This window comes from Ischnura elegans, chromosome X (assembly GCF_921293095.1).
Source record: "Ischnura elegans chromosome X, ioIscEleg1.1, whole genome shotgun sequence".
Lineage (NCBI taxonomy): Eukaryota > Metazoa > Arthropoda > Insecta > Odonata > Coenagrionidae > Ischnura > Ischnura elegans.
In genome coordinates, this window is record NC_060259.1 from 41,445,528 (window position 1) to 41,552,016 (window position 106,489).

The 106,489-nt window shown below is 38.5% G+C and overlaps 2 protein-coding genes across 3 annotated transcripts; both read right to left on the bottom strand.

Moving 5' to 3' along the window:
* Positions 1-17,641: 17,641 nt before the first annotated feature.
* Positions 17,642-61,901, bottom strand: LOC124171749. The gene is made up of 8 exons (XM_046551031.1): positions 61,702-61,901; positions 61,487-61,555; positions 54,884-54,988; positions 32,310-33,076; positions 31,632-31,934; positions 27,559-28,483; positions 25,210-25,331; positions 17,642-21,331 (listed from the first exon to the last, which is right to left on the bottom strand). Exons 1-8 carry the CDS (start codon positions 61,778-61,780, stop codon positions 21,194-21,196), a joined length of 2,508 nt encoding a protein of 835 aa, XP_046406987.1. The 5' UTR covers positions 61,781-61,901; the 3' UTR covers positions 17,642-21,193.
* Positions 61,902-65,479: 3,578 nt separating this feature from the next.
* Positions 65,480-103,546, bottom strand: LOC124170731 (transketolase). Of its 2 annotated transcripts, none has more exons than XM_046549628.1 (11): positions 103,329-103,546; positions 84,478-84,623; positions 84,206-84,395; positions 83,856-84,090; positions 83,408-83,551; positions 82,142-82,393; positions 81,649-81,786; positions 78,287-78,413; positions 76,639-76,778; positions 75,724-75,955; positions 65,480-65,770 (listed from the first exon to the last, which is right to left on the bottom strand). In XM_046549628.1, exons 1-11 carry the CDS (start codon positions 103,436-103,438, stop codon positions 65,595-65,597), a joined length of 1,890 nt encoding a protein of 629 aa, XP_046405584.1. In that variant the 5' UTR covers positions 103,439-103,546; the 3' UTR covers positions 65,480-65,594. The 2 variants fall into 2 exon arrangements, with proteins under 2 accessions (XP_046405584.1, XP_046405585.1); XM_046549629.1 differs by lacking the exon at positions 103,329-103,546 and adding an exon at positions 84,886-85,012.
* Between the last annotated feature and the right edge of the window lie 2,943 nt (positions 103,547-106,489).

Genomic DNA, 106,489 nt, shown 5'->3' on the forward strand with positions numbered 1-106,489 from the left:
ATATTCCTATGCATCGGAATATTACAAAAATAAATTAATGTCAACCGTTTGTTGGATATGAAAGTGGGTTCGCATTTGAGCAGGCGATTCAAATGTAGTCGTGGATGAGTAGCGAGGGATGGGATTAGGATTGTTGGAGACATTCGCCACGATTTCTGTCGGGAAGAGGATGCTTGTCTAACAATAAAAAAATTGTAGAACTGACTCAACATAAAGCTCAAAACAATGAACATCACTAGGTGAACCCTAGATTTCGCGATGTGATCCCCTCATTAGAAAGGAATCAAAAATTTAAAAATGAATTATTTTAATAAAAGTCTCGGACTTGAGAGGAGTATCCCCACGGGTCTAACAGGGGTACCCCTTTCCAATATGTATCGAAGCGCAGCTTTAGTCAAGGAAAATAGGATGCTAACTTTGGAGAAGTGCCTCTATTTTTTTATTGCCTAATTTTCTCGGGTTTCCAACCGAGTCAAGGTGTGCATGTTGTAGGCCGACGTTTCGTTGGGAGACTTTTCCAATATCTTCAGAGCTGATGATGGCGACGTCAGTATGCGGCCGCATTTTTACCCTCTGATTTTCTCGCTTTTTCCAACGACCACAGCACCGTTGTCCTCGTCCTTTTTCTCAAACTTGTCAACGAACACTAGATATTGTGTTTGCAGGCACATTTTACCCTTGTTCACTCTTTCACTCACACTTTCTTACTCTCTTGACATCAAAACCTCGGGTTGGGGGAGAGAGGCGATAGGTTTGTGTGGATAAGAGGGGTTACGACACAGATTGTGACGGACCGAGACCGTCACAATATATTCATGAAGAAATCGGAGGGTCTGGATTCGATTTCCAGTCAGACCACATTTTTACCCTCTGATTCTGGCTTTTACCATCTTTAAAACCATTACCATTTTTCATCTTTCAGTTTTCGTCGTCCTTTTTCTGAAATTTGTTCCTATCCCTTTCTTTCTTATGCATGCATTCAAGTTTACCAATTAAGGCATTGTGTGAAAGAACTATATATATAGTGGAATTTCAGAGAGGTAAAAGTATGGGACTTTTGATGGAGGCTGGTAAATTCCTCAGAAATTCAAAAAAGGAAAAGAGAAATCAGAAAAGTATTATCTGAGAGCAGTTCATAAAAATCACCAGATACTGCATAGCATATGACTTTCTTAATCGATTACAGCGGGCATGACGTTATTGATACCAGTTCTTTTTGGGAGCGTGGTGGCCTGCTTGAGCGCTGGGATACCGATCTGAAATCATGGACGTAACTAGGGAGGTCTCAGGGTGGAGGCCTGAAATACTGACAAGGGTGTGAATTATTGGTTTCACTGAAGAAAACTTCATCTCCAAAAAGAAAGAAAAAACTCAAGGAAAACAAATCACGAAAATACGCTTATTTTTATGCTTTGTTTCGTTGATTCGAAGTGAAACAACTTAGCACGGAAAACCTCCAACCCCGCCCATAAAAATGGCTGGTAGGTTGACATAGAAGGAGAGAACAATGTTTTGCCACCGTTGGAAAATAAATATTTACGCAACAAAATTGATGCAATCGTAGCCACGATACGTACAAAAAATTTATCAAATATACTAGAGCGAATTCCAAAGAATCCACGGAATGACGTGCATGTTATAATTAAACTCAATAGTCTTCTATAATTTTATCAATGAATACCAAACATTCCGAAGAAAACGAAAACTACGACTATGTTTGTATATGAGGAAATGAATTACTATATATTCTATACACTTCGGTGATATTTTTGCATATCACTTATTAGTTAGTAGATTACTAGGCAATGAGTGGTATTCACAATTCCACAAAAGTATTCCCCTAGTTTACACCCTCAGCGAACTCAACATTGGCTGCCTCCCACTCCGCACAAAATCATTATGCTCCCTTATCGATAGCTAACTGGCTTTTCCAGCACTCCTTCCACATAACATATGCACAGCCCAGGAGACTAATCAGAAGCGATATTCCGTTAGCTACAAACTAATGATTTATTTGTTCGAATTAGAAACGCATTGCAACGCGTGCATTCGTTGTTTTAACTCCATGCATCGACAAAGCCGAGAGATAAATTGATAAAATTGTGTATCGGGAAAAAGACTTCAGCCCTCCACCCTTCCTATGTGTATGCTACGAGTGTTTTATGGCTGTTATCGCTCCTCGCTTTCCATTTTATTCCGCCGACTCAATTCCCACCTTGAAAACTTCAAAATTTCATTTTATTCAGCAGTCTTTGATGCTTTCAAGGTGATCATTCAACCACGCACGTAGCCAGAAATTTTCTTCGCGTGGTGCTCGGTAAGTAAGCGGGTTACCTATACCTGTTTATTTTTGTCAACTCGCATGCACCGGAAATTATACATTTCATTGAGTTAGCGATATATTTAGTTTGCGAAGGGATGAAAGTAAAATTCTTAGTTAGTTATTGGAAGACAAAATCAAATGTAACAATATCGAAAAATGGAGCTTCAAAGATGCCCCTCGGCTACCGGTCTCCTCAATCGGTATATCGCGGGTAGTCGCCACAAAGGGAAGTAATTTTGGGGGGCTGAAGCCCCCCTGGCTACGTGCCTGCATTCAACTGAGCCTCGATGGTATCCGCTATTTTTTCGCAGCGAACGTGATTCAACTTGGAAAAATCACCAACGTTCTCTGTGGCAGTTAAAAGGGAGACATGTAGCGACCGCACCCACACCGAATTCCTTGAAAAATAAAAATGGCTTTCATTTATAAGGTTTACCAACGCAAGAAGCTATCCTCCAGTCACCGTGAAAAGTAGTGAGAGAATTTAATCCGTCCATAGAATTTCTTTGCGAGAGCTAATGATCGCTTGTTTTATCGTTTATTTATTTCTTACATTTTTGTGTCATGGGATAAACTTAATACTTTTCAGGACTGACATAAAGGTTTCGAAGCTCTTTTTTCCGATATTTTAATTACACGGGCCAGATTTAAGCTGCCGAATCATTTCACCTCTGCCTAATTTGTAATTATTATGCATCTGCATGACACCCTACGTGCCCCTTGAAGTGAAAGTTAATCTCTCAAGATTATCGACCGATTGTGAACAAGGTGACCAGGTATTCTAAGCATTCGCTGTACTTCCATGGGGCGTACGTTTCAGACTAGATATCTGCGTCCGTAAACCTGTAATATCCCACTTTCTTGTCCAGTTGCCCCGCCAAAATATCCATTGCATATTCCCCTCAAAAATTATGATTTTTTTTATATTTTAAAGTATTTTTCCCCTAAACAATTTTCTCGTATCGCAATTTGCGCCGCATAACCCTGTAGACACTCCCATTACAGCCTCATTACTATCACTGAAATTCCCGAAGTATTACCTATATAACTTGTTAAATATAGGATGAATCATCTTTTTCCGCTGAGGCATTATCATCCACAAATAATATGGCAGGAATATTATTATATCGTCACCTATCCTCACACCCATTCCGCGAACCTCTCTTATCCAATTTATTTACTCACTTCTTGGTATACTTTGAGCTAAGAGATAAGGTTAAGCACCGGCGAAGCTCCTCCGCTCATGGAGACTCTTAAGAATTATTTTTACCCTCTTAAACCCATAAACTTTCTTGCTCAGGCAATTTTTCATGAGGTTTATCTAAAATTGGGAAGCACTATTGTCCGCACGGAACTCAATATCCAATTTTCAGGAGCTCTTGTCGTATACTAAATACAGATCGACGGTATTTGGGTAGCATATGCTCAATAATTTAATTGTTTGAAATATTCTTTGAAATATAGTAGAATTACTACTGCACAATTTAGTCTTTGCCACGAAATCCATATTCGTTCACTCCGAAGATGATAGGAAAATAGTCTTTCAACGAAAAAATACTTGCGCAATACTTGGCAAATGGAAGGAAATCCAGGTGGCAGCACTAAGTTAGGTGTCATGGCCGAATAGGGAGGATCGCCCACTTTAGTACGTTTGTTTGTGTGGAACGATAACCTGCGAATACCCGAGTTTTATGTTCTTATTGAAAGCGTCATTGTTCTTATTGACAATTGCATCTGGAAGGGAATCCAGGTGACAGCACTAAATTAGGTGTCATGGCCGAATATTGAGGATCGGATGCATTAGTACGCTTGTTCGTGTGAAACGTTAGCCGGCCAGCACTATACCGTTTAGCCGAATATCAATGGGATTATGATGAAAAACTTATAAGGAAAAGTTCATGAGCAACAAAATGTGCGGTGTTTATGATTGCACCGACCAGTGTGAGACAAAAGCTATCTCTCTACATAGATTCCGCAACACCCCTAATTTGGGAAAGAAGTGGGAGCACGTCATGAGAATGGGCAAGAGTGAGCTAGCATGCTAGTTTTATTTAAGAAAAAAACAAGAATGGGTCATAGAGAAACATATGAAGGCATGACACCTTCATTGTATCATTTAATGCCTACTTAAAAATTGTTCGCGTAAGTATGGAGGTGTCAGAGGATGAGATGCAGACGGAAAGAAGGTTGAACAAACTTGCAATAACTATCAATGAATTTTCAGATATCCAATAAGCCAGGAAAGTTATGGTTGGGGAAATGATTCGAATCGCGACAACTGAGAATTATATGAATATTCCCGGCCGACTACCCACCAATTGCCGGGACTAAGTCTGCTTGAGACAAGTAATTTCTCCCAAAGTCGCACAAACCTTTCGCAGGCGATCCCCCCCACGATCGCCGGGACATCTTCCGCCCGGGGGCGGGTCAAAACCGGGTCGGCCCTTAAAACATCTGTCTCTTTCTCATTCAATAACTAGGCCCTGCTCTTCCGAATACGATGCGGTGCGAAACCCCGACGTTTCTAAGGCCTGCGTGCTTCGTTGGGTTAAAGGATTTCTCGAGTCGCTTAGCCCAAATGGCCAAAATTCCGGGGCCGAGGCACGGAGACCCTCGCGCGACCCGTCTCGCCACTTCCCCATCGATCCTCGCTAGCCGGTGAGAGTCGAGTGACTCCACATAGCAGTCAAAACGCCAATGCAAGGGGAATTCCACGCACGACCACACCGACGTCGAATTCCCTTAAGAAGAATAGATTATTGAGAACGGATGGCTTATGTGAGTAGATGCCTATCATATTGTTTGATGATTTTAATAATGATATATCTCTTGTAATGATGGTGGATAAAATCGTCAAACAATACACACGAAAACGGAAAAAGAAGCGTCAATTTTCTTCTGAAAAGCTTTTATCTCGTGTGACATGCCATTAATAACGCTTGTTTGTATGCTAAAGCCCATTGCAAGAACCAAATACTCCAACAGTGCTTCAACCATGACAGGTTACAGCATTCCACCTCATAGCCCTCAACGAGGGACCTCTTGATGTCTCTATTGAACTCCAAAACGTCAGATGTGGAGAAAATTACTTCATCCATTATTCACAACTGAGATTTACCATATACATCAGTATTCGCTTCACAAAATTGCTGAAAACACATCCGTTTCGCACACCGCTAGGCTGTAGCATTAGTAAACAAACCGGCCGATCCTCCATGTCTCATTTCTGAAATTGGCCACCAGATGTCAGCTACTTTGATTCCTGTTGCCAGCGAGGACTCTCTGGTATAGGGGAGACTGGGGTAATGGCGGTCACTATGATTTCTCGTAAAGTGGACAACGAAGAGTCAAACTGATTGGTGCGGTCAACTCACGACAGTTAATGGATATACTTCTGGAGTTCTCACCGTCTTGCCAATCGTCGATTGCCTATTGTGTAAGAAAGACTGTTTTGACGCTTCGCCTTACAAGAAAGACATTAGTTTAATCCACTATCACCTCTTACCATTTACTTTTCATAGGACGAGATTGATCTCGTAATAACAAGGTGATCCATATTGTTCTGTTACGTGGAGTTTTATAAAGGTTTTAAGCACTGATATTTATTTTTTTAGTCGTCGAATGAAAACATGCAGTTGGGGTAAAGGCAGTCGCTTTGGCAACTGACCGGCATTACCCCATTAGTACTCATATATTATATGTTCTATGCTTCAGAAGCCCATAAAATAACAAGGAAAACAAATAAAGCTAGTAGCGTGTAGCAGAGATCTTCAATAAAAAATCTTAAGAAAACGGCTGCTAATGCTAAAAGGAAAACACAAAAAGAGAAGCAAAAGAAAATGACCAGGAAACTATGAATCTGACTCAGTCGCTTCTATTGACGAGAAAAATATTTGTGAAGACAAATCCGAAAGTGAGTTACTTTTAAAGGAAATGGGTAAATAAACCTCTTTCTATTGCGAAGACACCGGAAAAGATGGACAAATGTAACGGTGCACTACTTGTGCATTTCAGACACATCAAGAATGTTCTAGATGGAACACTTCTGAGGGGTACTTATGTGACATGTGCTTCGGAATGTAAAATTAACTTAAGCTTCTAAAAACTCATCAACTTATGTACACATATTGGCAGTGCCCTTAAAATTTTCAGCCCTTTTTTGCCATGGAAAGATATTTTTTTTAATCATTGACTTAATATTATGTCCATACTTCCATTTAATGTTTCATAATTTCTAAAATGCGGAATTATTTAATATAATAAACATAAATATATCAGTTTAACGTGCCCATGTCAACGAAAATCCCCGTATTTCTCATTTTACAACCATTTAGTAGAAGATGACATTTCCGACTGCCATTACCCCAGGGTTGGGGTAATACCGATAAAAGCTGATTTTGCAATAATTTTAATTTTATCAATAGCTATGGTTAATTAGGGCTCCATTGAGGTCTGCAATGGGTAAAATGTACTATTCCGATACTATAGCGATTCCACACCATTGCGTTCCAAATTTAAAAACAAAGTGAAAATTTATACTCATTTTCCCTTAGGTGACCGTCACTACCCCAGTCTCCCTACTTTCAGCCATTAACTCATGCACGTATTAAAGACGAGCCTACTGTCTTCAAAAAAAAGCAAGACACGGAGTTTGAGCTCTATCGCCTAAACGAGGCAATCAATTTCAATGCAACAAAAAGCATACGAAAGAGAATTTATTTCCACGTTGGATCATTTACTTAAAAAAAATTCCATCGCATAGTATTTCCCTAACTTATTTTTTTCTAAAACAAAGTACCCGTTTTTTGCGCGTAAAATCAAGTTGACCAACTTTAAGCGCTTGGTATTCCCGTAGTTTTCGTTGCAATATCTTTGAATTTTGATATAAGAAAGCCAGATCCATTATTAGCACCTTTTAGAAAACAAATAGTTTGTATCACGAAAATTGACGGATTTGTTTTAAACAACGCAAATCTCTGCTAACTTCGGAACTAATGGGTCAATTGAAAATGTTTTGGTATTGCTGTGTGCCGTAGAATGTAAGTAATGCAAGTCAGTATATCATACACGTTAAAGGTCAGCAGTATATTCAATATCATTTGATAGTGCTCCTCCTCAAACTTGGGTGTCTTGCTTCTTTTCACATACAGTAAATTCTCTCCCTGAAAAGTTATTGAGGACTCAGGCTCAGTTCACTGCGTTCGCTAGTAAGAGGGAGTCGGAGAATGCTGCGTAACGCCCTAGGAATTCTTCAACCTATTCTAAATCAAGGGCCAAAAATCGATTTCTCATCGTCCTTAGGGACACAGTGCTCTACATTACTCTACCACCACATCAATAAAATAAAATAAAACATAATTTGAAGTGTAATACTCTTTTAAGCCTAAAAGTTCAATCAATCTATCAATGCGATTTTTGACATCGCTTATTTTTGTCGAGTCTATCGATATATATTTTATATTTTGTGGCGCGATAAAATATTTCCTTTAGCCTCCAGGGGCCACAAGATATTAACCGGCGGGCCACGGGTTGAAGACCCTTGCCCTAGGGAGAGGAGTAGGGTCCTCGCCCTAGGTCATTATGCGGCAGCGTCACAAGACAGGCAAGGCAGGGGTCGGGCATGCCTTAGTGGGTTGCAAATAGATACTTGTATTTTATACCCTAGTTAGGTCAGTGCAGTGACGCAGCGCCGCCCAAGGCATCACGTCAAAGAGAGAACAAATCACCCTGCAGTTTTTTAAAACTGGAATATACCTCATTGATAAATCTTTCCTCGATCGTTATTCAAAATCGAAGAAGAGATACGATAAAATAAGGCATCGGAGGTTAGAAAAGAGGAAAATTAATTCCTTAGTCTACTATGATGACGTTTTGGGGGGGGGGCATAAACAGCCACGTCAAAATTCCACGCCACGGCGCTGGGTCAGTGTACTTAAATAATACACACCCTCCGCTTGTACCCATATTAAAATAAGAAAAAAACTAGATGATTATAAACTGCACATAAAATTGCTTCAGGGGCCAAATGCGGCGGGCGGACCGGAGGATTTCGATCCTTTGGGTAAAAGATGTTACTGTACCAGTACCTTCATTTATGGGACATTCTTCAGGAGCTGCGGCCATAGGGTGGTTTCCTATTATTTTTTTATTGCCTAAATCAAAAGATTATTACTCTGGTAGTACGCATTATACGCTCTTAGATTTTTGAATGACGATATCTATTATTCGCGATTAAACGAAAAGTGAAAATTTTCAAGCGCGCGAAAACGCGACGGCTAAATAGGAATGCTGGGAAAATCCCGTGTGACGTATTTCTGGTTCCAGCTGTCGCCGTGTGAGGTGACCTTGGGGCGAGGCTTTGAGCGCTATACGACGCAGGCTGCTAGCAGTTAGCGCTTGGCTTAAATAAGGATTATTATTACCCTATCAAACGAAGGAAACTTTCCGAGCTTAGGCAATTTTAATGGGTGATTATTAAGAGATGATTCCCTGAGCTCTGTGCCTCATGCATGCATTGGTAATTTCAGACAATGTAAAACTCCTATCTACTCGTATGTAAATTAGGTCCCTGTGACGTCACATGGAGTGGAATCGCATGGGCGCCAATATGGCCTTTTTCAAATGAGGTTAAAATTGACCATTAGCATTCGTCTAAAATGGGATTTCTAAAATCAAATAATTTGTATATTATGAATACACTAATGGTGGGCAAGGAATCGCAATGAATGCCCTTCGTTTTCTTTGGTGAAGGAAACTACCCTATTGGGAGTCGCATGCACTATACAGAGCTGGGCAATATTTCAAATACAATTATTTTAAAATACGTATTTGAAATAAGTACATTTGTAATTTGTATTTCAAATACACGACCTGAATGTATCTTGAATTTGGTATTTCAAATACATATTTTTGGTATTTTCCCATTCTAAAATAAAAAAATACTTTTGTAGTAGCTCTGATAACACTTCTGTAACATTACTCTTAAGAGATTACTTCGTTTTCGTTATAATAGTTTTCTTCACGCTTGCAACTATCCATAGCGTGCCAAGGCAGGTTGTATATTTCCAAGTTCTCTTAGTTTCCATACTAATGTATATTGTATTTTGTAGCTTGTTTTTCAAATGCCCAAGTCAAAGGTATTTTGCATTTCAAATTCATTCGGAGAGGTATTTTGTATTTCAAATACTCCTCAGCTTGTATTTTGCACAGCCCTGGTACTATAGCAATGTACCTACTGTTGTCAATACGTCCCCCATGCAGTGGCGCAGCGAGGGGAGTTTGGGGGAAAAATCCCACCCCCAGAGATCAGAATTTTTTTAAAGTTTAATCCATTTTACTTAATTGGATTGATATTACTAATAGAATAGTGTGAGGATTAATAAAATATCCCTCAGAAATCCGTAAAACTCACGGTTTTGAACCATTTATCTTAAAATGCCGCAATTTATTAATCTCGCACTTACCGCTTATCCTGGTCGGTATGCCATACCCCAACACACCCCGGTATTAGTTACACCTACACCCCGCCAGCCTCAATTCCTAGCTGCGCCCCTGCCCCCATGGGTAAAGGCATAGCGGCATGAAAATATTCAGTTGGCTCGACCATAACGTCTGATAAATTCTCTATTTAACGGAAACAAAATGCCGACCCCCGCTCTTAATTTCTTTCTTTCCAAATGAATTGATCGTTATTTTATCTTTCATTCCTCGCGGCATTCTATGCGAGTAGCTGAATAATATTTCTTTCTAATTCGCTTCTTGGATAGACGGGGTAGGAAAATACTTCGTGGCGCCCTGGGTCATTGGGCTGGAGCGAGCTATGACGCAAGAAACTTTTCAAGACCCCTTTCACGAAAGGGTTAAGAACCTCGACGTTTCGTCGCCGCTTAATAGAAAAGTAAACAATGAATAAAAAAGAGGAAAATCAGCCTCTTTCAATCTAGCAAACTATACCAAGATAAGTAGCAACAAATATCGTTGAATTAGCCGACCTTGAGGGCATGTGAACCACTTGGAAATCCCCTCGTGCTTTCGCTGCCTTAAGGCTGTTTTACAAGGGGCACGGAATTGCGCAGGTTATAACTGCATTAATTTCTAAATGGCGTGGAATTGCGCGAATGCATGAACGAAATTAGAACAGGGGCTATTTTGCCATCTCACGTCCACGCATTCTCGCATGTGTTCTAGCAATTCACCGCTTTACACGACGCAATTTTGACTGCGCCTTCGTACACGTCAGATACACAAGCAAGGCCGTATCCAGGATTTTGTTCTGGGTGGGGCACAATGATACCTCGTAATACAAGACGAACGCAATGATAATGGGACCGTATTAAAAATCTTGCATATTTTTGAGGGTCTGGGGGGGGCACGTGCCCCCGTGCCCCTCCCCCTGGATCCGCCTATGGTCGCGGTACCTCGAGGTAACACAAATACATTGTGTGTTACGGGCGCGCGCATAGTAAGCAGGTCGAGGCAGTGGCGCAGCGAGGGGGGGTTTGGGGGAGAAATTTTAAATTTAAATCTATTTTACTTAATTGGATTAATATTGCTTATAGAATAGTGTGAAGATTAACAAAATATCCCTCGGAAGGCCCTAAAACTCAGCATTTTGAACCATTTATCTTATTTTTTTCTGGCGGAAGGTCCCAGCCCTTACCGCTTACCCCTGCAGGTATACCACCCACAAGCACCCCAGTATTAGTTGCGCCCGAAAACCCCCCTAACCTTAACTCCTAGCTGCGCCCCTGGGTCGAGGGTCGAGGTGTACCTCACGGTTCACCAGGAGGTCGCGCGGGACCGCTTTCAAAAACAAACGAGTTTGTCTTTCGAGCGGTGTGTCGCGAGGTATATCGTGAGGCTTCTCCGTGATTGGTGCGTTCAAGGCCCATTTCATGTGACATCCTCGTGTATTCCTGAAATTTGTCTGGGTAATACCTAAGGTGCAAATACAGATGGTGAAATTCTCCCAGATCTCGTCGCGCTTGATTTATGGGATGAGCACTGAATTCGCGATTACTTAACGACCAATCAGCCACCACTTACATGCTGATGACATGTCGTCACCATCACCACTACTATCGCTTAGCATTGTAAAAATGTTACAACTAACCAAATAACCCTTATACTTGATGCCACACGGTGAAAGTGGCCGATTGGTACGTGAAGTAATTGCGAATTCAGTGCTCATCCCAAAAAACAAGTACAAGAAGATCTGGGAGAATATCACCATGTGTATTTGCAACAAAAGGAATGTCCAGACAAATTTCAGGAATACATGAGGATGTCACCTGAAATATTTTCATGCATTTGCATTTTTTCATGAAAGGTAGCGGCAAGGGAGGGGCCTTAAATGCACATATTACGGAGAAGCCTCCCGATATAGCCTCCTTGTCTTTGAAAGCGGTCTCGAGCAACCTCCTGCTGAACCCTGAGGTACACCTCTACCTCGACCTACTCACCATGCACGTACCCATAACACACAATGCATTTGTGTTACCTCGAGGCAGTGGTGCAGTGAGGGGGTTTGGGGGATAAACCCCCTCCCCCCCAGTGCTCGGAGAAATTTGTAAGTTTAATCCATTTTACTTAATTGGATTAACATAACTTAGAGCATAGTGTAAGATTTAATAACATATCCCTCAGAAAAGCCGTAAAACTCACCATTATGAACCATCTATCTTAAAATTTTACTTAGGGAGGGCTCCCGCACTTATCCAGTCTCCCCAGTATTAGATGCACCGAAAACCCCCTCTAGCCTTAATTCTTAGCTGCGCCCCTGACTTGAAGGAACCACGACCTGTTGCCTCCTCACTATGCGAGTACCCTAAGGCCTCGAGTATCCCCTTGGAGAAATCGGACTGCAGAATCAGGATCTGCAATTACAGAACATGAAGTTTGGAAAAACGGTGGACTAGAGAGGCACCAGCGGCAAGTGTTTGAAACGACAAGCCACAAGACAGGAATAAAAAATCCTGTGGCCTATTGCAGAGCTTCCAGAACTTCAAATATCAATTTTACTAGTATTTAAATTGATAAAAGGTGAATTTATGTACCACGCAAGCCTCTATGCACATCATGGACATGCTTGAGAGAGAACCTGTGGCTTAGCAAGGGGTGAGGGTTCGGACTCCCAACCCTGAAATATAAAAACACAAATACTTCGCTTCATCACAAAACAATACAAAATATTGAAAAATCATGAATTTACAAAAGAGATCTTTGAAAAATGAAGTTCTTTGGACAATGAAAAGTGAGAAAATTAGTTTAAACCCTCTTCTTAGTACCCTGTTTTTCAAATATTTTCCCCTCCACTCTCCCCAAATTTCTCCCTGAACAAAATTTCTGGCTACGCCACCAGAGAGAACTCAGTATTCTGCTTAAATTCAGATATTTAGGCAAACATGATTTAAGCACAAGATAGTATCACACTGAATGGGGGTTCTCCAACCACGCAGTACTTCATACAACCCGTTATTTATGATTGGAGCACTTCGTGTTTTATATCATTCTTCTTAGCTTTTTTTAGTACTTCACAAATATGCTTTTTAGATAGACATATTATGAGAAAGTAAAAAAGTTAATAATTCTATTAGAGGTGCTAGTTTCCTTCGTCGGGGGGCCCCTTCAAGGGTGCCAACACCACAGATGGAGACAAGTGGTCTGAAGAACCTCAATCCAACCTACATCCAGGCAAGTAAGTGAAAGTTAGAAAGCTGCATTATTCATGTAATGTTTTTGAGCAATTTGGAAATTTCAGACTCATTCCGGAAAATATTCATTTAACTGTCTCCAAAATTTACATAGCCAAATTCCAAAAATAATTACAAAGTTTTCAGTAGACATGGAAATTATTTGAGATAATAGGGCCTTAACTCAGTCTTTGAATACATGCAAGGCAAGATTGTAAAATAATACTGAAAATACTTAAAATGAAAACATTTTATTACAATTAAACTACAGTAGTGCCATGATGGTTCTAGCAGTACACAAAAGAAAGCTTATGATCATAATACCAATTTTATAATTACTTCAAATGAATTTCCTAACTCATTACATCAGTCTTTATCATTGCAACATTTCTTCAGCACTGAGAGCTCTAGATGGGTTTCTACTGAGATCATGATGCATAAAAAGTGAATTTTCAGTGTATTTTCCTCATGAAATAAGCTACCAGTAATTTGTGTAGGCACTGACATCCTTCAAATGACCACATAATACTAACAATTCTGAAATGTTTAATCTTTCTGGCTGCACAACATGAAAAGCATTCACAAGGAAATTACACCCATGAACCCTTACTATGACCCCAAAGCACCATTGGTTCAATTTCAAATTAAATGGAAATAGAAGAAAACCACATATTTCCGTTTTCCTCTAGGAACAAAAAGTTAGGACATGCTATCAGAAATCTCCTCTTTTAAGTGTGCAATATGCACACTTAAAAGAGGAGATTCTTTTAAGTTTTCTTTGCATCACCCAACTTCACTTGCATAATTAAATGATGCCCTCATCTGTAATTACCTAACTTTTGATATAAATAAAAATTAGGTAATGACAGAAATATCTAGCAAAAGCAGGTAATCTATCCCTGGGAGAGAAACTGTCCTTCAACACTGAGTACGTACGTTACATGACTTAGGCTTAGTCAGGGGTGAGCTCTACCCTCACCAGCAAACAACCTTTCGGTTGAATTACTAAGAATTGTTCTCAAAACTGCGAGGATAAATGGATCCCAATTTTCCATTCTATTTATATTGATAAGATGCTCATACCTATGTATCTTCATAATTACCATTAAAGGGTGAATTTTTGTTCATGAAATGACAAGGCTTTTATGGGATTTTGAATTACAAATGGACATTATGAATGTCAGACATCAAAAGCAAACACTAGCTTCATGGAAAAATTGTCAACATAAACTATATCCTTGGTAAATAAACGATTGTTCTAAACAATTGAGGAGTATATCTAATCTTTCATTTTTCATTACTTTTCGAAAATGGAATGGTTACAAATAAAAACAACCTGCAGAGTAATCTTGACTAGTAATTTGATTAATTTTACTTCATTACTGGCCATCGATACATACATAGAATCATAAGCTACTCTTTAGCCAGTATCTCCACCTTGCCACGATGAGACAGCCAGCATGCCTGAATATTGAGCTTGCACGTCCTCAGTAGGGTTGCCCAAGCGAGACACGTCAAGGGGGATAGGCCAGTAGAAAGGGTTTACCCTGGTCCTCTAGACTGGGATTGAGGATAGGGCTAACAACCTTTAATTCTACAAGTACAAACTTAAAAAAAGTACAATCCTGGACAGGCAAAAACGAAAAGTGAAACATGAACATGAGACAAAAAAAAGGAAAATGGATAATCAGACAGCAACATGGAATGTTTGAACCCAGAATGAAACAAGCATTTCATAAGATCTCAAGGATGGAAAAATACATTATAGAGAAATCCAGATATCAAGAAATATGAAGAAGAGAGGAAAGTTTAAGTGTTGCAAAAATTTTATCACATAGATTGGAGGAATCAGCAGTGCAACAGGAGGTTCAAGATGCTTTATGATACTGCCATTTGGAGGAGGCAACCAACAGCCAAGGTCATTTGTTGCATTAGGATGGGCACAGGGAGAAGGGTGGAAAGAGACCCAGAGTCAGCATTTGCCATCTCTTGATGCGCTCACATGTGTATGCTACTCCTGTTATAAATGCCAGGTCTCTCGAGGTAACATAAATAAAAAGTCACACAAGTTTGCAAATGCCCAAAGCCTGTCTCATGGAAGTAGTGCAACATTGGCAACACCATTTTGATGTTATTACTGGAAACAAAATGCTTGCCTGCTAAGATTTTGTCATTGGCCCCAAAAGATTTGTCTTACAGTTACATATCTTCATAATATGACCCATGTTGGAGTTGTTGACACTGTTTGAGGGCTGTAACATCGCATCTGTCTCCTCCCCTATGTCAGAGTTCAGGGAACATCTACTGTAAACTCACTCTGCAGGATTATTATATGGTGAATTATGTCTTCCGTCAACCAGGTGAGTGGTCCTATTGGTCAGTATATGCTTAACATTGCTTATGTCAGTTCACAGGTCTTGCCTTGTCAAAGGCTGTCACAATTTGTATACTAGATGCCAGGCACTACACAAATCATTCAGAGTTGCATGGCTCTCTGTGAGGACCTGAGAACTGATTGGATCCTGGAAGCATCATCATGAGTTTTAAGCATAGAAAAGTTTTCCACGTTATCTCTCTTCACTTTCCTCAGCATCTCACTAGTTTTTTACTTTTCCCCGCAAAAAAATAGAATTCTCTGCACTTATCACACTCATGATTTAGGCTACAGTCTGTTGTTGTTCCTAAGTTCACTGCTCACTGGGTGTACTCCTAAAACAAAAATAGCTAACCACAGGAAAAACTTCGAACTATATTTTTCATAAACACGTTTGACACAAAATCTGAATTTCTGAATTCTATGGCTTTCCCCAGTTTTCTAAACCTCGGGCAACTTTTTTCCTGGCCTTTTAAATAATATTGGGACTGTGAGATGTCAAAACTCAACAGTAATTGTGTTTCAGCAGATAAGATTTTTTAATGCAAGACATCTTTCCTCCACAAAAAAAGTTACTGCATTACTATTCAAAATTGAATCAACGTTTTCCCTTTGTATTCTCCATAAATCAAGAAAAAAAACCATGTACTTTGATACACTGCAATAAGGTCCCATCCATGAATTCAGTGGCCACGCCACACTATGCAATTGGATGCAGACTTTCCCGGCGAAATGGCTGATTTGGTCATTTGATGCACAGCAATGCAATTTTGCTTACATGCCTTTCACTTAAATGAGAAAGCAGTATTATTCAGGCTCGATCCATATTCATTGGATATGAAACTCTGCACTCTAGTTTTTAACTGAAGAAAAATTGTAACGTAAATAATGGAATGGTAAAAATGAAGCCCATACATGTGGTTGAAAATTGAAAAAATTCCTAGGTTGCGTTGAAAAATTCCCTAATTTTTCCAGGTCTTCCAAGATAATTTTCAAATTCCTTACTTTTCCACGTTCATGGCAGCCTTGATAAGGGCATAAAAATTCAGACTCTGCTTTAAAACTGTGTTAAATTGATGATAAAAAACTTCATAATTAATTTCAGGCTTTTTTTGGTGACACACTTTCCATGTTTCACTGCCCTTTCAAAATGAACGTAGTTACATGGATAATCAATAATCTCTGAAAACTAGTGTAAATAACTGAAAACTTATATATGTACATAGGCAAAGCTGTAAGTGCTGAATCAAAAACCACATAATTTCGCATAAATAACTTTAATATCAACTAGGTTCTTCGCTCTGAGGTATCGCACAGCAATGAAACTGGTCTATATTAAAATTATTGATGTGAAATTTAAAAGAATTTTTGATTCAGCGTGAAGTAATTTCACGAAGCCACACCCCAAACTATCCCTTTTATCTGCAAGGGCCTAATTCCATCTCATGTACATGCTGATATTGTTAGAGCCAAGAGAGTGATTGAATTCAGCCGTAAGGAGCACATGGCCAAACATGTTAAGTCCCAAAATCTCCAACCATTCTAAGATGTACAACTAGTGATCAGTTCCTGCTGGTATGAGTGAGTAGATGCTGATAATAATACATATACCAGTTGTCAGCCAGCCTGTCTTAGTAAGTCTCCTTCAGTATGCATTGATTTCAATAATAATGCAGAAAACGTAAAAACAATGGCAGATAGAGACAAGGTAGAACTAGGATTCCTGCATTAGACAATAAATACAATATTTATCCCACAATTTATCAGGGTCAACCAGTATATGAAGGGAATGTGAAGTGGAAGACACAAACAGGTAGTAGAGAGCACATGAATCACAGCCAGGCATTCACCTGTATTGAGGGGAATAGCAGGAATATGCATTAATATAAGTAATAATGTTATCATTTCTATTTGCATATTTGAGCTGCATTCATTTGATAAATGCAAGGCATGGTGTTGAAACCAGTCATATTTATATAAATTGAATGAGGAATACAACAATTATGTTTACTCATCATCGTAATGCCTACTGTAAACCTGAAACCTTTTGAATATATGTATCTAGTTTGATTATTCCTCTGCTAAAATTTATACATGCAAAAGAGGCAAGAAAGTGTTTTCTTTTTCTAAGAGAACATGCATGTCTCAATCATATGGACTGCATCAAAACTGATCATAATTGAGCCTTTTCTATGAAAAATTTCTATTCTGTTGAATAAATGGTGACTCGCATTAAGAAAAAAATCACCTGAATTATCTGAATATTTCTCAGATTTATTGCCAGGTTAGAGTGCAAGTCATTTCATTGCAGTTATTATTAACATTTACACATGGGTAGGACACAATGGAAAAGTATAGCTAAAAAAAATGAAAAAAAGAGACCTCTATCAGGAAAATAAACCCTAATGAATCACCACTTTTGGGCATCACAACTTCATGAGGATCTTCTGGGCATAACAACTTCATAAAGCCGGAATCACAAGATCATTTTTTCCATCCATTTTGAACAATAGCTCCAATGATGACAGAAAAATGACCATTTCACACAATCATTTTCCGCTATGGCCCCAGGGGTCACTTGGCACATCCTTTTTTTCTTACTGAAACCACCACTAGCAATGTCTTTCAGCCAACCAAAATATACTGCTGCTGACAGCAACTGTAACCCCACAGTTGGCTTCTAATGGAATGACAGTTGTAAATACAGAAAGCAAGACAGAAGAGGCAATGGAAAAAGGGATAGCGGAAATGAACCTGTGATTCATACCATTATGATGGAAAGAAAAAATGATCATATGATTCAGGCTTAAGAAATATAGAAGAAGGGAAATTCAAACAAAGAAGAAAAATGAAGCAAGTACATTAGCCTCGTAGATTAAAATGAGGAGCAAAATAGCATTCATGGAATCTGAGTGAAAAAGGCAAAATTGATGATAGCAATCGACCAGTACGAAGGCCTGGTTACAAGATACATTTACTCGTACAAGTTACTGAATGAATGCATGAACAATTACGGTAGACCAGAAAGGAATAAATGTCAATGCATGCACACAGTGAATTTTTGCATTCATTCTCATATTATTGCATTGACACATTATCTCTTTTGTGTTAATGTACTACGTAACCAGGCCTTTTAGACTTTATGAAATAATGTGTATAGTTACAGCCATGATGATATTAATGCATAGAACTCTAGTGAATATGCTTCAAATGAAAAAATTGCCACTGGAAATAAAACGATATCCTGGCATATACTATTTGATCGTCAGAACATCATGAATTATTTAAGGGTTCACACAACATAAGGTTAAGAGTGAAACAAGCATTTAATGCTGGAAGGCAGGAAGGCATCAACATACAGATAAATTTGTAATTGAAACCTGTGAACATTTTCATAGCGTGATGTATTTCACATTCATTGCATGCACAATTATTGACTTGCAATGAAATTTCCATCAATACACACACTGAGGAAACACATTCAACCAAGGTAAAGTACATACAGTCATTTACTAAATCTGTAGTGAACAAAAATGTGAAGCTAGGCCAGGAAATTTAATTAGAAACTTCAATTAAATTGAAATTGAAAGTAATACAGACAGAATGACAGGTAACACAGATTGGCTCAGAAGTTATTCATTCGAGTATGGAAGAGTTACCTATGACCTTGATGGAATCTTGTTCCTTATTCACTAAGCATATAAAAATGAGACATGGTTAAAAATTGATTGAACCACCAACCCCACCTCACGACATAAATACAATCCAAAACAAAAAAATTAGATCCTTAACCTCATAAGGGCATATTTCTACCCACTGAAAAACATCAGCAACAAATTTCATATTTCTATTCTTACAGTCATACCCTTTTCACAAAAATAAATATCTTTCACCAAGATGATTATCAAAAATGGACCTAACTACAATTTGTCAAGTCAAAAGAAAAAGCATACCTGCAAACTTATTTCATAATTCATTGACAAACTTAGGAAAATTAAATGTTCCCTTAATACCAAGGAGAGGGGCAATATCTCAATGGAGACTGACTAGTATAGATGGCAGTCAATTTTCAAAAACGCCAATCAGTCATATGGAATCCTAAGGCTTTGATGTCCAAAGAAAAAGCAAGACAAATATAATGATTGGCAACATAAAATAAAGCAAACCCAAGAGAAACAACTGAAGAGAAAGGAAACCAACACTAACGATAATTAATCATCCAAGTATTTTCCATAACAATCAGAACATCATTTTCTACTTTGAATTTAAGAATGTCCTAATAATAGGAAAAAATAGTAGCCATAAATATATGAAGTCATGTTATGTGAACTCCATCACAAATAATGAATGAAATATTTTGCAGTGCCAGTTCAAAGCACTTTTCCGAAACAAATTAGAAAATAATAGGCGTGTCTCCACAAAAAAACCTTAAAATTTTGTGTCGCAAGGAACCTGGTATCTAACTGACTACATCTTAAATAGCCCCATTCTTTTCGTGAGGGAACTGTAAATATCATGTCTTTCAAACTCCATTACAGCAAATAAATTAAATGTTTTTACGAACTATTCCACGCATTTAAATGAGACAGCATCAGAAAATTTGAGGCATTTCTCCACAAATTCTATGACAATTGTGTCCTGAGCAACCTGTAATCCAATCAACTCCATTTTACATATTCCAGTACTATTCTTAGGAGATTATGTTATTAGTATAAAACAAGAAGATATACTTCGGAGGACAATGAGTATTTGCTTCCACATTGATTTCATGAAACTTAACAGGTGATTCCATAAGGATAAAGAATCACTATTTTTCAAAGGAAGAAATATAATCCTGATGAGATACAAAGAATATGGTTGAAATGAGCAAAGAAACGTTATTTACATGAGAGTCCATGAAAAAAATGCTAGAAATGAAATGGAAATCCCTCAATATGAAAAAGTAGGAATTCCAGCACGTATCACAATGATTTGGGTAAAATAATATGAATGAAAAATTTATAAGAAAAGACATATTGTACATGGCTATATACAGCATCCTTCTAAAGGAATTTCTTTCAGCAATTATTTCCATCCTGCTAAATAATCAATACCTTGTTTTAGTTACTCCCTAGATTCTTTCACACACAATCTTTTCATGGCAGCTTGCTAATTCGGAATGAACTTTTAATTGATTTTCAGATATTAAAAATATGAATAAAACATGATCAATGAACATAAAAGGTCACATTAATGAACCTATACAATCTACAAGTAAGACACATTTACTTTATATTACAACATCAAAAACACTGGAAAATTGCATTTAACACCACCATGAGCTAGTTATGAACTTCCAATATGATAAGCTTCATGACAGCCATTGGTAATTGGTAAATTCATAATTCAACATGAATTGTCAATCATAAAGAGTGCCACTTGATTCAGGATAAATTATCAAAAAAATTTCACGCAATCACTACATCTGGGAGCAACATCTGTTCCTATACACAAAATTTTTAATTTGATCCAACAACTCAGGATCTTATATTCATCTATAACCATAAATACCAAACATAAACATTTTGATTTATAATTTACAAGTGCTCTTTCAATAATTACAAGGCAAATAAATTTACAGTTCACGTTGGCATGCACACATTCAGGCACACTTTCAAACATACATACATACATGCACACCCTCTCTAAATATTACACACGTTCTAAGACAGCAAACTGCATCTGCTAGGAGGTAACGTAGGAAGGTCATTTAAATATACAATTAATGGTATTATTTCCTGAGATCTGTCGTCCAAGGTGTTCTGGTCAAGACTCATCTTTTTCCTGCTGCAATAACATAGTCCGAGGGGCTGCTAAACTGACTGTTTGAGGTGGACCAATCAGCTTCAAAGGTGCTGCAGATGGATGTTTTGATTTTGGTTGAAGTTGTATTTGGCTGATCATCTACCAAGAGAAAAAATATAGGCACAATTATTGCGATGACAACTGTCAATAAAAACTGTGAATTACAAGAAATTAAAATGCCTTACGTATTTCACAATTACATAAAATACAATAGAGCAGGTCAACTTTTTTGTGCCACCCAACAAATCCACATTATACAATTCCGATTCCCAGAGATACGATAGGAATACCTCTACTGGCTGGGAGGCTGTCTCTAGGAAGCCAAGTAGAGTTTATTGTGACCAACATGGTTAGCGAGACATAACATGGGCCAAAAGTGCAATGAGGTGATGTAGTGCAAGATGCGGCAAAACTCTGTGGGAATGACACTGCAATGGCACATGGAATGCAAAGCCATTCTGTTCCAGTAGAGAAAATGCAACATGAGAGGGAAAGCCTCCCTTAGTGGCTGGTGCAGTTTTATTCTGAACTAGGATGACTAGTTTCTCTGAAAAGAGGCTCATAACCTGGAAGACAATGCCATCCTGGAAGTAGCCACGTGGAGAAACAGGTCACCTGGCTGGAATGGAACACCTATCCTAGCATGAGCTGCAGGGATTGCAAATGGAACTCAGCTGTATCCATTAGTTCCTCGATTTTCAATTTTTGCCAAACATCAGCAATCGTAAGAAATTCCTCTAAAAATGGCTTGAATTTAACATCTTACATCCACTGTATATCAGGCATAACTTTGTCGTAAGAGTAATGCATGATACTCCTACTAATACACAGGGCAAGAAGCATTTATCTTATACTTATCATTTCGGGAGTAGACACTTCCACTGGGCGTCCGGAACAGTGTATATTGTTTTTGGATGTGCGGCCACGTTTAAATTCATTTACAGCAGACTCCCTATCATCCGGCTGCAGTTTATCCTGGTTGTGGATTATCCGTGCATGATTTTCACTCTCGCTCAGTTTTTTACGCGATATTTATTTTTAAAAAATCAGATGCAAAATTGTCGGAATTTGGGCATTAATACTAGGATACACCGGGCTTATTATTTCCGGTAGAATCCCTTTCGTAAAACAGAAGCGATCACGTGCTAGCTGCATTCACGGGAGCTCTGTGTTCCTGTTTTCCAAGCCTCGCAGTGCACAACCGCACTCCTTGATCACGGATACACGACGCGTAGCAGTTGCAACCAGGGCAACTTGTACAAGACGCGACTACGCGGCGTGGTGCCTGACAATGTAGTTCATGATGACGTTTGGCAGCGGTTTTGAAGCATTCCTGCAAACCACTTTTCTGTATCTGTGATCACACAGCTACGGATGTGTGGTTTTCGAAACCAGGCCTTACATGGAGCATTAATAATACGAGTGCAACCATGTTATCGCCACTAAAAAGATTGCGAACTGGTGAAGAAAGCTCTCAATGAGTCCGGAAGCTCTCTTAAATAACAGAATAACTGCATGAGTAAAAACATATTTTTTGTGCAACGTAAATTATGAACATTACAAGACATTAAAGTAAAAGTTTGGATTATCCATGTTTTCCGATTATCCGTGCCGTCTCTCCCCGTGATTAGCCCAAATAATCAGGAGTGTACTGTATTTATTTTTTATTTTATTTATTCTCATTGCCCCGAAAACAGCTCATTTAAGGCCTTTTACATCGGGGATATAACATGAAACAAGGACTATCACATACAACCATTCCCTGAGTATGGGCTACCTACCCAGGCGGGACTTGAACCCGTGACCTTCGGTTTGGCAGGCGAGAACTTATCCCCACCGCCTCCAAGGCCAGCAATTAACCCAATTGTAAATAGTTGCAAGCACAAGAGAAGATGTGACATGAAAATCATACAGTTCAGCTTGTTGTCTTTCCGTGTTAACCCTTTGAAAAACAAGTGTTTATTCACCTCACGAAACTCACTGTTATAGAATTTTACAAACAAATGAAAGTTGCTCACTACAATCGGCCACAACAATTAAACTACAGCATTGATACAGCTGAAACTTGGACAGCTGACTAGTCAAGAGTGCTGCTTACTGGGAGAAGTTAATTTTGTGATATAGTGCAATCTCTTGGAAATTCTAAGTATGTACTTATTGAATGACCCTCGTAGCATCACAAGCTCAAGCCAATCATGTTACTGCTTCTCAGCTTGGTACTCATTGGCCTTGTGCATGGGCCTCGTGAGGCCCATTGTTGTTAACACTCCTGCACGCAATGCCTTCCCTCAACGAAATGATTTCTCTGAACATGTAAATGAACCATAACTCTTACAATGTCATTAACTCAGAAGAAATGGGCAGCAACATTTGCATTTTATATTTAGAACTTAAGAGAGAGTTTTAAGTAGGTATACTGGGACTAGCCACGGTGATAACTTTACGGGAATCACCCGCAATGCACAAATTGTGCTAAAAATCCACCGAGAAAAAATCATTTGTCTTGAATGGGATTGGAACCAGGACTCGAATGTCCAGGTCCCGGTCAGGTCGGACTTGGTGGATTTTTTGGTCTATGTGTTCTAAGTTTGGGCCTTGCTCTCTGTGGTGCTGTGCACATGATTTGGACTGCTTGTGGCATCATATGCTCAGCAGTTCATACCACCTTGTCTGGTAGTGCCCACAAACATCCTCAGGGAGGAATGACGCCTTGGTAATCCCGGTCAAGGCGAATGATTTTTTTCTCTGTGGATTTATCGTACGATTTATGAGAGAATTGCTGAAAGGGTAAGATTAATTTTGACGTAGCTTACATTTCTCTTTCATCAATGGAATTCTTACAGCGAATTGCTGTTTTAGATCTCAGTGAATGACCCCATTGCATATTGGGCCGTGTATTGTAGTGACTGCAAAAAATGGTGGAAATGAGGAGACCTCACTGCTACTAAGCACAAAATAGCACTCGGAATTTGTGTAAAAATGTGTTCCTCCTGGTCATGCTTTATAGAATTATGCAATAGAAAGGGAATCAACTTTACAAGCTACTCTCCTCCTCCTTTTCCAGCCTAGTTACAATTTCATTCCAAATACAGCCTCAATGCCATGCCTCAAACAGCCTCAATTCTCAATGATAGGCTGGCATTTCTTGGCTCTTACTACGTATAAAAATGTGCCCATTGAATGAGCTGGTATTCAATTTTATAGTTACATCATCAATGACTTTCTCAATATTAGATAGACAGACTGGTTTGAAAAATCGTTAACTGCCGGCAATGCATTACGAACCCCTGAGATAGCAGATGTTAGCCCACCCGCACGACAGGAGGGAATTTCAAAAGCACGTATGAATTTTTTCAAACGTGAATAGAAGTCTTTGAATGCGTGCCTACTATCTTTAAAGATATTTTAACCCTTTCGCTGCTACAAGCGGGAATACCCGCAAAAAACATTATGGTTATTGCCTGCAACATGCGGGGATATTCCACGACTTTCAAAAAACTTTTCCTTTCAACACGACATGCAGGTAAATATCTATGTTTTCGAAAAACCCTCCCTTCGATCGTAGGTGCTGTCATCTGCTCGAAATTCTAGCGGAACTACATCCATTCGTGCGGCGACATTCAGCGACGTCAAATGAATGATTCAATTCATTTTTTTCTGGATAATAGGCAAAATAATGGAACCGATGAAAAATCTATTGAAGCAGCAAAAGGGTTAAACTATGAACATTTATATAAATAAGGTTTTCTAAGGCTATTTATAGAAAAATATATGGTTAAGAGGAAATTCGATACCCACCACCTGTGCTACCAGGAACACATCCATATCTTCCCAATGTTAAAATGCTCTCGTATTACGCAAATTCGTATAGTGCAAAGACCCCAAGGAACGCATCCCTTGCGCTATACAAGGCATGGGTGTAGGCAATTTCAACAACAGCCTAGGAAAATATTTTCTTAATAATAGCAATACCACACCTGTGGACTGATTTGCTGAAATGTCACCGGCCCAGTTGCTAGGTAAGTGATTTGAGGCTTGCTGACTTGCACAGTTCCAGTTGCAGAGGATATTCTCACATTTGGACATTGGGTAGTAGTAACTACAAGATAAAAAATAACATGCAGAAAAATAGATGAACTTTCAATCATGTAATAGGAAGGCAAGAAAATCTAATCATTAAACTAACAAGAAAGAATGATTTCAACTACCCACGTTAGACCTAAGATGTACATTGGACCTAAGATGTACATCACTGAGAGGTATTGCATTCCACCAAGGCACAGCGGAGCATAATGAATCGTCCCGCCAAGACGACAACCTTAATCTGCCTCTGGATAACTTACAATGGCAAACGGCCAACAAAAGTAATACCCTCTTATCCAAGTATAAATAAAACCAGATTCTGCTACATCAAACATTAATAAGCCACACCATTTCACCAATCACCACAAAAGTTGGCAAATATATGTAGTGTTTCAAGGAGAAGTTTTTAACACTATATATTTTGTTGCAATTGGCCCTCAGGACGCCCAAATGACCTCCACCTGCAGGCCCACTTGTTAAGCAATGAGTCAAGTGCAGCAGTTTTACGTTTTAGTTTCTAAAAGTACTTCCGATCAACAGAGTGCTGGGAATTTTCATCAGATGGCTAAATGAATGAAGTACCACTTTACTCCAATAAAGTTTCTTTCACCCTTTGCAGTTTTCATAAAATCATGTTTACAGTTGAAAAATCCCATATTTTCCCCTGAAATCAGCTTCAGCATATTTCCTTGACAACCAGTGATGATAATAATGCTACTTTGATTAGAAGTTGGTAAGTTAGTTGGACATGTAATACCAAATCAAATATTTACCCATGTTTCTTGACATGCAGGAGAAAGTTTATAGATAAGCTGTATGCATATATTGAACTTTATTTCAATAAGACACTAACTTAAATTGCATTGGAATAACTACCACAGAGAGCCAATAAATTTGGCCTTAAGCAATCAATTTTGCTATTTTAAACTACTTCCACTTTAGGGAGAGGATTGTTTCTTTCACTTTCAGTCTGAAAAATTAATCTTGCTTCCAAAGCTTCCATTCAATTGCTACCCACACATAGATATTCTCAGAAAATTCAGGTTCATACTACTTATTATGTTATCGTAGTCCTTGAAAGCAGGCTTCTAGCCCTAGGAAAAAAACACAGATTTGGTGTATTAATGGGACTATTACTTTCACCAATTCAACATGCTGAGTGCTAAGACAAGAAATAAGGCTAAGACCTAATGAGGCATATCCTGCCACACTAAATCAGCACACAGAACTTTCAAAGGTGCCTTATTATCAAGTAAAAGTGAACTGATACTATTCAAGCTTAGCTACATGGCCAGGCATTAAGTTGAGATAATACCAGACAATTTTCATAGAGGAATCAAACCAATAAATGGCCAAGTTTTGCTTGTCAATTAATAATGATTTCAAAGGGTAGTCCAAATTTTTTCCTGTGATACAAGTTAGAGATAAATTGATAGAAATGTATTTCCTCCTTGATGTTCAATGTTAAGGGCAACATTATAATCACCCAGACATGGAGTAGAAAAAGATAAGTCTATTATGCATGATTTTCAATAAAAAATTTTGCAATCCCCAACGCGAGAGGAAATTATGACACAAATGGAGGGTGGAGATCAACTGGCCAAGTGTCTTGCACTAGTATTTGGAATCTATTAATAAGAATGACACTTCAGATGGCAGCATTATGTTCACAAATATGAAACTAGATTATATAGCATTATTTTTCATCCATCATTCCCAAGATACAGCATTCTCACAATACATCAGTAGTTTAATTCTAGAGGTTGACAGGGAAAAAGGATGAATAAATTATTTAAATTAAAATGAATGAATAATTTATGCATGATAATATTTATTAAGATCTTAAATTATATTCATGCAACTTCAATGTACAAGCAAAGTGCATAATAATATGCAAAAATATTCCTGGATTTGTCCCACCTGAATAATGAGATGGTCATTTATAGCCTCTTAATTACACAATTTCCTGTTTAAGGACACCCACGCTACTTTTGAGTCAAGGAAATCTTTCCTAAATATTCATGTAAATGACACTAACACCAGGTGAGTAAGCTATACCACACAGTAACAATCACACAGTGATGAGATGTAAACTTCCAGTCCCATACTCATTACAAGCGTTAGAGATTGACATAATTGCACAGAACAACCTTAGACATGATTCAAGAATGGATTGGGACAATAGCACTCGTCACTCAGAAGCTAGAAATTAAAAAAAAATTTTACTTGCTGCAAATCCTTACCTTTCCTAAGGGTTGATTTGTTGGTAGTATCCATAATCTGTGATGTACTCTTCATGGTGTGAAAACTTGATATTAGATCATTCTTAATCTGGTCAAGACTAGGCAATCTTCCAGTAGGCTCAATTAAAGACTCTCCATTAGTAGTAATCAACCCTATTGAGTTCACGTCCACCTCCAACTCACTCTGAGTAGCCACTTGTTTAAATCCTTCCTCAGGATATGACGTGAAGTTATTCACTGGCTCTGAGAGCCCATTTGAAGCAGGAAATTGCATGAGCGGTACACATTTTGGCAAGTTATACTCCTCATGGTATACCATATTTTCTAATTTTTCTCCCGCATCACTTTCCTTCTGCTTTTTCACAACATTATTGACGACTGGCATCGGTTTTCTCCTCTTCAAGCTGATTCTGAAATGTCTTGGAAATACGTGCTGCCCATTTTTGAGAAAAATGCCAGGGTAAGGTTGCGTAGTGGTAGTGGTAGTAGTACATGGAGGATTATGTTTGATTATAGGACTGACTTTAGTCACTTGTGAAATAAAGGAGTTATTTTTAGATAAAGCTTTAGAGTTATTTGAACTGATGAGTAAAACTGAGGGTGGTACATCAATAACACCTCTTAAAGATGCACTATAGGATTTTTCACTGTATGCGTTTAGAGGAAACTGCCTCAAACCCATATTGGAAGGCTTGCAAACAGAATTTCTAGAATAATTGTTAGATGATAAGTTAGCTAATATAGTTTTGATGGATGACTTATGATTTTGGTGAAAATCAGGTTGTGACGATGGAGAGCTACACAGCACCGTAGTTTGATAAGCTTCTTGTTCCAATAATGCAGATTTCATATATTGCCAAAAGCAGTCCAGTCGTCTATCACTAGTAATCATTCCACCAACTTTCCTTATCTGCAGTGGGCATACCTTCAATAAAAAAGAAACTGGATTACAAAAAGGCTTAACAATTATATGCTATTAAATTAGTTCTCCCTGATCCCTATGCCATCCAACAACAACAACACAATCCATTTCAAGATTCATTTACGTTTTCCTGGATATTAGACAATTACATATACCACTTATTTTTTATCAGAGCGCGACCCGGGTTTTAATGAATTATCATCATCTTCAGGCGCTAATTAATTAATTGAAACCCAGGTCGCACTCTGATAAAAAATAAGTGGTATAATATAAGTAATTGTCTGATATCCAGGAAAACTTATGATATAAATCTCCATTAAATTATGAACAAAGAAAAGCAAAAATTCTCCAACACATTTCATGTTCAATCCACCTGACTAGCCTTCCCCTCTAACCCGTTAAAAAATCAAATATGTCCAATGACAAATTAAAAAATAGAAGATATCTTTGAGGCATAGGCACTGAGAGGATACTCAAAGAGTAAAGATGTTGGACCTGGAGAGTTAAAGAGGTGGACCACTCAAAAGTAACTGGAGTGTGCAACCACTGCAACCATTCTAAATTCATAGAACAAAAAATGAATCATACGATAAATAGATGAAAGGGACGGTGATAAAAGGAAGACAGGAAACACGTGAAGAAATAACTTGAAATTATGAATTACCATGAGCAGGGCATCCCTATTAGGAAGTAGCATGCATTTATAGGAGATTGGGGTCACCAAATCTTTGGCAATTGCATTGAATCATGAGCACATACAACTTCAGAAGACAAAAGGAAAAGGTCATTTACCGGAAGATGACAAATAATGAAAACCAAGTGATGAAAAATAGTATTTACAAGAATAACTACATATTAAATTATTTTTACAAATTTCCCAAGTTTTTTCCTTACTATCATGAGGAAATTTTTGCATATTCACCCCATATATAAGGTACAATTTGTGCAACATAGTTAAGTAAAAATCCTTTATTCTGGATAATTCTGCGAATGAGGTCATTCCATAGTTAACAGTCATCCATTGCTTTTCAACAATTCATTGTCAGTCAAATTTGGTATATTTGAAAGCTAGAGGTAGACACTCATATAGGCTACTGGGTAATGGTAGTCAATGCTGATGACATTGTTGCCAGGCCAGAACCTTAAAAGCCTTCACAAGAGTAATTTGACAAGAAAGAGATAATTCATTTTTCAGAAGGCAAATAAAAAAAATTACTTGAATTCTGTGCGAGTGAGAGAGGTTGTGACAAACTGAATTGCTGTCTTTCTATCAGAAATGCTTCCTCAACGATAGAATTGGATGCAAGCAATTACAATGCAGCCTTTTGGTGTGTTGAACTAGATTTGGCAAAGCAAGAATGAAAAATAAGGCATGCCAGGTGGGAACCTGCCAACTTCCACAAATAGCTTGTTAGGGCCACTAAAGGATTAGAAAAGAGAAAAATCTATGCATTCCTCAAAAAAATTACATTACATTACAAACCTTACTTTATTCAACACACACAGAAAACACTCGCTAGTTCGAAGTCAACCCACCCTGGAAAGTACGGAACCACTCGTGCGAGGTGAAGTTCGGAACTGATGCTATTGCGCATGTCTTACACAGAACATACTGCAGAGGGTGAAGCATTAACATATGATTGCGCCATGAAATTTTTTGTCCTGAAGAGAAGGCAACTTACACATTCTTTTCTAATTAACGTAGCGCTCTCCGGCTGTGGTGCCGTGCGCACAACTTGGACTGCTAGTCGCATAATATGCTCTGCAGTCCATACCACCCCCTCCGGTATAGTCCACAAATTTCCACAGGGGAGAATGACACCTCGGTAGCTTAACTGGCTGAAGCACTTAGCCGGAAATCGAGGGATCCGGGTTCGAATCCCAGTCAAGGCGAATGATTTTTCCTCTGTGGATTTTTCGCAGAAATTGTTTGTGATGGTTTTATTCTTCTTATTCTTGGTGTTGAGTTGATTTTCTTTGTTATGTTTAAAGGACTCACTATTTTGACCTGATTGTGTTTAGAATGCCCATGTCTGTAAATTTTAAATTTTTGGGGGGGAATGGATGTAATGTAACATTCCAGATCCTACTATGCACCCGAGAAAATAATGGAAACGCTGACCAGAGGAGTTAGTATGCTGGGCAGTCGGTGTGTGTACACAAATGAAGCAAGAATAAAGGGTGATTGTTGCCGACATGAGTTCTTTCCTTTTTCTGTGCGATTTTCCCGGATGTAAGGGGGGACTGTCGCCTGCCTCATTTCCTCTAGTTTCCATTCCATCCAAAGTCAGCGATTACTAATTTCCTTTTTCTTTCCTTTTTCTGTGCAATTTTCCCGATCAATCCCCGGGCGATGACAACGAGAGGGTCTTGGTGACCTACACAGTTACATAATGAATTTGTGCATGCATGACATGTCGTTTGATGACTTCAACATAGCACAACCAGCAAGCATCCTAAAAGCTATATGGCAGGGAGACCATTTAGTATCCCCTTAGCTAGAAATATATTCAACCAAAAAAATATTCCCTATGATTGATAAGAATTTCCATTCCAAAATGGACCACAGTCTAATTGCTATAAATTTATATAAAAAATAACTATGAACAGCCAAAAATAATACTAACTGCTAGCTAAAGGAGCTTAATTTAACCAACAATTAGCCTTTTAATTGTTAGCTAAGAGTAGTGCAGTGAGCCATTAGCTATCATTTTAAACTTAACATGACAATATTATCTACATCCATAAAAACTGTACATACATACAGAAAATCTTTGAATCAAAAAAGATATAAGACTGACAAGATATTTATGAGATAAAATGATGATTACAAATAATTCTATCAAATTAAGCCATTCACCACACTATCAAAGCAAGTTTCTTCACAAGCAGATCAAATCAAGATGCCACAAGACCAGCTCACACCGATTCATTCATCAACTGCATCCCATATGCACTAAGGACATGGGCAAACAATGACTACACAGAGCACTAACATAGAAATCTATTGGGGGTGTTATTTCAAATAGAGAACTAAATAATGTTAAGGAGATGTTAACATTCTGAATAAAACATTAGATGCATTCAATCACTTCAGACAAATACAAGCATTAGTCCCACCACTTATAAAAAAATACAATTATTAATTTACCCCAAGAGACTTAGGATGCCCCGAAGACCAGGAAATATCAGGTACACGGATTGGTGCCTGCGGCATTAGAGCTGGAACCAGCATGCTATTCCCTGGCAAATAGCTGTGACTCATCCTACTATCTAGGTGGTTCCTCATCAGTCCATGAGGTTTGCACGACAAAATAGGGGGCCTTAGCTCTGATTTCACCATATGGTTATGGGCCGTATCAACAGTCAACATTTGCAACACTCCATCACTAGCCTTGGAAACAGGGACAAGAGACCCTGCATGGAAACCACTGGGATGAGATGAAAATGAAGGCTGAAAAAGGAGAAATTTCAAGAATTTGAAAAATAACAGGACATTTCAAAAATTGAAGACCCAAGTAAGTCATTACAACTTAGAATTTATCAACCATTTAGCAATGTGGTTACATTTGCAACTTGATAATAATGTGTGCAAGAATATAAAACCAGCAATGAGTAATTTGAAAATTTCAAAAAAATTTTATAACCATGAAAAAATAACTTTTGCAATTTTTGACAACATTTTAAAACTTTTTTGTAATACCCATGAAAACATTATAGAGAGAAGTTTGAGTAATGCATTTCATTAATACTATGATGTATAGTAAAATGCGGCTGCTCAAGAGTTACAAGAAAAAGTAAACCCAAGAAAATAAAATAAACCATTTACCTTTAAATGAGATGGTATTCCTTCTACATTATTGTTCCACTTCAGAGTTTTCAATGGTGTTAGTGCCACATAGGGTGAGGGCGCCAATGAGGGAGAGGGAGCAATGATAGGGGAATAATGAGAGCTCTTCACAACAATGGGCAAAATCCTCTTTGAAGTTTTAATTTTTGATCTCGATCTATGAGATCGACTCCTTCTATGCCTTCTCCTATGTCTAACTTTAAGTTCTGATGCAGCAGCCAGAACAGCCCTGGAGTTCCTTTTGAACAAAAGAAGGTTTGTAGTACCAACAAGCTGCAACCGCAGCCCAGATTTAATGGGAACTGTCCTGTGGCCAGATTTTGACTGTTTTACACTATCTACATAATGTGAGCTGGAACTCCGTGAAGATTTCACTGATGGCAGCTTTGCATTCACAGTATTACTTAACTTGGCAATAACATCTTGGGAGTTGTATTGCTTGCTGTGATTTTTACTAGAACTGGAATGCTTATTGATCTTTTCAGCTTCCACCTTCAATAATTTGGAATTACTGGGAGGCCTTATCTGAGGTGGCTCTTGATGATGCTCCGCTTTCACAACACTAACTGATGTTGATTCCGGAGTAAATACTTTCTGTGGGGGTCCAACTCCGTGTCCAAAGTCTGCCACAATACTAGCTGTAGAAACATGCTTCTTGTTCTTTGGTTTAACATCACATTCTTTAATATTGTTCTTAATAATTGGAGTAGTTTTAGATGATTCTTCCCCTTTGCTGTGCCTAAGGTCTGTAGAAAAAAAAAGATTTCAAATGCTAGTCTCACATGCTATACAAACCAGCAACTTTTCTTTATATTCATCATGAGATAGTAAAAATAAACTTTTAAACTCAAGAACCAAGATGATATTCACAGCAACAACATCAAGACAAACATTACGCATTAACCTTTCAGCCACCCCAAGGGAAGTTCAAATCACAAATTTCATTAAAATTACCAGTCATCATAAGAGCCTTTTATGCAACAACTAGGCCTCATGAAAATATGCAAATACTGCCTTTTACCTCAAAATGTCATAAGTTATTGGCATATGAAAGTTATTCATCATTGCACAATAAATCAAGATACCATAAAAATCTAGTAATAGGAGAACAAAGCCAAAATTTTCTAAAGACATACCCAAGGATTGATTAAAGTATGATAATTAAGAGTATCATCAACCCTCTGAATTTTGCATTTTCAATGCAAAAAATGGATAATATCTCAGACTGAAACTAAAAATATTCCACAATGAATGCATCAAAAATAGCAGGTAGAGAAGTATACATTACTGGGAAAGAAGAATATTAACAGGCTGGGAGGTATGAACTGGAGGTCATATAAAAATTATAAGAAAAGTAAAGATTTCAAATGCAGCTCACAAAGGTAAAATTCCTTTCAAATCCATTTGTCATAATAATACAAAATCAATGTCACCACAGCCATAATTAAAGCCATTTTTTGCAACACTTTCATTACAAGTTCCCACGAGCCCAGATTAAGTACACTTAGGGAGTAAAAAAGACATCAAAGTCATGAAAACTTTTTTTATACTGTTGTCACTTAGTCCACCTTTACAAATTTTGTAGCTTAGCTACATGCCACTACCTGCATAAGTGAATTGTTTTTGTCAAATAATTCTATGTTCTTTAGCATATCAACTCCCCAGCCGTATGATTTTTCTTTATTCACTGGTGAAAACATTTATTTCATGTTGTTAATGAATTATTGGGAAGAGAATATATGCAGTCCTTGAAAAAGTGACTGCACCTGTCATTCACTGTTAAAAAAAGGTAACAAATGCCACCATTGAAGCCATGCTTTTGGTACTACGGACAGGGAAATTTGGATGGATTGGACAGGGAATTCACAGCAAAGAAGTAAAGAAAAACCTTTAGCCTACAAAGGGATAGACAAAATGGATGGCTGCATAACCCATGAAAACTGAAGGATACACAGTGCTTTGGTTAACTAAGGGTTGGGCAGAGTGTGAACATATCTTTAAGTAATAATATCTATTTCTAAGGAAAAAATAATATCAAGAGAAACTTCAAAGTCACTGCAGCGGCACATTGGAAAATCATGTATTACATATACAAATACTCTCTGAATGTCGCTAAAAGGGCATATGCATAAAGGTATTGAAGCACCTACCATACTGTAAGTATGTGTAATATTACCACCTATAAATCATAGAAAGGGACATTTTCTAAGAAAATGATGAATAGATAATGCATAAGCTTGAACAGTTCCCATCGCATGTTATGATTCTGTATCACACTTAGGTTGATAATACACCATCTCCTCATAATCACAGAGTTTAAGTCCTTATTTCAAACTGCTGCACACATTCTGGAGGCAATTTTTCCTATCAAGCCAGTTACCTAAAATTGGGGAGTGTATCTAGTAGTGATGGGTCGATCATGAACGATTCGATCAAAAAGATTGAATCACTAGGTGAATCAAATGACTCATGATTCATTTCGTTAAACAAGTCGATCATCAATCATCAATCACTCCGACGTCCGGTTTCATACCAATCATCCCGGTTTATTTCAAAATTTGGAACGATCGATGCTTGATCTCTTTTCGTCAGGGCAGAAATAGTTGTGCGAAAATTAAATACTATGTTATGAAGAACTGAATACTTGTGTTATCATTTTCTTATATGTTTTCCAGCAGTTATCAGTATTTATAACACCGATACACGTAAAAGGAAAATATTAAGATGACTCTTGTAGGAGAACATTAAGAAGTAAAGTTAAAGCTGGTTACATTTTATTGTGCCGTTCATAAAATTATCCTGCAGATCAGATTCATGCATAGCGTGTGGTGTATTTTGTGTTATATTTTGAGATATATAGTTAGAAATTATTCTATTAGTGTTAAGAAACTGTGGCAGTTTTGCCTTCCCAAATATTTTCATGACACTACTTCCTTCATTTTTGCAATCTAATTTACTCATCTAGGAATTCACAATCAAAATAGTAAATGAAATGATAATATGGATAGCAATCAGCGTTACCAATGCTCTTCGCAGATGAGGCAGTATTTATTCGATTATTCAAAGTGATTTATTACATCCATAGATTGAGTCTTTTCGATCTTGATTCCTTTTGAGTCTTTTCGATCTTGATTCCTTTGAGTCTTTTCAATCATGATTCCTTTGAGTCTTTTCGATCATAATGATTGAATCAATTGATGGAATCATTTATGTGACTCGAGTCAAAATGATTGAATCACTAAAATGATCGACTTTGCCCATCAGTAGTATCTAGCTCATATATCCACCAATCGATCAACAAAATAAAATAAGTCAAAGCAGACAGGGGTGTATAAGCTTCCCAATTGAAGGCATGATTTCCAAAAAAGTGTCCATTGAGCAAATTTTTAAGACAAACCACTTATTTTGCATATTTTATTGAATATCTTCAAAACTTTCAAAGCCACCACTTCCATTTTCCCCATGAATTGATAAATTACTACAGATAAAATCAACTCATGGTTTTAAAAATCAAAGCAACAACAAAAGTAGCCCCAGCAATATAGATAAAAACTGTTTACACAAAATTCTTGGAAAGTGAGAGAGGCTAGTCCTTTAGTTCATTTGAGTGACTAATGGGATCCAAGTAGAGACAAAAGAGAAAAAGCTGAGAAAAATAAGAACTCTATCAACCTTGAAAGCTTTTCACCTTGGGATTGATCAAAAGAGATTTCTTGACAGTTCACTGCGATCCACCCCACCTCCGCCCCCAGTGTGGGGTAATTTATGATAAGACCCTCAAAAGGTGGTGAATATCTCAGAAATTGGTTGTACTGATGCCCGTCAGTGGGCTTGCCTGGTGCACACTATGTACTATTGCAGGAGGCTCAAGTGGTGGCAGTCTTGCATTCCTCCATCTCCCCTCTCCCATTGGCAGGAGGCCACTGCCCAAAGTGCAGCACCACCTCCCGGCAGCGGCAAGAGATAAGACCCACCGGTGGGTCACGCCATGCAAACTGAAGTCTGCCCGTGACCCACAGGTGGCTCCCATCACTGTCTGCACCAGGCAACGCAGATTCAGGTCTACAGTAAATGTGTTAAAACAAAATAACTACCGCTATAACAATATGATTAATACTCCTACAGAGGCAGATATAATTAGCCATATATCTTTCATACATATAATTAATAGTGCATTGTGCATATCCTACAAAAACTACCAAATCCCGGTCCTAAGAGGGGCTTGCGAAAAATATATAAATACAAAAAAAAATTAAAAAGCACAGCTTTTCTGGACAGGAATATCACATACACTATGCGGTGAAAACACTAAACCTTAAATGCAGCAACTGCTGTGAAATTTCTATTTTTCTGATACAAATGTTTTAATAGATTTATAAACTGTTATCAGGATTAACCCTTTAACTGCCACCGGGCTGACATATCAGCCCATGCTGGTTGAGCGAAAACTGCCAGGGGCCGATATTAATAGTGCATTGTGCATATCCTACAAAAACTACCAAATCCCGGTCCTAAGAAGGGCTTGCGAGAAATATATGAATACAAAAAAAATTAAAAAGCACAGCTTTTCTGGACAGGAATATCACATACACCATGCGGTGAAAACACTAAACCTTAAATGCAGCATTGCTGGTTGAGCGAAAACTGCCAGGGGCCGATTTATTGGCCCGAATTATTTCACTTTTTTCGTGATTGTGGCCTTTTCAACGGCTGTAATTTATGTAAACCCCCATAATGTATCTATGGTTACAAGATGTAAATATATCTTGGGAATTGGGAAAAAATTTAGACTTATTAAACAAAATTAAGTAGCTGAAAAATTTTTAAATCTGAAATGTTGCTAATTTCGGAAAATAGCCGTGGCAGTCTTCATACATCCCACCTAAAATGGAATGGCAGTATAAGGGTTAAATTAGTTGTGGAAACTAACCAGGAAAATATGCCTTAGCATATTGTGTGTTTTAATTTAATAATTTAACATATTGTGTAAGCTTCTATGATGACCATGACCATGACCAAACCCATATTTCAAAATTAAATGAATACATCAGCAATGGGAGACATACCTAACTCATGGCACACACAGAGTCATAATATTTAGGCCACTTTCTCAGGAGAAAATAAATAAAAATTTGAAGTTTTTTTACAGCTCATATACATTTACACAAAGTAAATTTGGGATGAAGATTTGAAGTCATTAATATGCAAGAGTTAACTAGTCGGATACATTTGACTTTTCACATAGGGGCAGTGAAACTTGAATGTTACACCACAGGAAAACTAAGAAACTTTTAGAACTCCACTTTCCACAAATTGATGTAATGCAATCGCAGATTGCTTTCTCTGGAACACAGAAGATAGAACGCTTTACAAAACATAACAATTCTACAAAACTTCCATTGACTAACTATGCTCGGATCTAAAAATTACAATGCGGTCATTCACTTGGACCCAAAATCCCATTTCATTTAAAGAATACGGTAGTTGGAAGGAAAATATAGATTACAATGAAAAAATAATCTTCTCCATTCAACCATTCCTTAGAAGTTAAAAATGAAGAATGAGATAACTGCCACCCACTTTTAATGAGCTGGTTACATCATTCCAGCACCACTTCATTCATTCATCCCAGGAAAATCAATCATTAAGGCAGGAATCACTCACAAGAGTGTAATCAATAAAGAACCACGTGATTCTGATTAGTGAAATGTATTGCAGGGAAGATGCAGTTATTCACATGGCACTACTCAATGACATCATCATCATATCTGGGTAATGAATAAGGCAATTGCTTTTTGCCAATTATAGCCTGATATGTATGCAAAAAATCGAAAAATTGGAAAAAAATGGATCTTTCAAATTTTTAAACCATTACACAACTTGTACAAAAAAGGTAGTGCACACACTTTTAAAGAATTAATTTCCTTCAAAGAATTCAGCAGATGGATGGGAAAGATAAGTAGCATTTTTTTAAATCTTCATATTCATGAGTTGACAATACGAAAACTTGAAAGTTGCTGCCCACTAACCATTTACTTTATCTTTCATTTAATCATTGAGAGTGAATTTTTCATAGGCTGATGGCATTGCTCCCAAGAGTGTAAACACAGCAAACTTCCAAAGGCCAAAGACAGGCTGAGGAGCAATTGAGAGGATATAAAGCACTCGGCACGAGTTTGTTATATCATTAACTTATCTACAAAAGGGTTAAGGCAGTCAAATTTTATCTGGGAACAGAGCAAGAGGTAAGTAGGTGACCGATCAAAAAAACAGGAAGAAATGGGTGTCTTTATTTTTCAAACACTATAATCTATTCACTTTATATTTACCGGGTGAGATTTCTTGAGAGCCGGGACAATCCTGGAGGGCTTTGCCGATGGGGGAGGGGTCGTACCGAGAGGAGGAGTAAACTTAACCTTGCCAAGTGTACATAGCCACCTTGTTGTGTGTGAGTCATGGTTGGCCAGTGCTGAGACAATATACCTACTCATTTTGAAGGTGTTGAGGATAATCCTTTCACAGAAGCCCATGACATTGTCAACTACCATGCTGAATGAGGCACCATTAGTGAAAGGCATACTAAGAGACATACAAGGAGAACGTTTGAGGTTTGGCAACACTGCTCCACAAGCACATGCACGATTAAACTCGACGGAGGTCTGAGAGTGACTGACTGAAGTCACCCCTATTGTTTGCCGATTGGCAAAGGGAAAGTCACATGTCGAGAAACTTTCCCTCCTCTCAACTCCACTTGCTTGAGCCACAAAAGCTCACCCGCAATGATAAAATTAATAGAGTATACAACAATCTATCTAAATAAAAAATTAGTCAACTTGGCTATTCTGCAGCCTGAGTTCACCCACTTTCTATTACACCTATTAAATATCTCCAGAGAGACTGTGCACAAAGATTGATCACTATTTCTAAGAACAGGCCGACTACTATTTTTATATAAATACGGTACATATAAATAAGGCCATGAATATGCACATAAATAACTAATTAATTAGACTTCCTTGATTTCATATACATACAGTACATGATGGCATGTAATATGTACTTACCATTCACTTTCTCAACATGACTTGTCAGGGGGAACATTATTAAAAAAGTGTATGCCAAAGAAAGATCCATACACATTCTGACTGGAGCTAAAGAAACATCTACAACAATGATTCTGCTATGTAAGAGTTAGGCCCGTATCATAAAAGTCCCCTCGAAGTTGAAGTTGAGGATGGCCTCGTTTGAAGCCGGCCTAGCTCGACGAGGAGATCCCTCGACCGCGTCGTATCATATAAGTCTCCTCCAGCTCGGCTCATAGGAGGAGGGGTTTGAGCCAGCGGAAATGACGCATTGTTGAGGACGATGTTTCTGGTTTCAGAGTTGACAGTCTTCCAGCATTGTTCCATGTTCATTTTTTCGAATCGTATTTGCGCAGACATGCGCAGTAGCGATATACCGAATGCGGCCGGGGATATACCCGCCAATATCAACAATAGAAACAGAAATGGCTAACAAGGGGAATACACGACCTGACGACTGGGGTGGCCGATTGAGCTCAAATTTTCTGAATCGGTAGATCACGGCTATCAACTAAATATGCCGAAGCAAGGCGACGCACTTCTCAAAACTTTTCGAGAAAAAAGCAATTAAAAATCGTAAAAAACGGGTCTAAGGTATATATCCGGTATTTTCTTACATTTACTTAAAGACAGCGGTGGCCCAGTGGTAACGGTGGTTGACTGTGGATGTAAAAGGATGGCGAATTCGATCCTCACTCACGGTCCTTTTTTTTAATTTTATTATTCAAGGTTTTTATTGTTTGCATTTTTAAATATTGTTTTCTTACCTTCGTTAGCTCAATGAAAATATTTTTAATTTATTTTTTTAAGCAATAATAAGTGCTGAAAGGGGTAGGAAATGAAGCAAGGGCTATATAATAGCCTTACCTAGGGCGATTTTGTCTTTATTTGTTCTCTCTAGGTATATTAGGGTATTGCGAGTGTAAATTGTCTTCTGTAGGGGTGGGGTCAGAATAATGACATTTAAATTATTAATTGGGAGGGAAATCTACCCTATCGACGGATTATGCTTTCATTGGGAGTTTAATTGAGAAAATTATTCGTAAGCATGTATGACACGTGTATACCGTCAAAAATACAGGGCAGTCGATGCGGCGGAGAAATGAACACGTTCTCCGTTTGTTCGAGTAGTATCCCGAAACTTACAAACGAAGAATTTAGTAAAATAAAAGAAGTACCGTGAGTGAGGATCGAACTCCCAATCCTTACATCCACAGTCAACCACCGTTACCACTGGGCCACCGCTGTTTTGAAGTAAACGTAAGGAAATACCGGATATATACCGTAGACCCGTTTTTTAAGATTTTAATTGCTTTTTTCTCGAAAAGTTTTGAGAAGTGCGTCGTCTTGCTTCGGCATATTTAATTGATAGCCGTGATCTGCCGAATCAGAAAATTTGAGCTCAATCGGCCACCCGAAGGTCGTGTATTCCCCTTGTAAGTCGGAGCGCATGGCCAGGCAGGAGCAGGAAATTTTGTGCGATTTGGTGGTCAAGTACAAGGACGTAATTGAGTGTAAGCGCTCGGATGCGGAGTCCGTTTTAAGCAAGGCAAGATGCTGGCACAAAATAACGGAAGAGTTTAATAATCGTGGATGAATAATCATCATCTTCTCGCAATGGCGGAAGTCACCTCAAACGCTTTGAGCCGACAATAATCTAACCTCAAAGTTTGAGCTGAGGCTGGCCTCAAAATTCGACGTTTTTGAGGTTGAGGTCGGTTTTATGATATCGTATCTCCTCCTCCTGACGACAATGAGGTGGAGGCCGGCTTCGAGGGGACTTTTATGATACGGGCCTTAGTATTGTGATGAGGACTGCTCTCTTCCATTTCCCTACTCCAGTAGAAATCATACAGTAAAGAAGCTGCAAAAAACACATGGTTTTCCACATGCATACAATCATTACTCTTATTTTTCCAGACCATGAGGAAATCTTTGTATATGCCCCATTCTTCACAAATCTCAAAATACAAATATTATACTTCATACTGGAGGCATACAATACGCAATTTTACTGTGTCAATTGCAGAAAAATCAAACTGAGTTGCAGAGAAAAATCTGAGAGATTTTTTCATTTTCCATATCAGAAAGTTTTATGGTGCTTTCTCAACAAACCACTATATCATTTTAGTCAGGTTTCCAGGTTACTTGTTTCTTAATTTTTGGGTGAGATAATCCAATACAGCTTAAGTATAGAGGTTCTCATTCATCGTCATCAGGGAATCCATTCATATCATTCCCTAATGACAAGCCTTGAAAATTTAGCCCCAATTGATAGTAAAACTTGGCTAGAAACTCGAGAAAACTTTATTTCACGTAAATGCTTCACATTTACATTGGCACAGCGAGAGGTTTATCCCACATTATAAACAAACACGGCTCATTATGCAATGCATGCAACTTGGGTTTTGCTTGATACAATATTGTAATATACTCTTTTCCTTCAAGTTTCCAACATCTGATGTACTATATAGTCTCAAAATTAGGACAGATGCCTAGCCAATATATTTGCTGCACTTGCACTAATGCCATTTCTGAATTGCACAGGATGCTACTTTGGAAGTTTGCAATATTACACACTTTTTGTGATTACACACTATGACTTCAAAGATTGGATGTTTACAATGATTTCCTCACCGAAAATTGTCAACATGAAAAAAATTGTGGACTACTTATTCTCTCAATAATTTATATTTTAATCAATTTGTGCATTTTGGGCACAATCTGAACTAACTATCATTTTATCCGGTGTGAATTTAGGAACTGTTCAGCATTTCGCCCATTCTTCCTTACCGCGGGGAGCTACTTTTTTCGGCTCCGGATGTGTCGCACACCCAGCTAGATCAGTTCATCACAATCGTAAGTTAGAGCACAATTGTGATACAGTGTTGCATTCTGCAGGATAACCGTATTCCTCGATTCCTTGCATGCAGTTCAGCTGGCGAGAGTTGTCCAATGTCAGCACAATAGGAGGGGCGGAAAACCCTGCGCCAGCATTGTTTGCAGCCAATCGCTGTCCCCCAAATGCAACTCACACCCTTGCCTAGTCCTAGTCATACAATGTTGTAACATGCATATGGAGCACCGAAATAAGCATGATCCACCAAAAAAAGCCCTTTCTTCGAATCAACAAAACAAGTGATTCTCCCTTCGCATCCTTCACTCTCCCTTCACGCCTTCCAGCTCCTTTCTTCACAGAACCCTTTTGTTTACAAGTGACGTAAGCATTTCCCTTTCTTACCTGGCTACCTTGCCCCCTACCTCGACCCAGACCATTCTGCCAGTCATCGGACAACTCTCGGTGGCTGGACTGTAGGTTTATCAACTTACGAACAAGGTCTTGGAACGCATCTAGTTCATATATCAAGGACTTACTGCATTCTGGAAGATATCAACCCTCACTTGCATCATGCTGCATTCTTCTATTCAAAAACTGAAACGAATTTTCCTATTTATATATATTTGTCCGTAATTTAACTGTGTTCAATAATAGTTTTTTTTTATGATTCCTAAAAGAAACATTCATACGAACCTCGTCGTTACAAACCTCTGGTTTTTCGGTCCCGTGAACTTCTTAATAATGAGAGTCTACTGTATATACAATCAAAATTCTTTTGAAAATGTAACTAATGTTTTTCTAACTTGTGCCTTAACTTTGGACACAGAAACAAAATAACTTGTAACCTTAATTGCAGTCAAATACAAGTAAAATATGATTTAAAATTAAAATTGACAGATCAAACAAAAGAGGTACGAAAGCATAATAAATAATTTACAATGAAGAATAAGCAATGCTAAGTGTAGCTGGCGGCTAGCCTCTCGTCGCACAGAGCCCCGAGTCCACAAGTTGGAAGAGCTTGGAGGTGGGGGCGTGAAGGCCCTTTGCAAAGGATGGGGAGAACGGCCTTGGCCCCATGTAAAATGGTACATAATAGAGGGTAGTTGAGTTTGGGCCTGAAAATGAGTGTGTCGTGATTCCTCTCTGCCCTTCTCCCAAGGGAACAGCTGCCACATTGGCGCAGTTTGGTAGGATTGTCCTTCAATCTGGGGTTTTAGCATGCAGATAAACGGCAACTATCATGAGTATGGTGATGCCAGAGAAGTTTGATGGGAGATTGGGAGGACTGGGTCTTCCAATTTGAGGCTGTAGCCAACTTAAGTGCCCTAGGGAGCAGAGAATGATCTACCTTAGAATATGTTTCACAGGCAATGCTCTCACCGCATACTGCAATCTTCCTGAGGAATGTAGGAAGAGTTATCCAAGACGCTGGAGGCTGGGGCTGCATTTTCACCCAAAGTAAGCGAGTGAGAGGGAAAAGAACCGGTTAGTCTAAAGCATATGGAATCCCAGGGAAGAGATCGCTACCTTCACAAAGGACCTGGGGAGCCTTGCTCGGCGGGTGTATCCCGCATGGCCGGAGGAGGTGAGAAATGCCGTGGTGCACAACCACTTCTTGGAAAGACTCGATGGGAGCATTAGGCTATGGGTCAAGCAAGCAAGACCATCGAGCTTTGAGATGCAATTGGTGTGGCAATGGAGAAGCAATCCATATCACCAAGTCACATACCAGAGAAGACAACTTGCTGGCACCAGCAAGTATCGGCAAAGAGCCGCGAGAAGTCAGTCAGAGAAAGAGGGTGCAATTTTGATGATAAAGTGGAGGTCACCTTAAAACAAAATTCAGACACGTTGACGGAGGTTATGGGGTTCTTGTGGGCAAAAGCTATCTCAGGTGGTGAAGCTTGGGGTCTGGCAGTTAATTTGTGGAGGTCAACTGCTGGTGCGAACCATAGTTTTTGGTTGTTGTTGGATGTGCGGCGAGATTGGGCATCTTAGAGCCCAATGTCCTCAGCCTTCCTCCAAGGGAAACGGGGCCAAGGGAAGAGACCGAAATGGTGGTAACTTCCTCAGCCGGCATTGGAGGAAGAGCCAGAAATGAGAGCAGCGAGGCTGAGGCATCTCAGCTTCTTCATTTGTGAGATGCAGACTCAGTGAAGGAGAACGTCCGCTGGGGATGTTCTCGGATGGAAATGTGGACAATATGGTCGGAATCAGTGCCTCTTGTGCGTGATATTGCAGTAGGAATGTATATCGAGATTCTAATCAACACTGGTGCAGCCATGTCTTTGATATCAAAGACATGGTGCTGTACCGAAAAGCCAGGGGACATTCAATGTGATGAGCTGGAACTTGTCATGGAAAATGGTTCATATTCTCACGAGAGGAGAATTTGTGATTTGCAATGGAGAAGATTTTGTTCATGAATTGGTTATTGACCCTCGTTTAATGAAAGGTTGTCTCTTGGGTGCAGATTTTCTGAAAAAGCATCAATGTGATGCGTCTTTCTCACGGAATTGCCTCCTCTTTTGTGAGAGAAGTGTGTGTTTCGGGCCAGGTGTAAAAATTGGAGAATTAGTGAGTGCAGTGACTCTTCATGACAATGTTTTTCTCCCTCGTGGCCATAAAATAATCTAGGGAGTGCTTGATAAATATTGATACGACCCTCTGGGGGAAGTTAACTCTAGATCCAAACCAAAGAGTATCACAGAAGTACGGAGTGTACGGTACTCGAATTTTATTTCCAATGAAAGATGACTAACAAGGGGAGACCACGAAAGTTGCTCCGCCTTTTTCAATGCCGTATTTTTTATGGCCTTCGGAATGGTGAACACATCCCTGAACTAGTAGTGGTTCCGTTGAATGGGCCTTAGTTTGGCTGTAATTAATTAATTTTCATGCGGTACTTTTCACAAGCCGCTTATAGTTTCATGATATCGCACCCTTCGCCAGGTGGGTCAGGTGGGGTAGTGGTTAGCGTTTACGACTACCACCCGGGGTACCAGGGTTCAAGCCTCCGTGATGTCTTTTTGTTTTCTTGTCTCCATTGTGATCAAACGGCGTCAACTTTTTCATTAATTTTAATTGCGACAAGCATAGACATGAGACTACTTTTTTATCACCATAATGACGTTTAGGTATTTAAGCAGTGTCATTTCAAACACGGAGATACGACGACTACACTAGCAAGGGTTGGTGTGAGCCAAATTGTTAATTTCTTCATTGCTTATACTGATCAACTTCCACATTAAAAATGGAAACCACTCTTGCAAGAGCACATGGCATTATAGGCTCGCGGCGACCAACAACATGCGTACAGACATAATTAATAAGAACACAAAACGAATATAAAATGCCATATCTCTCGAACACTTGTAATTCGCTTTACTCCAAAGGGAGTTTACTTACACAGTACCTATGTGCTAAAAGAACCATTCCGAAATATAATTTCCATTAATAAATAGGATGAAATAAAAGTTTATGACCCTGGACCGGACGTGGTGGCATATAAAATACGTCAATCTTCGAAAGCCAAGGATTTCAACATCGTACGTACATTCTGGGTTAGAATGGTCTCGTGTATTCCTACAATGTACTTTGACTGTCTATATTGCGAGTTTTCAAAGTTCGAGGTATTGTAGCTAAATTTTTTTAGATCAGCAAGAGGAACCCGTCACACGTGGCGTATAAATTACGCCGGGCGACCGGCCGTATACCACCTTTGTACCTTTATATCTGTATCACCTATAAATGTACAAGATTTTACTAATTTCTACAAATAAAGATTAATTTTAACAAAAATCGAGTATTATCATATATGCACATAACATGGGAAAAGTACGCCATTCGCCCGGTTGTGAAGAAATAACAGTCGCGCCCGCTAGAGGGTTAAAAGCAACAATTACACCAAATGTGTCTTGTGCTCGCCGCTTCCCAAAATCTTCCGTAGCCCTTCCAATATAATAACAAGATATGCACCAACAAATGTCATTTCTTCCAAAAAAAAAGCCACTGCTTTAGCCCCCCATTAATCTTTCGTTATGTTTTTGAGTAGAAAGTGGAGCCGTCACTTCTCCGCGTTGAAAATGACACTGCTTAAATACCTAAACGTCATTATGGTGATAAAAAAGTAGTCTCATGTCTATGCTTGTCGCAATTAAAATTAACGAAAAAGTTGATGCCGTGTGATCACAATGGAGACAAGAAAACAAAAAGCCATCACGGAGGCTTGAACCCTGGTACCCCGGGTGGTAGTCGTAAACGCTAACCACTACCCCACCTGACCCTCCTGGCGATGGGTGTGATATCATGAAACTATAAGCGGCTTGTGAAAAGTACCGCATGAAAATTAATTAATTACAGCCAAACTAAGGCCCATTCAACGGAACCACTACTAGTTCAGGGATGTGTTCACCATTCCGAAGCCCATAAAAAATACGGCATTGAAAAAGGCGGAGCAACTTTCGTGGTCTCCCCTTGTAAGTGCCGATGATATTATTCAATCCCTCAGCCGACCCGGTTACAATGTATAAAAATATCAAAGTGGGCGTGGTCTTTGAGTGCATGGAACAAAGAGTGGAAGGAAATTACGCCCCTGTTTCCTGCGTTGAAAGTGCAAACTTTAACCCCCGTAACCTCTTTTTCAGACGTGGACAGTGCAGAAATAAGTGACACAGAAAATTAGGAAATCAAAGTACATAGTGCTGAATGAGTTTTTGAATGTATGCTCTTGAGGACTGTACAACTTAGGCCCCATGAGCATCCTTAAACATCAGATAGAGACGAGAGGTGTGTCCCCCATTCATCAACCTCCAAGGAGAATGCCCATTTATAAGAGTGAGGAAGTGCGGGGCCCTATTACGGAGTTGATGAGGGGCAATATTACCAAGGAATCATCATCTCTGTGGAGTTCACCGAAAGTGCTGGTGAGGGAGGGGTCCGCACGGTTTTGTGACGATTATAGGCATCCGAATGTAGTGACGCTTACCTCCTCCCATGTATGGAAGACATTCTAGACACAATATCCAGTGCCTAACCTTTTCAACAATAGACATGGCATCAGGGTACTGGCAGTGCAAAGTCATGGAAAGTGACAGGGAGAATACTCCCTTTATCATTGGTGACAGTCTATACCAATTTAAAATGTTGCCTTTTGTGTAGTGCAATGAAACCAGTACCTTCCAAAGACTAATGGACCTAGTGCTTGCAGGTGCCCTGTGGAAGTCTTGTTTGGTGTACTTAGATGATATCATTATTTTCAGTAGTGATTTTGGGAGCACATAGGAAGGTTAATAGATGTGTTGATGTGTGTGGACGTGAAGAGAACTTTTGGCGTCGAGGCATTTGGCGTAGGATTTGATGAGTCACTATAGACAATATTTGTTGGGTAAACATTTTGAGGTGTGCACTGACCACAATTCACAGCAATGGCTACGATCATTTCAAGAGCCAGAGGGACAAGTCGCTTGATGGCTTGAGTAGCTGTCGGAATATGATTTATCAGTGGTGCATTGGCCGGGTAACACACACAGGAATGCTGAATGATTATGTAGCATGTAAGCAACGCGGTAGGAGCAATGATAAACATGAAGTTGTGGAGATCATCGCTGTTTTAGAGGCTCCAATTAAAAGTGTGAGAGCAAGGCAGAGGAAGGACCCCGTGCTGAGAAGTGTAGTGGATGCACTCGAGGCCGGAATTCGGCCACCTGAAGGAGAGAGGAGGGATGACTGTCTGGGGGCAGAAGTGTTGTGGACACAAATGGGATAAGCTTGTGTTTGAGGATGGGGTTCTCTTTCGAATGAAGGAGGGAGACAGACGAGATGCCAACTGTCTACAGATAATTGTGCCAACGCTTTGTCCAGATACATTAAAGATGTGGAAGTGTGGTGCCTCACGTGCGAAGGTTGTTCGCATCGGAAAGCCCCACCCCATCAGCTAAGAGCACCATTGGGTCACTGCCTTACCGGAGGACTGATGGAAGAATTTCCGTTGACATTTTAGGAGCACTTCCACAAACAAAGACAGGTAATAAATATATATTTTGGTGGTCGCCGACAAGTTCACCAAGTGGATCGAGGCGTACGCCATGAGAAATCAAGAGGCAGAACCAGTGGTGCATCAAATTAAGGGTTTTGTGTATAGGTGGGGAGTGCCTCGGGAAATACACTGGGATCAAGGATGCCAATTTGAATCCCACCTCTTCCAAGAGATGTGAAAATTGATGGGGGTAGTAAAAACAATAACATCCCCCTCCACCAGCAGTCTGATATCCAGGTAGAGCTCTTTAACAGAACTTAATCAGCAATGCTGAGCCAGTGGACAGAGAATGAAGTTGAATGGGATGATCATTTAAATTCCATCATATTGGCCTATCGTTTGGCCAAACATAGCAGCACAGGATTCACACCCTGTTTCCTTATGTTTGGAAGGGAAGTGCACCTCCCAATTGAGTTGGAGTGGGGGGTCCCTGATGAGCAGATAGGGGTAGGTCAGCAGAGAGAAGGCAACTACGTAAGATGTTTACAAGAGGGCCAGGAGAAAGCCCATGATCTCACTTGACAGAGGCTGGGATCGGCTCACTTCCGACAAAAAGAACAATATGACCACCAGTGTCACGGTGCACCCTTTGAGGAAGGGGGGAGGGTGTGGCTCCACGTACCAGCCACAAAAAGGGGCAAATGCAGGAAGTTTCATCGCAACTGGGTTTGCCCCTACCCAGGCATTTTGGGACTCTCCAATGTCACCTATAGGGTGAGAAACACTGATAATCCTCAACGTCACGTAGTGGTGCATTTTAACCTCTTTACGAAGTGGGAGGAAAGCCAGAAGAATATCTGGGCAAGGAATATGAGACTATGGATGGAGTGGAAGTAAAAAAAGCTGGGCTGAGGGAAGCCGAGACAGTATCGCACAGAGCCCCGAAGGTGGAGGAGCTTGGGGGTGGGGCCGTGAAGGCCCTCTACAAAGAGATGGGGTGAAGGGCCTTGACCCCATGTAAAATGGCACATAATAAAGGTCAGTTGAGTTTGGACCTGAAACTGTGTATGTCATGATTCCTCCCTACCCTTCTCCCAAGCGAACACTACACTATGCAATTAGATTCAATAAGAAATTAAATTTTCCTAAAATAACGAGTCAACTGGTTTAATTGAATTTAAGTACTTTCAGGATAATTTTACTGCATATTCCTGTGCCCAAGACACAAGGTCTCAGACAGGTGACAGTGTGACGGCTCTTTAGATTTGGGAATCAAATTGCCAAGATATAAAGAGCCTTCACACTATTGATGAGATTCCCTCACTTTTCTCTTATATCCCTGACCCATACCCAATTTTTCCCCCATCTCCTGTGCTTTCACAATCAGAGATTGGATATGTAGCAAGGTTTTCCGGTTGACCTATGCATCGATTCATCTTCGAGGCGACAGTTTCACCGGCGTTGCAGCTGGCATCTTCAGGTTTGAAGCAACGCCTGCGAAACTTGTCATGAAGATGAATCGACACGGAGGTCAACCCGAAAACCTTGCTACGCATGCTGCACCACTCCATGAAAGTCTCCATCAACAAATCCCAGGTAGGCTATGAAACCAAGTTAGGCAGTGATGATAAGATATCATAGGGCCATAACGAGGGAGATGGTAAAACCACGTGAGCAGGATATGAACAGAACTAAGCTGAGCAAAAGGGGCAGAAAATATAGGTTTTTCTCCTCTCTCAAAATTGAATAAAAATATGTAGCATGAAGTTTCCAGGTTTTAATTCTCAGGATTCTTCTCAAATTATAAAAATAGTGAGTCAACTATTTCCATATTTCTTTAATTTGATTCAGGTCCTGCATTACAGTATTAGTACTAAATAGTGTTTCTCCACATAAAAACCGTACCCATTTGGAATCTCAGACACGAAAAAATCAGAAGTTAAGCGATAATTTAAGTGATAGCCTATTAATCATCCCATGAGACTGTATACTGAGAGGACCTTTCTTATGCCATCATTGTTACTAACTGCTTAAGCCATTCAGATCTCAACAAAGTTACTCCCAAGTACCCTGTCAAATTTGCGCACATTTGCTGTGGAGTCAGCTTATTTATCTGATTGGAGAAAAATTCCAGTTGAGTAGTATACCAGGACTAGCCACGGTGATAACTTACATGGGAGTCACCTGCAATGCACAATTGTGCGAAAGATCCACAGAGAAAAAAATCCTCCGCCTTGACCGGGATTCAAACCCAGATCCTCCGATTTTCGGTCGAGTGCTTTAGCCAGTTAAGCTACCGAGGCATCATTCTTCCCTGTGGATATTTTTGGACACTACCGGACAAGGTGTTGTTGGACTGCTGAGCATATGATGCCAAAAACAGTCCAAATTGTGCACACAGCGCCACAGCCGGAGAGCAGGCCCAGACATAGAACACATAGAGGTGTTTGCTCTTGACTAGCTTTAATTATACCGGGACTAGCCACGGTGATAACTTATACGGGAGTCACCCGTATCTGCAGCCCGGATAAACCACAGCCGGATAATCGGGAGTCTGCTGTACTTGTATGTAGCAAACATTTTTTGAGAACCCTGTTTCATTCTTAGCGTACACACTTCCGGAAAGTTATGATGACTCTGGAGCAATATAAGATTAACATTGATTTTTTACTCCATATATGTACTCACCTATTTAGCTCACAGGAATCCGAATGGTCCCCTGCAGAGCTTTCCCGAAACAATGAACGAGGTTGCATGTGCTATGAATTATGTAGGCTTAAATACTCAATGTGTAGATTATCAATTTCATATAAGACCCACAAGAAATAAAAATATCGTGAAGATTTTATACTGATATTTTTAGGTTGGGCACTCATACTCTCTGCGGAAAACACAAAAATGGCATCTTCAAATCCACTGACTGAACTTGAGCATTAAAGATGGAGGCAATTTCTGCTTTTGCCCTGTGAAAACCTTATCCAATTCTACAATTCACTAAACTAATTTTCATAAATCTAATCTCAGGCCAATACCTAACACAACAGAGAATACACCTCCTTTCAGGCCTTAGTTCTACGTATTCAGTTAATAAAACTTAACGGATGATGTATTAATGAAAGTTGACATGTGTTTCCATCCAATTTCTCAAGCTATCCACAGAAGGTGCGGAGCTCGGGCATGAAGTGTACCATTAATTTGATGAATATAATGAAAATAATTGAGGGTAGAACAGAAATAATGGATGTAAATAAATTACTGCTTAAGATGGTGTCTTCCATTAATAGCAACCCATTACAACATGAACTTGCAGTAGAAAATTATTTCCCTCAACTCGCACAGCTGTATGAAAAGGAGTATTCAGGGAAACGCCCTGGAATATCACGGAAAGTAATGCAGTAAAATCTTCATATAACGAATTCAATAGGACCAGGAAAGTGGAGACTTTGCCGCAAGGGGGTTCCCTATAGGAAAGTGAAATAGAGCAGACTCCCGATTATCCGGCTGCGGTTTATCCGGGTAGCGGATTATTCATGCATGATTTTCACTCTCGCTCAATTTTTTCCACGATCTTAAAAAAAATAAAATAAAATCGAACGCAAAATCATCGGAATTACTGTTTCAATGCGAGGATACACCGGGCTTATTATTTCCGTTAGAATCCCCTTAGTAAAACGGAAGCGATCGTGCGCTAGCTGCATACAGGGGAGTACCGTGTTCCTCCCTTTCTAAGCCTCGCAGTGCGCGACTGCGCTCTATGATCACGGATACGCGTCCCGCAGCAGTTGCAACCTGGGCAACTTGTGCGAGACACGACTACGTGGCGTGGTCCCTGTCAGTGTAGTTTCCGACGTCGAGCAGTGGTTTTGGAGCATTCGTGCATACCACTTTTCTGTATCCATGATCACACAGCCACGGATGTGTGGTTTTCAAAACCAGGCCTTACATGGAGCGTTAATAATACTAGTGCAACCATGTGTCGCCGCTAAAGATATCGTGAACTGGCAAAAAAAGCTCTCATTGAGTCCGGGAGGCACTCTTAAATAACAGAATACCTGCATGAATTATTATATATTGTTTGTTATAGGTAATTAAGAACATTGCAAGACATTTAAGTGAAAGTGTGGGTTATCCGAGTTTTCCGATTATTCGTGCCGTCTCTCCCCATCATTAGCCCGGATAATCGGGAGTGTACTGTATTGGTTGTGTTGCTGCAGGGTGATTAAGAGTTCATCTAGATCGAAGAGGTGAGTTACAAATACAGGAGCTGCGCTGAACTCATGCTAAGATGCTTTTTGAAGGAATGAAAAAATTCATTCCCGGTCACAAATAACCATGCCCATAACATATGATGCCCATTGTGAGACTGATTGGCTCACAAATGGATAAGAATTCCCGACCACTTCGAGAAGACTTGGAGAACAGAAATACTGCGTGGAGGTTGGGGACTAGAAGTGAATTGGAGGAAAATTCCAAAAACCCTGACCTGCCTCACCCTTTAATGTACTGTACTGTAAAATTGTCCAAATAGCAAGAGTATCCAGGTTTCAAATCATGATTGTTGAGAACAGTTCTGAGAACATATCAAGGGATTGTGCTTAAGAAGTACGTGTTCTTCACATAGCAAATCTGCATCAGTCAGCAAAGCAAAGCTTCAGGCTAGATTTTGGCTCGTAGATGATTAACAGCATTCTATGTCATTTCTAACTAACAGCCAATTTGACCTACCACCAAGTACCCAGACCACATCCTGTAAGTCGAAGAGTACCTGTATTTGGATTACATGAAAACGATAACTATCAACTTTTACTATTATTTAAAGTTATCTACATCTATAGTTTAATATGTTCCTTCTTTTCATTCTTAACCAGAAAATAAAAACTTGGTGCTCCTTTAACACTATTGGCTAATCAATATTCATTTGTTTCACTCATGGCAGCTACTAATTTAAAAAATATGCAGACAATATAATACATTGAATAAAGGAAATATTAAATAATTTCTATTCCTGTCCCTTGGTTGATCCTTCATTTCCTTTTGGCAGAAGATTGTCACTTAATGATGTAAAATGACAATAACACAACCACATTCATCATATCCTCAATTAACTATTTTTTTGATTATTCAGGAGCCGCCCCACATGCTTTAGTACAGACAATCATGATTTGACAGAGTTAAAATGATGAAAAAGTTGTTTTAAATTTCTAACAGCTGATACTGAATACCAAAAAATCGTTAAAAAAAACTAAAATATAAGAATAGACTGTTATGACCATTGAGTTATGTCTTCTTGAGAACCTTTTTTGGATCCAACCATCCTTTTTAAATACACCTAATGCCTGGTCTACAATGAATGAAAGCTAAGAACAAGGCCACAAGAAATTTCTATTAGCAACCTAAATCTAATTATGGGAGGCATTAGCCACAACATGGTAGCAGCAGATGGAAACAGTCAAATTCCAAATTAATGCCTCAGTACTGTGATGTTTTAATTTGAATTTTTCATGAGAAATTTTAAAGGCTGTTTTTCAAACTACTTTTGTTCAACTCCTCAATGACTTTATAGTATGCTTTCGATAACTCTACTCCACCAATGTTTTAAACCAGATTGAGTAACTTGAAGCATAACTATTTTCAGTAATACCTCCTTGAAAACTTCTTGAAAAAAAGGAAATGTTCTTCACCCTTCGGCACTAGTTACTGCCAAGCTTTAACAATAATGAATAATAAATGTTGAAATATTTGAATGGCACTAAATACTTTCATTTAATTTTCTCTCTACTGTCGATTTATACGAGCCATGGCTTACACAAAGTTTGCACTGCTTGAATACCTGACTATAGTAATTTGGATTATAAGTAGCATCCATGGCTGGGATGACAAGATACTCCACTGACACCAGTCACAGTAACAACATACTCTTGATTGGCAAGATGTAACCCACAAGCAGTAAGAATAGGACTTGACCATCATTTTATGATCAACACCCATTGTAAACCATGTATAGCTCTCATGAACAAAAGCAAACGATGCTGGAGACAACACCTCAGAAAAAATCCAATGCATCATAAATAAATCAATTTCATTTATCAGCCCCAAAAGAAAAATATCCCACCCCATTCTTAGTACAAACTACCTTAGTTTTGCCTAACTGACTCTCACAAAAAAGTTTTCCTCGAAAATGAAGTTTACCTGTAAAATGACTACAACAAGATACCCATAGGTTTAGAGGTATAGGAATAGTCCCATCAGCCAGTTGTAAAAAGTATTTATGAGCAATAAGACTAATTGACAACATTAGACCGAGACGATCAAACATGTGAAGGGAGTTCTTAAATATCATAACATTAATTTTTACAAATCAATTACTTTTATTGCTTTATATAATACAGCATATTTTTAAATAAAATTGAATATGCCAGAGATACTAGATTTTTTCAATAAAATTTGACTTTCTCGGCAAAGGCAGTAAGCATATGTAAATTAATATTTTAAACAATGGAATATTTACATTGAAGATATCACAAAATATAGTGTCTCACTGTAATAATACTCCCAGGTGGATGGTCCATTATGAACAAGCACAAGGTCGTAAAATTCTCACATGTAAATTTCAATTCATTTAACCCATACAGCATTTCATTTATAAAGGACTTACTCATGTGGTGATTCATTCCCATTGGTTTAATTCCCAGCCCACACAGTTCGCAGATGACAATGTAGAAGTCATCTTGCTCCGGACAGAATCCAAAGAGTGTCATGTCTAATATCAAGAAAGAAAAAATAAACTGAGCAATTATTGTTTATAATTTCCAGCAACAATAACTTTAAGTAGGATTAAATTAATACATAGATAAGACAAATTTTTCTGTTAATACAACAAAAAATGAACATGTGAAAAATAAAATAGTACCATACATCACTCGTACATACAACACCTAATGACTTCTACGATGAGAGAGATTGTAGAAAACACAATAAAGTTAATGTGGCTCTCAAAACACACCTTTCTTTACAATGGAATAGTCCACATTCAACACCAATTGAATTAGAAATTCTTCACTTACAACAGTAATAATAGTTTTCAAACTCCCAACACAATTTAAAATGTAAGATGCAACATGGTATGTTCCTTCAAAATGCTTTAAACAACATATTTTTCCATCTAGGGCTTCTGAGAAGTTTCAGGGTTTGTCATCATTAGTGCAGGTAGCCACAGTCACCCATTATTAGCTACTGAAGAGGCAGCTGACTGGGGGCAGACCAAGATAGTATGAGAGTAACATATTGGCATGGATGAGGCAGTAGTATCTAGGACACCATTGTAAGAGATAGCCATTCAAGATTGGTTGAGTATGGAGTTACCCGAACTCATCACTCAGGAAATCATGTCATTTAAATTAGTCTGTAAATACATTGATTAATCCTACGTACCAATAATTTCTCTATCATATACTCCATAGAGATGGGCGTTGAAAACATAACCACAAAATCTGACCACATGAGCAAAGGCTGTAGTGAGCAATGGCGGCCTGGAGCTCCCAATAATCCCCTTCAAACTACTCAAAATATACTGCCAATAATGTTCCTCTTCCATCTAATCCTTCCTAATCCACCTTGGCCAGGTCACTGGGAAAGACCGCTTACAGTGCACTGAAGAGGTTGTTTCCTATTATTTTTTTTATTGCCTAAATCGAAAGATTATTATCCCAGGAATAATTATTTCTTGCTTGTAGATTTTTAAATGACGACATCTGTTTTTCGCAATTTAATGAAAAGTGAAAATTTTCAAGCTCATGCGGAGGCTAAGTATGAATGCTGGGAAAAGCCCGTGTGACGTCATTCTGGCTCAGCCTACCACTGCGTGAGGCCACCTTGGTGCTAGGCTATGAGCACCAATACAATGCAGGCTGCTAGCAGGTAGCGCTTGGCTTCAATAAGGATAATTAATACCCTGTCAAACAAAGGAAACTTTCCCACCATAGGCAATTTAAATACATGATTTTTTAAGAAATGTTTCCCTGAGCTCTGTGCCTCAACCGTGCATTGGTAATCTCAGACAGGGGCGCAGCTAGGAATTATGGTTGGGGGGGGGGGGGGGGGTTTAGGTGCAACTAATACCAGGGTGTGTGTGGGTATGGAATACCCACCAGGATAAGCGGTTGGTGCTAAATTAATAAATTGCGGAATTTTAAGATAAACGGTAAGTTTAACAGCTTTCACTTTATTAATCCTTAAACTATTCTATTAGTAATATCAATCCAATTAAGTAAAATGGATTAAACTAAATAATTTCTGAGCTCTAGGGTGGTTTTACCCACCAAAACCCCCACTCGCTGCGCCACTGATCTCAGACGACTACTCGCATAACATCTAGGTTCCTGTGACGTCACATGGGTGCCAAACTGGCCTTTTTCAAATGAGGTTAAACTTGACCATTAACATTCCTCTAAACTGGGATTTCTAAAACCAAATAATTTGTATATTATGAATACACTAATGGTGGATAACGAATCGCAATCAATGCCTTTCATTTTCTTTGATGAAGGAAACTACCCTATTGGTATACAGGGACCAAAAGCATCTTCCAGATCCTTACACCTTTCCCTAGCCACACTCTTGGGTAACAAACTATGTAGTTACTTGGTCCAACTAGTCCAACATCAGTTTTCAGTGTTTTCCAATAGGCCGTGGATGATGCTAAGCTCCACTATCACCTTCAACTCCATTGAATGTTTCACCCACATGCAACGCTTGTGTTATATTAATCTAGTTTCAGTTCTTACAGATTATCGATTATACTTTTCTTGAGACTCGAATTACTCCATACATCCCCACAGCAGCTTCCAGCAGACTTCATATGGCTTCTATTTAATACATAACCTATTAATATGAAATCAATTTCTACAAATAAAATTAACACAAAGAAAATATATTTCCCATTACATTTCCTGTCCACCACCCACGTTAATTTCAGCGAAGAAGGGCAAAATCACTTTTCTTTATTCTCAAGGAATGTCAGAAAATGAAAGATTATTACAAAAATGAATAAATTTCAAATGATCATCCAGTAATTCCCCAACAATTTCTATCAGAATAAAGACATTTTAATCACTATGAAAGCAACTTTTTCCTCCTGGTTCTGCAGCCAGTGATATGAATTCACATATGATTTCTTTCATTTTGGAGCTTGTGGAGTACCTGCAGCATTATTCTTGAAATATGCACACCGTACACAGTTGCATCATCAAAAGTGTTTGTCATTCAAATTTTGTACTTAGGCTGCTATTCTGGATAAGCGTTGCAAAAAATAGCATACGCTATTCTGCGGGTCATTATTGCAACGACCCCGTATTCAGAATGACGTGTAGTAATAATTTTGTTCGGAATAGCATCATGCTATTTCTTGCGCGAGCTATTTGGAAGCTCCGCCCCTTCCCGTATGAAAAACTTTCTGAACAGTTTGCGCAACCAATGAGGGAGAAGATATTTTATATATTTTTCAATATTTTATGGAATATTGACTTGCAATTACAAATAATTGCTTCCTTTGCATTTAAATATTATATAAAACCGTGGATTTATATAATACGCTTTGAAAATCTCGTTTAGGAAATCAGCTGTTTGTTGTTGTTTTGATAATATCACAATGGCTTCAGACAGGTGGGTTAGGTCATAATTTTACTATTATAATGATGATTTATCGGGCATAAATATTGAATCATTTACCCATATCCGATCGGTCCTTTATCGTGAGATATATGTTATGCGAAATAATCATTGAAAGCTAAATATGTTTGATTTTCTTCGTAATTGTCTTAGGCTTCGAAGTCTATCTGTTCGTTGCATGTCAAAATAAATATGTACCAACTTTTATTGCGTTGATCGTGACGATATAGCTTTACTGTATGGACTAGAAGCTTTCGTTTTTAATACTAATTTTATATTATATGACTCCCTAATTTCAGTATTCAATCTCTGTTTAGGAACTGAAGTAGGTGGCAACGTCACAGCTGTGCTTTCATGTATTACGCTGGAATAGTATAGATATTTCAGCTGCAGATTTGGAAAAAGCAGAGGGAGGTGATGGTGAATTTGAGGATGATGGAACAGCTGTGAAAAAGTGAATCTAGCAATAGTGAATCGTGTGGAAAGTGCTGTTGTGTCAGTTATCATTGTTTTCGTATCAGCTGATTTTATTACGTGCTCACTGAAATTTTTGATAGACCCTGAACTGTGCCGATATACTGAAAATTAATTGTGTGAATAACTTGCCTGGCTATAGAGGAAACAATTTGTATTGAATTCCACATGATATATATTGCGTTTATGATGTACGTAACTATTCCATTAAACGTTTGTGGTGAATCATGTTTGTTCGGAAACTTTATTGGTGTTCGGAGAAATCCTTTGTTTTCAAGCAAGTAATGCAAGTCGACTGCCCCTGTTATAATTTAGTAAATTTTAAGTTTTAATTGCAGAAGGTAGCGAATAGTGGGGGAAATAATTTCGACTCGTTGCATGTATTTGTATATACTGTCCAATTGAGGAAATGAACGGCTGATCAAAGTACATATATAGTATTATTATGGTAATATATGGTTTTCATTGATAGCTATAACTATTATTATATTTGGCGAGTTAGTGTGTTAACACAAGCATGAAATTTTTCAAGAATCGACCTCATAGCCTACATTGAGGATATTTTTAGTAGCAAGTCAAGTGATGAAATAAAATTATGAGTTGTAAATATGAATAAAACACGGAAAATTTGGGCTTATCGTAGTAATTCTTTGCATTAATTGTTATTGTTTTCGTACTGTCGATGAAGCAAGCTTGTGCTTCATATATTAAGCTCGAATGTTAATTTCTAACCAATTCACCTAACGAGTTAAATATTCATCACTTATGCTTATATTTTTTAATTAAAATAAAGCAGGTATCATTTTATTTTTGGCTATTATTCCATTTTTCAATACTTGATTATGTTACTTTAGCCTCAGAAAAACAATTCGACATCGCAATGCGCACGTTTTCTGGGTTGCAATACCGAATAGCTCGGCCTCAAAGACCGCGTAATATTATAGCAAGCCTACCGGTTGCAATTCGCCGTTCAGAATAGTGAATTGCTACGGGCCTATGCTATTCTGAGAATTACGTCTTCCGGTGTAGTAAAAACACGAATTGCAACCGTTCTGAATACCAAATAGCATAGGCGTTGCAATACGCTATATTATAGCAACATCGGTTGCAATAACGGAGAATAGCATAATGCTATTCCATCCAGAATAGCAGCCTTAGTATCACAATAGCAAAAAAATTAAGAGCCATAGCAGAATAGACATTTAGCACAAGAAGATCACTTTAACTTTCATATAAATTTATGTGTTTGTCATCAATCACCTCACCAAATGAATAATATTTCCGACAGAAGCTTATAGAATATATGGGCATGGTGGCAGTGGAGGAGACACCAAACATCACACATGATTCATAAGTCACCAAAATGAAAGCAAGACTTATACATAGATGAACACTGGCTGCAGGAAAACCTGGGTGAGCAAACTGTAGTAATTCAGTACATATCAACAAGATCAGTCTCGGAATAGCAGAGAGATGGATTACAGTAGTTAGGAGTGTGGGAAAGGGAGAAGAGGAAGGGTGGGCAGGAGACTGTTTATCAGGTAATTCACAGTCTAAAGTAGTAAATGTTTCATATCATTCAATGGCATCTTTTGGAAAAATCATTTTGTTTCCAATTATCCTAATTTTTTTTCTCTGCCTAATGGTTACCTCAAAATTTTGTACATAAAATACTCATCAAGAGCATCAAGGAATGGAAATTTAGCATTTTTTCAATATTTTCATGACACTTATGCAACCATCATTACAACAGCATAAGTTTTGGGCCAGGGCACATACCTTACTTTAAATTCTCTATGGCTATACCTCATACCTGTTCAATGCAGATCCAATCAGGTTCCTAGGAATAAATCATACTTTCAGGACTAACTTAACTTTTTTCATAAATCTTACCTAACATCATTGCAATACATTATTAATATCATAATGTCACACCTCAAGAAATGGCTATCAGCACCAAAATATTTCCATTACAGTCAGTAATTTGAAATAGAACAAATGATGCATTAATGAATACTTATGGGAACGTTCCATAAATGATTTGTTTAGCTATTCAGATGTATACAATAAGTCAATAAAACTGGATATATATTTTTTCACCATAATAGCTTGAAATAATCTACAGCCTGCATAAAATAGACTTTTAGCTTAGCAGTAAGACTAATTCCCAATGGAGCATTACAAGACAATTGGACAATTCTTTGAGACCTTTGACCCTTTACAAGCAGGTCGCTTACATACTTGTCAACTATGACTCTAATAATTCCTATGGTTAATCGTTACGGCCGCATTGATACATCAATAGATTTGATGCCTATGACATATGCAGATTTGACCTGCAGGATCCATTTAACATTCGAAAAAAATTAAGAGATTTTTTGGCAAATATTAAAGGATTTGCCTGTTGTGTGATTAAAAAACAGGCGGGAGGGTTCAATTACTATGGGAGAGGAAAAATGTGACGTTTCATAGCCTTGACAGCTAGACCAATGCGTGCAAAGGTTAACTGCAGGCAAGACGTAGATTCCCTTCTCATTTGACAAGAGAATAATAAGACAATGATGCTAAGTCTATCAGCCACAAGGTAGCATTTCAAAAAAACTGTCACTTCCCTGAAAGCAATGTAGGATTAACAGTCTCCCTCTGAAAGACCTTGGGGGAACTTACCTTCATCATCTGATGATTTGATTTCCACATCGTATTTATTTCACTTTGACTACATAAAATCTCTAACACGGTAGTTGGAAAACACTGGATCATAAAACCCAATTTAAGTGAGCATTCACATGAACCACCGTCATTCAACTGAGGTGGGATGACATTTTCCGGGTAAGAATCTTACATGACAGCAAAATGTCAATAACAAGAGCTGGCATTTGAAGGAATCTTTTCATACCAAAAGCCTGTGATAGAAAAAGCCGTCACGGTGAGTGAACAGATATACACCACCACCATGACAGAATTTCTGAAGAATAAGCGTACACCCTTGTCAAATCATTATTTAGCAAATTATGTACAAAAACTAAAAAAAACTGACAATTTCCTAATCAGACCCTTCCATTACAGTCCCATAAAACTAACAGTTGGACCCTTGAAATTTATCTTCTGAAATAGTCACCTTCTTTGGGAAGTCTCATCACGTCAGCCGCCGGTTGGCTTTTCTCGCGCTCTGGGGCTTCCTCTTCGCCTATTTGAAATTAGCAGCAAAATAAATTGAAAGGATATGAAGAAAGGGCACGTCAGGTCCAAGACTTCCATCCAAATTTATCATTTAATGAGCTCATATGGTCATTATCGAAGCTTGACAAATATTCGTAATTTCATTCATCTTACTTTCCAGCTCCTTCGAAGTGCACCAGCTGGTCCATGGTTGTCCATAAAGGCTACGGGAAATTCCACACAAACTATCCATTACTTAAGACTACTTAGTTTCACCGACTTAACATTGGAGGACATCATCTCAGATAATAAGCCATTTTTGTGCGTTTGATGTCCATTTTGTAGGTGTACGACTCAAGTTTATAGGCATTGGATAATGAAAGCGCCGCCAGCGCCAAGTAAGGTGAATTAGAGTGTTGCCATCGGCGGCCATTTTAGAGGTATTTCTACCGGGAAATTAAATCCTATTGTTGCTCGCTTATTTTGCACTAAATACACTTGACAGTTTATCCATGTTTATTTTAACGATTAATGTATGCCATTATGTGCTTAATAAACTATGATAATCTTACTCAATGCCCATAATAAAGAATCAAAAAATATTTATCAGCTATTATCTTGTAATCATTAATCCTTGTTAACTTCCACTCCTTTTACTCCCTTTCATCCTTCATCCCCATTTTCCCAAATATATGTTCAATGATACTATTGCACAGAATATACTATAGTTATTATATAGCAATCGCCTCATATTGTTTTAAATGAATCATTTAATAAAATTTAGTAAAAGTTATGAATAATATCGTTAAAAACGTCGCATTTTCCCAACGTTACTAAGTAGTATCTTGATTATGGAATGCCCGCTAAAATTGATCGACGCGTCCTAAAAAAAGCTTGAAATCATGCATACATAAATGGTTGTTTTAAATTTGCCAAGTTTTATTATTAATTATACAATCCATGCGACAGCTTTTACAGGATTTAATTTGAAAACTTTTAGACAGAGACAACTAACAAGTGGGGAAAATTTTGATTAGCTTCAATTTTTTGGAAATATAACCAAATTTAAGGCAAATTAAACCGCTTCAATGAATAATCGATATTACGTACTCAACTGATGACGAAGACAAAATTCATAAACAGTTGCCGACGTACATTTTGCTCGCTCATAAGGGTTAATGTTTGCATGCATTTCGTAATTACATACCATTGTAATGAGGTAACACATGTAAATAAATTGGCTAATGTGCAAGTCGGGGACATGAAATAGGCCTCATGAAATATCTGAAGCAAACGCAAGGTGCAGGAAATGTGGTGGTCGTGGCGCGAACTATTGCGCTAAGCTCGAGAGAAGCAATTTGCCCGCCATTTCCAATCTTACATGATAGATTCGTACTGTAATGCGTAGGATCTCTTGCAATTTGACTAGGACTTTGAAATTCGCATGTAATTGGTAAAATGGAATGTCCAGTCCTTAAACGTTTTAGACCACAAACAACTGCCAACCTGGAGGAAGACTAATGAGAAATATTTAAAATGAGGAGTCGAACTGCAGGGCTATTCTGTATCTTGAGGGTGTAAAATTCCGCCGCCGTTATTTCCCAAATGCCCCGCTGACACGATTGATATGAGGCTAGTGACAGACGTCGGAACGTCAGCAGTCCATCTCATTTGCCTGGCGGAGAACCTAATTCTTGTATTTTACCAGATTAAAAAATAATTGATTCGAAATTTAAGTAATAAGAAGTGCTTGAGTTCACGGCTGCTAGCAAGAATCATGTGAATTTATGATATGCATTATTGATGGAAGTTTTAAAAGATACAGGTAACCCTTCCGGGCATGCCCCATTTATCTCCACCATCATGAATACAGCACAGTAAGGTCTTTTCCACTAGTGGTAACTAACCAACTAGGTACCCACATCAGACTATCACCGACTCTATGCCCTGGATGGAGGCAACCTGCACAGGGAACACTCAAACCCCTGACCCCGAGTTTAGCAGGCGAGGGCCCCACCAGCCTCCTTGACAATGGGGTCCCCCATACACCCTCCACTTTATGGTACACATGTGCGCTCACATTGCATTAACTCTGGCAATGTGGTAGTACCCGACAGCAAAAAAACGTTTAAGTGGAAAGATTGATACAAATATTACTCTAGAGAATGTGTACTTCATCATCATTCCTCATGAATCCTTGCTTAAAATAAAAGCACCCTTGACTCCTGACATGCAAATTGTACACTGAAACAATTGTTGAGTTTACAGGGAGAGAGATGACAATTTCAACAAATTTTTGGCACCAACTTCCAGCTGTTCAGTTAATTGTAGAAAAATAAGAAATTAAAAAGAAGATGGTGATAAACTGTCAGGGTTGCAGGTGGGTCAGGCTCTCTATTGTTGGCAACATTGCTATGGTCAAGTCATCTATCATTTACAGGGCTGGACGGATGTCTGCAACTAGAGAGCCTCACCAGATATGCCTTCAACAACATTCAGTTAATTGAGGGGAGGCCTCTAATAAACTGAATTTTTCAAATATTCAAACCTCTGAAACTCATTACATAATATTTTCATAGTTTAAATTACGTATTCAGATCATACCAACTGATAAGGGAGATTTTTGCTTTCTTTATCCCATTCCCCTTGGGAAACTTCCATCTTTGCTGTTGCTGCTGATGCCATTGTCAGTGAACATTGATTGAAGGCTCTCATTGTATGGAGTTTCAGATTCATTTTAGATAAGTTAAATTCCACAAAGGGATTACATAGTAGTTCATGTCCTCCATTAAATGCATTCAAATTAATAACTTTCCTGTGGATTTTCCTATTTAAGACCTATTCCTATCCTTAAATGAACTACTAGAAATATCAGAAGCATGGCAACCTGATAACACCTTATCGATGTTGAAAAATTGGAACTGTCATTCCCAGACATGACAATTGATTATGACGTTCTAAGGTTATTGTTCATACCAAAAACCTGCCTTGAAAATATGAAGGAAAAAATCAATGCAGTCACAAACAATATACAGGTATCAGATCTTCCTATAGAAAAAAATAGTTTCCTATGGAATAATTATTTTCCAAATATTCCTCTGTAAATTTATTTTATCATGCAGGATAAGAAATTTAATTCCCCTACTAAGACTTCTCCCTTACACCTTTTGCCGGCCTCGGTGGCGCCGGGGTAAAGTCCCCGACTGCCAACCTAGAGGTCGCGGGTTCGAATCCCGCCTGGGTGGCTTGACTACCATCCAGGGCATGGATGTTTATGAATGTCTAACAAGTTAATTGTAAGAGAGGACAACTCTGTCCTAAATTCGCTTGTATAATAAAGACAAATTATTATTATTATTATGGATTCCCATACCTAATCACAGAGGTAAATGGCATATAAGATCAGCCTGTGTCCCATCATCTCTTCCCACCCACTGAAATGTGTGGAAATGAGTTTCATGTCAGTTTTGTTTCTCCTTAGTTATGACAGAGAATGAACTACTCATTAGATTTTCAACAGAATTACCAACTGGAACTAAATACATTGAACACAATCCTCAAACATCGAACTCAATCCATCATGCACATAGTACATACAGAACTGGATCACAGTTAGCCCCAATTACCGAACACATCAAGAGAACAATTACATAACAACAAAATATACTTAAAAGTTTAAAGAATGCTGTTACCCTGCAGCCAAAATTAACATACACCCTCCGCTAGGGTGTTATGGAGGGGTAGAGGGGTTTGTTACGCAGTACATGGCACATCTATGGGCAAAATCACATACTCCACCAAATGAGAATTGCTTGCTGGCTGCGCATTTTTCCATCTGCTTTCAATTGGTAATTTTAATCAAATTGAGGGACCTAAATTATGTCATAGGCTATCGTCTTCTTCATTGATACACATGAAATATTTAGAAACAAAAATACAAAAAAACAGTCAATGAGCTGTCCCAAAGCCATTTATTCACCACAAAAACAGATAATCAAGGAATGTTGAAATTTAAATGCTTTGCTCAGTAATGTGCAATAATTAACTATGCTCTTGGGTCAATTTCTTCAGGCAGGTTGAAGAAATCCATTAACGGCCTCCACAATGCATTTAGCACTTATTCCAAACTTCTCCATAAGTACATCAGGGGGACCAGAGCGTGGGAGATCCCGAACAGCCAACTTTCTCATAATTACAAACTGCTCCTCAGCAATCGCAGACAGCACAGCTTCCCCAATACCTCCTGCAAGAAGGGAAAGACATTTAGCAACAGATACTTGGGCTGCTATACTGACAGAGAGTACGATCCAGCTTAAAAAGGGTGAAAGTCACTATTTTCAGGATTGTCATGACCAATTCACAATTTGGTACATATCCTGAATATAAATCACTGCTGAAATTGCATCATATTTTACATTAAGCAATCCTGATACCCCAGTTCTAAGACCAAGCTATCAGAATTGCTCAACAAGTAATACGAGAGTCTCAGTCAGGGGTGATTGGGGGCCCTCTGCTAGACCTAATGATGGGGCCCTTCTTGCCAAGGAATTCGGGGATCCTATCCAGGAAAATCTTAGGAAATTTCATGCTCTGAAACTGATTTTAAAAGCTGTATGAAAGTTACAAAATAGCAATTTTTAAGAAAAATATGTCACGGTAGTACGTATATTTTGTGGTCTTCATTTCGATCATACGGCAACTAGTATTTTATTAATTTTAATTGCAGCAAGCATAGCCATGGGAGAAATTTTTTTTATGGCATTCGGAATGGTGGTTCAATGGTGGTTCCATTGAATGGGCCTTAGTTTGGCTGTAATTAATTAACTTTCATGCAGTACTTTTGACAAGCCCCATTAAATTCCAAAATAGCGCAGCTCTTACAGATGGGTTAGTAGGTGCAGTGGTTAGCATCGTCAAATCTCACCCAGGGGTCCATGGATCGGGTCTTCCTGATGGTCGTACATTTTTTAGTCTTCATTTTGATCATACGGCAATAAGTATTTCATTCATTTTAATTGCAGCAAGCATAAGCTATGCCAAGCTAGGATCCCTGGGTGAGAGCAGACGACACTTCCCACTACACCAATTGACCCATCTGTATAGATGCACTATTTTGGAATTATATAAGGCCTGTTAAAAGTACTGCATGAATATTAATTAATTACATCCAAACTAAGGCCCATTCAATGGAACCACTACCAGTTCAGAGATGTGTTCACCATTCGAAATGCCATAAAAAATATGGCATTGAAAAAGGTGGAGCGAGGTATGTGACCTCTCCCTGTTAGCATGTTGTAAATAAAGTAGAGATGGGTCGAATAGCAGATTTCTCGATTTCGAATATCGAATTCGAATATTAAATCATTGCTCGAATATTCGAATACCTCGAATTTCGAATACTAAATGATGAATGCTGGAATGTTTGACTTGGTTGCCTATGCAGCAGGCAACACAAGATTTTGGGGAGTAATTTTGATTTCCTTTAAATGATTCGAACAGGAATTTAGCTGATTAATGAATATTTTAATTTTATGGAAACAATTGGGCATATAATTAATTCAACAAACATCGCTTTACCCCCACTCCTGCTGCCAAGTACCAGCTGACAATCTGAGGCATTTTGCAAAATACAAGCTCTTTTCCACCGGATTTTCTTCAATTATTTTCAGTCCATCTTTGGGAGTTCTCACGAAATAAGAAGATGAATTGGAATAGCTATCAGGGAGAAACCAAATATTCTGAGAAAATATCCCTTAGTGTGGGACTGTAACAATAAAGATTTATAGCACCACTCATAAATTGTAACTTGATATATGTTTTCGGAAAAAAATACCGCATCAACTTCAGAGAAGCTCTGCTGCTCATATCGAGTTTCGCCAGAATGCTAAGTCTCAGTCGTATTTTGACATTTATTTCTTTGCGTAAATGCTTAAATAAACTCAGAAATACGTCGTGTTTGGACTTGCTCTTTTTGAAATTTCGCGCACATTACTAATATTTCAATTCAATAAAGGTGTAACAAAAATTGACGAAAGTCATTTTTAGACACCTTTTGTGCTAATAGATGACTCATGCAGCGGTTGACCTCCACAGAAATGGGGAACTTCCAAGCTGGTAGGAAAAAAAAGGTCAGTGGGGGAAAAAAGGAGGGCCCGAAGCACGTTTCTATTGTTCTCGAGTAACTTGGTATTTTTTCGAAGCTAAGGTCTTCGTAATATGATACCTGGGCGAGCTGTGGCCTTTTTTTATTTCGAAGAAGAGGAAAGCCTCAGAGGAGGGGCTAGTGCTGAATGGAGAGGGATACCGTATCTTGGGAAATGCGCTAATGTAAGTATCCCACGGTACTCACACAGCAGTTGACCTCCAGAAATGGGGAACTTCGAAGCAGGTAGCTAGAAAAAGGTCAGTGGGCGAGAAAAGGGGGGAGGGCGTGAAACACGTTTTTATTGTTCTCGTAACTCAATATTTTTTTCGAAGCAAGGGTCTTCGTAATGCGATCCCTGCGCGAGCTGGGACCTTTTGTTTGATTTCGGAGAAGAGGAAAGCGTCAGAGTGGGTGAGGCGAGTGCTGAATGGAGGGGGATAGCGGATCGTGGGAAATGCCCTAAGGTTGCTATCCCATGGCACTGAGGTTCTCCTGGTGGGGGGAATCGGGGATTTTCGGATTTTTTCACCCGACCATTTTCGGTTCCCCTCGTCGAACTCTTTTCACCGCTAAAATCCACGAATTTGATGTAATTCGTCAACTTGCGTAAAACGGCGCTGCGAGCACTAAATGACTACAGTTCTCTAAATTTTTCCGAGTCAACTACCAACGACGTGCGTGCGACAATGTATGACGCGAAATTCAAAGTATTCGAGGTGGTACTTTTCGCATAACTATTCGAAATCTCGAATATCGAATACTTTCTAGTATTCGAGGTATTCGAGTATTCGCGGATACTATTCGCACATCTCTAAAATAAAGTAATGAAAATGTATTATTTTCTAATTGCAAAAAAACTTTTGTTCAAGTAATAAGTCTTTTTTTATTACACCTTTAATATACGCTTCATGATAAAGGCAAGCACTGTAGGGGACCTCCTATGTTCGGGGTCCTCTGTGATTGCCGACCAGCCGATCTGGCTAGAATGCCCCTGGTCGCAGTATCACAAGTTGCAGATTTCGCATGATTAGAGCCCCGAGGACCTTGCCAACCTCATTGCCACCTATGCACCCACCAAGGGTCCCACAATTCCATCTGAGCTCATTTGTTCAAACTCCGTGTTTTCAGGGAAGAGATAGTTGGTAGGGTTTCCCACTTCCATTCCAACAGTGTTTTTTATATGACACCATCACATGGACTACCTTTCATCTGACTCCTACCCTTCGACCTATCTGGCATGGTTGGCCCTACCGGGAATAATTGGGAATTAACCCTACCAGCTAGAGGTCATAGAAACACGTGAGCCTTTCCCCCAAGACAAGGTTGTAGCCCAAAGGAAAGGATTAATGGGCATTAGTGTTTAAAATTTAAAAATGAATGTCTACAGTTATTTCCATATTTGCAATACTTTACACCACAAAGAGCGAAGTTTGTACGTATAGTAGTATATACAGCCCTTGGACCATGAGTGGAAAAAATTTAAGTTTCATGCATCTCCTTTTGACTTGATTAATTGTAGATAATTAAACAATTTAATAAGAACTCTCATAATGCAGGTTTTTTTTAGATTAGCCTATTTTTACAATCCTCTTTGAACAGGGCAATCGATGTGGAAATTAAAACTAGATACCACCATGAAGCTTAGTGCACCATGAAGCTCCCTCAAGACAATGATAAATTTTTATGACCTTCATTAATATCACTTTACATGAATTTAAGAATGAGTTGATTAGCAAAAACTGCATTTACTGATACAACATAGTTACTGCCAATATCATTTTGAATAGGAGGAATATATTTTACTACACCTTGTTTTATCTAACATGCAGATGTTTTATGTAAAAAAATTTCTAGTAACAAATTAGTTTTACTAAGATGACATACTATAAATGAAAAAGATAACCAATAAGTGAAATTTTAGGGGGTCACACAATAATAAAGCTTGCATAGTGATTTTCCACACAACATACACCAACTTGTTTCGATGCTATACCCACATCCTTGCAGCTTCAATGCTGTGCAGCTGTGATGATTATGTATTACATTGAAAAGTTAAATACAATATAGGCATTACAAGGACAAATTATAGTTGTCTCATTCATTATCTTATCAAGACTTTACTGAGTTAAAATGCATTTGACAACTGAAGCGAATTCTGGTTTCTTGCCAGGCAATCAGTGTCACAGTTGCAGGCATAAATTCGTTTTTCATCCTTACTGATGATGTCCACAAAATGAAATGTACCGTATATCTCCGAATATAGTCCCCCCTTTTTTTCCAAAAATGGCCACGGAAAAGTAAGGGGGGGGGACTATAATCGAGTGTAATCCAATTTAGCATACTAAAGGTGACCATAAAGTAATAAATAACGGCATAATGGCTAATGTTCTCGTAGTCTTTCTATTTGAGTATATTTATGAGGATTATAATCGGAGATATTAGTAAATACTGCCACGTTTTACCGGAAATTAAGACAATTTTTACCACAAATGTTGTACAGATACGATTATTCCGATTCAAATAGCATATCGAATATGCGTTTTCACGGAATCCATCGGGTAGCCGCTAATTTTTCTTGGAAAAGTATTGTTAGAATAATTCAATCGACACTGATCACTTAATGACGCAAAACAGTAAATAATTAAAATGAAAACTAAACACACACTATCATTACATTAATCGAACACTAGAATTGAATCAATAGTATATGTACCCGTCGCTCATTTAATAACTACACGATTTAAATAATTGCGAAAAATAAACAGATAAAGTGAACCTTTCGTGACGATTTAGCATTTCATTGCGTCCGTAGCTACTATACGTCCATGCGGTTCGTGTTTACAACCACCGCCTTCACAGAACAAGAATGCGCAATAGGTGATGCATTTGTTTCTGAAAAGGCGCAATAATCGACGACTTTAAACCAGAAGCGCCGGCATTACTGCATTTGATCGAAATACAGCGACTCAGCATCGAAAGTGTAATCAATTTATTGAGGAATATCTTCAATTCGTCAGGGTAAATAGGATCGATAAATTACGTCGCATAACGTTTTGCAATTATTTCCGCGATATTTTCTTTATTAAAAATAATTTTACGTTCAACAGTGAGGTGATGGATCAAGTAGAAAGATGAGGATCAATCCTGCCGCAGATTAGAGGCCTTCAAAGACGGAGTTTCGATGCCAATTTAAAAATAGCCGTTGCAGAATACGCCGTAAATCATAGTATTTACAGCGCTAGCAAAGCGCTAATACATCGCGGAAGTCATTTCGGGGGTCTCGATGCGGCAGATTCAAAGAATTAGAGGAAAATATCGTCGAATTTGTGCGCAAATGCAGAGCAGAAGCTCTTTGTGTAACTTATGCAATGATTCGCGACGAGGCATTGAAAATTTATATAATTTTTTTTCAGTTTTAATGTTTGTTGGAAAAAGTTTATTTCTTAATTTTATTACTTTGATATTTGTAAGTCCTGTAGTTTAATTGTTTTGCTTAGCAGGCATTTGATAGCAATATTTTTATAATATTTATAATTTATTTAACACAATTTTATTTAGATTTCCTAAATTCTTCAGGTCACTTGGATTTGTGATGACTTGATGGGTGTGTTACACTGGATCTAAGGAAGTTTCAGGGCCAAATGCAATACTGTGTATGGGCTTTAAGTTAAAGCTTATATATTGACATTGTCTGTAGTCATTTGGAAATCAAAAATATTAATAATTTGTGAAGGTTTAAAAAATACAATAGCCTTGGATACTTAAAAAAATTTCTCATTTCTTCATTACATCTGGTTAAGGAACTATAAATTACTGATACATGCAATGGATCACAACATGTTTTAGGTATAGTTATTTTGTTGTGATGGAAAATATGTGAACAGATTTGTTCTTAATCTTCACAGAAAATAATAGTTTTTATCGAATCTAGAATCTTAACTTGCTAACCACAGAAAAATTGCCTTCCTTTACATTTTAAAATTTTTCCCAAAACTGAGGTCTCAAAATTGGGGGGGGGGGACTATATTCGGGGGGGGACTATATTCGGAGATATACGGTATATGTAATTTGAGTCAGTATTAGGCATCAAGTCCTGGCTTCAGTCTGGTCAGCTGCAACTAGTTGGCCAATCTGATGGTTGGTGTTGGCTTCCACAGGATCAAATCAGCCGATATGTGGGATACAACTGGCCAATCAGAAAGAAACTGATGCCCTGGACTGACAAGTCAATAACTTTAAATTACACTGGCACATCATCAGCTCTGAAGATGAAACAAATAACTAATTTTTAAATTCCCGCAAATATGACACCAATCACTTGGTAAGGAACCCAAATAGCCTTCATAGATTCAATGTCAGGAAAACACCAGAAAATGGTTCACCTTCTGTCATGTTATCATTACACTGCAGAGCAAGTTAAGCGAACCAATCCTGTGGTAAACTCAAAGTAAAGAAGAGCAACAAAGTATCCTTGAAACTAGAAATGGGTCGAATAGCAGATATCTCAAACTATAATTTTCAATTTGAATATTAAATCATAGCTCGAATATCTCGAATTTCGAATACCTCGAATACTAGAACTGTGCAAAGCATATTAAACGTTATTATTCTACTTCACTTAATGAATGAACAAATAAAAAAGTATATGTCAAATACATTTTAAAAATCTACTTTTTTATTTTGAATAAATACCTCACATTGATTGCTGTTGCTTTACATCAGCTATTTTCGGTTGCACTTCTCCTAAGGTATCTGTTTTTGTTGGGTGACTTTATTTAGACAGACTTGTCATCTCCTAAGCTAATTTATTTTTTATCATCTCAACTGTATTTGAATCTTGGAAATCACTGATTTTGAATCATACATAAAGAATTGTGGCAAAAGTGAATAATAGGGTGGTTTCCTATTATTTTTTATTGCCTAAATCGAAAGATTATTACTCCTGGAGTACGTATTTCGCGCTTTTAGATTTTTAAATGACGATATCTATTTTTCGCGATTAAATGAAAAGTGAAAAATTTCAAGCGCGCAAAAACGCGACGCGTAAGTAGGAAAGTCCGTGCGCCGCATTTCTGGTTCCCCCTCTCTCCTTGTGAAGTGACCTTGATCGAGGCTCTGAGCGCTGATAGGACGCAGGATGCTAGCGGATAGCTGAGTACCTTCCTGTCTGGTAGCGCATGGCTTAAAAAAGGTTTATTAATACCTTATCAAGCGAAGAAAACTTTCCGACCTTAGCCAGTTTTAATAGGTGATTATTAAGACATGTTTCCCTGAGCTCTGTGCCTCATGCATGCATTGGTAACCTCAGACGATGTATAACTCCTATCCTCTCGTGTAGAAACTAGGTCCCTGTGACGTCACGCGGAGCGGATCGCATGGGCGCCAATCTGGCCTTTTTCAAATGAGGATAAAATTTGACCCTTGCCATTCGTTTAAAACGGTATTTCAAAAACCAAATAATTTGTGTATTATGAATACACTAATGGTGGGCAACGAATCGCAATCAATGCCTATCGTTTTCTTTGATGAAGGAAACTACCCTATTGTTCTTTTTCTAGAAATTCATACCAACTTTTACTGGAAAACATCAAATCATCGACGAAACCTTGTATGACTATGCGAAAACTTCTTAGTTTCTAGGAAATTAATAATGCTATTCAAAAGGGAGATAACTAAAACTGTGACTGCACTTCGACTAGCAAGAAATGTAGCTCCTTTAAAAACATCCAGAACATCAATCAATGGCTTGATAGCTTCGCACTGTGTTGGAGTTATGTCTACATTAAAACTCACATTAGAGGCAGCTAATGTTATTGCTTGCTTATGTTCCAGAATATGCCTTATCATTTAAAAAAGGGAGTTCCATCTTCTGGGTTCATCCAGGATGATCTTAGAATGAGGAGAGGTGAAAATAATTTTTTAAATGTTGGTGTATTGATGTATTCAGCCAGGGGCCCACGCATATGCCGTTTTTATTATTATTATTATGAAAATTTCGATCCTTTGTCAAATTTTAAGCGTCAATGTGGAGCCTCCGTTCGGCATAAAGAATCAAAATTTACGTCAGGGGAAGCCTGCATCCTTGCAGTCTTCGAATTCGTGATGATCTTCCCGATGAGTGGAACAGTTTGGGAGCAGCAGCAGAATGTGTAATGGAAGGTACCCCACAAGTCTATTTCCCTCATTTTTATTTTTGAGGGGTTTCATGGGGACACCAGGGATTTTCAGATTTTTTTCCCCCGATCATTTGCAGTTCCCCAAGTCAAATGATATATTTTCACCACTCTTATCCGCAAATTTGATGTAGTTCGTCAACTTGCCAAAAATGGCACTGCATGCACTAAACAACTAGAGTCCTATATGATTTTAAAAGTCAACTACCAACGACGTACGTGCGACAGTGTATGGCACTAAATTCAAAGTATTCGGGATCATACTTTTAGCATAATTATTCGTGATCTCAAATATCAAATACAATGCAACCTCGATATAACGACACCCCACGGTGCACTAATAAACACTCGCTATAGCGAATTGTCGCTTTACCGGAGGTGAAGCAAATAATAGCCAATATACCTGTTGCGAACAGATACACAGGAACAGGAGTGGTGCGGCGACAGATAAACATCTATCCGATAAACGTAAGCATAAATCCAGACGAAAGGCGATGTTTTTTTGCATCACTAAATATTCTTACTCAAATAACGACTAACTATTCAAACAATTTATAAGCGCCGCACTGAATAAAAATCATGCAAAGCATTGTTTCGTCAATCATTATATTTATTGAACGACAGTTTACCACATAAATTTGAGACTGAGCACTCCATTAACTTCATTTCCAACAGATCGCTAGCAGTTACAGAGGTTAAGGAGTCTTGATGAAAGTCTTCCGGCAGTGAAACCCTCGCTATGGCGAGAGCCAACGCCGAAAGGGTCTCGTAAAAACGAATTTTTCAACACGCTTATTATAGGGTCAGTTGACGGTGCATCGACTATCTCTCGTAAAAGCGGGGGTGTCGCTATAGCCCGTACTCGCTTTAACGAGGTTCCACTGTACTTCCTATTATTTGAGTATTCACAGATACTATTTGTGCATCTCTACTTGAAACCTAACAGTCACAGTTCTAATATCAGTCAAATTTTGATGGTGAAAAAAATGAATTTCATAAATTCCCCACAAGAATAAGTTATTATTCCTAACTCCCAACTTGATGGTGTGTATTTAAGAGCTGTTTAGGCTTGCAATGTTGGGGGATCAGACAAGCAATGTGAAGTTAAATAAAAATTGTTAAAAATGAATAGTGGGTTTATAAAAGTAAAATTTTACATGAAAATATCATAATCAAAATTAGATTTCATTGATCCAAAAGCATTTGAAAATACAAAGGAAATTTTAGACTTCAAGAGAAAATCATATACGTAGACTGACATCTGCTCAACTCCACCTTTAGAGGGCAAAGAACCTAACTTTTGGGGTATAAACCCATCAAATGCATCCTCCCATACTTTTGAAGTGGACCAGTGTATTCAATGAGTTAATGCACATACCCATTTCACATGAGATCATTATCTACCAAGGAGAATGAACAGCCGATGTTTACCCTCCTACACAGAGCAGATACAATAAGAGACACCTTTTCCAGTCCCTAATATGCAGTACATAATGGAAAGGCAAATTTGTCTACAATCCATATCTCAACCACTAACAGGGGGGTTAAATTCCATCTATCCATGGAAGCATTGCCACACCCTCAGGGACGCCGACTTGCAAAAAATATTGGGGGGGCCCAAACCGGGGACTTGCCCCGGGAAATTTTCTAAGTAGTGAGTTTTAAGTTTTTTAAGCATTTTAGAAGAGTCATATGATCAACATTATAACCCTTATAACTCGAATGTCGATATCTGGACACTCCGGGGAAAATCGACAAGCCTGGCACATTTTTTCCTCACACCCATTACGGATTTTTGAGGGGGCTCGGGCCCCCTCAAGCCCCATGGAGTCGGCGCCTATGCACACCCTGACGTAAGCTAATATAACACCCATTTACCTTCTGGATAGTGGTCCTCAATTGTCAACACTCTCCCTTCACACTCTCTTGCATTCTTGCGGATGGCCTCGGCATCAATTGGTTTGATGGTGAATAAATCCATGACTCTCACGTTGATTCCACTTTCAGCTAATGTGGCAGCGGCTTTCATAGCTTCATGCAGGGTGACACCAGCACCTATCAGCAACATTTTATCCTTTGGATGTTGCACCACTATTTTGGCCTTTCCAACCTGTAAAAAGTATTACATACAAGAGTGACTTCACACATTCAAACATTCAAATTAATGTGCCCGTTCGGAGTGCAAACATAATGCTAAGCAGTTCACATCAAGCTTGAAAACAATATTCCCTTCTCTTTACTGTTACAAGACAAGGTTTAGATACTAACAAGAAAATACAATGCATTGTTTCCTGTATTTCTTTGGAAAGCATAGAGGTAGGGTTAAATGATTTACAATTTATGGCTCTCCAAACAAATGAGCATGAGGAGATTGTGAAGGGGAGGAGCAACTCACTGTGACAAGTCATATGAGCAACTCTCACTATAGTAAATGCTCTGCCGAGCAGTATGGAAGAGGTTGGCCATACAATGCAAGTAAGATTTAAAGAATTAAGAATCTGAATAAGGACAAAAATAAAAAAATTAACCTGTAAAATTGTTTCTGGCTTGATTTGGTGGAAGTTCCATACATCCATGATGAAAAAAAAACAAATGATAATTTTCACACTTTTTAATTCCAAACCTTAACCACCAACCAGGTTTCAAAACATTGAAAATGACACAATCTATTGAAACCTGGATCGTTTGAGTTTTGGAATAAAAAAGTGTGGAAATTACCATTTGTGTTCCTTCATCATGGATATAATAATTAATTTACTGGGGCTCTTCAGGTAATATCTATTACGGACTCACCTCAAAAACTTCTTCATTCTTGTAAATTACTGGTGTATTAGGACGTGATGTTCTAATAAAACAAATTCCCTTGGTATTGGCAGCAATCTGAACAGCATTTTCACAGCTAACAGCATCACTTGGATAAAATACAGTACTTCCTAAAAGAGATTAAATTAAAAAATAATTAAGTTTGAATCCCATTTCATCAAAAGGGATATTCCATGGTCATTCCTTGATTTAATTTCACAAAAACCTACACCACTTGCACATGGAAAAGAGAAGCATTCCAAGAAGCACTGAAATCAAGTCAACTATCTAGCTTGATATTTCAAGGCAGTTTATGACATTTGAAATATAAATCCAAATGAATAATTAATTACTTGGAGTCTTTGTTTAAAGTCTAAAGCTAGCTTGAAGCGTTGGCCACTAGGCCTCTGCAGTCACCAAATTGAGATACATATTTATAATAAGTATAATAAAAACTAAGGGTGAAAACCAGTGCAAGTGTGCAGTAAATGAATACAAAATAATCATTACATTCTACATTAATAGAAGGGGAATAAATTTGCAGTTATAAAATAATTTATCCTTTTGAGGGCATATATTATATTCACTCAAAAGCCGAATGTTGTTGGAGCACAGCAAAAAAAGGAGTAAAGAATACTAAGTTTCCTTGAGAAGAAGAAGTGGTGCCACAAACTTTGTCATGATACTTTTGAAAGTTATTGTACGTGTAACACTGACGTAAATATAAGGGACCTTATGGATATTTTCATATAAATATCCCCGTCTCAGAGTTATTCTTCCATTTTGATGACACTTATTTGTTATTGTACAAAACTGACTTGAAGAATTACCAGGAACTTAGGTTGACCAAAGCGAAGCCTCTGCTCAAATAATACCGTGCACATGAAATATAAATGCCAATCCTGAAAGAAACAGAGAGCCCCGAATTTTCTCCATTCAATGAGCATGAAAACAGATAGTAGGGGAAAGATATGGATTGTGATGATTTGTTCTTTTATTTTTTAATTCATATTCCGAAGCTAGTAGGCAGTAATAAACAAAGGATTTTTTGATGGTATGTTCACAAATTATATCATCCACGATAATTACCGTGGTGTTACTGTCTTGCTCAAAACCATAACATTGCATCTTGTAAAACTTTCATTACAATGAAATGATTAATTTTGAGACAAAAAAATGTCTTGCGCCTCCGTTGATAATGTCAATACATTCAGGAATAATCCAAAACAAAATTAATGTTTTGTTTCAGCTTGATGATACACTGCCGGCCACTATTTCCACAAACCCAATGCCTTTACAGCTTCTTCAAGCATTTCTCACGTGACACTCATGATGTTCAAACGTCACAAAGTGTCATCCAATAGAAATACATATTGCCTCATGGGCATGGCCGAAGCCCCAAGCTGACTTTTAAAGCTACTTACCTCGGTTAAAAATTGAATTTTAGTTCTGTAAATTGGCCTGTGTGCTTTTCATTCATATCTTTTTGGTTTTAAATAAAGAAAACCAATTTTTAATTTCAAGTGTTCTCTTCTATTGACGCGATAGAAGGGAACACCCAAAATTTAAAAAAAAAATTAAAAAATGCATATGGGCTGTTTTCATACAAATGTAACAATAGTAAACTAGGGTTGCTCACCAGGTATCGTACGGAACATTGCCAGGTCTTCCAATGCCATTTGGCTGGGGCCATCTTCTCCAATACTTACACCACAGTGTGATCCCACAAAGTTGGCATTTGTTTGCGATATGGCACCCATTCGAATCTGCCAAAAAGATTATTTTCATCAATAATTCTAATATCTAGCATTCAAAGATTATGAAAGTATGTCATTTACTTAAAATTATGTATCTACAGAGATATTTAACACTTCAAAAGTTGAGTTATAGGAAAGAACTTTAAGTCTTTCATAAATAGGTATCATTGTGATTAGAACTATGAATGATAAATTGGTACAGAAAACTTTTATGGTAAAACTACTGCTTTACCTCCACGTTGAAAATTCTAGAGAGTAAGAGAACTCGATTGTGCACCTTTTGATATCAGATAACATTTCAGTCATTTATGATCACTTATTCTTCAAGAAATATAACACTTTGTAACACTCTACAGCACGCAGGTAACTTCATAATACTATACATTAAGTAAAAGAAACTTCAAGAAAAATAACACTATGTGAGACAATGGAAAACTTTTAAATTATTCAGGAATTTATTTCAATGAAGTAGAGATGTTTCTTTAACCACCAAGAGAGCAAAACATGAATATTAATTAGGGGTATAACCATTAATTGCCAGAGGAAAAGAGAACCCCAGAACAGGAACTGAACCATGGAGTGATGGCTTAACAGACCACTGCACAGACCAAACTTTTTGCATCATGTTACGCCAATGCCGAGGTTCATTGTTGTAGGTATTGTACGCTCGCAGCATATCGAGAATGATAATGCAAGGGAGAAGAAGAATTCATTGAAGCCAAAACAAGTCAAGAACTTCTTACCAGAACTTAGACAGTGCTTCACGTTAAATATCATATTTTGAACCAGCAGATTGAAAGGTGGTGATTGAGTATAGAGACTTCAGGTTAGAGTTAAATAAGAGAAGCAAAATCAAGAATAGGGTGGTTTCCTGTTATTTTCTTATTGCCTAAATCGAAATATTATTACTCCCGGAGTATGCATTTCACACTTTTAGATAATTAAATGACCATATCTGTTTTTCGCGATAAAATGAAAAGTGAAAATTTTCAAGCATGCGAAAACGCGACGGCTAAGTATGAATGCTGGGAAAACCCCATGAGACGACATTCTGGTTCCCGCTGTCGCCGTGTGAGGTGACCTTGGGGCGAGGCTTTGAGCGCTGATACAATACAGGCTACTAGCAGGTAGCAGAATACCCTGCTGGGCTTGGCTTAAATAAGGATTATTAATACCCTATCAAATGAAGAAAACTTTCCAACCTTAGGCAATTTTAATAGGTGATTATTAAGAGATGTTTCCCTGAGCTCTGTGCCTCATGCATGCATTGGTAATCTCAGACGATGTAAAACTCCTATCCACTCGTATAGAAACTAGGTCCCTGTGACGTCACGTGGAGTGTCATCACATGGGTGCCAATCTGGGCTTTTTCAAATGCTGTTAAAATAGACCATTGCTATTCGTCTGAACTGGGATTTTCTAAAACCAAATAATTTGTATATTATGAATACACTAATGGTGGGTAACGAATCGCAATCAATGCCTTTCGTTTTCTTTGATGCAGGTAACTACCCTGTTGCAGTCAATGATTCACTGACCCCAAAGTATAACTGCTGCAGTATATAAAAGAATAGATTCCAGGAATACAAAATGGGGTAGCTCTATAAACTTTATTTTTCAAGTCAAAAAACAGGGAGGCCATATTTTCCTTGCCAGTAGTGCAATACAAATTACATTAAGGGAGACTAATTTCCTTTTCCCAGTGCCCACTTCTGAAAGTGAACTTCATTGACAGCCTTCAGGGGCCAACAGCATTGAGAGTAAAAGGGAATATAAAAGCTTTGTGCAGGGGTTGACTGCTGGTCTGAAGTGCACTGTTCCATCACTATTTTCACATAAATCTTCAGCTAAGTATGATAAATTATTCATTTTATAAGTGAATCTCAAAGTCCTTTTAATAACAACACTCCACTACTGAACATTTCTGCTCTTCCTGTTCCGAGAAATATCTTTACCAGCATAGCTACCAATACCTGTCACTCACCCTAACACATATTCATTAATTGAATACGGTACATGTTAATGGCACATGAGTAGAGTCATTATGCATTCCACTCAACAAATAGTTTGTTTTATTTTTAAAATGATAGCTTAACTAATTATTACTATCAGTAATCATTACATTCTTTATCCTGTCATGTAAAGTTGAAAATATATCATTACTGAAATGCATGAAAAACATTCTTTCATAGCCGAGCATGGAATGAATCTTTTTTGAAAAAATGATAGTTAAAACATGAAAAAATACTGGATAATTTGGAAAAGGACAGAGATTGTATGCACTGCTCATTCCAAGTTTGTCAAGATAATTCCACTAAATGTACGGGAAAAGACCAGTTAATAGAGCATGAGTGGGAGAAAACTAGGACCAAATTTCCTGGTGGGAAACTTACAGAATTAACTTCCTGGAAAGGCAAATTTACACCGAAAGCAGTAAAGACAAAAAAGAATCTGCATCAGGCAGCAGTAGCACTTGAATTACTTGTAGCGTGCTTCAACATTTAAGTTGATTCCGAAGAATACAGCAGTGCCACAAGCTTATGGATTTCACACACAGGGTTAGGGGGAAGCTTGCATCCACAATGTTTTTATTGGGGGTGTCCAAATATCTCACCATCTGATCAGTAGCCAAGTGCTCAGCCCAAAAGGTTACATTCTCCAGAATGAGAAACGGAGGAAGGCAAGACTAATTACACTTTGAATTTTTTAACACGATGAGTACTGGGGTATTTAAATTCCCAGGAATGCCGATTCTGGGAGATGTGCCTATTAGGACGTAATGCCTTTGATTTAAACATGGTTAAAAAGCTAATGTTTAGAATATAACTTTATCCAATCAAACGTTATGATGCATCAATTCATTATGAATAATGAACAACAACTGAAAACGTACTAACGAATACATATTGTACGCTTTAAAATTGTTTAGGTTGACGCGCCTAAATGACGAGAATCTTCGTCATCCATCCGTAACGTTCGGGAAAAAAATGACAACTCTTGCCATCCGTATGCAACGTACTATACTCCATTCCCTCATAATACAAATGATGGGAAAAATAAGATAATGACAAAATCTGTCCAAAGAAACCAAATCTATAAGTTGAAAAATCAGGAATTGATGTGTATCCGGGAGATGAAGGAGGAGGGCCACACATTTTACCCAAACCTATGGTACAGCAATTACACACTGAGTATTATAATGAGTATAATTAAATAATTTTAAGCTACTGTTAATTTCACTTACCTGATCAAAGGCTCTTGTAAAAAATGCCCCAAAAGTGGATGCAAACACAACACATCTATCTCTACAGGCAGCTCCAATGGCCACTCCAGTCATATTCTGTTCTGCTATGAAGCATTCAATGAATTGATCAGGATGTGCCTAGAATTTAAGGGAAGCATATTAAAACAGCCATAGCAAAAATAATTTCAATGCGCCAATAAATAGTATCAAATATCCATATAAGATATACTGAGCCATGAAACAATAATGGCACCGAAAAAACTGACAAAACATAAGTATGATGAATAAAATACAGCTAAAATATACCACAAGCCACTAATTATGATTTAATGTATAACAATTTGAAATCACTACCTAATGCACATAAGATGTGAAGACTCTGTCTTGAATTTATAGATGTCAATCCATATCTCCATAAACATTTATTTAAAATAAACAATACTGCAACAATAAGTCACAACAACATACGTGTACTTAAACAAAACAGACTAACCTTACGAAGCTTATCAGAGAAAGTTGAATTTTTCGTATCACCATCGAGAGCAATGACTCTCTTGTTGCTGTTTCCCAATTTGGCTATAGCATTTCCATATGCTAAGCGAGTGGCTACAGATTCACCCAGCTTGTAACTTGGCGGAGAATCTAATTTCAAGTTGGTTAGATCCGACGCACCAGCATCATCTTTGAGAGGTTTTTGAGGGTGAATTTGGAGTGGACCAGGGTTCTTCATTAGACCTTGCAGATGCTGAAAAAAATCGAGGAAATAAATTGAGACCCAATTAGGAACCTAATTTTAGAGTAAATCAGCAAAGGCTTGGGCCCCCACCTTGGGCAAATATTCTTTCTATAGAAATGGTTAAAACAACCTTTAACTTAAGATTTTGAGCAGAGTGATGGAAGAAAACAAAGGAACGTGTGTGAGGACTCTTGCATGTTATGACACTGATGGTAATTTCCCCAAACATTACCTTTGAATACCAACTATACGGTTAACATTGCTTACTAACTTTACATTAACATGAACATATTATGTTATGATGAAGATAATAGCCCTCAAATGCCAAATAAGAAAATTCTGGCAACAATACCATGCAAATACAACATCTTTTTAATTTCTTTAATGCTACAAAAGAATGTTCATAAAAATCTCTTAGATTACTACTCTGAAAACAATACAACCACCAAAATAATTAGTCATTATTAAAGATTAAGGTCGTTAAAAACCCACAACTATGAGGAATATTTTAGTTATACACATGAACTAAAAATATTAAGATTAAATAATCAAATTCTATGTATTGCAATACTGCCCCTGAAGTTTAACAGAGGGAACAGACACACAGGCAATGAAGGAAGGCTGAGTGAGTGTCCTCAGTGATAGAGGGTCAAAATCACTTTTTTAAGCTGCACCTCCAGATGAAATATCTCCTCTTGGATTTGCTTATTATGTCCCAACACACTTTCCTATGAGTCTCAAATATTGTCTTATAAACGAAAATAAAAAAACATTGTATTGATATGTCTGCTACTAAAATTATTTTTAAGTCATCACAATTGCTTAATTAAAAGGTTAAAATCAGCCACTTCAACTATAATATACCATAATTGTTTGAAGCTCCTCCATATAGAAAACTTTAATTCCACATTAGAAATCAACGGATTAATATGAAATTGATTTATCTTACAACTATCGCATAAAAATTATATAAAAGACAGCATTTTCACATGAAAAAACTAGGAAACTCTTGAAGGTACTCACTTCTATAACCTTCTCAGCTTTTGCTCCTAATGGTTTCCCATGCCAGTTATCTGAGTTCTCAATGTCAAGGAAGTATTTTCCCTTGTATGTTTTTGCAATAATGGCAGTTGGCTTATCTTGAGTTGCACTAGCACCACTAAATGCCTGGAAATCAAATAATATAATTATTGATTAAGCACAGATTAAATACGAAGACAATCTCAGATTGAGGGTATAAATTCTTAAATAAATGCAATCTGAAAAACCTGGATAACTACTATATATTCGCATGAATGGCTCCCTGACGCTTTAAGCAGAATATTAATACCCAAAAGACTGAAAAAGAAAACCTTAATGTAACTGCATCCCATATTAACCATTGAAAAAAGATGCAAAACATAGCATAAAATAATAAATCACACAGATAGTTTGTTCTCAGAGAACTTGCAATGAGTCCAAATCCACCCACCTTACAGATTTCTTCCACATCATGTCCATCAACAACAAGTGCATGGAAGCCGAATCCCTCCAACCTCTTTCTGTACACCTCCATGTCATGCTGCAAACTTGTAGGTTCCGACTGCCCAAGGCGATTAATATCGAGGATTACACACAAGTTTGAAAGCTTGTAGTAACTAGCAAAATTCAAGGCTTCCCAGACGGAACCTTCCGCACATTCCCCGTCACCAAGGAGACAATACACCCTAAAGAAAAAACGAGAAAGTATTAGAATTAATTCTTGCATGACAGCAAATAAGCCGTTAACATTTCAATCGTGCATTTTTACTTTCAACGGAACAATGGCTGAGTAACACTTACCGGTAAGATGCCTTGTCAATATTCTTCCCAACATAGGCCATACCACATGCCACTGAGAGTCCTTGTCCAAGGGATCCACTAGCAATATCGACGAAGTTTAAACGAGGTGTGGGGTGCCCTTCGAGATCACTGTCAATTTTCCTTAAGTTCATTAAATCAGATGGAGGAAATAGGCCAGCTTCCGCCCAGGCTAAAAGAAAATAATAAAGAGGTGTAGAGGGATCAACCGCGTCAATAAAAGCTAACATTCCATAAACTAGATGTCATCGTACCTGCATACAAAATTGGGGCAGCATGGCCTTTTGAGAGAACAAAGCGATCATTTGATGGATGCTTAGGCTCCGAGACTTTGTATCTCATTGTGTGGAAAAACAGTACCGACATAACTTCTGCCATAGAAGAGCATGATGTCGGATGCCTGCAATGAGAGACCACAAAAAAGATTAGAACTTGAAAACGTTATGGTTTCATGTTACCCCAAATAAACTGGTAGCAGCAGTTTCTTGGACACAACTATGCATGAAACATAACATGAAACTGTACTTCTCACTCATTAATTAGACAACAGGATGAAGTTGTCTGTCTTCAAGCGAGTGGCTATCAGGGAGTTTTTCAAATCGAGTATTTCACAATTAACTACGGAAAACAACGCCACAGTATTTCTGACGATTCATAATTACCCTGATTTTGATGCATTTGTTGACTGTATACTGTGAACTCTCAACTTGTGAGCTATGTCACGCAAAATTTGGTAGTCGTCCGTCATTGTAGGCAAACGCGGGAACACCGGCGAAATGACAAGAGGTCAAATGAAGGTGACGCGGCGTGCGCAACAACCACTTTCGATCTATACGAACCAGATTCATGACCTACCTCAACTTAATTGTCATGACAAAAAAGATTGGTTGCTACAACGAGGAAATACCAGACTGTCTAGAGTTTATTAGACTATCTACCAAAAAAGTTATACATTAGTTAACGTGTAATCTCACTTAAAAATTTAAAAATTAATACCTAGTCATAAAGTTTACGCATGTCTATTCCAAAGATATGAGATTCATTTCCAGTATATTATTCCCAATTCGGGTATTTTGAAAAAATATATAAAACCATTTCTCCGTTAAATATGCATCCTGGTATATGTGAACTTTTTCAATTGCCGACGAATAAACTCGCTGCACAAATCACTACTGTAGATACCAAGTCTGACTGGCCTTTAAATCATGATGAGCCTATAGATCTGAACACAGAACATTCTGAATCTGTCTGTAGAAAAGACAGATTCAGTATGCCTTTTTTCCACGATGACTTTTAGCGTAGCCTTCTCACTTATGCATAACTTAATGCATGTTTTTGAATTTTATTATCATTTCTTAAAGCCTGTTTACACGATACATTAACACGTACGGGTTAATGTACGTTTGCGTGAATGATTTTTGTGGACCGGAACGGAACATGTACGAATGCATGAACCAAATTAGAACAGGTTCTATTTTCTGTGCATGCAATCGCACAAGTTTGGTGGTTACACGGTGCATTTTGGCGTTCATTCTCGCGTTCATACATTTAGACATTAACCCGTACGTGTTAATGTACCGTGTAAACAGGCCTTCAAGTAGTACAATTTTTTAGCATGCGTGACGTTTTTTGGACCATTTGAAGTGAATGTGGAAGTCCAATTGCATGCTGTATGCTGGTGATTGATCACCCCCGGCCAAACACCCTAGAGGTGACTCGCAAGGTATTATGTAGATGAAGATCAACGAATGATCGTCCATCCCCAATATTCTATATTTATGAGAAAATAAAATTGATTGAACTTTCCCGCTTTAAGAGATGAAAGTCGCAAGCATTACGAATATGCAATGAATACGATCAGTTTTCACACATAAATAAGAAGGGTATTAAGTATTTTATTTTCCTTTCTATAATACCATCAGTAAACAGATTCAATAAACGAAATCACAACTCCGAAGGTGACAATTTCGTTACGATGTCACGGTTATATTTTAGCAATCTCATCATGCCTAGCGTTACAATAGTGGAGGGAGGGTACGGGAGGTATTTACTGCACCCCCGAGTATAATTGTGGGGGCTACGTCCCCAGGCATGAGGTTACGACTCACTACGTATTTCATGCACACTGACGAGTTTAAATTTACCCTATAGCTCAATAAATTGCATACTCCGGATTCCGCTTCCGTTTATTCATGTAAAGGGCCGCATATAGACACTGGAGGGCATGACACCGATGCTCAATTTTCGCCTCGGGACTTTCTCCCCAACCCTCTCCAACCAAAGAACGTGGAGACATTTAAATTTAGAGTAACGCCCATACCTGCGGTCATCTCTGACGTCTTACTAGGGGACCAGGAGAAAAATTACCCATGCAATACGTGTCGGAATTTCTTAATGCAAGCCATGTTAATCATTCAAGGAGCGAACCACTATTTTAATACCATTAACGTCCACATAGAGGTAGGTATTCATTTCAAAAGTGCGGGAAATACGGCCAGTTCCTCTGATGCCACCTCGTTCATATTTTCACCGAAGGGGCCCATTCATGACACGAGGCTTGTGATGCCAGCGGCCCAGGGTAAACTTCCAACGAATGTTTTGACGCTGGAAATAATATTTTGTCCAAGCAACGCATTCAATGTTCACCCGCAAACAAACCCGGGAACAAACGCAAATATCTGCGGAAGCAGTGAAGCAGCGATTGGGGGGGGGGGGGGGGGGGGGGTGGGTTTGGGGGTTAAAAACCCCCCAGAGCTCACAGAAATTTTTAAGTTTAATCCATTTTACTTAACTGGATTGATATTACTAATAGAATGGTGTAAGGATTAATGAAATGTCCCTCAGAAAGCCGTAAAAACTCACCATTTTGAAGCATTTATATTAAAATTCCTTAAGTTATTAATCTCTCACCAACCGCTTATCCTGGTGGGTATTCCATACCCCCACACATCCCGGTTTTAGTTGCACATAAACCCCCCCCCCCCCGACTGAATTCCTAGCTGCGCCCTTGTGTGGAAGAACCCTGAAGAAGCTAGAATTCGCCAAGCATGTTTTGGGAAGACTTTCGGAAGAACAAGTGAGAGATATTTAGCACGAGGCGATATTTAGCACTCGTCCCGCCACACCTCGAATATGCAGCGAGGATTTGGGTGTCTCCCCCTTCACAAGTTTCTAAAAACCGCCACTGATCAAGAATGTGGTTCAGTACCGAGGGCGGATCTAGCATTTTTTTCTAGGGGGGGGGGGGGCAATAGGGTCTGACAGTCAAACGGTCTTCTCATTTTTTATTTTATAAATAACATACAACAATTACTGTACGAAATACAGTCACTTCGCTTTACACTGCTAACGCATCGTTTAGTAATATTTACGCAGTGCTGCATAAAAATTTCACCACTAGTTAATTCATACAATATCCCCAACTAATCATGACGTATTTGCTTCGACTGAGAGAAACTCATTCCTTTCAATTAAAAATATTTCTATTGCGATGCCCAAGTATTTTATACAAAACGCATAAACAAGCAAAGTAAATAATTACCTTGGATACATTTATATACGATAAAGAATTTACGAGAATACCCCCATATTTTCAATTATCAATACCAGCTCGTACATCGATATCATCAAATTGACAACCAATTTGACATTTTACCACAATCAAATTGTCACTAGATTTCAACGCATAATGTCCAGGGATTCAATACCAGCATAATGAATGATGGGTCGAAATCTCTGATCCACTGCAAAAAATACAAGTCGCACAGAATATTTAGAATGAAGGTCCCAAGGAAAAATATCAATCAGCAGAGACAAAGTTCAAATTAGTTTTAAGGATATCTAAGAAATGAATTTAACTATCTAGCTTCGTAGTGAAGGTTTTATTATGATAACGGCAATTCCTTAAATTCGTTCTAGGCAGATACTTCCGAGTGATTAGTTGTTCATCCGTGATATGGATTACTCAAATTTCAATAAGCTCTAGATGGATCAAGTCCACAACGTAGGTAAACGAGGGAACAAAGTAGTAAGGAAAGTCGGGGAGAAGATAAAAAAAAAACAATTACAACATCACTCCTTTCCTTGGGTATCCTCACGCTCAAACTTTCAAATAAATAATGTGGCGATCAACATGTCTTCCGTTCATCTAGTCTGAGCTTTTCAGATAGCTTCCGTTACTATGCGAGATCTGGAAACATTTCACAGCTAATTATGATACCACGTGATTTCTTAGATGGGGAAGGTTACCGATAGACATTTTCCAACGAGGAGAAAAAATAGATAAATTGAGCAAAAGGCATTAAAATCAGCGGACGACTAGCCACGTTAAGTTTCAACACCATTTCTTCAGCGAAAGAATGCAGGTAAATCTGCTGCCTTACATAAAATCAGAATTAGATAAAATAAATCGACCACAACCCCATCGACTATCACTGAAATCGAAATATCGGAAACTAACTTTTAGTTTAAAAATAAGCAAACAAAATACGAATAGTACGCCACATTCCTGAGAACACTTAGCTGTCTAAAACACTATGTGCGGCACGACGCACCGCCTGGTCACATTTATTTCGCTCCGTGACAACGCCTTCAGACATTGGTAAATTAGGTTTTAAATGGAACTATCGTCAAGAACTGAATTCAATATCAGCCTGAAACCAGGTATTCGGAAGAACACGTATTTCACACGGGAATAGTTGATGAAGCGAAAGCAACGATGGTTCTTCTACACTTTCGTAAACAATATTGTTGATTGATCATCCAAATTCCAATCCATCCTAATATAGGGGCGGATTCAGCATTGAATTGGGGGGGTTAAGACATGGGTTCGGGGGACAAGAGCGTACCCAGGATCAAAAGCAGCGGGGGGGGGGGGGGTAAGCCATGGTCGTTCAAGTAGTAATATTTTACATTTTAGCATGGAAAAAGTGAATGAAACCAACATTTTAAGATAATTATAACAGCGCTTTATTAGTTTTTTAAAATTATTCGCTTAAAAACATTTTAGTTACATGTCTTAAACTAATATTAAAGAAAAAATGTTGAAAACTTTCGATTCAATTTCGGATCGGATTTTCTTTTAAGACTTTAGCGATTTTTGCTTCTAGGGGGACCAGCTGCCCCCTCCTGCCCCTCGCTGTGTACGCCCATGTTCGAGGATAATGGGATACCCCATTGGGAGACAAGGACATTCTCCCGTGCATAAGTTTTTAAAGCATCTTGGAGCCTAAAATTTCATTTTTATTCCTTAAAACAGATGAAATACAAATTTAAAAATAATAACTTTAATAATTACATAAAAGTTTTAGATAAAATTCGGGGAATGAACCCTGTGACCCCCCTAAATCCACCACTGTCTTAATATGGTCTGAGAAAACATACACAAAATTTAAGGATGCATACGCGGTTATGGTGTTTCGCCATCCCGTTGTATTCAGTAGAATGCAGTGCCTAGTTATTCGCTGCAACCGCAACAAGCTAAAAGCACGATGAGCTCAAGAGTGGAATGCTCACTTCTGGAAGAGAGGGGAGGGGGATGAGCGCTGATCTCATTCCGCTCTATTCCCCCTCCCACCATATCAAGTACACCTTTCCAAAGTTCGGCACTTAGAGAATCGAGGGTAACACCGTAGAAAGATCGATTGGAAATCCTACTTACTGAACGCCTCGAGGACTCCTCGTAGTCAAGTGAATGCGGTCACGAAACGCCTACAGCAATAAGCTAGCAAAATTTTCCATAACCAGCCAGGGAAACCTACATATTTATTTTCCTTCGCCGGCTAAGAGCTACGCATTGCTTATGCAGCACACATCAGGACTTCATTATGCATTGACGACAGATGAAAATTTTCAAAACTGATAGATGATACCACAGAAGCGATTCATGTAGTTGACAATTGCCCCTTTCAAATCATAATACTCCAAATAAGTTTGGGATCATACGCTTCTTGTGAATTACAACCTATTTGGAGGCAGTGAGTTTAAGGCAAACGGCGATATTTTCGCACTGAATAACTCTTAAGACCCTGAATGGCATTAACAATGAAACTAGAGACACCAATTACCTCAAAAATCTCAATTTTTCAGAAAGTCAGGACCAATCTCTCGGTGGCCGCTAAATTATTAAATCAGAGATAGCCGCTAAAGACAGGTTTCATTTTTTTCAGACTTTAGATCAATTCATTATTCGCTACACTAATGTTCCTCACTTTGCGTTGATACAAACACACTCGTTGATGGTATTAACGTCAACAAATATTACCATAATGTCGACTACGGGACTCTGCAAAAGGAGAGAAGATAAAAATAGATTGGCAATTATATAGACATATCAAACTCACGACTTCGTATGCGGTCGAAATGAAGCAGTGATCCTAGTAACTTTGTCCCTCTATCGAAGTCTAAATGCTTTTCTTACTACCTACCCGAAGAAACCATAAAATACCTTGAACTGCCAACCTCTGTAATTACCTCAGCCGCGGAAACAGAAAGTGGTTTCTTTCAACTCAGTGAAAAATAAGTCATGTAATGTGATATATTTCAAAATATCTACGGTCACATTCAGTCAATTCAGGATTGATAGTCATGAAAGTGACTCGATTGAATACACAGATAAATAGATTAAATTGGAAGAAATAACCACCGTGTAATCATGCACTGCAATGAATAACACATACAGCAAAACGTCAAAAAATCCCGAATTTTACAAAGAAAGAGTCACTGAAGAAATCAGATTCTTTTCACCAATTTGTTACCTCAATCGTACCGCAAACCGACAACAGCATATGTAGTCGCAAAAAACTCAACTACTAACTGTGAATACCGGATAGAACAGATGACATTCAAGAGGCCCGTAGGAAAGACAAGATCCCATCGGGCAGGACAGGGACAATACAAGCATGTTTGTCTGGGCGGATTCATATTCAACAACTCACTAAGCTAATGTAGTCACTTCATTTCGAGGAAAATATTCTACGATATCTGAAGTCGAGCTCATAGAAACATTTTTCAATATAAAACATTAGCTTCACAACTGCAAGGCGTTTACATAAATTGCGTGACTGGACCACAATTGTCTTATCCTGCAGAACTATTACAGCTAACTGCCGCCCAGAAGTTATTGAAAGCAGGTTGAGCTGTCTCTCAGCAGCATAGATTTGCAACAACTTCTCAATTCCATATTCTGTCCACGTTATTTTTCATTATCCTGATCTTCCAAGGTGTCTCCTACATCGATTCACGGTTAGAACTAACAAAACAAAGTTGCAAAGCGTATAAATAATATTTCACGCGACATAGCGCGTTCCATGTTTCACGCTAATTTTCCTGTTCAAAATCGACCAAAACCACGCTAATTTTCAAGTCAATTATATCAGGTTCTGCGCTAATTTTTCTACGAGTGTTTTCATTGACGAGCAGGAACTGGAGTCTCAGGCAAAGTACTCTGTATGCATAGGCGGATTTCGGGGTGGCGGGCAGTGGGGCACGTGCCCCCTCCAGACGTTTAAAAATTAGACAAAATTTTTTATAAGGTTGACCCTACGTTCGTTTTTTGTGTTTTACGGATATTCAATTATTTAATTTCATATTAATAACATTCGTTAAAATAAAGAGAATATTACCTACGTACAGTAATTTTTATCTTGTTTTAAATTTCAACTATGTGAAGATCGTTTGCCCTGGGCCCCCCATAAAAATATCTTGTATCCGCCCCTGTCCGTATGGAAGGTATTTTGCCATCTTTCGGCAAACCGGCCTCAACTGAAGCGAAAGAAAAATCTTTTGTCTCGTCCGGGACCTTTCAAACCACGGGGGAATCAAAGGCAACAGACTAATTTGTTTCATTGCCTTGCAAATAATATCACGCCCACGTGGGTGCGGGAAACCATTTCCCGCGACATAGTTCTGCATATGAAATCCTATGGGCGTTGAATACTTTCAGTCGAGCTTCAAAGAAAGTCGGCACTATAAATTCATAAACACTCGGCCTGCGCCTTTCGTTAAAAAATATCAAGAATGCAGTTGCAGAACGAAGGGTATGATTCAACAGAGTGGGTGAGTCAATTACTTTGAAATTGGACCACTGCATTCGAAAGACGTGGAGTCGAGGAGTGACCGAGATTGCGATGAAGTGGGCGGGCAATATTCGCCGCTCCACGGCGAAGCTTTGAGAGAACAAGCGTAATTTTTATCTGTGGTGAGATAAAGCCCCGAGACGGAAACGGTTCTGTCGACACGCAAGGTGGTAGTCAACATCCTCCTGGTCAGAATTGCGGTTATTATTCCGACCCTCCTGCAACTCTCCTCGAATTCAATTTGAAATAAAATGTAACGCTAACTAAAAGCCGTTAAAAACCGTCAATATGAACCCTCAAAACGACGTTGAAAATCTAGCTAAGATTAAAAACTGTTGTTATTCAAACCTAATGATCTTGAAGGATGAGCGTGTGTAACAACAACCGCTAAAAGCTAAGTAACGGATGCTGAAGGGTAAAAACACTTTAAACGAAATGTTAGCCAAATGTGGTTTTTGACGGAATAAAAGTTGATGCTTAGAACAGACAGATTCCGAATGTCATTTTTTTCCACGATCAATAAGAGATTATAATGGCAGCAATAGAACTCGTAAATAGATTGCATGACTTGTAGTGTAGCCTACTAACCTATGTTAAACTTGATGCATGTTTCTGAATTTCTATTCTATATTCTATTTCTAACAGCATATAGTAGTATAGTTTGTTATTATACGGGACGTTTTTTGGACGATGTGGTGTGCATGTGGGAGTCCAAATGCATGCTGCATGCTGGTGATTGATCACCCCCTGCCAAACACCCTAGAGGTGGCTCGCAGGGTATTATGTAGATGTAGATGTGGATTTTATCTCACTTCAAGTCACTTCCAAGAATCGCTGCGCAAGGTTCCCGATACAAACTAGTACAATTGGGAAAAACGTTGCTTGTGATAAAACCGCGATGAAATAGAAAACTCACGAGATGAATCAAAGGAGATTACACGTCACCTCACTTTATGAGACAGTGAGATGTTATGGATGACAATACTCGTGAAAGAGGATTTTTCCAACATATGAAAGATTACGTCGAATACACATAGCGAGGTTAGATAATCTGTCGACTTGACAACAGAAAAACGGATGGAAAAGTGGAAGAGGTGCTACTTCGCACTCGTTAGGCAGCACCTTGAATACGCAGCGAGTACATGGGGTTCAACACAAAAAGCCAATGCGTGAACTTAATAAATTACAAAGGAGAGGGGCAATAGTCAACAAAAACGTATGAGAGCGAGCAGAGAGCGAAACAAAGCTTTCACACAAATAAGGCTACGAGTCGCGAGTGACTGAAACCACATGCTAGGCTTCAATGGCTCACGCTAATATCTTTCACAGCGACACTGTGAACATATAAGAATCGCACAGTGTGTGTAGGCCCGACAGAAACAATGAGAGATACTTTGCCGAACGCATAGGTATAGCATTTCTTTTTAATTACGATCTGTAGAGAAATAGATGGACTCAATAGCCAATACAATGAGATCTCAAACGCACAATTTTCAATATAATATTTTAAATTTTAATGTCATTCAATATTTTTGTATCCGGCTGGCGTTCTGAGCCGCCACACGTCTATTGAGGCGTAGGGCTGGGTAGTATGTAGGTGAATATGTGCCATAACACATTCTCCTTCGCAGTTCCAATAGACATTAATTCGCTGAGAGGCCATAGGAATTTGGCAAAATGCAACAATCCCAAAAAAGGTGAAAACAGCAAGAAGACAGCCGAAATTCCAATTAATACCCAAAGTTAAATTTAGTTCGTCTTCAGAGATCCACGCTTAAAAATACTATTATTTTCATATTTGTAAATTTGAGACATTTCTCTAGAAAAAACAACCTTAAACGTGAACACATTCTAAATCAATCTAATGATTGGCCTAAATATAGGTTGGGCGCCGCACATAAGCGCGGTCTATCGAAACATTTCGTATGGAAATGGGGAAGAGGGTAGGAGATTCGACTCCTCGCCCTTTGCCTTTAATGCCTTATCTGACTCTTTCGGCAATCGTGGTTGATAGAAGAGTTGGGAAAATACACAAGACGATTCTACAGTCCCGAAATTCAATACCTCGATCCGTTGATACCACCGAACAGAAACTTCCACAGTCATCATATATAGGATGGAAGAAAAATGAAGTGAAAAGAAGCCCCTTAATTATTAGCTCGACGCGAAGTCTTATGATGCGTTGTGACTGTTGATAAGTCTCCTCATCGGGAATTTCTAAACGAACATAATTTCAAAATCTAGGTTTCTTCAATATGTGGAAATTGATACAAACGTTAGACTGTTTTCCTCTCGCCGGCGAATTTTTATAGTGAAAAACTTTTGCACCAATATACCAATAACGGATAATGGAGGAGTTAGAAAAATACGCAAATCCATTATACAACTGCCAGGTCAGTCCCCTCAATTGAGATTTACCGGCGGCGATATACTTCTAGTATCGAGATGGAGGAACGGGGCGTGCCCTCAAAACGTGCGTCATAGACTTTCTCAACAGTTTGAAACGAGACAAAGGGCGTCGCCCAGATTTTTTTCAATTTATTACTTCCACCCATAATTGAGCTAATCCCTCGATAACAACTCGGGGAGGAAAAATGCTAGCAAGTGCAATCGCTCATAACGAACGTATACACACGTCTCCGCGAACATCCATCTTCAGGGTTTATCACCTTACTCTAGCAAAGTAACTGGAATTCCTTGGAGAGCAATTACTCCCGTTTACGCAAAGAAGAACAACATCTCATCACTGATATGACTTAACTGAGAAAATATATCTGCTATCGCATGATTAGAGAGGAACATTGACACTGGCAATATTCTTGCAGTCGCTTGAAGGTTAGGTCTCAGGAAACTTCAGAGTAATTTGCCCCTAACATCCATTGGTCGCTCATCAACGCCAATCAGTACAAATCAAAAATTGACGTCGGGAGCCAGAGAAAACATTCCATCATAAGAAACATAGTAAAGCAACCATTATTTACAAAACTTCTCGCCTAATGGTCTATTTCGATACAAAGATATGGGCGCCAAAATTTATCTCAACGCTGACGAAAAAATATAGGCCTCGCAATTAAATACCAAGGAAAATGGAAAAAATATAGTAAATAAATGTGCATGGATACATTATTTGAAAAACCTCTACCTCACCACCTCCGTGAGAGTTAAGTTCGATGGAAATAGAAATATCTACAGAAATGAATAATACGCAAAAGAACTATCGTTGGAATCAGACAATAAGCGATCTTCGAAGACTGGAAAAGCCCAGGGGGGAGGTAGAGTATTACGAAATCTTGGATTTTGCTATTTCAGTCTTTTTGCATGCGTAGAACCTTAAAATACGTGTTGACATTAAATTGATCTTTCGCTTGCCTCGGTGAGATATCCTTGCTAACAACACCTGATTCGGATCCCGCCAGATGAAGTTGCATTTACCAGGGATTGGAAAATCCTAATGTAACAGTGGACAGCAAGACTGGACTGAATAGTACAAAATCTGCCAAATTAAAACGAAATTATGGAAATAAATAAATATGGTACGCAATTGGTTATAACAGTGGGTAGTTGTGGACATCAGTGGATATAGAAAATACTATTTAAGTTGACCATACTTTAAAACTAGACCAAAGGGAGCGAATCCACCCATTGAGTGACATGATCCGGTTATATCGACAGGTTCCTACGGTTGTGCTCCAGGTCGAAATAAGAAAACTCAAGGATTTATTCAAGGCCAACATCTTTTTTGCACCCTAACACCATATGGGAGAAGAACTGTTGAAGAAGCGGAGGTGGCATGTGATATAGTGAAGCGAAGGCTGCAGTAAAAAAAAAATAGGATCGTAGCTCTAATACACACCAGGCCTTAATGACCAGCGCCGGCAAGCATAGAGAGCGGAGGTGAGGGCACTTAGCCTTGGGTACCACTTTTAGGAGCCCCTCTAAATCTTTCTCCGAAATGAGAGAAAGGAGGGTTAAAGGAACCTCGAGAAGAATACTCAGGCCTAATGCAACTTGCCCTCCCAGGCAAAACCCATGTTCACCACTACGGAGTGGAAAATTTTCAGAGAAACCTAGCCAAAACTCCAAAATTTAATTTTAGGTGTTCTCAAACACCATTCAAGCAGGGAGACCTTTGAAGTGAGATGGATCGGGAAAGTTCCAATTCCCAGTGTCCGGCGGTTTTCACAAGGTGATGGAGAACTAAATTTTGAAAATTACATCGGCAGCATTTGTCTGAGGAAAGAAATACAAGTTCAATAGTGGCATTCGAGAGGAAACCTAGCGCCACTGTGATGCAACTGCGAAGGATACACTACACCAAGGACAATTTTTTCTTCCAATAACCTCATGAATTGCATTGGAGACGCAAGAAGGTGGTCGCTTTGAGAGGCGAAATGTCGGCCAACGTAAATAAATACCCGTTGTACATGCGGAGAAATTAAACAATTTCTACGCGAAAGCCTACGCGACTTCCCAAATGACTTGATGGTCGTGAGACATATACCCATTATTTCTGAATGAACGAATATCCATGAACTTCAGAAGCGAATGGAAGACTACGGACATAACTTGTAAAGAAACACAACAGACTATTCTCTTTGAACTCGCGTATTCTTTCAACTGTAATGACAGTATCGATTCCACGCATTATATGCATTGAAAAGGAAGCGCATTACTGCCAGCGACAAACATATCTTGCTGCTGAATTCCGCTCCCAACAACTATTTGAGAATCTAAATTCCCATGCTTCGCCATATGCGTAAAAGAAGATCAACCAAGAAGTTGCAAACACTTCGGTACATACCATTCAGAACAGTCCAGAGAATATGAGCCTTCCTAGCAAACGTAGGACCACGGAACGACGGGCAAAACAGTAAAAATGGCGGAGTCTATTCCAGAAGAGATATCTTAAAATAACACCATGACAGGTGAGGTAAAAATCGTTACTGACAGAATATCACGTGGAAACGAACTAGTATACTAATCAACCTGTCAAGCACGTGGAAGGATAAATAATTCATCAGGAAGCTTGCTCTAGCTGTGATTGGAGGAACACTAACTAGCAACAATAAGGAGGCACTTAGCAAAAGCTTAACATTCTAAATTAATATTTAAAGAAAATGATAATTACAAAGGCCTCTAAATACAAACGAAGGTGACTAAACAGCCATGTGAATAAGAGATAATCGTAATTACATATGCGAATTAGGCCTCAAGATAAGTCAATTTGATACGGCAACTAATATCATGACAATTATTTATCGTTATGTATATAATTGACAATAAAATCATGTTGTAACCTATTCACACATTTGCCGATTAAATCAGATTATTAAATTTGGAGTCACAGCACAGTATAATTTGGCGCAATATATTTGGCAAAACATACTATTACATTTATTTTTTTTTATTTTTTTATTTCCATCGCCCCGAAAACAGCTCACAAGGCCTTTTTACATCGGAGGGTATAACATGAAACAACAACTATCACACACAACCATGCCCTGGATAGGGGCAACCTACCCAGGCGGGACTCGAACCCGCGACCTTCGGTTTGGCAGGCGAGGACTTTACCCCGCCGCCACCGAGATAAAAAAGCAAATGAGAGAACGCAAAATTAGAACTAGCAATAGAATAAAACTGAGGGGAAGGTGGTATCGCTCCATTCCTTAATACGATACATTAGGTCTAACGGTACTAAAAAGATCAAGTATGGCTACATCAATTCAAATTAGGGCACTAATATTTTTTAAACCATTTTCACACATTTGACATTATCATGCAGTAATGTTTATTTGTAATCAGCACGACTTACGATGTGGCAGAGTCTTTTTACTGGAAATTATATTTGTAATTTTGTTAACACAAAAGTCAACCACAGCAATAAGAGCCAAGAGAAAATTGCTTGCTTCAAGGTAATTCCCTAAAGTGTCGTTGAAGGCTGATTTTTAGAACTATGATAAATCAGCCACTTACATTTAGTAATTCTTATCCCGTGAAACCTGCTTGAAAAACAGAGGGGAGAAGGAAAAATACAATTAATAAAAAAACGAAGCTACGCGAGAAAATCTTCGCCTCACGTACTCGCATGCACGAGGAGCGGATTGACGGTCACATTAAACATTTTGCAGAATCACGAGGGGCACCTCAGAATAGATCCGGGTGGGTACCAAGGACATGATTTCAAAAGAATCCCACGAGAAGAAGACAAATGTGCTGTGTAAGTGTTCTGACAAGCTAAAGGGTAATCGGTGATGCGACTACAACTTCTGATTGAGAGAAAAACACATTAATTATTGACACAATTGACGATTTCCCACAAATGGAAGGGCAGGGTCCATTTCAGAATCTCCTAACCAATCAGAACGGTAGCGATTCCGTCGTTTTGAAGACAAACCGACAGGAGAAAATAACGGTACGATTCTGTAGACCCTCGACCGGTTCGGCAACAAGCTCCAGTCGGTGCGAATCTCGGAATCCAACCGATTTCTAAAAGCTGTCGATGCTGCCGAGATTCAGTCGGTTAGCCATGTTTACAGTCGACACAGGCGAATTGATTGAGGATAAAAATCGTTTTCATTTTAAGCCCACGTTAGTGACCGGTAAATGAAATGTTATAGTTTAAGTATGCATACGTTTATAATTTAGAAAATGCTCACTTGAGAATTTTAAGTGTAGTGGAAGTAAAAGGACATAGCACAAAAAGACATAGAAGGTTACCAACAACACGGCGAGTGAAGAAAAGCGAACATCGCTGCCGGGACTCGTCCCTCTGCAAGGGAGGTCAAGAGAACTTCACGGGGTCAAGGGAGCAGGAAGCGTCCCCTAGCAACGCGCGTGCTGGCTACGACAGGGGGTTTCGAAACTAAATATTCGGAGATTTCGCGCATGGACTAAAGCTAGGTAATTACAGGCAAGAAATGGAATTAGAATTCGCCTAATATGACATCAGATACATATATAGTACAGTAGCGTATCGAGGGAGAAAAGGAATATCCCCCACCAAACCCCACAGAAAGATAGCATTCGATACGAATAATGCGATGAATACAATTACATTTTAAAAAACAAATATTATCAAACGGATATCATGAAACTCATCTCTTAGCATTGAGTACTATGCATATGTGTCTTATCTGTTCCTCCGTAGAATGCCCATCAAACAAAAAATGTCTCGATGTGGCTCTGCCCAACACCAGGATGATTTGCTCCCAATGGATTCATTCTAAGTAATAGATACACATTTAAAAAACAAATAATTGAACGTAGAGAAATGCAGAGGAGACGTAAAATAATATCGAAAACGATCGCAGCAATAGCAAAAGAAAATTGCTCATTTGGTTGAAAGTCTTGGATAATTGGACCGGAAAATACATTCGACGAAAATTAAGGAGCCATACAGCTCGAATAATTAGTATCCAAGATATCTAAGTTCCCCAACGGATAATGCATGTCTGCAACTACAAACGCCGCGGCGCGCCGCCAGCAAGTTCCCCGCGCTCCTACCCCTACTATCGTATTCCTTAAAGTTTCAATGCCATAGAGGCACTTTTAAGCGGGAACCTGTACCCCCATCGCGGTAGAATTATCCCCTACCATCTACCATCAAGCGGCGACGTCCTATCTTTAACAGCATTACTGTTTAAGTCGCTATATGGCGTAACACTGTCCAAGCTTCAAGGCCTGAGCATGCATTGAAAACTGGATAATATCGGGGTCCGGAAATACGTTCAAGAGCGCGAGTGGTTTGACCTCAACACTAGTAGGGTACTGCATGCATGAAGAATACATAATCACGCATATAACTGTTATCACACACGAGGTACATCAAAAGCTCTTCGCGATCATATACCAGACGTTGATCGCTGAACCGTATGAAACGATCATGTAAAAACTTGAACGGCGAATCAGAAAAACCGGAAAACTAAAGACCACATTACCCACAGTTGCCTAGAAGTTATAAATTACACATCAACGGAATAATACAGTTCGAATACACGCCAACTATTACAGGAATAGAATAAACCAAACAATGTCAGTGTCACCATCTCTCCAAGTCATGAAACAAGTAAAATATCACGGAAGTATGAATATTGTAATCCATCTAATTAATCTAGACTCGAATCGGAGCTAAACATTTCATTTCGAATGTCATCACCAATAAGTTACATAGGCTTTAAAAACGAATATCTTTTCTCACGTAAACTAATTCAAGCAGTGGGTGGATCACATAACAATGGTTTTAGCTCTGGTATTGATGAATGCTATGCTACAAGGATTTGAGCAACTCTGTGCGCCGCATAGTCACGCTTCTAAAATGAAGATAGTCAGGTAAATTGGTAGAAAAACGCTTTTTCGAGAGGAATCGGGAAGTGATGAGGATTCCTTGTCTTTTGGACAGATTAATACTCGGGCGCTTCAAGTTTAACTCAGTTCTGGACCGAGACGGTGACACTAATAGAGAGTTAAATCATGGTTCCGCAAATAAATCAGAAGTGTGATTTCAATAAAGTTATTTCTCATTTTGAATGTAACATACAACAAATCCTGAATCAATTACGTACGGGTGAACACCGGAAAATTTTCACAATAGGGTAAATAATTTAGGTGGTACATTTTTCCTTTAAGTGCAAAATTTACAGCGGCCGTCCGTCTTATTTCTCCATAACAAATATAATAGCAATACCTCACTTAAAAATATCCAATGCTCGTTTCATCCACTGTTAATCATTGAACGAGTACTTGTTGGATATATGTATATTAATTTTCGAAAGCTTACAAAAGTTATGGTATGAAACTTGTGTCCAAATCATGCCCTGAAAACTAATCACACTTATCTCGAGATTTATCTATCACAGCCACTAAAAGTGAGGATTTTGGCGAATGGACAGCGGGGCGAATAGGAGTGGAGGGGGGCAGTACACAGCGTCCCCCCTAAGCTGGCAAACAGTCTTTGCGTCCCGTGGGAGAGCGTTGGGGAAAAGACAACATAGCCCAGGGCATCCAAAATTCTCATTGCACCCAAAAGGCAATTAGTCGTCTTCTATCGGAAGATGAGCGCGTGATTATCAACACCCACTCATTCTCGAGAGTGCCTATAAATTGGCCTGTGATGGGTACGCAGACTCTTAAACCAAGTCAAAGTCTCCTACAGATATCAAAATTCTTGCGCTTACCAACAACGTAATAATAAGAATGTTAACACACAGGATCCCCCAACTTAAGTTGCTATTTTCGCCTACAGGACCTACTGCCTACACAAGCAGAATTTCCCCACCGACGTTTCATTCCCGGTTTTCAATTTGGCATGCTCTTCAAACACACACGAAAGAAAAATAACTCGAGCGCGTTTTCTCGAGTTTTATTCGTTTTCCAATGGTTTCCAATTCGCGCAGCATAAGTTTTCTAAATGTTACTCTGAATCTGATGGTAACTTGAAAGGAAAATATCTTATTTTGATTTATTAAGAACTTTTTGCTACTACTCACGTGGTCGCACCAACAGTAATTACGTCTTAGACCACTCACATCAATGATGGGCACGGTGGTGTCCAAGGACTACCACAGTCGTTACGACAAGTGAAAATTAAATGGTAAATAGTTCCTGACCAAACTTATTTATAATACAGTATTAATTTCCTTTTGACTCGCATTAATAAATGGGCCTTTTCCGAAAAAAATAAAGACAAAAATCTATGTCACGTGAAAAAATGTCCAAAGGAATCCAATGGAAGGCTCTCTTTTCACAAATAAATATTTATCCTCGAAGGATTGGAAGCAAAGACACTTTTTCACATAAATATTTATTTAAAAAACGTGTCTCCTTCAGCCCCTCACCCTCCCGCCACCATTAGGCATGCTAAGAATTTGTTTCGCAGACCTCTCAGGAGCCCACTAAACGTGAGGGCCGAGGGAAACGTGCTCTACTTGCGCTATTGGCGAGCCCTCTCTCCACCCCCCCTCAGGACGTCTCTCGGAAACCTCGTGAAACTTCGTTACATCACTAGCGTGATTTTCTGTCACAAATTTCACCATCCAGCATTAACTAGGCAGAGTAATAGTAAAAAAAATTGAAAGTTACAACGTTATTTAACAGCAGGAAGACTGGTGACAGACTTGAATATTCATTGATGGCACTAGATAATAATTCGATTGAACATTAAACTGCTCCGCCAGAAAGAAAAATGCCAAGCTAATGTAATGAACAGTAACTACCCTAACTCTATAAGGTCGAGTCCGTGATACAGCAGTTATGACATAAGATTATTATGAGTGAGCATCTTCTATTCATCCTGTGACCGCATGCACCATGACCTTGCAACTTAAAACATGACTAGTGGAGTTTGAAGGCCAAAGACGAAGCGTCTTCCACTTGGGTGTTCAATTCTATTCAATTACGAAATGATTTCCAGAGGATTTCAGAAAATGTTATAAAAGTTTTTACCAAATTTGCAACTAAAGTAACACTGTTGAAGGGCAGAATTAGCAACCAGCCCAATTTAAGTTTCGACTGTCAACTCGAATCGCTGAATTTGAACGCATGCTGAACACATGAACCGCACGAGTCCCCAACAGAAATTCGCCCAAGTTCCCATCTCAACATCTAATTAGGAATTTTTGAATGAATTAGGAGTTTTTATCAAGGAGGGAATGTACCGAAGGAACATTTTAATTGGTGGTCTGATACTTTCGCACAGGCATATGCATGCAAAACTAGCATAAAGACTTTTTTTTACAGAAAAGAGACAGGATGTTGCCGGCAATAACACGTTTTTCACACACGATATAAATACATATATTTGTCTAAACAGAGATTTATCTAGCAGTAATAAAACGCAGGTTTACTAAAATCTGAGAACACATTCCCTTGGGGGCAGTGCAGTACCTCGCCAACCTATGATTGACGATATTAAATCATGCTCACGAACTCGTGCACACAACACTGGCGATTTTCATGCCGCTGAAATTGATATTCACATTCACAAACATGCCGATTTAAAGATAGTGCAACAGACGAAAAAAGATTCCACTCACCCAGATTTTGACGCGTTAGTAGATATTATGGAATGTACTCTTAATTTATGGGCGATATCCTTCAGCTCCTGAATAACTTTGGCCTCCGGTTTGTGGTACAGATCAGCCATGATTAAAAAATACACTGACAGGGACTGAGAGAACTCCCGCTAACACGCACAAGTTGCAGTGAGAATCAACAAGTGCAACCACTCAACAATTTTCACCGGCTGCCGGTTTTCTGATGACTTTGGAGTGGGGGAACGAGGGGAGAGGGAAAGTTTTTCTTAAATTCGATTAAGGCGACACATAGGTTCTTTTGAACGAACTACATACGTGACGGTCGAATAATCGCGGCGTAGTATGAATATGGATAATTCGTAAGTATTGTGAAAATAGTAATTTATACTCTATGGGCAAATTGTAAGCGTTTCATCGGCATTGCTGAAATGATTATATTAGTCTACAAAGATTCGTGATAATTAACACAATGCAACTTTGAAGGTATTATTTTTTAATTTATAATGATGTTTTAGCATCTACATATTGACAGTTTAACTTAATTATCAAATTTAGAAACATCTAAACTCCGTTATTGAGCTACTAAATTACTATCATTGTCCTCGCACCTGATTCTTCCCAATGTAAGTTGTTCTTTTGTGTAAGGTATATAATCTAGTCGTCATAAGACCTTAGTTTTAGCATTGTTGTCATTTATGAAGTCACAGCGTTACACACTAAATTACTTATCAATGTGCTGGCTGCATAAATTTGCTTTACGTTCATAAGTTCTTCATGCAAAAATAGATGTAATTAGCCCTTTAATTTTTATTGCAATATTATATGTTTGTGCTGAGTGCCGCAACTGAAGTAACATTCTAAATAACATTTTACTTAAATTTTATTGTGAATGTAACATTTAAGTTACCCGGATAGTATGCGCAAGCTGCTATCAAGCCTCGATTTTGAGACAGTAATTGCTGAAATGGCCGAGCTTTATTCCAACTTGATTTTAGGGCTTAATTACTGTGGATTGGATTGGATATAGGGTTGATTCCTGTTTGCATCAGGAAACTTTTATCAAACTGAATGTTTAGATTAGTATCCTGGATTCCTTTGTGCATAAGTCGTGAGAATTCATTTGAATTTAAAGAAGTTGGAGATTGAAGGAACTTCATGATGTCACGAAGATGCTTCTTTTGGTAACTGAAAAAAATGATTTGTCAGACAGCCCACTTAAATTAAAGGAATGAAAGCTGTGAAAGGGACTTATAGAGAATGGAATTCTATAGAATATATATGCACTATTGGGGAGTGGTATTGGGTCGGAAAGTAGGGTGTTGGAGACTGTAGAAGAAGAGAGGGAAAGGGTTTACACAGAAGCTATTAAAGGGGCATAGACGTTGATTGGCTACTTGGAAATGAATACCTACCCAAAGAAATAATTAAGAAAATGGAGGATTGAATGAAGTGGAAGGCAGAGGGAGAGAATAAATCAGGTACAGGTATAGGGAGATAAGCAAATGACTAAGAGGAAACAACCCACATTGCACAGTGTCTGGTGGACGTCCGCTGCATTTACGAATGATCCAAAATCTGTCTTTGACTTTTCTAGACAGCCAGAGGATGTCCAGTTGTCATCTGTGATTTATTGGCAGGCCATCGCAATGCATTGAGCAGACTTCCAATGATCGACCTGACAGTCTGAAGTTTATTACTTTTATTTTAACCATTTAAATTAACAATTATAGTAGGTACTTGCTATGAATTTGAAATTTAGAGTTGAAATATATGCCATCAGGAGATTTAAAGGGAGGAAGGTGTCCATTTTATCATTAAAATTTTACGTTGGATGTTGCTCCTCGGTGGGGCCCCATTGGCCCTAAGTGTATGATATCCAAGCTAGGGATAATTCCTTGGGCACAACCCTTTCCTGGGCACTTCCTCAACTTCAGAGAGATAATGTAGGTCCTGGAGGGATAGCTGTCATGGTGTTAGTCTCCTCCAAAAGATGTGACCAGCCGTAGTCATTTTTTACTTTAATTATTGGGAAACTGAAGGTAAATAAATATACTAATGACACTCCTGACAATGGAAACGAGTACCCAGGATGGGCCCGCAAAGGATACGCTCCTGAGTCAGTGACTTTTATGCCCGTGTGTCTCAGGAGGTGAAGGACTGAGTAAGGAAAAAAGGATAAGAGATGCCAATGCAATGAGAGCACGACAACACCTCCAAGGAAAGGATAGGAAGCGAAGGTAGGGGATAGGGAAAAACCCATGTCACCATGGAGACGATGTGGCCATCTACTTGTGAAACCATAATTTAAGTAGCCAAAGAAATTGTAAGTTTATTCTATAATGGGAATGATAATAATAATAAATTTATTTCACGGGCTTAAGCCCTTTTACATTAGCACAAATTTAAAATTGCACAAAGTTAATCACAATATCAATATACTACAAATACAGAAACATAGATATCAATAACATGAAATACATATTAGGAGATAAAAATACATACTTAGATGTAGTTCACAAAAAAACATACATAAATATAAACCTGTATAAACATATACGAAATATCATAACATCATATACCAAACATATAGATAAAGTTTAATAGATACATTGGAAACAATACAAAACTGAAAAGGGTACCTTAGGAAATGCACCTCAAACAGTCCATCAAGAATTTTTTAAAAGAAACCTTTGACATTTGGAAAATGTCGGCATCTACACATATGTTATTATAATCCCTCGCTATCCTGAACATAGGCAAAAAACAAATGTAATTGTAATTGCAGTGCGGGAGATAAAAAAGATTATGAGTTCTAGAGTGTAAGGCAGGAACTTTAATATTGATTAGACTTAGTAGATCCGGACATATAATTTGGTTATTTAGCAGGCCATACAAAAATATGAGACCTAATTGTTTCCTTCTATTACATAAGGAACTGAGATTGAGTAGATTTAACAGTTCAACATATGATCCTCTTTCTCTTTCTAAGTTGAATCTAAAAGCAACAAGTCTTAAAGATCCGTGATCCGTGTATTAGTATTAGTAGTCAATCATTGTAGCTTTAGAATTAAATTGCACTTGATTTTCTTGTTGATAGTACAGGAGCAAGTACCATAATTGGAACAGAAAACTGGCTCACAGACGGCTTCAAATCAGTGAAG

What these genes read in the sequence shown, in the direction of transcription:
- LOC124171749 (XM_046551031.1), bottom strand. Translation starts at nt 61,780, where the DNA reads ATGGATAGTTTGTGTGGAATTTCCCGTAGCCTTTATGGACAACCATGG. An exon ending in GAATACCATCTCATTTAAAG is followed by an intron (nt 31,935 to 32,309) that starts GTAAATGGTTTA and finishes CTCCTTTTTCAG; the next exon opens with CCTTCATTTTCATCTCATCC. An exon ending in TTCAGCAAATCAGTCCACAG is followed by an intron (nt 21,332 to 25,209) that starts GTGTGGTATTGC and finishes TTCTCTTGGTAG; the next exon opens with ATGATCAGCCAAATACAACT.
- LOC124170731 (XM_046549628.1), bottom strand. Translation starts at nt 103,438, where the DNA reads ATGGCTGATCTGTACCACAAACCGGAGGCCAAAGTTATTCAGGAGCTG. An exon ending in ACTAACGCGTCAAAATCTGG is followed by an intron (nt 84,624 to 103,328) that starts GTGAGTGGAATC and finishes CTCTCATTGCAG; the next exon opens with GCATCCGACATCATGCTCTT. An exon ending in ATTGACAAGGCATCTTACCG is followed by an intron (nt 84,091 to 84,205) that starts GTAAGTGTTACT and finishes TTTTTTCTTTAG; the next exon opens with GGTGTATTGTCTCCTTGGTG.